This window comes from Anas acuta, chromosome 4 (assembly GCF_963932015.1).
Source record: "Anas acuta chromosome 4, bAnaAcu1.1, whole genome shotgun sequence".
Classification (NCBI taxonomy): Eukaryota; Metazoa; Chordata; class Aves; order Anseriformes; family Anatidae; genus Anas; species Anas acuta.
The window spans coordinates 38552519-38696697 of NC_088982.1; the positions used below are offsets into that span (position 1 = coordinate 38552519).

General features: G+C 34.4%; 1 long non-coding RNA gene across 4 annotated transcripts; it reads right to left on the reverse strand.

The window, feature by feature from the left end:
• Nucleotides 1–12298: 12298 nt before the first annotated feature.
• Nucleotides 12299–70356, reverse strand: LOC137855245 (uncharacterized). 4 transcript variants are annotated; one of them, XR_011095632.1, is made up of 8 exons: nucleotides 70221–70356; nucleotides 42797–42852; nucleotides 41641–41706; nucleotides 34138–34195; nucleotides 32512–32598; nucleotides 30742–30890; nucleotides 13991–14175; nucleotides 12299–13105 (listed from the first exon to the last, which is right to left on the reverse strand). It is a non-coding gene; the product is annotated as an uncharacterized lncRNA (long non-coding RNA). The 4 variants fall into 4 exon arrangements; XR_011095631.1 differs by lacking the exon at nucleotides 42797–42852; XR_011095633.1 differs by lacking the exon at nucleotides 34138–34195.
• Nucleotides 70357–144179: the final 73823 nt, after the last annotated feature.

Sequence of the window (144179 nt, forward strand, 5' to 3'; positions counted from 1 at the left end):
ACATAAAGTTTCCCGCACTTACCTTTTCTCATTTATTACAATTTATTCTTAAAGGAGCAATTTCCCTGGCAGTTTACCACTCACCAATTCCCGAATAACAGTATCTGTTTTTGTTATTTATTTATTTTTATTCCACTGAATGCAAGTAAAATATATGATCCTGAATGACATAGTTTCATGTTATCCAGTAATTTCAGATAACATCAAATGGTTAATAACTGTTGCTACAGAGTTTATGGTCATATCTAATACTGCTTTATTTTTCTCTAATTAACCTTGATGCAACTCAGAATCAGCTTCTGATTTACTGTAGCTTGCTGAATGCTTTGGTGTAGAATGAGGGACAAAGAGATCAAAATGTTAATATACATTCTAGTCTTTGAGTTGAATGAACATTATGGCTTCAATTCTCATGTTATTTACTTCAGCTTTAAACTGACATGTGTCTATTGTGACCACAGTTGTCTTAAATCACAGCAAATTCAGATAAAAAGAAAACCAGGCCTGCAATGCCAAGTTAAATAATCCAACACTTGCACTGTAAGGAATTTGCACTTTCTTTCAGAGATAGGTGGGTTATTTCCAATACCTGCCGATCTTTGCTTTTAATCAGATCTCATTTCTGTACAATTATCATTTCAGGCTTCTGTTGATTGCTTTTGCTCCGCATAATGAGTAGAAAGAAACACTATCTCATTGTGCAGAATATTGGATTGGTTGGTGTAATAGACTCACTTCTATTTTTTGCCTTGCTCTTTGAAAAGTTAATTTTCTCTTTCATCAAATAACTAGCAGACTACTAATAGCATATAAGGTTTTAGAGGGATTTGCATTAAAGAATGCAGCTGAGTGCCTTATCTACTTCTGGAACCAGAGTGACATATGGATGCTGTTTTACTGTTGAATACCTAAGGTAAAGTTTAATGCTCGCTGCAAGCCCCCCTTAGCTTAAAATTCATGGAATGGGAACGTGGATTAGCTCTCCCTGAAATGCAACCATAGTGTGTGGAGGAGGTGGTGGTTCTTGCACAGGCTTTGTAAGCATAAAGTTGCAAGTTCAAAGCCTTATCAAAGGAGCAGAACTCTTCATCCCAGTTTGAAACTCTGAGAAATCCTCTTTGGCATTGTATCATGTCCTTTCTTACGGTGAGTGATAAATGCCCTGAGAGAGAGCTGAAACCATATGACAGAGAGGATGCGGATGACATTTGGCGGATGATGCTTGAGACTACTTTCTGCAAAAGATGGAGAGCCAACAGTATATAGATCCTGTGACTAAGATTTTCTGCAATCAAGGTAGCAACAAAGGGACTGCCGGGCACAATCCTGCTATGTGCCCTGTTTTACTTTTCAAATAATAGAGCAAAATTGCACCTTGTACACATCATCTCCCTCAGAGAGCAGAATCTGTGTAATAGAGCCCCAACAGCTCTGAGCATTCTCAGTAGTACAGATGCAGTGGGATACCCTCCAAAAAGACTCCAAAAAGATACTGCAAGGCATAGACTTAAAACATACCTAAAACAAACCTAATTTTTCCTCAAGGAAAATATACTGCCCTATATTGATTTGAGGTACATACTACCAATTGAATGTTACCATTTTATTAAATCCTAATCCAAAAGTGAGATAAAGTTACATTCCATACCTTCTGTTTTAATGAACTTGAGCACCCAACTTCGAACTGAAACTCAGAACACAGGAAAAGCACAACAATTCTTTATGTCCCTGAAGAATGTAAAGGGTACTATACTAAACTTATTTGGGAGTAGATTTCCTTACATCAGTCTCTCTGTCATGCCATGGTGCCTAGTTTAGATATCTCCTGTTTCTATCCCTACATTAAGTCTGAATAAATCTGTTATCTCTAGTCTGCTTGCCTCTACCATAATCCTGACACTGACCCTAGGCTTTGCCTTGGTTCAATGGAACCTGAAAGAATGAAATACTGTATTTTTTTTTTCCTGGATTAATCTAATAACTATTATATAGAAATAACTGTTATGTAGAAACTACATTGGAGACCTCACAGTAGTTGTCTTTGAATTTTACTGAAATGCACTTCTCTATATTACTTTTACTAAATGTAAAAGTTTTTAACCCTTGCCTTACTAAACAGAGCACTTACAATACCCCTAACTTGTACCTATGATGAGAGCTAAGGGTCCTTCAGTGGCCCCCAGGGAAATGACATTCCTCATTTTTTCACAGTGCAGTTTAATGGCAACTGTCCTGAAGTATCTCAAGGCAGTGTCCCCTAAGGATCTCCATTCAAACTACTTACATGTTATTTACTGAGCCCTATTATACAAATGAGAACACTTTTCTGAGGCATCAGTCAATGATTCCAGAAATAATATACTATTTAAATAACAAAAGTAACCAGCAATCTTAGAAAGATTAGAGGGAATTCCAATAACCTAGATGGTCCTGTCCACAACATCTGTTTTCATTGCTGCTACTCTTGTACGTGTCAATATAGCGTGGTGTAGAACTCCAAGTGGCACAGTAATTGTAATCTGAGACTGGGCAGAAAGCTTACAGAAAGAAATGTAATAAACATTTGCTCACTATAAAAACTACAAAAACATATTTTGGGAAAGTGTTTCTAGTGTTACTCTGTTTTCACACTGTGCAAACTAGCTGTTCACATACCAAGCACAACTGTACATTAAGCCAAGACTGAAAAAGAGTACAATGTCACATGAAGGAATTGTTCTGACGTTCTCAGCAACTAAATTAGTGGATACTCTTCTGAACCTAAGAGAGGAGCTCATCATTCATAGCACTCTCACTCTACAGGTTAATTTTCTAGCCTTTACATTTAGAATATTCATAACCCTCTTTTACACTGAGATGGCTTCAGTAGCTTTAAAACAGAGATGACAGAGACTTTCTTGATTCTGAATTGATTCTCAGTTATGGTGAGAAAGGGGAAGCTGTCTGAAGCCAATGCTGCTTAGCTGAGTTCACTGTGAGTGACAGAGACCACCTGAAAGATATCAAGCCAGGTACCCTATGTATTAAAAGAATATCTACAAGTAAGTACTTATAAAATTATTTTAGCTGTAAGAGGCCTTACAATGAAATTATAAAGTAATATTTTGCATTCAAAAGGCCAGCAAGCGTGGGACTGACACTTACTGTCAAAATCACTGCAAAACAAATGAACACAGCTAGAATCTTTCAAAATACCAGTACTTGAAATTTATTGTCTAACTTTGGAAATAAAATAATGAAGCTTTACTGTTCCCTTGGTATTTTCTTTCTTGCCTTCCTGAGTTTATTGGCATATAAGTATTATGTTAATTTGACTAAAAAAATTGGACTATCATTAATAATAGCAATTCAATACAAATTAAAGTTAAATTAGTTATAATAAATTAACCTTACCACTTATGTACACAATAACTAACTGGGGCATTGATTTCTGGTTCTTAGTTTTTACTTTTCCTTTTAAATTAATGTGCTACTTTGTATGTATCTATTTATTTAATTTTATTTTCACCTTTTACATGTTTGGAGACTATCGTCATAATAATTTATAATATTTAAAATAATAGAATAATAATCAATGGGTGGCAGGTGTTTTATAATATGACAGTTATATACTTGTATTTACTGCATTTTACATGTTTTTAGAGTATTAGGTAATCTTGGCATCATTTTCCCTCATTCTTTGCCTTTCTGTTTTATTTCACATAATGTTCAAATAATTTAAAAAATGCAAAATATATGAAAAACAATATATTTTAAATGCAGAGAAATATGAATTTCATTAAATAATTTTTACAAAAGAAAACATTTTCTATTATAGGAGAAATTCATCTTGTTTTGCTTTAATGAAGAACAGTTTCTTGTATACTGCTTGCTTAGAAATTTTCTGTATGAGATGATGTTTAATTAGAAACATAGCTTCAAAACCTTTTTTTTTTTAATATAAAAAAAGCCTTAAAGACTTAGAAGACCTAAGTGTTCTGAGATTACAGCTATTGCAAAAAAGCAGGTTTCATTATACAATACCTTGTTATTATTATAAGGTAACTAATACTTCTTGTTAGATGAGAATGAATTTATGAAGACAAATATATACCATTTGTTGTGGTACATAAAAGTGTTTAACAGCTGACTAAGCACATGACTTCCTTTTGAGATAGAGTGTTTTTTTTCTTTTGCTTATGATTTTATTAAATGTTTTGAGTAATAATAAATAATTCTTAAAATTGATTGAGAAATACTGGAAGAGGAGTCACCAGGAAGACTGCCATTAGTTGCTCATATTGTTTACCTTACCTTACCTTGAATCTGCATAAAGTCAGTGGTGGTCAATTAAATTGAATGGAAAAAGTAATATTTTTTCCTAAATATTTTTCCCCTGGACTAAAAATGATAACTGCTAGACATTCTACTACTGAAGAAGAATTTCATATTTTCTTGGTTGCAAGGAAAGTACAAAACCTTCCACAAAATGCTATGTTCTCACTGCTTTGTAAAAAAGAATTACAAATGGAATATCCCTGATTTTAGAACATGGTATCCAGATAAAGGGTATACTGGACTTCCAGTAATCACTACACCAGTAAAACAATATCCATTATTTTTTATCCACATTTTACACCAAAGAAATACTTTTTAACAAATGTTTTTCACTATTGTAGTACAAACAGTTTTTCATACAGCAGTGTCTTCAGACCTAGCTGCAGCTAATGGGCTGCAAAACAATGCACTTAAAACAATAAAGTGCTCATCACAGGAGACTAAGGGCACCTACACCTTACAACAGCAGATTCAGTATTACTGCTGCTTGAATTTTAGATATCTGAGAATAAGGTATTTATTTATTCCATCACAACTGATGGAATAGAAAATAGTAGCTAGAAAATGCCTGCACACATTCAGGGAGTTGTTATTGATCTCTTCCTTTTCATCAGGGACTAAAGGACATTCAGATTTGTTAGACACTCTAAGAATTAATGATAGAGATCTCATGCCTTTTTCCTGGTGGAAAATATTACTTCCAGACTGGGTGGGAAAAAGTGTAAAACAATCACCTGTAAAACAGCTTTCCTGAACTTCAGAGAGAAATAACTAAAGAGGGCACACAGAGATGAAGAGACCAAACATTGCCTTTGAGAGGTTACTTCAACTTCAGTGCTCGTTCAGGCTTGAATGGAAATTGGACTTTAAAAGGAGAGAGAAGAAGACAGGATGTAGAACTTCTGCCTTTGACCAGAGACTCCAGTGAAATCTTGATGAGTGCTTTGTTGAAACTATCATATTAAAAATAAAATAAAAAGTCTTGATTTTTACAGAGTTGTAAAGTTAATAAGCTATTGTTAAAATTTCTAGTCAGCCTTCTTTAGATGTGTGAATAGACACTACCAACAACAACTGTGGAAAGCTTGTGAAAAGCCTATTAGAAAACAGGATGAGAACTGATTTCAGGTATTAAAAACAGATCCAACTAGCTCTAAATAACTATTTAATTCCTTTAAAACGCCTTCAAGTACCTTCCTAGGTAATTTATTCAATGGATAGACTATTTCCTTTCTGTTCAATAATACATCTCATTATCTCAATTATTTCAATTATTATATCTCATAGCACAAAATACTGTTGAAATTTTTTTTAAAAATTAATTATGATAATTATGATATTGTCTTGATATTATTTCTCTCTATTTTCTACTAATGGAACATAACAGACAAAGTTTCCAGTAGACTTAATTCATCTAGTAGGCTTGTGTCATTCTCTGTATTCACTAGAAAATCTAAATAAAAAGCATGGCATTATGACAGAATAAGGAAAACAGAGGCCAAAGTTCACTGTTTTCAGTACATCAGTGTTTTCACTGTAAGTAATACATAAATTAATGCTTGTAAGACCAAGAAGTTTATGACTTTTCAAGAAATTCGTTAAACTCGGCATATTGCCATTTTGCTATTAGTCTTGCATATGTAAGTATAGAATCTTGTTTTAAAATAGTTAATTGCTAAATTTAGCAAATTTAGCTGTTGACTATTTAGGAAAAAACTTTTTCACGTTTCACTTTTATTTTATTTTTTATTTGGAAGATTTGTTATATCTATTACATTTCTCTAGGAAATACTAAAATAAGACTGAGCAGTTTTCATATCATTAATTTTCTCTAAACACATTTTCAGTGGTTTTTTTTTTTTTTGGTTTTTTTTTTTTCTGAAACACTAGTTTTCAGAAATCTTATGGCTGGCACAACCTATAAAGATGTCAATTCCAAGTGACAGTCAACACACTGCAGGATGAAACCATATGTTTACAGAAAACAAACAAGCAAACAAACAAAAATCAGAAAGGAGTTTATAAAAAAAGAAATCTTTCTAAGAAATGTACCCAATTTACTAATAGCTATTGACCGTCTTTATCTAAATTCAGTCAGGTCAGACAGACTTACATATTAAAACTCAGTTTTAGTATTCAGCAAACCAGACACTATTTTATGACAGAACCAGCTGTCACCAATGTGTGACTTTTCAATAACAGTGAAGATGACATTTTCCAAATATAACTGTGTTAACAACTATGCTTATCAAGATAAAGCCTAAAGAGAAAAACTAAAACTAAAAGAAACAAACAACAAACATAACACATTCCAGTACTCTAGACAGGAAAAAATAAAATTTTTACAGTGATGGTTAACTGATATAAGAAAAATATTCTCCTAACAGTAAAAACTATTTACTGAAATTTTACTACTACTTCCTTTCTGAGCAAAACAATTAGAAAGATGAAGGCCAAAATGTTAGACTATGTTTTAATGTGTTTCTGTATTATACTTTCATTCTCTACTGTACCTACGTATTCAAGGTATGATATTTGATCTCCAGGTAGGACAGAATAGCCACATAATTTTCAACTTCAAGGAAAAATGCTGGGCTGTATGCAAGATAAAGAAATTCAAGGTCTTTTCCAGGCTGCTAATAAGTATTACATTTTATGATTATAGATAACCTAAACAACATTCCTATGAGTTTAAAGAAATGTGTAGCACAGTTTATAAAAGGATATATCAGAAGACTGCAAACACTGGCCCCAAGCCAGTGATGTCACAAAGACTTAATTGCTATGTACAGTGTCTTACAACAGCAATTAACAATAGCTGCATCTTGGCTACATATTAATTCTGGAAGCTTTATAGCTTTTATTTCTAGAAAAGAAAAAAGAAAAAAAGCCTAGAAATAGCCTCAGTATCTGGTTTATATTTAACTAGTAAGCAAGTATCTGGTTTATATTTAACTAGCAAGCAAGTGAGACAGGCATAAAATGTGCAATTCATCTGGTTTAGCCTAAAGAATTAGTAATCTACTTCATTTGTTCAAATGAAAATTGTATACACTTTGAATCTGTATGTTTTAATCAACTCCATGAGGCCCAGATTATTGATTTTGGTTTGGAAGTGCATCATTTTAAAGATTAAAGTTGCTGAACAGCTTTAAAATGGAGAACTCCGTAAGTGCTTGCTGAACTAAATACGATTATTTTCAAACGGCACAAATCAAGGAAGCTCTCAAATTGTGGAAGACTGTTGCAAAGAAGATTGCTTTGAGCACGAAGTCAGGAAAAAATGCTTGTTTTAGCTACTTCACTGTATGCTTTAACTGGAAAAATTCACACCAAGATGCCTTTAGTCTCTTCAGTACTGAGGAAGTTAATAGATTGATTGATAATATCATATAGCTGCTACCATTTGCAGTGTATGCAATATATCATGTTCTCAAATGAACCAAAATAACAACGAACACTATTTATTAATTAAAAAGTACTTAGCTCATTCTGTTTGTGCAGAACCTCTGATAGATAAAAAGGCAAAGTGCTGTAACCCAATTCTCCTCCTAATCAGCCTCCTTGCTACATGCCTCCTTCTAGATTACATGCAAGTTTTCCAGAGCTGAACCCCCTGGCTAGGCCCATTCTAGTTACCTGCATTTTCTATACAGACGATCCCATTGTTTCCAGTGAAGATTAGGGAACTTTATGAACTATGATGCCTCATGAGAAATGTTTTGCCAGTATTTTCTCTGAGAACTTTTATTGCTTCTATTCTTTTAAAAAGACTTTTAAAACGTGGCAGGGAGCTGTGAAAAGGGAGTTGGGTTATTCCTGTGAAAAGTCACCCAAAATTTGACAAAAGAGTAAAGCTTAAAATCAATGTTCATGAGGGACCTGGGTGAAATTATTCACCGGAATACTATTACAAACTTTGCTATAATTTCTTCTTCAGTTCAGTAATACCTTTAGTGTATATCAATCTGGTATATTCCTTAGACCCAAACTCAATTTTTATTTTTATTTTTATTTTTTTAAATCTAGTTCAGCTGTTAACTCCAAACATTGACCTCTTTCTTCACACCCATAATTAAATATCTAGATTTTTAGAGCACCCAACGGCTGCCTGTTATTACAAGGAAATTAAAATCACTCTTCAGCAAGACAACTATGAGGTAAATATTCATGTGTTATTACATTGTCATTTAGAATAAGAAGTTATCCCACCAGAAGTAAAACTTCCAAACAACTGAGTGAATTAAAATACAGCCACTAAACTTTTGAAATTACAGGATATCTAGTTCCTATTCATCCGTTTCTCGCTGTCATTTCCTAGTAAAAGCTGTACTGAGTGATATTTGTGCAGTCTGCATGGGACCATGAAATCAAAGCTTAGTGCATCGTACATCAGGTGTGATGCTTTCACATAAATATATTTCTTCCACTGAAGCACATCTTCATAGATCTTTCAACCATGGAGTATGTTCCAGATGGAGTGGAGGTTTCCAAGATAAGGCAATAACTTTTCTGGTTAATAATAAAGTACTATGTAGATGAAAGGTGTTCCCCCTCCCCCCTCCAGCCTTCCACATATGATTCATTACTCTCTTGCAAGCGAAGCTATCATACTTATGACCCCAAAACAATGATATTTCATAAAGTGTGACACTCATGACGTTAGCAATCTTTACTTTTTCTGCCCTTGAAGACTGTTATTTTTTCTACATTTATGGTATGGTTATTTTTTATTATAATTATTAATTTTTAAAGTAAACCAGTATTATGAAAGTAAATTTCTGTTGATTTTTACAACATATAATTATTTTCAATTTTCTATTATTTTCAAATCTAAATTTCATTGTTTTCCACAAGGAGTATAACACCATATTCCTAACAAAACGGGCAAAATAGATTCCTTCATGCCTTTTTTATTTTACCTGGAGTTTTCTAACTTAGATTGTCATTATAAAACTAAACAAATTAAAACAACAAGAAAAAAAAATCAATTTTCTTTATATGATAACTTGTAAGAATTTGGCCAATCAGATCGCATAATTTATAATTCCAGTTTAAATGTTATTGTCTTTCTCTGTTACTAAGTTACACAGCCACACAAATAAGTAATTATTCAACTACAAGCAAGACTCAAACAATATCTTGGGTTGTGAGTAGTGATTCCCAGAATATAACTGATAGAGTTGATTTTTTAAAAGACGAATTAGTTAGATGTTCTCAGTTTTCAGGTACCAAAAGGAAAATTGGTTTGGACACCATCAGAGATACAGGTTGGACACCTAAAAGAATGGGAATGAATCCACTACTTCATCTTCCTTTCCAAGGAATATACACATATTCCAAGTACATGCATCTAGCAAAAGGGAATGTTAACACAACAGCGTTGATTCTTTCTGGAGACAAGGGCCAGCTGTGTCCACAAAAGAAAGGCTGCCTACTTTTTTGTTCCAGCTCCAGAGTATTTGAGTCCACATACTTTACTTCTATAAGATAATTCACTGGCCTCAGTGACACCTGCTGACTGTCTTTTGATATGAACAACAAGTATTCCAAAAGCTGCATTCAATCGTTTTCCTGAAGTTGTTCTGGATCTCATTTGGATGTAGATATGTTTCTTCCAGTGGGTGTGTGACTCAGGTTCTTCACATACAGTTTGGTCCTGCTGGACAATGTCTATTATGAACTTTACCATGGGAGCTGAAACACAGGGATTTTGAGGTTTTCCTGGTTTTGCTTTCCATGTTTTAGGACACTCTTTTCTTAAAAATTAATGCATGCATTACTATAATTTCAAAATTAATTACAATATTTTCACCCTGTCTAATTTTAAACTGGACTGAGTCTTCGAAAATATATCAAATTAATGAAAATTCCATTTGGTTCTCCATTTATATATTTAACATTAGTAACAGAGGTACATATTTTATATTAAATGTTGGCTTAATATAGCCAACAATATTTAATATTAATTATTAATTAACATCATAATTTTCACTACTATTATAGATAAGGGTAAAATCTACTCTAAGATTCATGCAGCAGTCTTCATTTAAATGTGTTCACCTTCTCACATGGCTCAGTAAGTATATGAGAAGATGCTACTGTGCTCACTGTCTCTAAAGTTATAGAATGTCCAGAGACAGATATCTAGCGTTTGTCATAGTGAGTGCAAATGCACTTTTACAAAGCTCTAGTCAACCATAGATTATTAATACAGATTTGAATTGTTTTGATGAACTAATAATGAGACTTCTGGATGAATTGGAACTAAACTGTTATTCTGTGGTGGGTTGCTAAATAACAAAAGAGTTTAGCTGAACTTGTATCTACAAGCAAGTGAAATCATATCACCTTTGGCCTGGAGCAGTGACTTCAAAGCTGAATCATCGATACAGTATTCCAATTAGTTCTCTTTTTATGTAAGTGGGTAATCTTTTTAACACCAAGATAAGCTTGGACTCTCTTAGTTTCATGCCCATTGTCATCACTGCTAACAGTTGCAATCTGTTCTTGCAGAAAACAGTTCTGGAAGCTATGAGTGCTTTTATGGATCTTAATAAACAGTGTTACTGCACATTTGCAGAACACTTTTACATATGTTTAGTGTCAAACTAGCCTACTAAACCAAAATATTTTGAAAAGATTTAAGGCTTGAGAATTGTAGTGCCATTGGGAAATACTACGAAAGCACACCTGATGCAATATTCCCTTTTAAAAGGCAATAGTGACTTTCCCAACATACCATTTGAATTTTTATTTTACTGTAAACTTGAAAGTGGCTTTGGAAGGACAAGTAATAAATGCCACATGGCTATTTGATATTCCTGAACATAGAGGTGAATGCAAGTAGATCTATAAAATCAAAGAATGCTAGCAAACTAAACGCTGCTAAGCTCACTTTTTTCACTGATAAATTAATTCCTCATAGATGTTATAAAGGAAAATAAATTTCAGCATATATAATTTAAGAACTTTATGCTATAATCTTGCTGTTCTAATAATCTTTTTTTGGATGCACTGCAAGGCTTAGAGTTGACATTTTCAAAAATTTATTTTTTGTGATGTTTAAAGTAAGTGTCACATACAAAGTGGGCCCTTAAAAGCTTAGCTAAAGGAAAACTCCCCATTATTTTAGCTACATTAGGCCCAGTATTAACATATATCAAAACGAAAGGAAGACGTCTATAGGCATTTTAGTCTGAGAGCAGTTAAACTTGCTTCCAAAAGCTATGCTCAGAGTCCAAACTTGCATGTTTAAAATGATATAGTGTTTGTTATAAAATGCCACAGAAGCATGGGTTGACCCTTGGTATTACAGCTTTAGCACTTAGGGCTAGATTAGAGATATAATTAGGACACTTCAACCAAAGAAGAAATTGATAGTCATGGCACACATCATCAGAAAACAGTTTTCTACTCACCCTCAGTTCACCCTGAACTGCCATCTTATTCTGCTGCTCAACCCCTTTCTCCCAATGGAAGATTTCCTCTTCAGTTGCTGTGCACAGAGACAAAGACATACATGTCTTTTTCTGTCATCTGTCTGGCTCTGTCCTCTTCCTGCCCACTCACAAGAGGGGAGACACAAAATAAGGCCATGCTCTTGTTTTCCTTCCGTGTGCACTCTGAACTTATCAGAGCCCACTAGTAAGATAATCTTTGTTTGTGAAATGGTATTACTGAACCCAGTGACCAGTCAATGGTTGTCTCTAGTATCTTCAGACTCTGAAAACAATATTAGAAAATCTGTCTGATTTTCTAATCAGACACTTATATCCTACTTTCAGTACGGATTTTTGCCTTACACATTAAATACTTGTTAGCTGAATAAGAATGTCGCTTGACTCCCTTGCTGCATAATATAGTTTTTATTATGTATTATGATATCAACTTTCTAGCTCTACCAAAGAATTGCATTTAAGAAAAATACAGAAAAATTGCATTTAAGAAAAAAAAAATCCATTTATTAAACTGTGGGGTTTACATCACAATAAGTCAGAAAAAAATAATAATGCTAATAATTAAAAAAAAAAAAAGGAATTAACTAACAGTATGGTTGCGCTGCAAGGGAAAAACAATCTGTAGCAAGACATCAAATCAGTTTGAGGAAAACAGCTGAACAGCCCATGCCAAAGAATGCTGCTGCTGCATTGTGTTTGCATTTCTGTGATGGGATTTACATAACTCAACATGACATTATATTGGCTAAGACACAAATCTAGTCTTTAATCCAACAAGATGCACAGAGCTTGCTGTGTTGTGGCACCAAGAGCCCCTCTGCCAGGCTTCTGTATCTTACCCGGCCAAATACAATCTTTATCCATTTGATACTTGCTGTATGTTACCCACTGCCTGCATGCCCACAAAGTTACAGTATACAGATATAAAATGCTCTCCTAATAGACCAGTTGTCATTGATACATAAGCACTGAAATGACAATTGCAATTCTGTTTACACAGAGAATGAAAATATATCTTGCCTTTACTAGCTCATCATTGCCTCTCATTCCCCTGTCATTCGCTGACGCTTAATGAGTTTTTGCCAGAATAGTTGGAATCACAACCTGACCATCAAGCATACCACCAAAGATGTACTTTTGCAAAACTGCAATGAAGACTGCAATTCCAAATCTATGGTGTAGACAGAGTTCTGGTTCATTAGGTTGTATAAGTATTTTGAAAGTAAATACCTACTTGATGCCTACCTTGGCTCAATTTTTGCCTTAAACTTAAATTCTCTGTTGCAATTCTTGGTTGATTCTTTGCCAAAACCAAAACTTGCATCTCCCTGTGGAAAGGAAGATCACGTATTTGTTTCTGAGTTTATGCGTGGTACAAATAACAGTATCAATAATACCATTAGGCTGGTCAGAGTCAGTTTACAACCAACACAAGAGCAAAATACAATATTGCTAGTCTAGTATTTAATCCTGAAACAGTGTTTGTATTCAAATTTTGCTTTTTATAGACACAAATCTCATGTAAAATGACAACATTATATAAATGTTTCCTATGACTAAGAAAGACTTATGTCCACAAAGAAGACAAGCTAACTTGACTTAAAACATTTAAAAGCAAATCTTTCTCAGTTTTCCCATTGGAGGATCTTTAAAATTTACCCCTCATTTGGTCTGATAAGATTCTCTCTTATCCCTTATCCTCCCACTCTATACACATTGTTGTGATTGTTGATAGTTGTTTTGTTCTTTATAAGACTATTCTCTATATTACCGAAATGACTTGTTTTCCATGCTAAGTGACATTTCTGTTAAATTTGAGTCTTCGTTGTTTTCAGTCCCACAAATTCATTTGAACTTCCTCTTCAATCTTATCTTTTCTGTGTATAGATCATCTTTAGTCTCTGTTTCACATTTACTGTCTGTGATCTTGCTGATTTCACAGAATCACAGAATTTCTAGGTTGGAAGAGACCTCAAGATCATCGAGTCCAACCTCTGACCTAACGCTAACAGTCCCCACTAAACCATATCCCTAAGCTCTACATCTAAACATCTTTTAAAGACTTCCAGGGATGGTGACTCCACCACTTCCCTGGGCAGCCAGGGAAGTGAGAGACAGTTCTTTTCTTTTAGGAACAATTCCTTCTCTTAGGAACACATCCTCAGTTTCTCAGAGCAGATCCCAGAGTAAGAAAATCCTTTCCTACTTCATACCTTAGTCTTTAAAGTGGGTGTTCTTTTAAGCTTGTACCTGCAATTCCCAGAGCTTAACTGAACTGAAAACTGCAGAGAACAAGGTGGTTGAGACTTCCATGTCCACTTCCTTGGAGATCATTCCTGTCTGAGAAATTCTCTCAAGAGAATCTTGGTTGGCAATGTCATTTGGGCATCCGGTGGTCCTAGAACAGAGGGGAAAATAGAAAACTGCATTCAGAAAAAATAAATAATAATAAAAAAGTATCCAAAAGTCCCTAATATAGTCTATTCTTGCAACTAGCTCGCCCACGTTTTTGAAACTTTTCTGTATAAAGTTCCTACTTAGTCTACTTTGAGGCAAAAAAAAAAGCAGGCTGTTGACTAAGCATAATTAGATTCATGCAAAAAATATTGTGCAAGAAATTCATGATTTTCTTGTGCGTTTATGAGTTCAGTTCGTCACAGCTGTGGAAAACCCTTAAAAGCTTCTCTCTGTTATCTGGAAGTTGAGGTCAGACGGAGCGCTCCTAATATCACCTGGATTTAGATTTCCCTAATTAACAGGGCCATTCTAAGTAAAGATCTGTCAAGTAAAGGCACATGCTCTATCAAACGTCAAGTCTGTTGAGCGTTGTACAGAACTGTATGCTTTTTTCATTTTTCGTACTCTTTCAACTGTTTTCTTTGGACAGATCCTTTCTTTTCTGTAGGAATAAAAACAGAGGTACATAATATTAGATTTTACTTCTGTAGTCAAATTCCTCTTCGAAAAGATAATTTAAATGCTCGAGTGGTTGAAAACTCAGGAACATTCAAGAATCTCTATGAAGAAAATGTAACATCCAAACTGGAAGTCTACGAAGGAAAATAGGATTATATTGTTTCGAAGTGCACGAGGTACACTACCAAGCTACAATAAAGAAAATTAAGACAAAACAAAACAAACTCATAAGCTCTTACTAACATCTGTCACAACACAGTATCCCAGTAACTACACCTTCATAGAAGTTTAGCACATCTTCTCTCTAAAACACCATCTGTTCTGATTTATACAACTGCATTTGTAGTTTGTGGGAAAGGGTCTTTTTTAAAGTCAGAGAAATAATTTGTATGTATTAGTTGTGATAACAAAGAACGCACAGTTGAAGTATTGTACTAGTTATAAGCAAAATAATCCTATTGTTTGAAAAGACTCTAAAAATGATTTTGCTCATTGCAATAACTCCTCATTGATGAGTTTCTCAGCAACAAGCTGAGGCAAATCTCACTGACGCTTCCATGAAGTGGAAGTCTAGACTTCTATCACCAATGTTCACAAATGCAAATGTGTTTATATTTCTGTAGATCCAGTTTCTAAATGCTTTGTTAGAAAATTCATTTTACGACAAATCTATAGACAAAGTGACTTCCTTGAAGCACAGCAATCAAAACATAACTTCAGTCTGTAGCCAGTTCTACCTAATACCTGTACCTACCTGTATTTCTCATGAAATGACTGATGACAGGATACAAAACCTAAGAATATAACAGGAAACCTACTAGGTAGCAGGATGTTTCTTGCTCTTTGCTGCCTGTGATTATCATTTTGTCCATGCCAAACGTAAAAGTGAAGGTTTTTTTTGTGTGTTTTCAGAGTTGGGATAAATAACTATTTCTAGTAATAGGGAACTCTATAATAATCTAGGGACTCTGCTAGAGTTTAAGATTTTCTCCTGTTTCAGTCAATGTAAGTGTACTACATCATAAGTGCTGTTTTGACTGTCGCACTTGGGGAAAAAAAAGGTTTATAGACTTGTTCACTAAAAAAATAAAGATGCAAAGTAGAACTGTTAGCATTTGGAATTATTATGGAATTAGAATTCTCATAAAGAGTATTCTTATTAAAAAAAAAAAAAAAAAAAAGCTCTTCTTGATGGAAACATTCTTCTGTCCAGGAAAATATTATTTCAAGCCTTTGAACTTGAGGTTATAGTACTTCTAGAAGAAAAGCTTTCAAAGCAATCAGCAAGGACATGGTTAAAGTAAACAGTGCAGAAAGTATGCCACCATTGTCAGTATCTGCCACGATTAATCACTGTGAGCAATTATAATGTTTTTAGCTTAAATATAATGAAAATAATTTTCATTATTTTAAGTCAGTTAGGACTTTTTTTCAACAATGATATTTAGCTGGAAGAAGACTTCTCAGAACGTTTTTCACACATAGAAGTTTTGACAGAAAACTTTCATTGCAAGAATTTCTTAGTAGAATTCCAAATCAAAACAAACAAACAAACAAAAAAATCAGCTTAGAAACAATAAGCTTGGATTGCCAGAGTATTTCACTTGTATTAAACCTTTGCAAGCCATGTATGAAGTCTCAGGCCTCACATATTCTTACAGTCACTACTGAACTTTCACTGTTTGGGGATTTTCTATTTCCGCTATTTTCACAGAAGAATACAAAAGATTTATCTTTCAAGTAAATATTGAATGGAATACGTATCTATATATATGTGTGTGTGTATATATGTAGATACACTTATAGATTACACATACATTTACGAATCTAGTAAAAAGCTCAAACTGGGAAAAATATTTCTGATGTCAATTTTTTTTTTTTTTAATATAAAAATGCAAGACCAAAATGAAGCTGAATCATATGACAGAAAATAGAAAGCTGATTATGAAAATCAGTATAAAATATTTGCAAAAATGGTTTGATTTATAGTTGTCACAAATTGTTAAAGCGCTTGATAGTAATATAAACATCTTTAATCAAAAAAAGCCAAACAATAACTGCAAGAAATCAAGATGCCTTGAGACTTTTCATCAGTAAGAACCAATACTGAAGTAGTTTTTCTATGGGTTAGTAGTCACAACAAACCAAACTTGTGAGCAGCTGCAAGAGAAAATAGCTTATTGATGTTATGCTGAGAAAGAACATGAGTCTTGCAATCTGTGCAGCAACCAAATGCAATAAGAACCGTACATTTGATTTTAGATGAAATATTCATTTAAAATGTTTACAGTTGTAGTACAGCCTTTATCCAATATTTCTTTCATTGCTATAACTTTGTAGAAACAACTTTTGGGCCATGGGTAAGCTTCCAAAATAAAATAAATGATAGAGTAAGAGAGAGAATTTATAATGCATAATAGATGGAAGAACAGGTGCAACAAAGTTTTATATTTTGGACAGATTGTAAAACTGAGATATTTCGATGTGACTGGAATATTAAGTCTGTAACAGAGGTAATGTGAGGAAACAGAACTAAAGCAAACTGTACTGTATTTGATAAGTATTATTGTTCTGACTTGAAATACTAGATAGTAGTTAGAAATGTTTTTTGTTTGTTTGTTTTTGGGGGGGAGGGGGATCTAGAAAAAATATTGGGAATTTTCCCTTGCTTACTATTTTTTATCAGTATTACTCCTGCTTCTTTGCTTGTTGTTAATATTACCAAGTTATATTACCCTGTATTATGAACAATTATACCTCTAAATGCACTGTCATACCCAGTCAATAAATCTTCCTTAGACTTCAGTTAAAGTGCCTGAATGAAAAAGATGTTATCTCATTTATCCCAGCCGAAATCTAAACTCTGGAAATGACTTTGTAATTGATATACAGCTGTTGCAAATCACTAACACTTGAAATCACACCAATTGTCCTTCAGGTCTTTGCCTTCTGGAACACTCCCATTCCTTTTACCTCTTCAAAAACCCTTAAAACAGACATCTAATTTCTGGTGCCTAATTTTTGTTAGGCACTTCATTCTTCACAGATAAAGCCAGGAAACTCAGAAGGTTCATAATGATGCAGGAGTGACCAACATAAAGTCAGAATTGTCAGCTTAACAGGCCAGTAAGCCTAGAGACAGATTTTCAGCTACAGCAGATCAATTTTCAGGGAAAATAAAACATATCCATACGTACCAAGAAATCTTTAAAGTTTCCTTGTTATTCTGTCCTTCTGAAGGAGTTCTGGTCAAACCTAGTTAAGACTGTTACAGCAGTCGGGAACTGCAAGAGCACTTGCTTAGTCTACAAATATATGGACCGGACTGCATTCCTTTTGACTGGTTGTGGTCCCTTATACTGTCACAGGACTGCTGACACAACTTCTACTTTAAGAAAAGCTTTGTGCTAGGAAGCAAAATGTACCTTAAACAGTGCTTTTAATTGTCTTAATCCTAGGAGGGGATAGAAATTGCTCAGTCTTTGAACCTTATTGCCTTAGTAAGAACAGAAGATACTAAGAATGTTACAGCAGCATTTCAGCATCTGGAAGTATCTCTGAAAATTATCATGCTTAAAATAATATGTTTAAAGCAGGCAGGGATGCTGGAGAACTTCATTATGAAAACTGGTGGCATTACATATCAAATAATTTCCTTATGCTCAAAACCCATGCTTGTCACTCTGCTCATGCCTCCCTCATCCACATTACTAACCTCAGTAGCTTAACAAATTTTGGTTACACACCAGTGCTGTTATTTCTGTCTGCATTGCTCTTCTACCTGCTTATGTTCTTGTCAACATTGTTCACAAAGATTGTCCTACATCTATATATTATATGTATTTGCACACATAGCAGAGCTTTTCTTTTTCTCTTGACATTTCAAACCAAATTAACTTGAAAGCTTTATAAAGCTAATGCTTAGGTATCATAAGTCACAGTTCCAATTTTTTAATCCCATGCTTTCCTTGCCACAGTATGTGGTTTGCCTGCTATGAATGAGTCTAATCATAGAGCTATGTAATGTTACTACTGGGATATCCTTGCAGCAAGTGACACATTTACTAATTAAATAGCAGGGCAAAATTCCTTGACTTATTCTTTAATCAACAGAAATATTCCTCATAATAGGAGTTTTGTGGTAGCAAAGCCTGTCTAGGGACTTGAGGATTTGGCCCAAAACAAATTGAAATATTACAAAAAATAAAAATTAAAACAAAAACTTTTTTTCCCCTTCCAACTGACGGGAAGCAAATCCAGCTTACAACACAAAACCTTTCACCCACCCTCCATCCAAAAATTCTACTCTGGACAGTTATTCAGCTGCACACAAATAACCTTGTACCATAAGACTTTTTGAATATGCTCTAAGTATTTTTCCATTCATTTTATTCATCACTAACATAACTCTATGTGATGGTGTGTTTCCGCCCCTCTAACCCCCTCATCTTCAGTCTGGATGTTGCCTTCCTCATACACTGCACCCAAGGACTTGCTCAGGTAGATAGTGACTAGTATACTGGCTGCACCTGAGACCTTGCTCATGCAGATAGCAATCACAATATTGTCTCAAACTGGGTGCTCAAACCAGCAGACAGATGTCTTGCTCAGCAGCTGAGGGCCAATGGAGCATGTGCCAAGAAAACCCACCAATATGTCCATTAGTCCACCATTTTACCCCACAAACAGTGAGCAGGCCAAGAGCCCTGTGAGCTCTTCTGCACAGCAGATGGCTGCATGACAGGGTCTCCCCTTGCCACAACAGATCCTCAGTAAATGATTAATAATTTGCTAAACCTTGTAAGCTTCACTAAGATTTTATCTTTGATTGAGCACATATAATCCTTAGCCAGATAGTCCTTAGACTGACCCAGTCTAGGACTAGGAGTGAATTCATCTGTACCTAGGCTCATTCCCTCTTTGGTTCGATGAGTTTAGAAAGCAATGGGGTCCACTGTGAACGTGGTGACTCAATGGGAGAGTCTCACCAACATGTCTGACTTACCCTGTCCTCTATGCAATAAATAATCAAGCATACCTTGCCATATCAAATTTTAAGTTGCATATAAACACCTCTACAGTGTTTCAGTGTAGTTCTTGCTATTTTAGTAGAATCTGGACTAGAATATTGAGTCCTTCTCTCTTAATTATAAAGTAAGCATCTATTACTTCTTGATTAAAAAAAAAAATCCTAAAAATCAAAGAAAAGTGTTAGTTTTCTGATTTAAAATATGATTCAGCTCATCTGTATAGCATAATGGGAGAAGAAACACTCATAATTTCTGTTTTAGATTATTTTCTATTTAGTTCCAATATAACACTGTGATCACTAGTGGATTTTAATTAGAGTTGGACAAATTATTACTTACAAACACAGCCTGATGAATTTGGTCCAACTTTCTGCCCAAGACCAGATGCGAACAGATTTTGAATTTTATTAATATTTGCTTAAATCATGTAGGCAAACAAATTCCACCCAGTGAGTTCTTGATGAATTGCTCCCTTTCCTATTCACTCTTTATTACTGTTGTGTGTGCTGTGAGATTGGATATCTAAATTATTTCTGAAGCAGAGCAAGGAGTGGAGCTTTTTTTTGTTGTTTTTAAGAGAGAAAGATTAAAAAAATAATTAACATTGATCATTCATTCACATACTGATACTTTTTTATCAATGCAAAATTGATTACTGGTAATTGTCTCTTATATTCCACAGAAACATTTGCACTAAGGAATTAGAAGTATTATGTTATGCATTGCACAGTGTAACAACATTGGTCATTTAACAGCTATTGTAAATACTTGGAATACTTGTTTGGAATATTGAAAAGCTGTTCTTTACCTTTAGAAATAGTGGATAATGTGCCTTTACTGTTATATTTTTCTATGAATCCTGAGTCCCAAAATAGTTTGAGATGGTAGCACTGTATCTACAACTGTCTGATGTATTTTTTCATGTGACTTTCAGATATTTTTCCTTTTCTTTAGAAATTATTTCAGTCTTAGATTCATAACAGCTCTATAGCGTGGGCTCTGCCACAGCTCATTTGTCTACAAAGCACCACAGCTTCTCTCTAATTGAAAATCATAATCTTTTTCCTCACATTTAATGAACTCACTAAACAATATCTATCCAAACAGAATTACATGCATGCTTTCAAGTTGCCAGTCTTATAATAATGTTTTTCTTAAAGGTGGTTCTTAAATTACATTTTTCTCTTCTAAACAAAAGCACTGAATTTCTTGGCTCACATTTACTTTTCCACTGCAAATCTGAGCTTTCTTTTGCTGGAATATAGTTCAGTTAGATCTATATTTTTGCAATATTATTATGTATTATCATATTAACTGTAGGTTAGATTTAATAAAAATAGGGAATACAATATCTGCAGGAGAGATATTGTCACTGGGGATTTCCAATGAGTTATTTCCCCACAACCTTGAGCGAGACACAGATATTGCTGTCCTTAGTATTTACATTCTAAACTTTTAAAATGAAGAAAAAAAATGTACCTCAAGTATAACTTAGATAGTTGTTTCTATAGACCATTTATTTTCATACTAAGTAAAAAGCCAAGAATCCTAAATTCCTGATTCCAATCAAGGGAGTAAGAACTGTAGTCTCTTAACTTTAGTTGTGTTCAAAATCTATTAATTTAGTCCTACATATTTTATTATCATTATTGTTATCATTATTGTTATTATTATTGTTATTATTATTATTATTATTTTCTCTATGCCAAACAAAATATTGCAACTCAGGAGAACTGTAAAACAGAAAGAGCTTCAATAGGGGGAGGAGTAATTTCCATGAAATTTAGAAGTATTTCCGGACTGGACATATAAGCCTCTGGACTGAGGCTTATAAAAAAAGATGGAGAATGATTTTTTATAGAGGCAAACAGTTATAGGACAAGGAGAAATTGTTTTAAACTAAAAGAAGGGTGTTTTAGATTAGATATTAGGAGGAAATTCTTTACTGATAGGGTGGTGAGGCACTGGAATAGGGTGACCAGAGAATTTGTCTATGTCTTATCCCTAAAGGTGTTCAGGGCCAAGTTGGATGGGACCCTGAGTAACTTGACTTAGTGGGTTGTGTGCCTTCCCATAGCAAGGGGATTGGAGTTAGACAATCTTTAAGGTTCCTTCAACCCAAGACATCCTATGATGTCTTGTCTTAAAAGCAAAGCTTTTAAGCATCAGACTATTTTTTTTTTTTTTTTCTTCCTGACTAGCTGTAGTCATTGGAGTAGACCACTGCTCCAGAAAATCACAAGATAAGGAGTCCTCTGCTTTCTGCTTTCCCGTCAGAAGTACTTTTCTAACTTTGATTACCATGGCAACTCCTATTAAATACTTTATTAACCAAGTTAGAGCTAGGGAATGGACTACCCTATTTTATATAATCACATCTTGGGTAATGCAATTTTTAACCAATTTATTTAAAACGTTTCAAGGCATAATTTTGCCTGAAAAGTATAAATGAAGTTTTCAATAACATTAAGGGCAACAAAAAGTCACCACACTATTTTTCTAACATTATCATATGACTATTCCATAACATGTTAATTTGCAAAAGTAACTGGGAAAAAGACCAACATTTTGTAAGACCCCAGCCCTTTGAAAACACAGTGGAAGCTTTCATTGCCAAAGGAAATTACATTTGAAAAAACAATAAAATCAATTTTATTAAAAAAAGGAAAAAAAAAAAAAGAGGAGCTTAGCTGAGCTACAAATGCAGGTTTCACCTTTGTTATCATTGATCTTGTGAGATCTTTGAATTTCCTTCTCCAAATTACTTAACCACCAAGAATCTGGATATTATAGGTTTTCACAGTGAAGCAAAAGGACTGAATATCATGTTCTTACTCTATCTTTATATTAGACTTAAAGAAAAATACTGTATTTAGATATCACTTGATGGGAACAAATATCCAATAAAATCCCATTCCCCCTTGAAGCTTGATTACTGATTGTTCCACTGATCAGGGGAAGAAGAACTTCAGTGACATGTATGTAAAAGTATATTAATCCCAGAAACAAAAAAGTATTAATTATAAAGTAATTAGAGTGTACCTCATTTCAATCCTGCCACTGCCACACACATTTAAAAAACTTTCCAAGTAGGTACCTGTGATAATATTTAGATTTAAACTTTTTTTCAGCAAATATCTAAAAAACTACTCTTGTATTTTCTTTTAAAGATGGAAGAGATATTTAAGGGCACATTTTATTCTTTTAAAAAGCATTATATGTATCTGTTTTAAGAGACTATCCTCTTTCCCAACCCAATTTTGAGTTTTAAACTATGGATAGTTGTAAGTACTGTAGAACATAAATTCTTTTGTACATCAATTTGTATATCAATTCATATAGCACACAAAAATTCCTGCTTTGAATTGAACATACATTCAAAAAGACACAAATACAGAATAGAAACTACTGAGAATAGTGATTAGTCAGGTGCAGTTATATGTAGCTAAACGATTTCTCTGAGAAGCTCTGAAAAGCATGCTGAATACCACTCATTATCTGTGCAGGCTATGTAAGGAATAGAAGTAAAGGAATAAGATTATATAATAGGAGATGATTGTAAAATATTTTTTCCTATACTATGTCTTTTTACTTTTACTTTATACTAGGCTTTTTCTTTAAGTACTTATAGCAAACTTGATATATGGTGAAAAAATAAATACATAGAAAAAAATAATTAAAAAAATCACAGACAAACCAAACACATAGATATTATTGAGAGAAAGAGTAAAAAGTGGCACTAAAGCATGTGACCTGATTTTGAGGAGGAATAATAGAAACTGAGACTAATGTGATTAATCTCACTAGGAACAGTTAACCCTGAAAAGCTCCAAATCCCAATTTATTAGCCTGGGGAATATAAGGAGTCCCTCTTCCAATAGACATCACTGATAAATTTAAATATTCTGAGCAAGGTGAATTTACTTTCACTATTGCAAAAAGCTAGGGAGAAAAAACAAAATTAGCAATACTTCCTTGGTTATTAGAGCAAGCAAAAATTTCTTCAGGAAAACAGAGCTGATTTTCTTTTCTTTAAAAAGAAAAACATTGAACAATAGTCAGGATTTAGGGAGTACTATATGTTGGTGTCCTCATTCCTCTCCTTAACATATTTTAAAGCATTAATTTCAACTAATTCAGTTCATAATCATTTCTAAAATCTGATTGCATCATATCGCTTATAAACTTTGCTAAAGACACAGCTGGGATCGATATTAAACTCTTTCCGTCATAGTTTTATCCCTTCTCTGGTTGCACCTCCTGGTAACAACTGAAAATGTTAAGTCCAATAAGTCTCTAGGTTTTCTTCTGGAGTAGGAAACAACGATCTCCTCAGGTCCCCTATAACAGAACCTATACAGTTCCTACAGGCTTAGGGCATCACTTTTGACAGACTTCTTTAAGCACACTATGTTTTCTGTAAGTAATATTTACAGAAAGGCTTCTACTTAGTAAAGATGCAAAAGAAAGAATAATAGTAGTAATTTGGTCAATAAAAACTAATGGCATAATATTATTACTCTGAGTAATTCTCTACTCTGAGTAATGTATTCTGTCTGTGGCCAAAATAACTGCTTAAAAACATCCTATGCAGAAAAGTAGAATAAATACTTACAGTAGTACATTCTACTTAAAGTAGAATAAATACTTACAGAGAAAAGTATTAAGATGGACAATACTGAGCTGATTCAGTTAAGACTGCAGTGAAAGGAAGCAAGAAAAAAAAATCCTAAGTCAAACCATCATGTAAAATTAGAAAAATAAAATGGGATCTTTATGTAACCTTTTATCCCACCATTTAGTTGGCTTTTGGATCTTGGACTCAGTTTTATTTTTCTGTCTTTCCATTCCTTGTAGTCATGTTTTTTTTTTTTTTTTTCTTAGTTGCACTGATTAAAAAAAGGTGTACTAAGTTATTTTTTTTGTTGCCTTTTTTTTTTTTAACTAGTTCTTATGCTTCATAAGTAAAATTATTATTCTCTGGATATATAAGTAGGCTAACTAAAGTAGTAATTAATGTATTAGATCATGTTCCAATGCCAACTTGAACACAAAGTTTTAGCAGCTTTTTATGTTGAAAATAATACGTACTTAAGTTTGCATTCAATGAGCAAAAGCTTACAAACACACAGATGTATCTAGGTACAAAGATGCATTTAAGCTGATGGAAGTCAGCTTAAGGTAAAGGTAAAATTACCTTTAAAACATTGTATAGTTCTTGATGATGAAACAGAAAATGCAAACTAAGTGCAAGCATATGAATTGTCACATACCATTCAACACTTTCTTAAAATAATTTTAGCCAGAGATTACACAGGTATTTTTTATACAGTACTAAAAGCAAACCAAAACCTGTCATGTATGTTTACATTTTAAGAGAAAAAAATTGCTGTCTTTAGTAGGAGCTCTCTTTCTCTCCTGATGAATATCAAATGCCCCAAATTAATTGTCAGAAGCTGTGGGACACAAAAAAATATGACAAATCTGGGTAATAAAAACCTGGAATATTTTTCAATCCTTAGGAACAACATGACATTGGGAGTCTTTTTGTTTTCTTTCTCCACACAAATACTGATTAGTTAAAATCTCTGACTGTATACTTGCAGTTTATTCATTGGTATAAGAGAATAAGTTGGCTCCAGGCATTCACAAAAGTTATTATTCTTGATGAATTTATCTTTCCTCAGGATATTCAGAAGACACAAAGTATTCTGAGGGTTGGTTTATGCCTGATGGGAAGCTGAAGTCTAGAATACTTCTCTAGCAGACAAGAAAGATAGTATTTTACATAAAGGTGTCTTCATTTGTCTTCACAAAGGATTGCCAAAGACAGAAATTTATACTGGTCACTAGATCTCAGAGATCCTAATTATACTTAGTATGGGAAAGAAGGGAAGACATCAATCTAGTATAATTGGGGATTATTGCTATTTTTCTTTTAATAAGATGCCAGACTGAAATACATGTATCTCTGTGTATTAGCCACCTAATTTTAATTGTGTTAGGGAACATCTGTTATTGCTATTATTAATCGACTCATTTGCAGTAATAAGTTACTTACTCTCCAAAATATTTAACGACTTGCTCTTTGGAAATTCTAAGAGTTTTATCTCTTTAGAGATACTTCAGTAGAACAAACTTCTCCTCTTTTTAAACACCTGAGATGTGCTAGTCAAACAGACATAGCTCCTCTGAAAATTTTGATACAGCTATTACATTGGACAAAACTGAAGTCTTGAGAGCTTATTCAAAAGTTAAGTTTTATGTTGCCAGTACAAGCAGAGAAAAATTTTACTCTTTCAGAAATTCCATATTTTTTTAAATGCACATCTTCCTGCACAATTTGATGGGGAAATGTGACAGCTGATATAAGTATTCTAAATATTTATTTCTAATGTGTCCTTTACATGCTGCATTTTTATTTAAAAAAGGCATCGCTAAAAAGGCTGTGCACTTTGAGCCATGGACAACCTTCTGGAAAGGAGTAGCTCTTACTTTCTGCTGACCCTCAATGTGTGGAGCTTCTGCAACTTTCTTAGCTACCTGCAAAATGGGCAGTACACAAACTGACACACAAACTGAGCAAAAAGGAGAATATAGAGGGCAAGAGTACAAAGTTAAACCCTACAGAGAATACTTGTAAGCAAACACAGAAGATAAATACTCAGAATAATGAATAATGATCTGTATTTGCCAGTGCTCCACCAAAGACACAGTGAAGTAAACACAGCTGGGATGCATGAGTTCAATTTACCTGAAGACATACGACAGAGAACCACACAGGAACGACTTAACTAGTGACACAGACGTACAGTGCTTAAATTCTGGTGAGTGGTTGCCAGCACAAAAGCCCAGGTATGAATTATTATGTAACAGTCTACAGATGCAAACCTTATTGCTGAAATTAGAAACAAAGAGGTTCAAATTGGAAACGTCATTCATGCAGCAAGGATAAGCAGTCATACAACCTTATAAAATTATAAGAGAAAAATCAACTTGTTTCAAATTCTGACAGCCCCAATGGGTGCTAAAACATATTTCCTGGAACTGAAAAGAGGTCTAGTAACTTTTTTTTTTTTCTTAGGCCTTTAAAGGTCACATCTGCTACAGAAAGTTGAGCGTAAAACAAACCAAATTATTGAAAGGAGAAGATCTAGAAATGTGAGATAATCCCAGAGATTTCTACTGGTACAGGGTAAGAGCAACTAGAAATTTCCTTAAGCATGTGTTTTGTCGTTTTCAGAGAAAGAATAATAGAATAATATCCTTCTTCCTTCAGAGGCTTATTTCCCATTACATGGTAAACATTCAAAGCATAGACAGACAGTCTTCCCTCCTGATCTTCAGCCATGTTCTTTTTAAAAAATATATAGGCTGAGGCTGTAAAACATTTTTGTATGAAACTGTGAAATGGCTCTATCCAAAAACTTAATTTATGCTTAGAGTTCATGAGCAATTTAGTTCATTATTAAGTAAGGAATAACGAAGAGATTATTTCTGATATCAAGTTGTCACAAGTTTTATTAACAAAGCAAGAAAACAACATTCCGTGATGGTGCTATGATTACAAAGTCATTTGGCATATCAGAATTGCATTGCATGCAATGTTCTGAGGTTACTGTTTTATTATGTTTTTAAATGACAAAAAAAAAAAAGGAAGTTTAAAAGGCTTGATAGAGTAAGAATATCTAGTAGAATATCTTCTTTTGTTAGAAATACACATACTCAAAAGATTTGCACTTAGGCATATTATTAACTAAAGTTGTATTATACTTCTCATTACCAGGCATCCTGCCTGGTAAGCAGTATTGGCAAACTGTATATAACTGATTATTTAAATGTGTAAGGTTGACAAAAGCCAAAAGCTTCAGAGTTATTTCATAGATATTGAATTAAGTTAAAAATCTGAAATTGTGTTATGAGCCCATTTATTAAATATGGATCAGTCTTTTCTTTAAAAGCATTTAACTTATGTGGAAATTTCCATTTGTGAAATTTCCATTTCAGTATAAACTGAACTTAAAGATAATTGTAGCAAGCTGTTCGCAGAGTTTTCGGCATTTGAAAAGAAATTATGCAATTGTTTATCTACACACACACAAAGAAAAAAAAAAAGACATGAGATAGTTTTGCAGACATACATTTTTCTGCTTGTGAAAAGATGGATTTATAGACATGCTGAAGCTGTTGACCCAACTGGCTTCAAATTCTCCGGTGTTTTCAATGGATCATGTCAAACAATAGGCCAGCCACACAGACTGATAAAACAACTGGAGGACAGAATCAGATAGTCAAGAAGCTCGGTATATGTCATAACCAAACACCCATGTGAAATATCAAGAGAGTACTTCAAGATTTACCTTAAGAGCTTTCTTGTCTTTCATAATCTAATTTTTACTATTTAATGTCTCTGACCAAACTGATGTGGCTTTCAGTGGCTTTTATCATATGAAAGGTATAGTCTGTACCAGTTTCAAAAAAAATTTTTTAAAGATGCAGAAAACATTCTTGCTACAGATTAGATGCTTCTAATTGCACTTCTAGTGGGCTCTGAAATAGATTTTTGTGCACAAACACAATACTTGTAACACCACCCTGTGGCTCCTGAATTGGTTCCTGCACTCATGAAAAACAGCACCTTTTTTTGTTTTGTTTTAAAATTTGTACAATAATTTCTATAATAATTTATTAAACTTATTATAAATTCTAAATGTTCAGAGGGATGAGTACTACGCTACTCACCAACAAAGTCCACATGCCCTCATTCAGAGGGAAAGGATAATACATTGACAGTGAAGGAGTGTCATTTTACCCTCTTCCCAAAATCATTTATCGGTTTATAAACCTTCTAGTAAATAAACAAGACTCAACTTTTCAAAAGGAACTTAACTCAGATACAGCAAGAGTAAAACTCAATACTATGCATGGAACAGGACTTTTTGAACACTCTGCTCTTGAAATTGATATTAAGAAATACACTTCTAGAAGAAAAATGAGCCAGCAGATTGATTTATAGGCCCTCTACCCTTGTGATTGTTACTACTTATTACTTAAATGTTATTTAAAAATAGTTTTTGATATGCAGTACTTTTCCATTTGAAATATATGGTTAATCTTATATTAAATGAATAAACTAAAGACTGCACTAATAGTAGCCACTTGGCCTCTCAAAGTCCTGCACTGGTAGATAAAGCATCTTAAATAGCAATGCCATGATGGGGGAAAAATGACTAGAAAATATAGTTAATATAGTCTTAAAAGTAATAATTTAAAGAAAATTAAAAAAAACACTTGTGAGATTTACTTACCAAATGACTTTAAAAACATAAAATGCAATACAATTAGTTACCCAATAAGAATAAAAGCACCTTTTGTGATGTAATTCGTTTTCTTATACTTAAAAAATAAAATAAAGCTGGAGTGACTTAAATGAACACTCTCTCAAAGGTTAAATAAATTGTAATGCCATGGAACTACTGGTGTTTGGAACATTTAAAGGTCAGTTCCATACATTTTTTCAGAAATTTTAAGCTTATTTTATTATTTACCGAAGTGGTATTTCCTTCAACTGAGAAAGTTTTGAAAGGTCCATTTAGTACCTAACACTTTTTGAAGGGCAGTGCTAGGTCAAACAATGGGGATAGCTCAGAGGCATTCTCTCTCCCTCTTGTCAAGTTAGCATTAGCACAAACATGCATGTATATACAGCATGGCATCACAGCAAGAACAAGTACTTAACAATTTTTGGCACAACTTTATTGAGATCAAAACTTATGTTGTAGTTAACACATGTGCACCTCACATGTTTCCCTACCACAGCAAATAATAATTTCAGGTAACATTTTGGGGTCAGGATAAAACCATGTTTTGAGTACTTATGCCCCCTTTTATCAACAAAGTAATCACAAAAATAGCAAATATTTAGAAGCTTTCAAGAATTAGAATTAATAATTTCTAACTGACAATGTGAAGATGTTTATTGAGTAGAAATTGCTAACCTTCAAATTGGAGACAACCAGCAAAATTCCTTGTCATAATATGAGGCAGACCCATATAGTGAAAGGATAAAGAGGCAAGTGATCTTCAATAGAGACAAAAAAGTCAATACAACTGGGAATGTACATATTTTAAAATTAAATTACTTGATTTTAAGAAGAGATTGGACTGTGCACTTAGTCACATGGTCTGAACTTTTGGGTAGACCTGTGCGGTGTCAAGAGTTGGACTTGATGATCCTTAAGGGTCCCTTCCAACTCAGGATATTCTATGATTCTATTCTATTCTATGATTTGCAACTGACCATTTGAAATGTTACCCTTTAATTTGTGCTACAATAGAATTTTGGTGCGAAGCATCATTGGACTTCTCTGCCTTTTCCTCTACTATAATAGTAAAGGAATTTTTTGTATCACTTTTGCAGGAGTTGCTTCTCCTGCTGCCTTGAACAAACACTATCTTTTATCCTGGCTTAGACCTTCTCTTAAGGAACTGAAAGAACAACAAAATTATTTAATTGAATATGATCAATGAACTACTATCATATTAACAGACATCAAATTAAGCATTTGATGGTACTGAATTTTGAGGCTTCCTTGTTAACTAATGTATTCTAATGGCTTTGTGGTCCGACCAGTGTAACAGCAGAAAGCAAATGTGGTCGCAAATGCAGAGTATTTGTTTCTTATGGCTTACACATAAAAGTACACATACTTTTTAAAATAGCATTCCTTGAAAATACAAATGAAAATGGTTATTTTCAAATGTTTCACAAAAATGTCAGTACTATAGTAATCTGTAAAAAATGACTTACTGATAAAGTTTTCACAAAGACAGATTTGATCAAATGCTGATCGCTAGGAGATTGAGTTAGTTAGCTCTAACGCCACAAGTAACACCTTTAATTTTACTCACCGTGTTCCCCCTTAAAATAATGAAGAGTAGAAAGGAGAAAACCAAGATCATCAGAATCTTTTAGCAACAATGGAAGATTTTTCTGTATAGAAGGGTAGTCTACAAACCTTTGTTCAGTTTTTAAGAGAAGTGTTTCCATGTTTCATATCCTGCTGGTGAAGTAAGGACAGTGAAAAAGCTGCTTGCTATTTCTCCACGAAGAATTTTATGGGTATGATAGTTCTACATTAATTTTATGCTTCACACCACACTGAATCTAACAGGAAAGATTAGATAAATTTTAAAATCATAGGTCTTAAAAACAGAAATCTGAGCAACCCTGAAAAGCATGTTCAGTAAGATCCACAATCATCCCCCCCCAAAAAATGAGAATCTTTCCGGTAAACAAAATAACATATAACATCAAAATAAAAAGTAGGATATAGTAATTTCTGAGTGACAGGAGGCCCGGACCTGCCTGTCTTAGGGTAGTATCCTTAGACCCTTTGGGATCATCCTGTAAGACACTCACATTTCTTATTTAGAATCCACCCCTCTCCTTTTTTTTTTTTTTTTTTTTTTTTTTTTTAATTTTCTTCTAAGTGGCCAAAATATTTTAGCTATTCAAGCTTGGAGGGAAAAAATATTTTTTGAAAAAGAAAGAAATAAGGAAAAGAGAAAGAAAGCCAGAAAGAATTTTTGTATGTGATCAAAATCAAAATTTCAATTTGAAATTAGCCACCTAGGACTGAAATGAACAGTCACGGTTTTATTAAAGAAATGTTACAACTAAAACGTTTACAATTAAAAATAGCATTATTAACACAGAAGTGGTGCTCAACTCAAAGCTGTTGGTTAATTAACCAGTCAATGTCCAGCCTCATTCCTCCTCTGTTTACACACACCATATTAGTTTTGTCCTGCTTCCTTAAACTCAAAATAAAATTATAGTTATTTTGGTGGCAGTTGCAGTCCATAACCACTGTAATCTTGTCTGTCCTTTGTCTACCCACTTAGTAGGCTCACTCTTCTAATACATCCTTGAGTAATTTTACTCCCACTACAATTTTTTTGAGCTGAAGCATTTGCAGGATTTGATTGTTCCTATCTACTTCATAAATCCTTATGCATTGAAAAGACATCCCTCAGCTTCTTTGCATGTTAATATTAAGCCTTGAGCTGAATAGATATACGTTCTTTTCAGCACTGTCACAGTTGCATATTTTTAATTTTAAGCAGGCTCTCTGAACTGCCATATTGGCTAGTGGCTATTGGGTGTTTTCATATTGTTTTTCATATACAGTTTCTCTACTACTATTGCTATTCCAAATCTTTTATTGCCAGTTATAGTATGAAGAACTCCCTTAGAACAAACTCGTTGACTGAGCCAAATTCAAGCAGACATTCCAGTAATACATTCAAATTTGTTGAATACCTTCAGCCCTATTTCTAATCTTTGAGTTTAATTAAATTCATTGCTTTCCATTTACAAACATTACTTATAATTTTATTCTTCTGGAATAAAAATAACGAGTCTGTATCCCAGTCTCTAAGTCTTTGGAGAATTTGGCTATATCCAAATATTCATCTTGCTGGATTCTTTTATAAATATATTTACATTTAGAATGCATGGAGTTGCTGCAATTAAAGGTATAAATATAAGCAAAAAGAGACCTACTGAAAAAAATTCATCATTGCATCTTTAAGATGAACTTTAGTAGAGGAGGGAGAGGGGAAAGACTGAGAAAGTGGGGGAGAGAACCAAACCACAAGTTTGTCTGTTATTAGAATTCTTAGCTGACACTCTCTCAGCTTCATTTAAAGATATTTACAACTGACCTAATTACAAGATTGTTTTTTCTTAAACTTCTAACTAGGCCATATTCATGTGTACTTACCATAGTTTTTCAAGGATCTGCTATAGCTCCTATTCACTTTTTCAGTAGATTCAAACTCAATAGAGAAATCAGGTCTTTAAGGTTGTCCTAAAAAACAAGATGTAAACAACAAAAGTGAAACAAAAAATTTGCTCCACAGGGTTACCTAAAGTAGGTCTGGAAATTTACCTACTCTAACATGTGATTAGAGAAACAGGCAAATAAAGAGCTCTAGAGCTTACGAAATTAAAATATTAGAGAAAAACTTATAATCAACAGGTTTCTTGGGATGATAACCTGTTAATGTGTACAGGATGGAAGGGCATTCAGCTAATATATTTTACAATCATGAAGGTTCTTTGTTACACTCCTGATGTGCATGGTTCTTCCACATCAGTCTTTCAGCTGCTCACATTTTCCTCTCAGTAACGTTGCCAGAGATTAAGGCATTCACTTAGAAGTAGAGCCAAACAGCTTATAGCTCAGGTCTTCGTGGTCTGTGAACAAGACTCTAAGAAGCACAGCTCCAAGCTTCCACATCATCACTGTGACTCATGCCAGCTGTCAAGTGTCTCTTCTACTTGTTTTAGAGCTCTAGCCATTTCACTTGGAATATGAACAAATTAGAGGTACTTATATGGCAAAGTATTGGCCTGGGCTAAGAAGTGACAATTAAAAGCAATGCCTCCAAGCATAATCTGGCATTCAGCTCCTCACGTATATGCTGTACCTGCTGACCAGTATATGTTGTTTGAGTACTTCCAGTACTCCTCTACCGAGAGCCAAACAGGTTGACAGGGAAATAGGGAAAAAACTTTCACACAGTCAGGTGCCATTTTCTTTTGGGACCTGGTGCTGTCAGCTACCACTCATGACTGGCTATGTGAGGATTTTCTCCTTGCTCAAAACTGTCTGTCTCTACACCAGAACAAAACAGACTCAGCTCAGCCTCTGTTGAAAGTGAGTCCATGACTTGCTGCTGCTTGCCTGTGCTCTAAGCAAAAATAGTGTGACTGGAATCCAAAGCAGATTCAGCATCACACAAGTTACAGACTGGTTCTGGAAACAATAGCCCTCATCTACATGCAGAAAGACACAGAGCATGTCTACACAGGACTTAGAGCTGAAGAAGCTAGACAGCTTGAAGAACCACTGGTTCGTAGCTATTCAGTGTCTCCAAAATTCACTGTTGCGCAGCTTGAACCAAACTAGCCTGGAGAATACATAAAATTTCATCCTACTCCTGACTGATACAATAGGCTTTCTCCAGAACACAACATACAAGCAAGACAGTATTCCTGAAAAAAACAAAATTGCAGCTTTGTTTACAGTGCAGCCACTGGTCAATTTTTTCATAGTATCCTAACAGGCAACAAGATATACCAGTGGTTAAACATCTGAGAAGATCGAACGCCTATCTCAGTCTTAACTTTAATCTTTGATCTGTGTGCTTTATGGAACAGCCTTATATACATTTCCCATCCTAGATCTATAGAGAAGATTCTCCAGAAGATCTCTTCAGCCTCCTATTGAATTTGTGCCAAAAGGGAACAATGAATTTAAAAATAAATAAATAAATATTGGGCTGGAAAGAGAATGAACAAAATAGTGAGTATGAATCTGTAATAGGGTGATTACAGAACTCACCTGCAGCTGGGAAGTTCTAAATTGTTTCTTCCAGGATTATTATTCAGTGTATTTTCATCTAGTGCATGCAAGGAGAAATGTTTAAATAGATTGAGGTTCAAACATGAAAACCGCCTCTATTTATATCATCAGGTAATTTTACATTAGCTGCAAGTTAGTGTACATCATTCTTATCCCATATCTTGTTATGGACTACTAAATACACCTGTATGACAAATGAAAACAAACAAACAAGATAGAGATATACACACTTCTTCAGAAAGGAAAGTATAATGGCTTCTAAATTAAGCTTTTTAATATATAAATTGTTGTAGAAACAAAACCAGAAGAGATCTGAGTTTATAATACACCACAGGTGTTAGGCTTTCCAGCCAAGCATCGCTAACAACTGACGTCTTTCACCTACTCTTCCCTAGGATTACCTGCCTGAGAAAATTGGGAGCATGTGTTTCCATATACTGCTAATGGTGTAAGACTGCTTTTCTTTTCATGATCCAAGCCTCTTCCTGCAGTTTCTTAAATGATTAAGTTGCAATTAAAGCTTTGTGACCTTCTGCAAATCAGAATATGCGTGTGTTTTTTTCTAGGAAATTTGTGATGTTAATCTTTTTAGCTGGTGTGATACTAAATCATCAAAATACAGAAATCCCTAAAATCCTCCTGTCAAGATAGCTAGCACATGTTCTTAAACATTATTTTTGTGTTAATTTTCACAGTAGTCTTGAAATTAAAATATTATGCAATTTTTATTTACTAATAGCTTCCATCTATCATGATCATGAGTTGCTCTTTTTAATCTTCTTAACAGGATAGCTTTTCCTCAAAATTTACGCAGGGGATAGCCACTCAGGATGTATTTCTCAAGATATGATGTTCCAAAGAGTGGGTTTGTAAGTGTTAAGTTAGTTAAATCTATACAAAGATGTGAAGGTTCTGCCTATATGTAAGCTGAGAAGTTAGCTCTCTTTTTATTATATTGGTTCCCACTTGTAATTATATATGTTATTAATACCTCATTAATAAAAACAAATTATGTGAAAAGGATTGATAAAACTACCTGGAACATTATTGGTCAAGTACGATTCCAAGTGGAAATTTTGTTTGCTTATGTATTTATTTATTTTTATTATTCAAGCATGGGTATGGCTACAGGAGGAGCGAGAGTGTGTCTCCCTCGTATCTTCAAAAAATCACCTGTCACCTTCCAGGATTCCAGGTGTAAGGAGTTTCTTCAGAAGCAGAGTGTGTGGAAGAACAGAAAGTGGGGTTAGTCCCCTCTGACAATAAAATGGTGTGTGTGAATAATACTGCTGCACAAGTAACAAGTGCTAGGAAGTGTTTTATTAAGGGCATCAACTCATGTGATAATACAGATTATTTGAATGACTATAGCAAATTTAAATCTAGTTTACCATGTTCAGAATTAGATCTAGGATTACACAAATAAGTATAACCTTGAACACATTCTCATTTATTTCAAAAGAAATCTTCTCTGGTCTGTGACTTTTTTGTTTGTAGGTACATTTCACCAGGACATTATTTGAAATATTAGTTGCATGATAGTATTCATACTGTGATTACTTTTAGAGTAAATGAAAGGAAATACTAAATTGTGTTATTTGAAGTGATTGTTTCAGTCATTTTGAGCTTTTTGTTTCATAGAGCTTATACAGTACTCTTTCTTACAGAGTGCTGCACCAGGAATCCTCAGCCAAACTTTAAACAGTCCATAAGTAAGAAGCCAATTAATTCTCATTTATTTGTACATTCCTCTAAAATTCCAGTAACACTATTTTCTCTTGAATGCTTCTAAGAAGCATGTTAATAGAAAGCTGAGCTGCACCATACACAACGTCTTCCCCCTTCCTTAGCTTGTGAAGGGCTATCATCTGTAGGAAGAAAAAATAAAAACAAACCCATCCTTTTCTCTTTTATCCTCTAGCTTCTGTCAATCACAGTGCATTTTTCTGCACATCTCTTTCAAGGCTCTCCCACTCATTTTCTCTCTGTAAAACAACAGTGCTTTCCACTCCTCCCCCAGGTATGTCCAGACTAATTTTTCTTGTCCACACCACAGGATTTTATGCTATTAAGGGTCATGAATTACATACTGAGTTTATGCTCACACAGTAGAGGTTATTTTCTTACTGCTCCTTTACATATCTAAAAAGCACCTTTGATCATAAAATTTTCTTTGATCAGCTAGAGCAGAGTCTTCAGAGGTGTGTTAAATTGTTCTCATTGAGTAAAATCCTACCTTTATGGAGAAATAGTGTATCTAGTCTGCTCTTTAATAGTATTACTACCAATGAACACTCTTGTTGATTTATTATTTATTAGCTGAATCTTAATCATTATTATTTCCTCTGCTACAGAATGCATTTCTCAGTTCTCCCTTACACTTGTGTTATTCTGTGCTGCAGTTTTATTGAAATCTTTAGTCTCCCATGACTGGCTTCACTGTCTCACAGTACATGTTCTTAGAAATTATTAGAAGTTAATAGATTATATTCTGAGCTCTTCACACACAAAGAACAAACACAGTTTTAACCTGAATAACCCTTCTGTACCCAAATGACAGCAAAGTAAGAACTAAAGTGGCCCAGAAAACACCTCATGTTTCTTCACAATAATAGCTTGTATAGAGTATATCAAAAAGTGTTTGTAGAAAAGCTAACTGCTTGGTTAAACCAGGAACAGCAATTTATGAGAGATACTTTGCTTAAATTAAGTTAATGAACAAGACTTTCTAGCTGTTCCTCTGTTTGAGTAGAGAGAGAATAAGTACAATATTCACTTCCTAGTAGGCTATGAGGCCCTGACAGTAGTTGGGATCAGTCAAATCTCCAACTATGGGATGGTCACAGTGCATTCAAAACGAATGTGCTGTAGACCTCCATAGCAAAGTATACAGTGACTACATCTTAAAATGTCATGCCTCTCTAGATTTTCTGTCAGTCTCATTCTTCTAGGCTAGATTCCATGGAGTTCTCAATAAACTATTTCTCTGTTTACTACGTCAATAAAAACTATATCCAAAATATGAATGAAAATTTGCAATCTCAGTTTGAAAAGGAGGTGATTAAATTTATTAAAGATTTTTATATTTTTAATTTTTACTATAAATTCTATTAGAAATAACATTCTTCCTGAGGACTTATCCTGTTATAATACACAAATACAAATATTATTGGATTGTTTTATTACATTCCCTTTCTAAAAATGCAATAAATTTTGATTTGACTAACCTAAATGCAAAGAATTTCTCCTAGAAAAATATAGTTAATGGTCTAATTATCAAAGAAATAATTAGAAGATCTGGCTTTTTTTATTTTTAATTCCCTACCCAATCCCTAGCCTTTTTCAGATAAATAAAAAGTATTCGCTGTAAGAAGGGGAGTAATTTTAAGCACTTTTTAATTTTTATTTTATTAAATTTTATTAAATTTAATTAAATTTATTTAAAATATATAAATAAATAATATTTAATATTATTTAATTTAATTAAATAATAAATTATTTAATTAAATTTTATTAAAATTTTTAATTTTAATTTTTAATTATTTTACTAAGAAGTAAAGTAATTTTAAGCAAAATGAATAATGTATTGTAACTTTCTATCACTTGCGTCAACAATTAGAAGCATCTACAGATTTTTCCTTAAATGGTTAAATTTGAATTCTGCAGTGATGCTTAGGTTTGTTAAGTTTGTATCAATCTCTTCTCCATAGCGTGGTTCTTAGCCTTCTAAAAGTTTCCTTAAATGACACCCTTAAGCAAGTGAGAATCTTCCCTAATGCTCAGAAATCCTGAGAACTGACTGCTTGATGTGAAAAGTTAATGATTTATTATCTACTTTTAAACTCACTGCAATGGATGAGTTCAAAGAAATGTACACAGTATGTGGGTATCAAATTCAAAAAAAAGACTTCACAGAATAATGCATTTCCAGAAAATGTATGAAGGTTTTTCTCTTTATAGTTGAAATCCATAAATTTACATCTTACATTTTAAAACCATGCACTAATCAGTGGAAAATTCACAAACATAAATGTAATCTCATCAAACCCAGCCTCCTGTCACTGCTTTATGAAGTTCTTATTCAAAAATGAAACAACAAAACACTTTCTAATTTAAAGTCCAATGTACGCATCCCACAAACTACTAAATAAAAATGCTTTTGAATATACTTATTTTACTGTTTAATATTGTCACTCTACGTATGGAATATTACTTTTTTTTTTTTTTTTTTTTTGTAATTTTAGTCTTTCAGAAGTACGGTGTTAACTATACACAATGATGTATACTTCCTTTATCTTTCTAAGGAAAGAAAGAAGGTCTTTCCACTAATAGGCTAATAAATCTTCCACCAAAGTTTTTGGAAAATATGCCACTGATCACAGATATATGGTCAATAGCCTTATGACACAGATGTATCCTTTGAGCTCTGAAATTCAAGATTAGTTTGAATATAAATTACTTTAAAAATAAGCAGCAGCTGAAGAACTTTGCAGTAACTGTCTAAGTACAATGTCTTTCAGTTTTATCTGAGTTAACCCATAACAGCCATAATTTATTTTATATTGATGCATTTTATATTGTCGGATTTATACAGACATAATTCGTATTACATGTGCTCATAGAAAGTCTACATGGGACTGGAATACTATTATGCAACATACTGACACTGGAAAACCTTGAAGACGACCTACTTGTGATGGTATTGGTAGTCTTAAGTTACCTTTTTTTTTTGTAAATAACATCTTTTTGTATATGTAAAGTTCCTACCAGAGTAATGAAATATTAAATTTATATCCTCAGCATGTAATTACAAATATGCAGAAAGAATCATAGAATCATAGAGTCAAGAGCATCATAGAAAGACTGCATGCATACAGGCTAAGAACTTCCATTCAGAGGCAATTCCAAAAATCAAACACTGTCAAGAAAATAATTATTTGTTCTATTTTTTTTTCTAACCATGTCAGAAGTTTAAAATGAGATTCTATAAATTATCTAAGAACACGTATGAACCTTTATCTCTACTGAAATTTTATACATAATTCAGTTCTCTAAATAAATCTTTCCATCTTAATTTTGCCACTGGTTGTTATTAATGCTCCTTTTCCTGATTTTGACTTCTTTGGATTTGTGCTATAACACTTTAAATTCTGTAATCACTTGTTTGATTTAACTGCCTTCTTTTTATTTAAAACAAATTTTCCTATCCCTCCCTTAAATGAACTCATTAGGTTTTTTATATGAGTTCTTTCAAACTCCATTCATAGAATCACAGAATTACAGAATCATCTAGGTTGGAAGAGACCTCCAAGATCACTTAGTCCAACCTCTGACCTAACACTAACAAGTCCTCCCCTAAACCATATCACTAAGCTCTACATCTAAACATCTTTTAAAGACCTCCACCACTATCCTGGGCAGCCCATTCCAATGTCTAACAACCCCTCCGGTAAAGAAGTTTTTCCTAACGTCCAACCTAAAACTCCCCTGGCGCAACTTTAGCCCATTCCCCCTCGTCCTGTTGCCAGGCACATGGGAGAACAGACCAACCCCCACCTCACTACAGCCTCCTTTAAGGTATCTGTAGAGAGCGATAAGGTCGCCCCTGAGCCTCCTCTTCTCCGGGCTGAACGAACCCAGCTCCCTCAGCCACTCCTCGTAGGACTTGTTCTCCAGACCCCTCACCAGCTTCGTTGCCCTTCTCTGGACTCATTCGAGCACCTCCATGTCCTTCTTGTAGTGAGGGGCCCAAAACTGAACACAGTACTCAAGGTGCGGCCTCACCAGAGCCAAGTACAGGGGGACAATCACTTCCCTAGACCTGCTGGCCACATTGCTTTTTATACAAGGCAGGATGCTATTGGCCTTCTTGGCCACCTGAGCATACTTCAAACGACAAAGGTGCCAGTCTCAGTGTTAAAAATGTCTGTGTAGCAACAATAGAATATAAAATGAGAGTTAGATTCCTTTATTCGAATGAGATTCTTAGTAAGGTTTCTTTATTAGAATTAGGATCTTAAGCTACTGTAGGCATTTTATTTCTTCCAGGAGTAAAGGTTGAAATGAGATATTTCTTCCTATCTTTTTTTTCCTCTTAAGTTTCTAACTAGAGATTTTTACCTTTTAAATGCACTCCTACAGGTACAATCGTGATGAAAGTAATCTCTCCTGCCTCTCTCTCCCCACGTCATCAGAGCTTTTTAATTATATGAATACATCTCTTCATATAACAGTTCCAACAAATAACTAGCCAAAAAATAGAAGAAAACTAGCAGAAAAATATGAAGATAGCTTATATATACTTACTTAGAAGTAGGTATCTAGGCCTGCAATTGTTTTATTGGTTTCTGTTACATGGAAATACTCATACAAAGAGAGACAGAGAGAAAAAAAGTCCAAATCTCTAGAAAAGCAAAAGCGTTTTTGTTTGTTTGCTTTTTGTTGTTGTTTTTGTTTTGTTTTCACATAGAATGTGAAAACATCTCTTGTCAAAAAGCATATGAAAGGCTATGATTTAGATGCATCTAGTTTATTAGGGTGTCTTAGACATGTGAAAGTCCCCTCATTAAATAGAAATTCAATTCAGATAATTTGTAGGTATTTGAATTGAGAACTTTACAACCATGTGATGAATTTTAATGCAGTTTGTACATTGATGAACAAATACAACTCAACTCCAAATCACTCTCAAGACAGAAAAGACAAAATCGTCTTGCCTTTCTTCAGAGTTCCACTGGTCAGGGTCAGTTTTAATTTCCACTGAAGCCTTGACAGTAGCCCTTGAGGCAAGGACTGTCAAAAGGTATGTACTGACTGAGTATAAGCCCAAACTACTACTGCTTCCTGAACAGCACTGCCTTTTGCAATTTTTCTCAAGGTAAAGAAGTGTGCTGCTTTTGACTGTTTCAGTCTTCCCTAGAGGACTTTATGCAGGACTTTCTTATAATCATATTTATGTCAGTAGAGGGAAATTACAGAAAAGAGTATGAAAAATCTCATAGCAAGAGATGCTCCCAAATTAACAATAAATATTTCAATTAAATATTAGACATGTCATGAAACCACTCAACCAGCACCTTAATAGGGTATTACATGGCGTAAATAGAAATGGTTATGGTTTATAGTTATTAGCTTTGACCTATTTTGTAACTGCTAAGGCAAACTTAAATGTCTAACTACCAATCCATACTGAAAAATTTTAAAATGCTGAATACATACTCTTTATGTACTCTTCAGACAGAACTTGCATTGATATCACTTGGAACTTGGATATAAATCTAGGTCAAGGAGCTAAAGTGTGTAACTGGAATCAATGAGAAATGACAGTCTAGCTGTAGAATTTGTGATTTTAAGTGTTGCTGTTACAACAGTATCAAACCATTTCAAGTACTATCAAAGAACAGTCCAATGCTTTAAAAATACTGAGACCAGAAAGGCTAGCTTGATAAGACTTGCTCCTGCTCTAACTGAAGCATCACTCACCTTTCCAGCCCCACTCTCTCTCTGCAGTGTCCTTCTGAATCAAGGAGATGCTGTAGTCAGAGTCATCTACGTCAGGAAAACAAAACAAAACAAATATATATTAGTATCTGTTCAACTACAGGATTTAAAATGTGGCCAGCTAGTAGTTCTGCTGGTATACCACCAGAAAGGGGAAAGGTGCAGGAAAAAATGGCAGAAGATGTCAGAATGAGCTATGGTTTAAAACCTAGATATAAATCAGGTTTTAAACCCAAAACATCATATCTCCCATATACCTAGTCCATTTTCAGTCGTTGAACTATTGGACTTCAAACAGACTTGTACTGCTAGAGCTAAGAAAGTTAAACCCAAATTAGTATATTTACAGGAAATTGTTCTGTCCTAGCAAAAAGACGTTTTCCAGCAAAAAGCAATTTCATCAATTAGCAAATTCACTCTTCTGGTCTGGAGATGAACGTTCTGTTTGTTTTGTGCTTTTCCACTTTTTTTGTGCTGCATAATCAGACATTTCAGATTAAATAATTTTCTCCTAAACTACCTTATACATGAATGCCCATTTTTAACAACTTAAACCAGTACATAGGTGGCTTCTTAGGTATCCCTGTAGCTGATATTCAGCTTTACTCAACCAAATGGAGAGCAAAATCCTTTCTCTTGGGAGTGAAAAACTTGAAAAGATAGACACGGAAGCTCTGCAGCAGTACTAATGAGGTCCTGTAACAACATTTGAGAAACATCTGTAACATTAGAACTTAATAAAACTCTTCCTAATCCATTTTCAGTATAAATGAAATTATATACCAGAGATACTGAGAATCTCTAACTATAAAACTGTCACAAACATAGAACATCAATTTTAACTTTTCTTTTTCTTTACAACTTGATATTTTTAGATCAATTATGTAAAATTCTAAATCGTAAAGGATACAACAATATGAAAATAGCTGAGGAGGTATTTAGGTACTCCTCTATACACTTCAAGAAAAATTCATTCATTGAAGTATATTTTACTACCTATGAAAAAATGCAGATATATAAGAGAATCTGTGCATAAGAAAAGGCTAACAACCTTCAGGATGTCCATTCACCATAAAACTAATTTCACACCTAGTCCATTATGTTATGTGCTATGAAAATATTCTTTGCTTCAAGATACCTTTGTACGAGCTTGGACCAAACAAACTCAGTTGTGTTCAATGTTATGCAGATTACCTGTAGAATAATTTCAAAAATAGTGAGAAAATGATATACACCTTTCATTTCATAAAATGGAAGCTAAGGTAGTTGGTGTAAATAATAAAAAACAATGTTGTTTTAATAACCACTTTTCCCCAATATCCAAATATTTACAATAGCCACTGAAAGTATCTGAACTGTTGATTAGTTTTATGGTTTGCATGTTTTAATGGATCTTTCTAAGATTGAGGGAATCTAACTAATGAATTATTTGATCATTAGGAATAAACTGTTGGTTTGAAACAGTCTATTATTTAATGTAATAAAAAAAGAAAACATTACTTGTTGAAACTGACAAAAATTAGATTATCTATAGTGCAGGGTGTTTTTTTTTTCTGTTCTTTTTTGTTTGTTTCTGTTTTAAAGCTCTGTTTTGTCTCAGAGGAAAAATAACTGTCAAATAGGAAATGAACTAGAAACTCCAGGACTTGGTGGCTGTTCACAGAACTTTTTCCCTTGAATCACATCCAAAAATCCAAACCACACCTGTGAACTGGAATACCTGAGTACAGACTGGCTTTTTGGATCTGCCTTCACAAGCATATGGAAATAGAAACAAAATCCAACAAACACCTAAACCAATAAGCTTTCCATCAGTTTCATAAAGAAATCAATAATTTCTCAAATTGGAAATCAACATTCTCACACAATGAAGACCAAAAGCAAGCATACTAAATTGATATGAAAAACATAAAAGCAGATGTTGTCATTCAACATTACTGAATTTTAAATGAATTTACTATTCTTACTATTATTATAACCAACAGCTGCTTCAATGCACTTCAATTAGTTCTAAATTTTGATTAAACTTTTCTCTCTTACAAGTCTTCTGATAATTGGTCATGATAAAGTTCAGTATAAACACAAATATCCATTGTCATGACTTCACGCTTACTTCCTCAGTAATTCCACTTAGTCAGTAGAAGATAATTTGGAAGAAACTATAATTTAGAATGACGAAAGATATCAATCTACACACTAAAAAACATTGTTCCATGCCAATAATGGTACCTCAACAGATAATGCAAATAAAATAATGACTTCACTGAAACAAGTTAATCAATAAAAAAAAGCAATCAGAGAACGTATTTTTAACGCATCCAAAATCTATCATAGGTGTCATTTTGTAATTGGTACCATTTTTTAATTCTGTCAGTCTAAAATTCTGATATTTGTCAGTTGCTAGGATACTCTACATGAATAAACCTCTTTTTCCTTTCTGGCTAATTCAATTGTCCACTACTGAAATGCTTTTATTATATACAGACAGAACATATTTTAACTGCAAATTTTTTTTTTTTCCAACAGCAAGTAGTGAATAACAATATCATACATAGATAATAAAATACATTTAAAGATATTTTAATTTTTAATAACACAACAGCTGTTAGCTCCCCTAAGTATTTCCAGTTGAAAGAAACAGCCTGTAACTTATAATAAAAAAAAAAAAATGAATTTATATTACATTTTACTATCTTGCAACAAAACTCCACTTCTTTAAGATTAGGAATCCTATGCCTTATCATAAAAAAACTTTTCAGAAGTTATAGTAATATATATGGGTCTCAAGTTATCTGAAATTGGGAACTACAGGTGTTTTTTATGATCTGTGATAAGATAAAAAGTATTGTAGAAGAGAAGCCTTTCTCAAATATACCAACAACCCCCTACTTTTTAGAAGACTTAAAACTATACACACGAGAAACTCACTCTATTTGGAAAATAAATAAATAAGTAAAGACTTTCAGCTTATTGAAGCATCAATTGTTTTATTTTTGTAATGCTAGTTTAAGTGTAGCAGTATCATGACATGCTTTTATTTTGTCAGATGTATGTACATATTGCTTGTACATTATAGATTCTTATTTTAATACACAGAAGACATACTGACTATAAATGTTTCTGGTGATTAATATACTGTAATTCTGGAGTTAGATTGTTGTCAAACAATTTTCCTTTGTAAAATATGATAATCTCTTTTCAGCAAGCATTCAACAACAGACATTACCACCTCATCTGTGTACATCCTCTTTGAAGGTCATATCAAAACTACAAAGGAAAGAAACTGAAAATCAGAATTCTTGCATGAAATAAAAAAATAATAAGCATACTACACAATGCATCACAAGAACAAAATTCAACAAAGAATGAAATTTCTGCTTGGTTAAGGACTGCAATTTTAAGGAAGGGCAAAGAAAGAACTCCTCTGCAAAGTCTATAGAAAATGCAAAATAATCTGACCCAATATGCCTGGGATATATTATCACTGTAACTGGTCCCACAGTAGGGTTGTAGAGAGGAATATCACAGAATCACAGAATTTCTAGGTTGAAAGAGACCTCAAGATCATCGAGTCCAACCTCTGACCTAACGCTAACAGTCCCCACTAAACCATATCCCTAAGCTCTACATCTAAACGTCTTTTGAAGACTTCCAGGGATGGTGACTCCACCACCTCCCTGGGCAGCCCGTTCCAGTACCTAACAACCCTTTCAGTAAAGAAATTCTTCCTAACATCTAACCTAAAACTCCCCTGGCGTAACTTTAGCCCATTCCCCCTCGTCCTGTCACCAGGCACATGGGAGAACAGGCCAACCCCCACCTCGCTACAATATGAGTGTGAGGGACATATTGTAACAGTAATATTTACCAAAATCAATTCCAAAGTTTTCCTGGCACTGTCTGTTGACCTTCAACATAGCTTTGTTACTAGAAAGAAAAGGACAAGGAATTCACAAATAGATGAAAATGACTAGGCTGAAAGTATGCCTTAATCTGTGATTTGCTGGTCACACTTGGCGCCCTCCAAGCAAATGAAGCATTTTCTGACTTAAAATTAAGTGTTTTCATGATGTCATCATAATGAAATAAGGAGAAAAAATAGTCTCTTTTTGGCTTTTTTCATGTGTTTTTCCACCTTTTCAGTTTAATACTGAATTTTAGGCTTAGTGTCCAAGTCTTGCTATTTAGGCCCTTCTCATTCATACTGAACAACTAACAAAGCACCAACACTGTCAGGATGCTGTTGTTTCTTTTCGATGCTGATACCTTAAAAGCAGTATTTGCCTTGAAAATAAAGTAACAGATTACAGGTTTTATTTCACCAATGAAAGAGTAACTCAAAAGTACTAGAGAACGATCCATACACGGCACATGGAAGGTCAAATTTACCTTTACTTCCACCATTTGCTTTACTGAGGCTTCCTTAAGTCAGCAAAGAAGATGGTCCAGATATTCAAATGATATCAAGACCCCTTCTAATTAAACAGAGATATTGATTATCAGTATTTATTATTATTATTTTATTATTTTTTCTGTTTCTATATTTTTCTATTATTATTTTCCTTGGCGAAATCTATTATTTTTTGCAAAACTTAACAGAGTGTTTGTTTCTGTAAGTCAGTACATCTTTCTTTACTGTTGTTTCTTACGTCATGTTTTCCAATTCAGTTATACTCCATACTGAAAACATGGGGTATGTCAGAAGTAATAACACACCTCTTTCTAAAATGAGATTAAAAAACAGTGTAAGACTGGATTTCTCAAAGTTCTACTTATATTTAAAGGTAGGAATTTTGAAAACTGTTTTTCTTGCAGCCATAAGCCTACTGTCCTAGACAAACTATAGGTTGTTAATTAATTCCATCAGTGCTACACTAATTTTTCCTTCTAAACTCAAAAACAAAGAAAAATCAAAAAAACAAAACAAAAAAAAAACATTCATTAAGGCTAAGAGATCAGTTCAATTCAATAAACTGCCTTTTTAATTGGGCACATTCACGAGTCAGTTGTTTACTCAAATACTGTTAAATCACTAGTAGAGAGATGAGTATATGTACAAGTTCTAGATTCTCAGATTTCCTTACTGTCTTCTAGACAATGTTGCCATCTTCTTTGAAGTACAACCAAAATAGGCTTCAGAAGTATTCCTGCATAAAAAATAGGCATGGAATAGAAGAAGAACAACTTCAGCCTGAAATAATATTTTTTAAAATATTATTTTACTATTTAAGGAATGACATTTCTACTGCCTTACCAAGTACTATGGTCCTTTCCCACATTACCTGTTGATATCAAGGAATAGGCAATAACAGGCTGTTTTGATACTACTCTTGGAGAATGATAGCTCCCTTACAACAAGCTAAACTGATGCATAAAAGTATTTTGATATTCTTTCACAGAAAGACAGAGATCAAAGTACCTTTCAATTTTATGCACTACTAGCATCCATTTAGGAGCAACCTCCTATTCATATAGAAATATACGGCTACATTTTCTTATTTATTTACAAAAAGCAGAACAAATCATTATATTAAAGGGTAAACAGGAAAAAAGAGAGGTTAAGCGGTGAAAGAAGAGAGCCCTACACCAAGGGTCTCTCATAACCAAGGACAAATTCCAGCTGATGAATTCATTGTTTTGGAAGATGACACTTGTGAAATGAGACAGAAGCTCACACAGGCTTTGCCAATTCCAAGGGTATGGCAATTGCTTCACAAGGAAAAGCTCTTACCTGAAGGTACTTTAGCCACTTTATTGCATAAAAGAGAATGTTGTTACACTTATCCCTGTTCTACAAGAAGTCTGTCTATAAGTACTTGGAGTGACCTGAGCACCCCTATAGGTTCTGAGGGCTTCAGCAGAAGTAACATCCTTGCTGTGTTTAGAACTTACCTATATGCTAAGAAGTTTAGACACAGTAAGATTAAAAAAAAAAAAAAAGTTAATGTTCAAGAGTTTACAATGTAGAAACATGTTGCCTGAGAAAGGTGCACTTGATAAGGTGGAGGTTTTCAAGACTTCAGCTTTAGCTCTTCATCTCCATATATATGCTTTAAATACACCTATCATCAGTGTAGTTTTTTTGCCTCTCTGATAAGTTCTTGCATGCCAACACATGCATTTCTAGCTGTTTTTCAGAATCACTCTGAGCTCATGTTGGTTTTCACATGAGCAAAATTCAAATGGGAGTTTACTGGTTTTATATGAACAGGCAGATCTAGATCCAAGGACTCGCCACAGAGCATCCCAGAAGATGGATGTTTCAGGCACAAAAACAGTTCTCTTCTTAAAAGGGATATAAACATCTCAATATCACAACAATGTTTGGAGGGAAATTGCATTATGCATTATGAGATGCTGAGCTAATACAGTACCAAATATCAGATATTACCTAATAACAGGTAAGTTATTCCGTTGATCAAGTAATTATTTTGCAAGCAGGGTTTCTGCAATGTCAGAAAACAAAACATGCATTGAAATACAGAGGAACAAAATCACATCTACCATTTTCCATGTCTCTCATCTCACTATTTTACCATCATCTACAACTTCATGAACATTTTAAAAGCAATAATATTGCCATCAATTTTTTAGTGTTCTGAAAGGTTTAGAGAGGTTCTCTGAATCACTCTTTAAAATGAAAGACTATATAATTAATAAGAAATATTAGTTTTCCTGTCCTAAAGTGCAGTATCATCTTTAACTTAGTGTAGTTATTTTTTACTCTGTAAGGGAGTTAAGCCACATGTATAAAGATATACAACTAGTTAATGCCTACAAAAAAAAAAAAAAGATCATCTCCACTGTTGACTATCAACAAACCAGAAATTTCAATGAGTTATAGCAAATCTACCATTGCAACACTGCTTCTACTGTTGGGAGACCTTTTTAGTGAAATACTGTTAAGAATCTGACCTTTTAATAAAGCAAAATAGATCCAGTAAAAATAATAGTGGCATGATAGATTACCAAGTACAAACGTTCACAGAAAGTTAAAATCAGAAACATGAGCATCCAAACACCAAATAAATAAGTAAATAAATAAATAAAACTATAACTATTCAAACTGGAGTTATGTATTTAGATCTCTTACATAATATTCTTGTGCTTCTATTTATAAAGATTGTATTCCAACTTAATTTAAGAAACTATTCTACACCTATTAGCAGGTGTTAAAACAGCCAGCTGGAATCCATACAATTTAATTTTCATTTTCTCTTTCTGCATCTGTCTTTTTATGCTGCAGTATTTTTCTTTTTATGCTTTTTTAATGTTATCATTTGAGAACTTTTTATTTTAGTTTATCTGTTATATTCAACATAATTGGTCATAGACAAGGCAAAATTTGCATGTACCTGAAATTGCTGTCTGCTTTTAAATGTAAAAAGAAAACATTTTTTCAAGCAACATTTTTATACAATACTAACTTTCTCCAATAACCAATTAGTTCTAAGGCTGAGTCTGCTGATACATATTTTGCTGAAGAGTGACTTAAATAGCTATTTTAATTATGATGATTTCTACTTAATAAAATTCAGTAGTGGTAAACACTATTCAAGAGCTTGGAGGTGAGCACATGATGAACAGGGTTCTCTGTATAGAAAGAAGAAATGACTTGCTCTTACAGTCAGGTCCCGCAAGATATTAACAAGACAACTCTGTAATAGATATGTCCCTACCATTCTCCACTGACAGCTGGTAACACACTATAGTTTCTGAAACAATGGAATAAGTGTGTCTGATGCACAGACATGAGTAAAATAGCAATACCCATGTAGACTGTAGAGCATGGTAAACAGAGCTATAGGCTCTGACTGAAATTTGATCTCTCTCAATTTTCTAGTTTTTCACCAAAAAAACACTAAAAAACAAACAAAAAATTTTGATTACTGAGGCATAGGTCATTCTTTGAATTCTGGAAATGATTGATTGCACTTCAAAAATGTTACCACAGAATACAAACACAACATACAAAAAACATGTATTGTTTCATTCTCACAATGTATGTGCGAATGAACTAAACTACTCCTCACAAGTACTTATTTGCTATAAGATGCACTTAGAAATGAAATGCTTTTCTTCTGATCCACTAATTTATAAAAGTGAGGCTAGGAAGTAGGGGTCTTTGATTTAGAGATGCAAATAATTGAGGACCAAATTTGAGAGGTCTGACAATGCAAAAATCATCTCCTTTGGAGGCAGAAACATATCACTGCAAAAGCACAGCAGTCATACAATCCACTTAATAATTATACTGCAGGACTGACTACTACTACTAATTCTGAGAGATGTCTATCTTTTTGTGAACATCTCTACAGCCTTTGCTTATTAACTGAGAAGTCTATGTTTATGACTGGAAAGATCCTACTATCAACCTGAATTGATGGTCAAAGTATTTTGGAAATTTTTCCTTGTCTACCTCCAAGGAGGAATAACTGATCACTGCCAATTTACAACAACTTTTTGAATGTTTGAAGAATTCATTGTGTCTTGTTAAATTAGAACAATTTTGTCTTCTACATTTGCCATTCACTGAGTTGGTTCTATCCTGACAAATACACGACTGTTTTTTATCAGCTTGAACTTATTCCCCTCATGTTGTTTACATACCAAATGTTTTTTAGTTTGCTTTGTAACCTTTCCTGTTAGCAAAGTGGGACTTATTGCTATGTAATTCCCTGTGGCATCTCTTCCTTTCGAAGTTGGCAGTTTATCTTTTCCCACTATTCTGGACCTTCCTTGCCCTGCAAAACCTGTCACAAATAATGCCCAGGCATTATTTCAGTTAGACTTGTACATACTGTAGAAAGAATGCCATAATGTCCCAATTACATAAAACCTAACTCACAGAATGCTTAACTGGATAGTTCTCTATTTTGCTTGGTAGTTACCCATTTTATAAAGCCCTCTGTTGTGAGACAGTATGAATCCTTTTGCATCTCCAACAGTAACGAATGCACTAAAAAACACTGGATTGGAAATCTAGTAACCTTATTTATCTTTGCCATCTGTGTAAACTATTTGATTCTAGGGTTTTGTATAAGTTTGATAAGGTATTGATTCATGATGATATACTAATTCACTAGCAGCATGATAGCAAATCTTGATTCTGAAAATCCTATAGAAGATCACTTTGTTTTTTGTGGTTTGTTTTTGTGGGAAAGGGAAGGATGGTGGGGGGCATATTATTTTCCCCTGCAGTCCTTGCTTATGATAAAATATGAATCTTACTGAGGCTTAGTAACTCTTTCCATATTCTGCTGATTTGCAGAAGCTGGGGCAAAACACCTATAGACAGACAACAATCAGAAATAATGACAACATTTGTGAGTAATATTATCTACAATTATGAATAACATTAATGTAAATGGAAAGTAGAGCCTTGCTGTTTTCCCAATCATTGATATTTTGAACTGTTTATATAAGGATGGTTAAAATGAATGTGTTGTTTTCACTTTGGTACATTTTTACTTAGGATTCCTAAGGCTTCCTACTTTTCAGTTGTTCCGAATCAAATGTGTAAAAGATTCTGTTTCAGTCTTTCTCCTTTCTTTTCAGCTGTTTTTAATTGTTTTTATGGTATCCCCAGCAAGGATAATAAACTTTTTTTTTAAATTTAGATTTCTCCCCAAAGATCTTCTCTGTACCTGTCTACTGGTTTTTCTTTTAGCTTTGCATCTTTAAGGACATGTTTCATCTCCATTGTTTTTTAGTAAACATTTGAAAATTTCCAGTATAGCTATTGAGAGGTTTCATTCATGTGTATTGCTCATGTTTAACTGTTGTCTTTCAACACTTTCCAAAGCAACCGAAATTGCCCTTGGGGTATATTATGATGAAAGTAATGGTGAGACTGAGAAAGAATTGTATGTAGAGGAAATATTAAAATAACATCAGAGCTTTGACCAAATCCCTTTAGGGTAGCTTGCCTTAATTCATAGCTATTGAGCAAGCACAGATGGAGCAAAACAGATTGTTAGAGATAAGAAAATTCGGAAATTGAGGTTCAGAAAGCTTTGCATACATGGATGACAGGATATAAAAGCAAAGCCAATTTAAGCATGCCCCGTTGCAAGGGTATCATTCTACCTTACCGAGGAGTAGAGCAGACTATAATAAAAGGAAGAAAGGTCAAAAAGAGACCGGCTTACATGAGAGCAGCTCTAATGTGAAGAACAAAAATCTTTATGAGAATTCAAGACTCTGATTCTCTCTGTTCCTCACACACCAGATCATCCAGAAGGAACAGAATAAATAAACAAGAGGGAAAGGTTAATAATACATTTCAAAACCCCATTAAGTCAAAATCAAAAGCTGAGCAAAGCAGACATGAAAAACAGAGATAAAGACAAGCATATTCAGGAACTGGTACAATAGTAGTATATTACTGAAGCTGCTTCAGATAAGAAAATATCATCTTGCTATCTGAAATGTGTATGTTCACTCCAGGGTTGTCTTATCATTCAAACAACTATGAACATACAGAAACAAAGCATGCCTATGGACATTTATAGTCAGAGAAAACAGTTACACTTTGATAATAATTAATCTATATTAAGTACCAATGTTCCATGATCACATAATGTAGAACTAGAAGAGACACAGTGAAAAGGGCAAAATAGACCTAGCTAATAGAACCTTAAATGAGGAGAAAATTCTCTGTTGACAGAAACTGGCACAATGCTAGTGCATCAGCAAAGCTAAATCAATCTATAAAGAACTTGGTCTTGAATAAACCAATTTTAATTCTCTTAGAAAGTCTATTGGACTTAACAGCCTTCTACATATTTTAATCATTAAAACTGTATCAGAAATCTGGAATAAATGAGCAAACATCAGTAGAGATCCTACAGAAATTTCCAAAATAAATTTCAAAAGGTACTACATTATCAACTTTAACACAATAAATAGACACAAGGGTCATCAACTGCCTTGGGCTTTGATACATTTAGGGTTCTGAATTTCACTTCAAATAGTAGAACATTAAGTGATAATTTTGAAACTTATTGGAACATCAATTTCAGTTTTGAGAAACTTAATAAAGTTTTCTGAAAAGAGGATTTCATTTAAAAAAAAAAAAAAACAACACAACACACGCATTCTATTGTGGGGGGAAATAAAAAAAATGTTCTGTTGCTAAATTCTGAACTGTGAATAATCATGCCTTTTCCCGCTTTAACAAATACACAAAAGGGGGGGAGGGGGGAGGTCAAGTCAGGGAATGTGGAAAAAAAAAAATCTGTGTTCTCGGACCACTGCATGGATTGGTGTTCAGGCACATGCTAGGCTACCCAAATGGCTGTAGAAGCTATATTCAGGGACATTATTTTGCTTCCCTAAATATATTATTTACATCTCTGGGATGTTTTAAAAGCCTTCATTCTCAAGCAAATACTGTTAGACTTTCTGCCTTCTAATAACATTTTTGTTCTGCTGGTTTAATTATCAAGTGAATAATGGAATGAAAATGGATATGGAGAAAAAGGAGAAAGGAATGAAAGGAACATCAAGGAAATTTAGACTTATAGGGATACAAATGCATGTGGAAGATTGTCACGTGAGACATATCATGGTCAGATATACCTATAGGTAGAAGAGCATCTGCCACAAAAATACAGTAAGTCACAAGGGCACAGACAAAGAATGCAGGTTCTGGAAAGAAAGAAAATCCATGCAATTCATACACCTATTATCTTCTGCAGGAGGAACTCAAACATAACCTCCAAAGAGGTCACAGAAAAAAACAACAAACAAACAGGATCTCAGACGGGGCAAAATGTGCAACAGCCATTCTTTCTTTCAGTATTTTGTTCCCACTAATTAGATAATTTCCAGTAATTTTTATCCACTGATTTCCCATCCCATTTATTCCTTACTTTCTAAAACACAATTTCCTGATTATGCTATGTTATAGTTGCCCTTTAGAACGCATGTCTCTCTTTTGATATTTCCTTTGAATATTTATTTTTTAAGGTGATAGTAATTTTTAACAAATCTTTGTTTACTTTCCACAAATGAGCTCAAAACAAAATGTAGGCCTGTAAGACACAATTACTATGGTATTACCCTGTTTACGTACAAACATAGGCACAAGTGTGTCGTCTCTTAAATAACACAATGGGGCTCTATAAACCATTAGCTCCTCCTTAGAGGGAGAAAATTATTCAAACTTCTGCTCAAACCCATACCAGCATTAAAACGGTCATCTTTGTGTATTATGGTTATTTAGAAATTAATCAAGAAAGAACGTTTACCATAGTCTTTGATCACAACTGTCTTCATATTACCAGTTGTCCAAAACTGTCATTTATTTAAGCAAAATTAAATGAGAATTCAGAGTAAAGAGAATAAGTTCCAAATACCTCTCCAGAAAGCTGAGGATGATCAATCAAGTACTACAATAACAACAGTAATATAGTACATTCGAGTGAAAATTACTATAGTACAGCTACTTATTGAAAAGTTATTTCCTTTCTGAAAACTTTAACAACCAAAATTCTGTATTAGTGACATCGTTGAGGTCAGACTGCCTTTAAAATCTATTAAACCAATATACTCTGGATCATTGCTGAACTTTTGTTCCATTATACGGCTATTCATTACATAATAGTAGCCCTTTCAAATAGGCTTGAATTTACATATATTGAACACTGCAGACAATGCTCACAACTTAATGAGTTCTCCCTTCTAAGAAGGAATTACTGAATTACAGAGCCCCACTACATTACTTTTGGCACAAACACATAAACAATCACAGTGTGAATCTTCTCCGCAGTGAAACGTTGGAAAACTGAGATGACACATACAGCCATCTAAGATTAAACTGTACAGAGACAGCCACACGTTTGAAATATAATAATAATTTTAAAATAAATTTCCATAATCTATTTATTATCACTCACAGTCCTTGATACCCATGACAAAGATAAGTTTTGTCATAGTACACATACAGAAAATGTTTATGAAAAATTTAGCCAGATCTTATCTTCACTTTTTTTTTCCTAACCTTACCACATCTTATTCAACAATGAAAATTTACCCTTAATTAAACATAAATACAGGGGGAACAGTACACCCACAGAACAAAATCTCTATTAATTTCTATCCAAAGTTATTTTTACATGGAAAAAGTCTGTCCATCCAATGGTTATGTCAACAGTGTTTCTAGTAATTCACACACCTTCTCCACTTTCACATTGGTCATAGCAGCATCTGACAACGAAGATATCAAACCACTGGCATTTCCACTTCAGGCAAGAAGTGTCAGAAAATTCTTAATTACACCTTCTAAGCTAGCACAGAGAAGAAATATGTGTTGTTTAAGTCCACTGGAGTGCTTCTCTTTCCATATCTGGCAGATGAGTCCAATTTAGAAACTGAAGAGTCAGCAAAACAGAACAATGACATCAGAAGCCACCTAAGTCACCAACCAGGAGCAATGTAATATGAAAGATTAATTCTGGTTCTAGGTATTTTATTACTGACAAAACAAGTTTCACAAAATACCAGCAATGACATTCTAACTAATAACGTTACTAAACCATGTGTGTGCATGAATATTCATTAATGCATATCATTTGCATAGGGTGGACTACTCAGTGAACGTAAAACATAAGTCATGTTTTCAGGAAACCACTATGTGAAGTCCTTTGGAAGAAAACTGTGATACTATAGCCCTATTGTCTAAAAGTACAAGCAATATATGTCGTCAGTGTCCCCACAGACATAAACGCAAACACAGAAGATGAATTTCCTGCATACGACTAAACAGGACCACATCAGTATATACTTTTGAATATCTTATAAACATATGAACATCTCTTACATAAGACCTTATATTTAACACAATTTTTCGCACAACTGCACTAATTTTTGTAACAGCAGAAATTAATAGAAATTAAGTTATTTTTCCTACAGGAATAGCATTGCAAACAGAAAATATTTGATATTGTCAAATCAAAAACACAGCAAAACTATTCATTCTATTTACTGTCAAAGACATGGACCTGTTAGAGCAGGTCCAGAGAAGGACAAAGAAACGATCAGGGGGTAGAAAACATCTATTATTAAAAAAAGTTGAGAGTTAGGGTTGTTCAGCCTAGAGAAGAAAAAGCTTTTTGAAGATCTTGTTGTGGCCATTTAATACATAAAAAGAGCTTATAAGAAAGATAGAGAAAGACTATTTACTATTTTGTCCTGTATGCAGTGACAGGACAAAGGGCAACAGTTCTAAATTGCAAGTGGGTAGATTCAAATTGGCTATAAGGAAGCATTTATGATGAAGTTGGTGAGGCACTGGAGCAGGTTGCCCAGAGAAGCTGTGGATGCCCCATCTCTGGAAGTGGTCAAACTCAATGCGGCTTTGAGCAACTTGGTCTAGTGGGAGGTGTTCCTAATTATGGCAGGGAGGTTGGAATTAGATGATCTATGAAAGACCATTTCAATCCAAGCTATTCTTTGATTCTGTATTTAAAAATTATGATTATCTCAGGTTTGAACTCTTGAGTTCTTAAATTCCAGTAGGATTATTAAGTATATTAATGACATAGAAGAAGAAGAAATAAAAAAGAATCAGATGAGTCTAAATTCACTAACAAACCAATGAACACAAAATAATGTGTTGGACAAGGCCTCATACCAAAGTTTGTAAAGAAACTGTTACAGGACTAGAAGAAAGGCTTTTTTCAGAACTGAAAGTCAGTTGAAGGATACAATGCAAAGGGCAATGTTAACGGTCACTTTCTAGAACAGAGAAGGGTCAGAGAGGCTGGTCCTGAGACTAGTTTTATTCAATGTCTAATCAGTGACCTGGAAGAGGAAGTAATTCAAAATCTCAAGAGTTGGGGACAGATAATCAGATGACATTCAAATGATGAATGACCTCACAAAACTGAATGAGTACAAAAAGGTGATACATGGGCTTCAACAGTGAAAAATGGCTCAGCAATATTGAGCTCAGAACTGGTTGTTACAGATGAGGAAAGTTTTTGAATCGCTTTCTAGCATTCTTGGAAATCTTAAGCTCAGTTTTCAGCATATAGCAAAGAAGCCAGTGAAATGTCGCACATTGTCATGAAGGATATTGCGAAAATAACACAAAAAATGTCATTCTCTTAGCACATAAAACTTGTTTAACCCACACTATAAATACTGCATGCAGTTCTGGTCTTTGCATCTCAGGAAAGGTACGCTAGAATAAATGGCTCAGGCTCGTGTGGTTGAAGAGAAAGTGCTGATCAACATTTACAAAATCCTGAAGACAAGAGGCAAGTTATGCACAGATTATGCTTGCATACACACGTGCTTGTATATCTAGGGGCCTCTGATAAAAGTAGTAGAAGATCAGATGAAGAGAGAGAGAACACAAGGCCTTTCTTTACACAGCAAGCAATAGAATTTGAGGACACAAGGGCATGTGGAGGCAGACACCATCAGCAGATTGACCTATAAACTCAATAGATTATTGGACAACATGCATACAAATAGGATTAGTCAGAGACAGTTCCTCAAATATCCCTAACAGAACAGTTGGCATTGCTGGCAGAGCATGAGGGAAACAGAGTCCCTGCGTTTCTTTCATTGAGCTTTGGACCAAATATTAAACGGGAAGACACTAGTCTCAAAGTCTGTTTTTCTTCACCACAAATATTTCTGTATGACCAGAGTAATATAAAAACTGATTGTGGTCTGGAAAGATATTTCTACCTGCTTTACTCTCTCTTCCGACGGGAGCACTTCAGCGTTGTACTAACATGACTATAGTTACCATGGTGTGAACCCTGGCTAATAAATCTTGTCTATCACTAACTAATTGCAAATGCTGTTAACAGGAATTTGTCTCAACTCCGACCAAAATCAGGTACTTTGATATGGTTCTGAATTCATGATTCACAGCAATGAGCCCTTTACTAAAAACAGACTTTGAAAGAATAATTGCATATTGGACGTGCAACACTTTAAAAATACATCTGAAAGCTGAACATTAGTTTCCCTTCAGGGTAATAGTTACTGTACTCATCCGGAAAGCAGAAGAAACTTATTCGGTTTCCTTTGCAGCCTCAGGGAAGAATTTTAGAACATACTTTGTATATGCATACCTCCTTTCTAAGCACTTTTTTTTTTTTTTTTTATAAATAATTTGCATCAGGTACACGTGGCACAGTACTTGTAGCATTGGGGCTGCAGGGGTGGCCTCTGAGACAAGCCCAGGCTCTGCCTTGTGCCAGTCAGCCAGTCCCAGCTGCTGCTGCAGTGGACCCACCACAAGACACAGGTGAGTCCATTAACTATGTTTGTGGTGCCTCTGTGAAAACATACTTAAGAAAGGGCAGAAAGCACTGGACCAAGAGAGGAGAAAGGAACAACAAAAAAAAAAAGTGAGAATCAGCAGAGGAAACACCAAGGTCAAAAGAGGACAAGGTGCTCAATGGCAGAGCAGGCAACCCACTTGTTATTTCCCACCACTTTAAATCAGTAATTAGATCTAAATTTTAATTGGCAATAAATTAAGTTAATTTTCCAAGTCAAGTCTGATTTACTTGTGACTGGTTAAACACCCCCACCCCACCAAGAGAGAAAAGGAGTGAACAGTTGAATGTATGGTTGGCTGCTAGCCTACCTATTATATATGATTATATCCCTCTTATGGGCATATTGGAACCACTTGTAAGGACATCAAGAATATCCAGTTCATCTTCTAAAAGCAGAATAAAGATCATCATCATGACAACATGACTTCTGTTTACATCAGAAATAGTGGTTGAGTACCACTCCGTAATATCAGCTGTGGCTCAAACAAAAAGTATACAACGCAAGAACAAATTAGTGAAACAAAATAAAATCAATTATATGTAACAGAACACTTTGTCTCTCCTAGCTGATTTAATTGCTGAAAAACCTACAAAGTTTTGTGAGCATGGAATTATACAAATGTACTTAATTCTGCTTCAGAGCAGACAAATATCCTCTTGAGTTACTTCCCTCACAACAAATCATTTCTGTTATTCGTGTGAATAAAGTTATCTATGCTTACAAGATCTCACAGTAACACCCTGAAAAATAAAACTCTTTATAGTATTCTGAATGACAAGCAAGTTATTTTATTTTATTTTTTATTTTTTTTTAAGACAAAGGAAATAACATACAGCAAAAGTAAGTTTTTGAGGAGAATACTGTTAAGGATTACTGAAATTTTTTTTTAAATGCTTGCTTTTTTCTGTTTTGGACTTCGTGGCTTTTCAAAAGAGGCTACTGCGAATCTTGTTAACCTGTTTGTGAGACAAGTGAAAAACTTTGGATAGTTTGATATAGGAAGGAACTAAAAAGAAAAAAAAAGATTGTAATTTGTTTGTGCAAGAACTAGTTTGTCTTCATTTAGAGAAACTTCTATTAAGCACAAAAATTGCTGATACTACACCTAGTTTCACAGTTCCATAGAAACTACATGCCAGTAGAAAATCATTTATAACTTAATTAACCTAAGTTTCAGGATCACTCAGCTGGTTTAGTTGAATCAGGTTAAAAAAAAAAAAAAAAGTACTGCATATATTATTTGTAAATGAGGATGATAAATCTCCATAAAATGGAGATCATCTTACCTTACTGTAAAATGTCTTAAGATCATAAAGCATTGACTACTCTATCACAGCAGTGAATAATTGCATCTGGATTTTTAAAGTGATTCTACCTCTTATTGAATAAGTGCCATCAGGGCTTATACAAAATTAGTTTTAGGATATTCGTTTAATAATTCTAAAACGCACGTCTTCAAAATGATGTAGTTAGGGATTAAAGTAAGAAAATTAAAATGAATGGATATTATTAAGAAATTTTACTTAAAGAGTATTAAGGGTTTGTACATAATTTGACTCCACACTGTGGGGAAAGTTACACCTCAGATTTTCATGACTAACAGCCTTATAGTAGCAGAAAATGTATTATAATGGATTTATGACACTTCAGCAGATTATATCTATATTGCTGAGGCACATACTTCTAAAGTTTTACAGGTGTAGTGGGAAAACAAGTAAGTACTTCAGCAAACTAGAAGATAGGAATCTACGCTGTAGACCATTAAATGGTCTTGTCAGAATATCAGTATTACATATTTTGTTGCTGGGATTGAAGAGTAGCTTTCAGTCTCTCTCTTTGCAAGTTCAACTCTAAATACTTGAATGGAAATATTAATTTGAAACCCCACTAACTAAATCAATAAGAGAGATTAAATCACTTTGTCTTATTGAACCTGCTTTGGTAAATGGAAACTGTTTCGTTCACATTATCCAGAAAATGTCAGAGAAAATAATGAATGTGAACCAATCTTGGAGCAGTAAATTCTACTATATAAGGAATCTATCCTGTGAAAAACAGTTTAGCCCATTGTCTAACATATTAAGATAACTAGATAAGAGCACCTAAGCTACCAGGGCATTTGGCAACTCGGCTTGAATTTATATTTCAATTAACTGTGCCACCAAATGTCTCAGGACCACATGATATTTCTGCAACACGTTCATACTTGCTACTACTTCTGTTTCATGTATTGCAGTTTGTGTTTGTACTATGTATGTGCTAAAATCTTCCAACATTTTCATGTATGAATTTCTATTCAATGATAAGCACTGAATTTTCTCCAGGATGCTATGCAAATTTAAAAGAAAGGAAAAAAAAAAAAAAAGACTAATAGCCTTTCGACTCCACAGTACTACTCCACAGTATTCCACTGTGAAATGAAAATAAAATATGTAAGACTCTCCAAGATTGGGGTTAAAAGGGCTCTGACCTCTAAGTTTTATATTCTGGACTTTTTTCACTACTGACTACAGGTTCCCTGAAACACCTTCATTCCTCTATCTATCAAGCAGACTTCTGAGAAAAAAAAAAAAAATAAAAAATCCCTCCTCTCCCCTTATTTCAGTTCTGAAAGCAGAACAGAAATATCTTTCCTTATCTTTAAACTTTCTATTCCCCCATACCTTTTCTGGCCTATGCCCATGATTTCTGATATCCTTTAGCTGGCTTAAGTGTTGCTGAGGAGACTGTCTTCTGTAAAAGGGGCTGAAATGATTCATCTTTGAGCTTGCTTCCTGACTCCAGTGTTCTCACCATGAACACCACATAATAAATGAAGTCTGTTAACTGAACCAAGGAAGAGGGGTTTGGGAAGTTTGGGAATGAACGGAGACTGTCTCAGCAGCACATTCCACTTTTGTCCATTTAATTTCTGAATAACGTGTGACACAGGTTGCATCTGCTGTTCCACATATCTAATAGATATTTAGATAAATGTGTTTTGTGAGACTGAATCTATGAGTCTAATGCCTGCTTTACCCCGTATTTTCTCATGAATTTGTATAGGAAACAGGTGACTACTCCTCCTTTCCTCTAAATTAATCAGATACAAAACAGCCACACTGGAATCATTTGTAAGGTTTGAGCTCCAGGTGATGCAGATAAGATGGCTGCTGTCAGCTGGTATCATCAACAACATAGCATATTGGTTTGAATGGCTTTTAAAGTGTTTTAGTTCAGTTATTGACCCCTGCCATTTAAAATTCAGCTCAATTCTGCTGATTATCATTGGCGCAATGTTCCCTTCAAAGGGGCTTTAGGCTGTTCTTAAGCTTCAGGGAAGACTGTGTTCTCTTCGGTATTTGAATCTACTTAGAAAGCAGATTATACTACGATCTGTCTTGATCATTATTATCTTATCCTGCAGCATATCATTCTACTTCAAAAGCTAAAATTATTTTTTTATGATCAATTCCAACTATTTGTTTTAAGATCTCTTCTTTGGTTTTAAACCATTATGTATGCAGAAGAAATGTACATTTCAATTTTGCTTAACTTCATATTGTTCAGGAAATACAGTTGTTGTCTCTAGTATTTCCTCTAGAAAGAAAGTCATCATGGACATTAAGACTTTATTCATTGCTTGAGCAGAGGGACTCAAATCTGGACTACAGAGAATTCACGGGGATTTATATTATCTCTTCCAGCTCTCATATTGCTTTCAAAAATGTTATCTTTATCATTTAAGTCTGAAAGTTTAAATAGACTGTTTCTTTCTGATCCAGGGTTCCCATGTATCTTATGTGAAATATACAGATACTGATCCTCTTCCACATCTATCTATATATTTTTAACCAGTTTATAATCTGTACCTCCAATCAATGTTCATTTCCCCCTATCTCTAAGTACAAATAGTTAATTTTGCTGGCCATTATTGGTTTTGTGGCATGGAATCTCATTTTCTTTTAGTACGTCAGGGTGTCATGAATTTTTTAAATGATTTTTAGTATTATACTTCTCCTTTCATACTAAATAACAACTGGTTCAGTTGTATGTATTGCAGATCTTACAACATAATACTATATCTTATTCTCTTATTTCCTTTTATTGCTGTGGCAGATGAATCATTTTGTTTATAAATACACATACACTTATAAAAGTTTAAAATGCTAACACATACCTCATGAAGCTGTTAAGATTTCTTTCCAGAACAACAAAAATAAGGATATTAATATAGTACAGAAATAACTGATTTTACATGAAAATACTATGTTTTAGGAGTTTTGAGAAAATATTAAATTCGAGTCTTATCAAACGATCTGCTAGAACTCGGTGGTCCTTTAGTTCAAGTTTCAGAGTCTTCCTTCTACCTTCATTCGATTCATATACTCTTGTCAAACAAAAAATTGGTTATCACAGTATTTTATATTGAATGAGTAATGTGCTTATAATACAGAAATTAGATGCACAAATAAAACACATATGTTTCAACTGAGTATTGATGCTCACTGCAATAACATAACTATTGCAAAAAGATTACAAAAAAATAACCTAATTTAAATATTTGGATATCCTAACTGATACATATCATCCTCAAGTCTGCTCTTACAGAGCCCCCACAACCCATCACTTCCTTCAGGTATGAAGGATATTGTGAAGACTGTAGAACCACATTAATATGGAAGAGGATCTAGGAAGACACAGCTGGACTAATCATCTCTGGAACCCAGACACTGAGACCATGCCTGGGCAATACCAATATCCATAAAGAATTTGCAATTACAAATTTGTAGAGTTCAGTTAAAAAAAAAAACAAAACAAAACAAAACCATATCACTAGACCATGCTGCTGTTCAATATTTCTGCAAGTTCAATATTACTATCACTGGAACTTCAAAAATAAATAAACAAAAATCCCCTAATACAGTAGTGGGGAAAAAAGTGTTCAAAAGCCTTGATTGCAACACTGGCACAGATCCTGTGGCAAGCAAACTGTTCATCACAGATGACTTCAATGTGCTGCTTTGGCAGCTGACATCTGGTATGCAGCAATTGATCACAACAAAGCTGGCAAGATAAACAACAGTGAACTTATGTTGTTCAATAATTCGCTGGATTATAAGAAAGAGCTTGTACTCATCACCAATCTGACAAGTCATGTTGGAAACATCAATATTTATAAGCAGGGGGATTTCACTGTGAGTGACTTTGTGTCTCAGATCGAGACATGGCACCATATAGTAAAATCTACAGGATAATTACCTACAATTCTAATCTTGACATGACTGTCAACATGAGTGCACTGTCGCTGTCACAAAAATCTTGCCAAATTTTATTTGCATAACTATGGAGAAAGATCACCAACTGGAAAGTATTTTTACATAGGGAATCCATATTGTTTGCTGTGGTTTTGTTTTTTAACTAACACACATTTCCGCAGAGCAGAACACATTGACAATAAAGATGCATGACATACTTTCCTGGAGAGATCAAACTGACTGGAAAAAAGGAAGCATAATGGATTTACAGTGGTGAATCCTGAAGCTGCACAGTGTTGAATTCAAGAACAGATATTTTCCAGATAACATTGGATACTGATGTAAAATAGAAAAACGTAAACATAATAATCAACCTCCCCATGAACATAATGAAACAATGTCATTAATAACAGTATCACTAATCGTAAATACGGAAGCTGCAGAAGGATTTCATGTCAATCACAGCTGCAAGCCTTAAGATAAACAAACAATGTGTTTGTCCACCCAAGGTAAGCTCTGTCCAGGAGAGTAATCTCTCTCCCTCACCTGCCAAACTCACTGCCATACAAACTATTTTACTTGTGTGGCTCAGTAATATATCTATATATCCATAACTATACCTATATCTATATATATGTTGGTCACTTTATATCCCGTTAAATGATTTGCTGTGTCTGAAATCTTCAGTGACTAGGTGAGTTCATTCTCGGCAATCTATCTACATTGCTTGTCCAAGCTTATTTTTTCATGCTATAAAAAATAAATCTACAAGAATTCTGTTTTACCATAAACAGGAAGAATGCTGCAAAATAAAAGACTTTCATGGCAGGTTTAGTTTTGATGAGTTCAGTTGTCTTCTAAGTTACAGCACAGTCTGTCTTTCTAATTTCCTGTTACTATCATCACAGATTTACCCATAAAAAAAAAAGTATTAAAATATTCTATTTGCATTACTTAAAGAAATAATGTATATGCAAAGTCATTTAAGTGATCTCAAAATCTAAAGTGAAAACATCCTTACTATGCAGTTTAATAACACACATCTGAAGTAGCTACAGGAATGAAAATGTCTTCAACTAACATATGTTAATCAGTCATTACCCAAAACCAACTGTTAGACTAGTCATCTCCTGTTTCACAATAGTCTTGTCATAATTCTGGAGAAAATGTCCTGTAATATCAACTATAAGGTAATAAATTAGAATCTTTTAAACATTTTATTATGTTTTTCTCACCGTGTCTTTAAAAAAAAAAAAGAAAAGCCAAGAATCCAAGGAGGAAATGACAAAATGGAAATATAAAGTAACAAATTTCAGATTTAAAACACAAAGCACAATTCTGAATTTGCTGTTTAAAAACCAATGGCATGGCTACCAGGTTTGAAGAGTCTGATATTCCATGTTGTGTCAGACAAATCTTTATTCTGATTTATAACCATAACGGAAAAAAAAAAAAAAAAAAAAACTTTATTTAGACAGCTGCCACTAATAACTTTTACAAAACAATAGTTAATATTAGAACATCTTTCTCTTGCTATTTTCTACTCTTGCACACTGGTACTGCTCCTTAGAAAGAAGTTTCCTAGAATTAATGTGGAGGGGAGAACGAGTATTAAAGGGAGAAAAAAAGATGGGGGGGACGGAGGTTAAATTGTTCCTTTAAAGACAAAGCAGCAATTTTTCGCTGTAATAATTTTGAAAAGACAATACAATATAGAAGCAGTGAAAAAAAAATAGGTACAAAAGCTTAATAAATAAATACTATTAACAATTTTCCTTGTGTGTAAACCAAATATTTGAACTAGCACATCTAGGGAAAAGGAAAAAAAAAAGTTATGGAAAGGTTAGAAATGAACTTAGAATAGGATATTCCACTTGAAACAGTCAATAACGTAGGGAAAAAGCAACAAAACAAAAACCAATACATTCACCAGGTAACTATGACTACAAAAAAACTCTTTTCCATTTCTACGATTTATAAGTCAAAGACTGTAGTGTGGTAACATACTTATTTGAATTAACTCACAGAATATGAAATAATTTCTTGGTTTCTAAAATCTGGATGATCATAGAAAAGATGGGTTAGAAGAGACCTTAAGGATCATTTAACTCCAACCTCCCTGCCATTGACAGGGACCCATGAGATCAGGTTGGCTAATGATAACTAAAGATATTTTCTAGTCAGATTACTGTAGGACACTCAAAATATACTGATAAAGAACTTCAGTTTGTGTGGTGGTTCCTCCATGCTGAGCAACCACAAATCGACCTCTCACTCCTCTTTCCCAAAGGGGAGTCATCTCCACCGCTCCTTCACGGTCACTCTCTGCCCCTGCTCCACGTGGGCTCCCTCCCACGGGATGCCATCCTTCCCAAACTGGTCCTGCGGGGGCTGCCCACAGGCAGCAGCTCTTAAAGAACTGCTCCAACATGGCTCTGTACTGTTGTGACAATCCATTAGTCACAGAATATTTGGTAATACTCTATGTCACAATCCTCAAGCATGACTTCTGAATCTAGTGAATGCACATTATTTTATCTGCAAATGCAAGGAATTTGAGACATATTTTTTTAAACAGTCAAAGTGAGGATTCAAAAACAGTTAATAAAAGACCTGTGTACATCTCCTAGGCTTATCTTCCTGATACTGTTGCTGTTGAATGAAAAATGGCTATGATTTTTTTTGTTCTTTTGTTAATCTCCCCCAAAGTACTTCCATCTGAAAACCATCTGAGATTTACTGAGCTTGCAAAAGGTACTCTCCAAATGTAAAGAGAAATTTACTAACAATGTCATAATTTTCCTAAGGCTAGCAGGGTAGCAACAGGTGTGAGAGGAACAAGGGTTTCATAGAATATATGAAAGAGTATGAATTCTGTCCTACTGGTTTGTATTGGCTGACTAGTTTCAATGAATCAATTTTTGTGAATTAATCTGATGACTATAAAAAGTGACTACATTTCTGAATTATCTTTCCTTTTAGAAAGCAGCTTGAGTCAGAAAAGTCATATTGACTTAGATCTTTTTCAAGCAATACTCATTTCTACTGAATTTATTTGTATTTGGTACTGGAAGTTTCCATACAGTGCATCTTGTTCTGACAATTCTTTAGCCACTTCACTGGCGAAATACTGTATTGCACTGAAAAGTGTTGCCCTGATACACAGCCAGAATTGGCTGAATAAAACACTTTAAGTATAAATTACATAGAAAATACAGATGACACCTGGACAGCCCCTAGAAATGTTTGGTTTCTTGCGCACCTGCAGATCCCCAATGAATGCAAGTCCACCACGACTCAGGTTGAGGCGAGGAACTTAGATGTCTAAAGGTACATACACTGACAAATAGAAATTAGATAAAAATTAGAAAAGTACTTCAAACTCTGAGGTCAGAGCATGCCCAAAACATCTGACCAGGTGTAGGTCAGTAGGTCATCCTCAGTGCCTTTTGTCTTTAAATAATAGACATGAAAAGAGATGCTGTCTTTTTGGCTTTTTCAGCATCTCAGAAGCAAACTGAAAAAAAAAAATCATTTAGAAAATGGAAAATATATGTTATCACCACCAGCGAGTATTTAAATTCATCAACTATACCTCAGCTAGGGAATTAGCTAACTGGGAAGTTAGAGTTTAGAACCAGTAGCGAAACATTCTTCAAAGCTATTTCATTGTATAGCAGAGAAAGCAAAATTCCTGCTATTAGGAAAAAAACAAACAAACGAAAACACACACACACACAAATAAAAAACATGGAATAGTTAGCATAGGGAAAATAGCAGGGAAGAAAAGGAATCTTCAAATGAAGATCCCCCTCTCAGATTTGGTTCAGGTGAAGCTGTTTAATGTGAACCACCCATCAAGCTGGGCAAATGCTCTAGCCTCTGGATTTTCAATCAAAGAGTGCACACCTCCTCCTATGCAGGAATTAAGTCAGTGAGTTATCACACCTGCCAAAGGTTATCATAGACATGAATACACATGCATACACTGGACAAAAGTGCAGACCTAATTCACGTACCTACATATCAGATCAGAAGAAGCACAAACATGTTTCTGCTGAGGAACTCTGCAAATCTCTGTCCGTTGTGCCACCTTGCACAACTTTATGTCTCTACGCATAAATTAAGGACACTATGCTGTTGAATTTTAAGATCTTATCTAGGAAAAAAACATCAAAAATGTCAATGACAGTTTAACCTGTATGTGCTCGAAAACCTTCCTGGAGTAAGCAGTTAATAATAATATAAATAATAAGCAGTTAATAAAAATATATAATAATATATTTGAGTATGTGGAAAGCAGCAAAACAATCCCAGTGATCTATATACTTCATGAAAAAAAAAATTATAAAGAATTCCATACTTTATTTGCAACAATACTTTAGATCAGTACCTACACATTATATTTGAGTATGTGGAAAGCAGCAAAACAGAATTATGAGAAAAAGATTTTTCTATTAATTGCATCATGTAAGATGTGTGCTTGACGTTTATCTTTCCCTAAAATAATTTATATTGGGTTATCTCAAATATTTGAAACTGATTTTCTTTGTTGCAAAATGACGTAAGTATACAGAAATATTGTTCAGATAATAGTCTATCATGTGTCTCAGAATCATAGGTTTTATAGTAAGAACTGGATCTGAAATATTATATCTCACCAATCACAATGAACTTTGTTGTTTGGAGTAGTACAAAAGAACGTAAAATATGATTTAATTTAGAGTTTCAGCCACAACAGCTACCTGACTTTGCTGTAAATTTACTTCACAGACTGTCAGGCCAGAACTACTGACTGATTATTTTCAAATCCACTATTCAACATGTAGCTGCATACATCAAGATTAATTTTTCATGGGGCATGGGGAAAAAACAAAGCAAAACAAAAGCCTTAACGGTAGAAGAAAGGTAGTTTCTTTAAAGCAATGTATTTACCTTTTCTGTAGGAACAGACTTCTTAAAAAACATTCCTCCCTTTCTAACATTTCTGGGTCAAAAGCATAAAAAGCATGGCAGGATGCCAAGAATGTCAGAGCACTAGAAATAACATGCCAATGTTATCAAAAAAGGATGAATAATAATGCAAGAAAAGAGAAAGGTCATACACCTTGTCATAAGAATAAGCGAAGAATTTTAATACTTTATATCAAGAGTAGCTGGGGCACCCAATCAAAATCAAACTGAAATGAAAGAAAACACACTGATTACGGTTCACTTCTGTTACTAAAACTTTGTAGAAAACTTGAAGAAAGTATGTGAGTTTTTTTTCTGTCACATAATCTGAACATATTCAAAGGTAGAGAAGTTGTAATTCACAAATAATTTTAGAAGAAAACCCTGTAAAGAAAACACTAGAAAAAACGGATAAAACAGCGTCTGCTAAGAACCCCCTTGAATTTAAAAACAAACAAATAAACAAACAAACAAAAAACCTCAAGCTCATGTATCAGATGTATCAGTTACAAAAGAAGGAACAATAATGAGCTCAGTATAATGAACTTAAATATGCTTTATGCAGATTAAGTTCCTTCCATACTCAAAGGAATATTAAGAACATTAAAACCTCAAGCCAATTTTGACCAAACTAATGAGCGACCAGTTGGGCAAACGCATGTATACAGATTGCCTATCTTTTAAAGAAAGTTAAAAAAAAAAATTTTCAAATGTTAAATGTCTTTGATTTCTTTAATACCATGAAAACAAGGCATATCAATTTGGAAGCTCTTACATAATTTGGTGCAGTGACTAATTTACCTAGGAAAAAGACAATTATAATATTATCCACATTTCTTATTTTGGTATAATGAAATTTCAAAAAAAAAAAATAGTAAATTTTCCTTGTTTTTTTTCTTTTGGTGACATGACCTTGAGTATTGGTAAAATTTCAGTTTTAAATAGTGTCAAAAGAGCGTATATATATATATAAATATATACACACTATATGCCTGTCTGTCTAAAAGAAAATTGTGAAGATTATTTATTCAGCTACGATTTTTAACCTTGGGAAAATTAGAAAATCAGGCATGCTTTCACACTCTTCACCAGAAGAGCGGCCAGAGGGCAAATTTTCTGGAAACTCACCCTATAAAGTCATGATCTGAAAGGCTTGTAAGGGTAACACTATTTTATAAGCTATATTATAAACAATTTGGAAACCTTCCTTAACATGCTGAATTCAAAATTTTACATCAAAGGAACATATATATCAAATAAACACTGACTTTAAAACTTGGATTTAAAAAAGACAGATTTATAGGAATTAATAGTAAGAGTAAAAAAAAACAAAAACAAAACATGCCTACTGACGAGAAAGTACTCATTCATGAAATAACAGCTAAGGATTTCAAAACTAATTTACGTGTTTCTACAAAAGATAATGAAGAATTTAATGGAAAATGCCCTTTCCATTTCTAATCATTTTTAATTTTATAATACCAAAGATATCTGAGAAAGCACTGCTATTCTAGTAATATTGTAACATTAGCTGTAACATACAGAAAGACTAAAATTAATTGACTAAGAATATGGTACAACAAAAGAAATAGCTGAAAAAGGCTTCCAGCCCCTTCTGCCAAAATGCTATTCCAGCTATTTAACAAATAAAGAATAACATTTAATTAGAGAGATGACAGTGAAATGTTGTAGCATTTTGTGCTTCAACTAAACAAGGAAGAAATGTAAAATTGCTTTTATCCCCCTATGCCTACCCGCTTCCCTTCTTTCTTCTTCCTCCCCTACACAAAAGGGCCAAAGATCATTGGAGTTTGTGATCACATCCAAGCTCTTTAGACCAATCCTGTTATTTTTTGAAGTCTATATAATTTTTGAGGTGTAGGCAATAGGCAGAGGATTTAAACGATGATGTCCATACAGAAGTGCACGCTGTCAGGACAAGCCAGCCATTTCACTCTGAGGCCGCACCGCCCACATTTTGATTTCTGCTGGTGCATGCAAGGTAACTGGACACCTTTTGCAAGAAACCCATCATACAAATGATATTTTGCTTCCACTTACCCTGAAAAGACAGGGATGAGGTGTAAACAAAGCAGGCCATTCTGGGCTCACCCAGCTGCAGAACAGCTTTCTCCTCTGCCACTGCACTTAGTAGTGGGCTATGCAAGCAGGAGTCTGGTGTGCTGCTGCTGAGGTAAACAAGCCCCATAAGTCCGTGTGCCAAACCCTTGAGGGCTCATCAGCTCAGCAGAGCACTCACAGGTGGCTGGGCCCTCATCTGAAGCACCTGCTCAACAGTGGTGGCTCAGCCCACGGCCCTGGCCCACAGCTGCAAGCGGTGGTAATGATGAAGCAAGCAGGGACACCACTGTCTAAGCCGCCCAGGCCTCGAGGCGGCTTTCAGCCTTGGCCTGGACCCGTGGGTAGCCCCGCTGCCTTGCTGTGGGCTGTGGACCTGGGCGTAGGCCCAAACATACATGTACGTCTGGCCTAGCCCCAGGCCGCAGTACAACAGGGGAGGCTTAGTGCTGGCCCCAGCCACCACCGTGAGATGGCAGGATCAGCCTGCTGAATTAAAATACCCCCATAAGCATATTATGCCTGGAGTTATGCTGCTCAGCAAATAGTGATGGCAAAGCATTCAGGTGATTTAAAAGGCTGTATCAATTTTCCAGACAGCATCTGAAGCAGCACGATCTGTCTATAATGCCAGTCTGCAAAGGCACAGCAACATTTGGACAATGTACTGCAGTGAGCAGCCAGCTCCATCCCTTCCTTTGCTCTCCACAGAGTTGGTAGCTCTTATCTGTGGCTTCCTCTCGTGCACCCCAACAGGCAGGAAGTAGTGCTTCAACATCCTCACTGAAACTTGAAAGAGACTGTCCTTGGCACATCTCTAGAGACCTGTTTCAGAGTGCTATGTAATGATTCACCCTGTTTCACACTATGGCCTAATCAATCTTAGCCTCCTTAATATGGGCTTTTCTGGCTCCAGACGGTGCTGTTGATCATCAGAAATAAGTATCCCAGCAAAGTCTACTGCATTAATGCAGTTATGCCTGTCATTTAAAGCCATGATGACAGAAAGAAGTACTTTGGGCAAGATATATTTTCCAGAGAGCCATAGCATTAATAGTGCTATTATCCCTTGCTTACTTGCACAAGTCCTTGAGCAGCAGCCCTTGAACAGCCAGCCATCAAGTCCCTGGAGCAGAAGCTGGAGGAAGTTGAACGCTGTGCAGCATCCACTTGCAGAACTTGCTTCAGCCTGGATGATGCTGGCAAAGGGCGCTTTCAAGCCTGCTGACAAAGCCTCCCTCAAAAAGAAACCTTGATTCTCAAAACGGCTATAGCAGTCCTCAAACAGTAAGTATATTGTTCATCATGAAAAGATGTACTGACTATATGAAACAGTGCCACCTGATGAACCACCCCAAAACAACCTTAAACACACCTCCATTTTAATAATCTTTCCTGTTCTTCCTTCCTTTCAACTGGTCTCTCCAAGAATTTGAAGTGCCCTTGCTGGGTAGAGAAAGGAATATATTTGAGATGGCACTTTTAGTCCTGTTGCTAGAGTCTAGTCCAGTCTTCTTATGAGGCAGACTACAAATACAGGAGGAAAGAGAATAGAAAAGTGAAAGATAAAAGAAATGTGCCTTTCTCAGTTACAGTTCCTTTCCAGGAAAGTCACAGTTGCAGCTGACAGCACAGACTCTCTTAACTATTCTAAGGGCTTTACCTCGTAGGCTTGGGTTCTTACTCTCTCAGCTTCAGCCTTTGAAGCAAAATTCTATGTCACCTATGTCAAAATGTTTGACTGTTCTTTTCCATGTACAGTTGTTCATACCAAATTCTTGTAAACAGCAAATATCCATGAGTACTGGAAGGAAAACAAAATAAAAAGTGTAGTGGAGGATGGAACCAGGTTATGTTAAGAAGAAACTGATCATTTGCATAGATGTTGCAAGACTTTTTTTTCTTTCATCCTTTTTTTTGCTTTTCTTTCCTCTTTCTTTCTTCCTATCTCAGTCTTTCTAGTACAGAAGAAGTATTAGAATAAAGAGACAAAGATTATGAAAACATCCCTAATTATCTGATAAAAAAAAGAAAAGGTTGAACACACCTACTAAGAAGCTGTTCAGTAAGAGTTATTTTGCTCTTTATTCTGCTATAATCGTCACTTTGATACTTGAAGACTTAAACGGTAACATTGATTTAATCCCTCAGTATCTTCAGTATTTACCCTAGATTTAAGTTAATCTAAAAAAATTAATCCTTCTCTGTAAGGGAAATCCTAATGAAGTAATGCCCACATCAATTCTGCAGACTTTGAAATCATTCGGCAACTTTCAGTGTTTTTTCTCTCTTTCTCTTTTTAACTTCTTTTAAGGAAATAGGCATATGGAGACTGATATCATGATATTTCAAAGCAGCAAAAGAGGATCAATACACTAGATGACTGAAGTAATGCTTGTTTATGTAAAAAAAAAAAAAAAAAGTGACATTTTGTTAAGTTAATCAGTTGTGAGAATCTTGATTCTTGTTATTGCAACCTGTTCCACAGCAAAAGTTTAATGAATAAGGAAAGAGCTTGGAAGACACTTATTTTCAAGCCTTTTCTAACCTAAGATCAACATAAGCATAGCTTTAACCTTCATTTTAAGATTTTACATAGCACTTGATATAAAATTTGGAAGGGGAAGAAAAAAGTCCCCTCCACTTTAGATTAGAAACAAACTTCAGCCTCAGAGTACCTTTCTAAACCTAAAAAATGTAGACCTGATGTATAATTAAATACATGTTCTCTTAGAAAACATGCTTTTATTATAGCTCTAACACAACAAGATCCATGTCTATGGGGAATGATTCCCTTGAGGGGCTATTTCCAGGATCAATGCTACAGGTGACCTCTCTCAATAGTGAAGGAGAAAAGCATGCAAGAGAATTTGTCTGTTATCTTTGGAGGCGTAAAATAGAAGATGCACACTAAGAACATTAAAAAGGGTAGAACTTTCTGTATATGTCCTCTACCCCAACCTTATGTAGAGCTCAGTCCCACTTGTGACACTTTAAAGTCAATCATGAAAAAGTGTTTATGAAACTCTTCAACTATTTTAAGTGTAAAAATAAAATAAAGTAAAAAAAAATACTCTAGTCTTGCCCTTTGTTGCCATAATCTTTCTTCTAATACAAAATTTATCAGATTTGGGATTTTGTTTGTCTCTGCAGAATATTATCTGTATCATTTATATTTCTCTGGTAAGCTCATGCCTTTATTCTGGATGTTTATTTTCATATCTACAGTGAGCTTTACAAGGCATATATCTTTTTTTTTTTTTCCTGTTCCTGCTGACCTTAAATAATCTCATATTTTTAATATAGTAGTTTTACAAATATCAGAAGTGCTGTAACAAGATATTTTTCCAGAACAATAGAAACAGTAATGATATTTCTCAGTTTTCTTAAAATAACTTAACTATCCAATGAGTGACTATTTTTGGAAGGAAGGGGAAGGAAGGATTAGATATTTTAGATACTGTATATATTCCTCAAATCTCAAAAGGTTTCTAGCTGCAAACTCAATCTTTATTAAAAAAGGTGCATAAAATACATACTTGTAGCATTAAAGTGACTGTATTTGCAAGTAAATAACAACAAAGCCAAGAAACTTTGTGATGGTATTTTTAAGGTCATGAAGTAATCATTTAAAACAAAAAAACGGTAGATTTAAGAGGCATATTTAAAAATGTTGTGGCTCCTAGCTGGTGATTCAGCAAAGGAAGCACATTTCTTCCTTTTACTCCCCATCGAAGGACTATTGCAGCCATAAAACTCTACTGTTGCATCCACATTAATGGATGCCTCTATTATTGGTTTATGTCAAAGGGGTAAGGAAGGTCTTAAACAGCTGTGGTGTGTCTTAAACAGCCTGCTTACTGTAACTTAAAGTTGTAACCTTAAAGTTGTATATCTTCATTAGAGGTTTATGTCCATGCACTGTATTGTAATTAAATAAATCTACAATTCTACAGAATTCACAAATCCCCTTACTAATCTGAGTTATGAATCAGCAGAAGAAACAAAAGAGAAGTACATATTATTTCAGTATTCACCTGACTTAGCTCTTCACACTGAAGATGATTCAGTGTTCACTCTGCCAGTTTACTTGCTGCTGTTGAAAACAAAAACAAAAAAAACCCAAACAACTAGATTAGGAACATGTTTAAAAACAACATACTGGGAACACACACACAAAATGATATTTATCCTCCCAAGTTCACAGTGAAGTAGGGAAATAATACTTGTGTTTTTAATACCTGTTTTACAGGTACTGAGTTGCAGGAATATTAAAAACCTAAACAAAAAAAGTATCTTAATATCTTATTTTCAATTCACTATTGGTATTACCATGCCACATCCTCATCAATAAAACTTATCACTAATACAAAGTAGTCTGTTGCCCCAAAGAAACATACAGTAAATGCATAAGTGATTCTCAGATGCTCTCCTACTCTTTGCACCCATGAGCTTGAGGCATGAGCAATTTTGTTTTTCTTATGGTTATCAAGTGGGACAATACAATTTGACTCAAAAGATTTGTCTTTCATGAAATCATTTTATGTTTTAGGAAGATTTGCCTACTTTTCTAACAGCTTATATATCACTACTCACTTTTGTTTGTTTGTTTGTTTGTTTTTTTCCTCTTCAGTTCATTGGCAGACAGAATGGCAGCTTGCCATGAAATTAGAACACACCAGTCTCCTGTTCACCACATGCTTTGGCAATGCTACTGTAGAAACAGAGCTCCTAAGCTCCCTAGTAACTAGGAAAATCATCTTATAACTATCATAAATTCACTGTTCTCAAGTTCCCAGGACCCTCTCTCTTTTTGTTTGGATATTTAGTGGGAACTGCATGCTCCTGAAATTAATTTCAGCAATTAAATTCAGTGCAAATGTCCTGTTCTGGGCTTTTGGTATCATTATTTCCCCACAAAGTAAAAACTATATTGCAATATTGCATAAGTAAAACTAATTCCTCCTTTAAAGAGAATTAATTATGAGATCCAGACATTTCTAGATCCAAGGAGAGTCAGATGTTTTTCTGTCATGCCAGTGTTTTCATCTCCGCATTAGGAATCTATAAACATTTTTATCAAAATCCCACTCAGAACCTCTTGCAAAATATTTCATTTTCCCTAAGCTACTGAAAATTTCAGTGACATATACCATTTATGATGTGTTATATACCTGGAGATGAAGAATAGTAGAATGTTTGCACAGGAGTTTAGAAAAAGGCTTTTTGGAGCATGATTGTCATCAAGACAGGATGAGAAACAATGCTTCCACAGTGCTTCCACAGTGTTTTCACTTCCTCTTTTATTTTTTTTTTCTTTCTAATTTTCATTACTCTAATTTAGAGTTAACCTTAAACGTGACAGTATTCAATATCTTTTGTCACATTGAATTTACAGGAAAAATTAGATAATTACATCTTCAATGTGTGAGACTTGCTTAAGGTCATCAACACACCAGTAACTGCAAATATCTTGCTCATGACCAAGTGAAACAAGAAAAGCATTCTAATGGTGCTATTTGTTTGATTTGGCAACTGTATTCTTGGGTCTGATGAGTGCATGTTGGCATTGATAGTTGGCCGAGAATTTCACTTATCAAAAAAAAAGAATTTTAATAAAAAAGGAATAAACAAAATATAATGACAAAGTCATCCATTCTATCATTAACTCATTAATGTATTTTCTGAGATCCAACAAGATAATCTGATATCGTAAAATTTTCTGGTACAGTAACAGATAGTCATTACATCTTGATGTGGTGAGATAAAAACACCATGTCCTGTATTTTAAGATACAGGGATGATGTGATTTTTTTTTCCTACATTCAGTAGGAATCCAGAAACATCAACACTGAATTCATTTTTATTTTTTATTTTTTATTTTTATCTAGCAGTTTCAAAAAACAAACAGAAAAACCCACCAAAACAAAACAGAAACTCTCAAAAATATTTGCTAGGTGTTCACATCAGTCATCTGATAAAACAGTGATAAGCTACATATATTTAATGAGTGACATGTATTGCCAGATAATTCTGAAATAAAAGAAAAAAATCTTTATGAAAAGTTTTTGTTTCCTCAAGCTCTCAGTGTCTGGCATGCTGCTTACTGTTGCCCAGGCCTGGTACTGGAAGTATGAGCACCAAAATACTATAGCTGAATCCTGTTGGAGAACTGAATGTAGCAATGTCATAATAGAATTAGTGGTCTCATGAGATTCACAAGCAAGTTTCACAGAACAAGTATCTTAACAACTTGTGAAATGTTTGTATTTTAAGACAATCAAAACCAATTAAGTGCATATGCTGAGCCATCTCTTATTCAGTTTTATGCTATGATTTTGCTGTCTGTAACCCATTTCAGCCAAGATTCAGGATAACTTTTTCACTTGCAGTAGCAGAATCATTTTCTCAAATAGCTCCAGAAGCATATATGTAAGCTATGTAGCTCCATCTGTTCCTAAGGGTAAAAAGCACAAACAAATTCAATTTTTCCCCAAGTAGCTGGAATAACAAATTACATAGTAGATTCTTCTAGTTGTTACTAAACAAATATTGTTAAGTTTTACCTTTTAAGCATTAGGTTTCACTATTATTTTCACATATGCATCATAATTAACAATGTCAGCCTCTGCCACTTTGGCCACTTATTAGTGGCCAAAAACTATCTGAGGTCTATCTCAGGAAAAAGAAAAACAAAGAGAAAAAAAAAAAAAAAAAAGAGAAACAGGAGGAAAAAAATGAAAAAATAGTCAACAAATGCAATAGATGGATTGCCTGTTTATATCCAGCAGTCGTTAAGGTGTGCACGGCTATAAGAGCATCTTAGGAAAGAAGCAGTTCTTCAGAGATATACCTTAGGCAAGGAACGATCACAGGCTCCCTGACAAACATGTCAGAACTCATTAAACAGAAGGCTCACAAATACCAGCAGATTATTCTAGCCATGAAGTCACAATACTAAAAGCAAATGATTTCTGTGGGCTTTGGATCAGGTATTAATGGTGTATATCCTGATCCTCAGGAGGTGTAAACTACTGTAGCTCCATTGACTTCAACAGAGAAAGACACTGATTTGCCTGAAAGAATCCCCCTTTAGGGAGCAGTTCCTGTGTTGTGAGATTTGTATCAAGATCTTTGTTTTTATTCTTTCATATTCTTCTGTACATTCATCAAATTTTACACACAGCTAAATTAAACCCTTTGAGATTGAGTTCCATGCACAAATAATTTAAAAGCCCAGAAATGTCAATTAAAATAATGTAAAACACTCATAAATTGAAAACAAAACTACCATTATTGGCCAATAAATATGACGACGTAGAATTAAGCCACTAAGGATTTAGGTTAAACAAACAGACAAAAACAAGAAAAGCACAAGTAGTTCAATGAAACCATAGAACTGGAACTAATGAAGCCTGTTCTCTGATGTGAATCCCATGGTAGTATGTTTTTTGAGTAAAGAAAGGTGTGAGCACAAACTGAAGCTGCTTTTTTTTTTTTTTTTTTTGTTTCTCCAGTAGACTCACTCAAAAGAGCTATCTACTGTGTGGGTTTGCTGGAGTAGGTAGTAACAGGAGCTTGCCTTCAGTTTTTATCTCACTTGAGGCATTTTTACAAGTACCTATTTTTATTAATGTTTAAGGGTTAGTTGTCCCTTGTAGCTCTGTACTTCAGTTGTGTTTCAGTCAAGAGGTTCGTTAGATGTGTATACAACAGGACAGTTCTCTTAGTATTTTTTCCACAGGAAAACAGTCTCCTGCTTCCAAAATATATGTGAAACTGAGTAAGTGAAAATAGAAAGATCTAGTATCTTCTATACATTATTAAAGAAGCTACACGTCACATACTTCTCACACCTGTTCATCAAAAAAGATTTTATTCACATCTGGAGATTTTCTGAAATTTGAACAACAGTATTTATTTTTTAAAAATAGAAAAAATATACTAGTACTGTACTAGTACTGATATTATATCACTTTGTAACAGTGGATGCATTTCAGATTACAAATTATGAGTTATTCTTTGTTCCTGTGAGAAACTTGCAGTATAGGTTGATCTGAAGTCTATCTTTGGTGTTTTATTAAAGTCACAGGCCACTCAGTTCATTAGAGCTAGAATTCTGATGTAGACAGCAGTAGACCGTAGAGTATAAAAATAGCTTTCTACTACCAGGCACTAGTATTACTTTGGTTGTTAACTTCTCAAATGTTCTGGCATTTATAGTACGTTAGCCTGATGAACTTGTTAGTATACGTGTAAATCATTAATATTAATTTCTAATTAATTAAAATGAAGATTTTGCTTCTTGCACTGCTGTTCATTATGTAAACTAACCATCTTACAGTTACTTGACTGATGCAAAGTCACAAATGAAGATAGTTAATAAACATCACTAAGACTGGTGCACTGTATCCTGGGGAACATCAACTACAGCGATACTAGCTGGTAAAGGGAAGGGATTGTCTCACTCTACTCTATGCTGCTTATGTGGCCTCACTTTGAGTATTGTGTGCAGTTTTGGGTGCCACAATAAAAGAAGGACACATAAAACTTTTACAGAATGGCCAAAGGAAGTCTATAAAGATGAAGGGGCTGTAATAGATGAATGGGAAGCAGCTGAAGTCACTCGGTTTGTTTAGCCTAGAGAAAAGGAGACTGAGGGGAGGCCTCATGGCAGCCTACAGCTCCTTCATGATGGGAGAGGAGGGGCAGGTGCTGAGCTCTGCTCTCTTGGGACAGTGACAGGACCCAAAGGAATGGCATGAAACTGCAACAGGGGAGGTTCAGACTAGGTATTGGGAAAGGTTCTTCACTGAGACAGGTGGTCTGGTACTGAAACAGGCTCCCCACAGCAGTGGCCATCGTACCTAGCCAGCTGGAGTTAAGGAAGTGTTTGGACAATGCTGTCAGATATATGGTCTGATTTTAGGTAGCCCTGTGTGGAACCAGGAATTGGACTTGATGATCTTTGTGGGTCCCTTTCAATGCAGGATAGTCCATGATTCAAGTCAAAAGGAAGAGTATTTTGACAGGTGTTATGTGGTGGCTGGTAATAAATCTCTGATGAATCTGTTTTGTTATTATTCAAAAGTACCTATATGTACTTTAAATGCTTAAATTGTACTTTTGAGCCTCGCTGCCAAAAATATTACAATTTCAAAAAAATAATAATTTCCTACTTTTTAAATAATCCTTGTAGCTGAAGTCTTACACCAGCTTGGTAGGTACCCTGAACATGCATATAGACTAGGAATTGTCTAAAGCTTTTACAATCCAGGAATTATACACAATGCTACAATACTTAGTAGCAAATACTCATTATTCCTGTCGTAATGAGTATATTCACAAGCATTTCTATCATTAAATAAAAGAACACATTCTCAAGTTAATAGGGCTCTACTCCAAAGAAAGAAAGTGGAAACGTTATGTAGTTTAAACTATTAAATTCCTCTGTATAACTGAAGACTTTAAGCACACTGACAACTGTAAAAGCCTGTACTGCAAATTGGAAGCGGATTGTCTCCATGCAGTACAGTGAACACTTACCAGCGTACCAGTACACCAGTCCTTTAGTAGATAATACACACGAAATGGCAAAATGCTCTGCTATCTAGTATGCACAAAAAGAAAACAAGTGAATTGACAAATACGTGTTTCTTACATTTCTTTCATATGTTGGTTAAGCAGAAGATCATCTGACAATTTGCAGCAAGAAAAATGAGAAGAGAACAGGTTGTGATTTGTTCGTTTTCCCTATTTTGTGGTCTGCCCCTAGGTTATTCCGGAGTCACTGGGAGCCTTGCCCAGCAAATATCCCTGACCACAGTGCTGTGAAGAGCCTCGATACAAAGGAGTTGTGACTTTCAGGAAATTCACACCCAAGATTCACAGATATATTTTTTCTTATACTTTCGCATCAGTTCCTAACAGTACAGTATGAATAGAAACCCATAAATTCAAATCAAGAAGAGTGGTTGGATTTAAGTAGCAGAAACTTTAAAACAATTACAGTTGCAAATATGAAATTTTCTCACTGTTAAGATTACTATGTCCTTGTCAATGATGTTTATTTGGAAAGAGAGATTTTATTTCAGAAGTTATTGTCTCACTTAAATGCTTTTTCTTCAGAAAAAAAATGTATTTGTAAATAATAAATAATAATATAACTAATAAAAATATTTGTAAAAATTTGTAAAATATTTGTAAATATATTTCTGAACAAATATTTTCATTTCATCTATTACAAAGATTTTTCCATCAATAGCTAATTTTTACTTTGTTATAGAAATCTTTGATCTCACAGCCTTTAGCTGCTGTCACAGAGAGCTGTATCTCAAGTCTGAATCAGTATTGGGACTGTTAACATGTTTAGTTTACATAATGAGCTACAGAGGATGCAAAAATCAGCAGCATAATTACTTACAAATGAATAATTAATAGCTTGTATGCAAGTTAACAGGTTCATCAGAGTGACACAAATTCATGAACATTTATGAGCAATTAATAACCTGAAAGTCATTGATAGATGGGCCATGTAATGTACACAGAATCTTCAGATGCTAAAAAACACTTTTCTAAACCATGAGGTTGCCAGCGGTGTGTATCAAAGTGTTAGAAGGCTAAGCTTCAGGGATGAAGTGCCAACTGTGGGGGAATGGAGGATCTTGGTACTTGCACATTAATAGTTCATTTGTAAGGATCCAGCGGTGAGTGATACAAGCCTTCCAAAAGCAAAATTGGTCTTAATGATTGACCTGCTTTAGAGAATAAAGCAGAAACCAAGTAGATGGAAGAACTGAGCAAGAGAGAGGAGCAAAATATAGCTTTCTTCAGAGTCCGTAAGTGTTCAAAACTAACAAGTTCTGAACCACAGAATTGTAAATATCCACTCTAATAGGTATAAGTAATAAAGGATTTTGTGAGTTTTTCATTTGTACTTGAAGGCAACTAATTACAGCAAGATCAAAGCAGAACTCCCACAGTGCTATGGAAGCTTTGCTGCAAATGTTCTGATTTCCTACATGTTACTAATGTTCCACTTTTGGCACCTGAAGAATGAAATCTTGCTATGTGTAATAAAAATATATAAAATTCTTAGATAATTAATGAATGACAAAATATAGTATAAGGCAACGACAGCAGTTTAGCATTAACAGTAACATAGACCCTACATGCAAACTTCTACCATAGCAGCTTTTAAATAATATTCATGCTAAATTGCATCGAGCATTATTAGACTTATTATAATGAGTCTTATTGGACTTCAGGCGCAACCTTTTAGGGATTCAATGTTTCCATTATTTTTTTTAATCATTTTTAATAATGAAACCACCAAACAGTCAGAAGTTAGGAAAACTGTTTTAGCAGAGTTTTAATGACTTATAGCTCCTCGTGGGTGATGAAGCATAGAAGCAGAGCACACAAACAGTTTGAGTGTATCTGAGTGTAATAGCTATAAAGAGATTTCTTAGGAGTCAAGTACTTCTGACAAAGAAGAGATTAATGAAACCCTTATTTTTTACTTCACTGAGGCAAAAGTTAAGTATGATTAATAAAGGATGCAAAGATAGAAATGGCATATTCTTAAATTAAAAAATAAAAATAAAGGACCCTATGCTTAAGTTGTCATGTCCATAGATGCTTTCCAAGTAGCTTTGTTTTTATCTGACCTATTAAATATGCATAGCTTTCAATTATTTTTTTTTTTTGTACTTCACTGCAGTAACAGATCTTCTCTCTAAAATCAACCTGACTTCTCATCATAACACCTTCCCATTTTCCTTTTTTTTTTTTTTTTTATATACCTCGGAAGGTATTTTATGGCTCGAGGAATGCTAACAGGAGGGGAGGATTTTATTTATTTATTCATTTTGCAAAAATGGAAAAAAAATTACACAGAAATCAAGAAACTCTCAAGGGCACTCTCACCTTCTCATGAGGAAACACACATGAAATATGAGACACAGATTCCTACCTGGTTCCATATTTGGAAAAATGAATTAGGAAAAACACACACACAAAAAGGTGTGGCCTATTTCTTTGTCAGCCAGGATTCTAGATAAACTGCCTAACCAAACTGTCCTGCTCCGAACAGAGAAAAAATGATAAAATTATTTTTGTTCATTGGATGTTGAATATTGTCATTAAATTATTCCCATATCTGCTTGTTGTGGCTACTTAAAATATGCATTAGGTAGCTTTTAACTAAGGAAATAGTTTTCTTAAACACTATAACCTGAAATAAATATCCTTTAAATATTAATTAATTATTATTAAATAAATATTTTCAATTTTAAAACAAAATCAAAGAACTAGATATATTCAAGCAGTCCTTTAACCCCTCTTTCCCTTCCATATCCTCCCTTCCCTCAAAAAAAGAAAGTCCAACAATCCTCAATCAAAAACCTCTAGAAATAGCAAAGGTCTTCTTGGAAAACGTTTTTGGTTTGTTTTCCTATAGATAGGTAAGAGTTTATAGCTAGATTAGAGATTATGGGTCTTTTGTATTATTTTTAACAGAAAGCTGATTTTTATATTTTATAATTGTTGTTTGGATATAATATGTATTTGCTGCTACTGGATATGTTTTTATGGTTTCTTTATGCTGTACTCTATCTCTTTTATGATAGCTTCATTTTCTACATTGGATATACATCTGCCTGAAAGGCTATTTAATTTGATATGTTTCAGTTTCTTTATTGAAATATCATGGAAAGATTATGACCAAATCAAAACAAACAAACAAAATTACAAAACAAACAAACAATCCCCCACCCCCAACAACTACTTAAGACTGGATCAATTAAAATAACTTAGAAGATACTTTTCCTCATTCAGAAGGGAGAAGAAAAGTTTAGCTTTTGCTCTCTTTTTTTTTTTTTATTATTACATAAATTGTGCATAAACTTTATTCTTAACTTGCTCAACCTTTGTAATTTTCAACAGTGAAACTTTTCTCTGTTTTCTGTCTGGAGAAATGCCTTCTTTAAAAATAGAATCAAAATGGTAAAGGCAGGCTCTGTGTACAACTTGGGCATAAAGCTTTTGTAAGCTCTAGTTAAGGACTGCAAAAGAAATTGAATGTTAGAGCTAACATCACAGTTTATAGAGCTGGGCCCAATCTCCAATATAAATTATACTACAAGACGTTTCAACCCTCCAAATAGAAACTTTGAGAGGACTTACTCTTTGGTGTAATTTCCTCTGTTTGGAAATTTGGTGTTGTGTTCATCACAAGCACGTTAACAATCCAACTGCATCTTGTAAACTACATGTCAACCATTCCTCACTTCCATGTCAGTTAAAGATTTAGCTCATCAGAGTGCTTCTCCTTTTGCAGTTATGCCAAACCTAGAATTTAAGAAGTTGACAGTCATACACTCTGATTCCCAGACTGAGATCCCATAAGCTTTACATTAAAAAATAAATAAATCACAATTAGACTCTGAGGAAACAAACAAAACCCACAACATTGAAAATGTTTTTTTTGTTCATTTTTGTTCTAATGCTAAGTCTCAACTTAGCCTTGTATTTGAGCAAGAGAAATTTCATTGAGGAATTTCTTCGTCATGTATTCACAAAGTAGATAGGAAAAATACGCTCAAATTATATATAGAGAGGTATTACAATCAAGGTCTTTAATTGTAATTTGTCTACTTGTGGTTGAACTTCAAGAACAAGTACGCAGTAAAAAAAATACAGATTATCAGAATCGAAAGTCATGATTGAAAGGTATATCACAAAGTGTATCACTTGTAATTTTTTTTTTTTTTAAATGAACAAGTTGTATTAAAAAGGGTTTAAAATTCATTGCTGTTTGTCTTTAAAATGTGATATTTAATTTTCAGTATGGTGATCATTTCTATAAGGCATATTACTGAAAGACAATTTTTTAATCTTAGAAAACCCCTGAAGCAACAAGTACCATTAAACTCCAGTAGAATTGGCCAGTCTAATGTAAGTCAGACTTTCCAAGCTGATTTGAACCAAATTCATGCCTATAATGTTACATGACATCAAATACGAACTCACTGTAATGTAAACATTGTTGGAGTGTGAAATATAGCAATAATTCTTCTAAACTGTTCTCAAAATCAAGTTCTATAAAATCAGCAGGCTTATCAAATGCATGAAAAAGTTTCTATACTTTGTACCAGTGTAACTTCACAGACTTGAAATGATTCTTCTTGATATATAAGAAGATATGTATTTAATGAAAACAGAAAAATCAAATTAAAAAAAAAAACTTAAAATCTAAAAAAATGTTGATAGTTGAGGAAATGTATCTTCTAAATAATTGCAATATTTTGTGGTATTGCTTTTCAAGGTACTAAAATCAGAAATAAACAGAATTATTCTTTAGAGAAAGGCAAAGACTTTTTTTTTTTTTTTTTTTTTTTTTTTTTTTAATAGAGGGAAAAGAAGTTAAAATGTTTCAATGATTTGACAGAGAACAGAGTATAATGCCAGTGAGGAACAGTCTTTATGATTTCAACATTCTTTCTTCACATGCTTTCTTAATTAACCTACAATATCTTGTCACGTCTCTCTAGTTTTCAAAACGTAGATTAGTACAGGAGTTTACGCAATCTGTGCTGAGATGAAAGGCACCTTTCCTAGGTAGACTACATCTTCTTCAGGATCACAACTAGCTTCTTCCAAGATAATATGGGTTACATTGTTTATTCCATAGCAGTCATTCATTAATATGTCTGGACAACCTGGGTCAGAAAGACCCTTTACCCCAAGGGGGATCGTTTTCAGGACCTTTGTGCAGCTATATGGCAGGAAAAACAAACATATGCCTTTTTTGTTTGTTTGTTTGCTTTTCCTAGCTTCTTATTATGTTAGATTTAAGTGACCTTTAGAATCCAGTATTCTGTGTCATTGAAAGTACTTGTGCAGAATAATCAAGTCACCCTTAAATCTTCTGAGACTGAGTTCTCACATTAAGACATTCCTAGTACCCATGGGTATTTCATACATATTTTCTGAAAACTTTCTGTAAAATTTTTAATAGCCTTTCACATATAAGTTTGTCAGGAGTGAGTCCAATGCTAGACTATTTATCTTATTCACATTAGTAATGTAACTAAAAGCATGTAAGTACAACTAAAGTAATTAGTAAAGGGCAAAGATACTGAACATGAACTCAGCTCCCCATTTTCCATTCACTGCTACCCTGATCTTAGAATGGTATCAGTTGTTTGTGCAAAGTATCACTGTGGTAGTTCAGAGTAAGGCACACGCCTAGTTCACTGCGTTATTTTCCACTGGCTATCAATGCACTTTGCAAATAGCACAGGCCAACGTGAAGCTGAGCACATACATAATGATGATGAGGAGATTCAGGTAAAAATCATTCTTCACATGAATAAATTGATTACACAGATGTATCTATTGTCTGCCAGTCTGAAGTCATGGTCTGTAGTCTATCTGTATTAAAAAGTACTTTGTTTCAGTGGGTTTCTGTGACTCAGTGGTATGGAATTGTTAACTCTAATCCTTAGCATCATTCTTCTATTTGCTATTACTTATTTGTTCTTTTAATATTTTTCCATCTAAAAGTAAACAAATTCATAGTATTTTTAAAAAAGTGTTTTGCATATATATATTTTTTTTTTCAATCATTAGATCCACCAATTTGCTTTACCGGCCAGATTTAGAAATTCAAAAATACAGTAAATTCATTTTGATGAGACCCATTTCCCATTTAATAAAATGGGTTGCTGAAAGTAGTTTTATAATATTTAATTTCACTGAATATTTTCCACTCTTCCTGCTAGGATGAGAACAAAATTACAAACTTAGCAAAATGATAAGCATTTCACCCTTTTTTACTTGGGCTTCTTCTGTTTGAGAATTCTATTTCTACGTACATTTTTTTCTGTCTTCTACCCAATTGTGTTTATAATTTCACATAGTCTTTTGAATTAACACTACAAGTTAACAGATAAACATGCAGTGGTATAATGATAAACACATGTGATATGAAACATGCAATATTATGGATATAGACCATTTTACTGTAGAACCATCACCAGATATTTACTTTTTCCCCTCCAATCTATCATAAATTTCCAGTTATCTTGGAACAAAGTATGTTCCAAATCTTAAATGACTGATTTTTGAATACAACACTTTTTGTTGTTGTCGTTAGAAAGTTGCCTACTGTCTTTAGAAACATGAATTAATTCTTGTTTATGCTTTTATATGACCTCTAATATGTGTTATCCAAAACAGAACTTCCATCACAGTACAGTTTTCCTTAATGTGCTATGGAAAGGTTTCCAGTTGTTAGGGGTAGTCTTGTTTGTTTTTTTTAAATAACTCATATTTCTCATCTGACTCAGTGCTCTTTAAAAAACCTCCACCTGTGCTCTCTCTTTGATTTCTACACATCTCTACAGGTATATGGGATAATGCAGCTCATTTATCAAAAGCTGATCCCATAACTGCATCAACTGCGCTCTTTGATCCAGATACCAGAATACTGCTTTTATGCAGTAACCACCAGAAAGTGAAAGAGACAACATCCGTAGTTGATTTAATAACACTTGAATACATTTGAGCTTTTGATTTCTGATTATGTTTTTCTCTAGAGACAGGTATATTGCAATAGTCAATTATTTTAAGTTTAGAAAGTGCTTTGAAATCTACTGGAATTAAATTCACTGTGATGAGCAAAACGTTCCAGCTGTCTTTTTCATATAAATTTAAGTAGGATTACTAATATTTTGACTGTGGAGCTAAAAAATAATCCATAGAATGCTTAAATCCACAGTTTGTTTTCCAGTGATGAATACACAAGCCTTCTCAAGCATTTGAGTATGCCATATTGGATAACAAATAAATATAAAAAATGGTTTGTTGGATTTTTTAAAACAAAAACAAACAAAAAACACTCAAATGCCATTTTGTTGAAATTACACTTTCCTGCCCCCAGTATCCATTTGGATCATCATTCATAGAGAGAAAATACAAGCCAAAATTTCAGAATAATGACAGTAAATTGTTAGATAATGATAGAGAAGGACAGAAATAAGTCATATTTTGTTGAAGGACTGTTTAAGAATAGTACTGTCATACTATTGAAACTGCTAGACATTTTGTTACATTACTTCGTAAAACACTTGGATAAAGCAACCTTTTCCCCTATATTTTTACAGTTTCACCCAGCTCTGCAATACTAAAACGTGCCCTGATTGTGTTTTAATGTTTTAATTGTGCATGTGTAAATCTGTTGTGATTTTAGTTTTGCTTCATACTATACAACCATTTAATCAATTGCTTTTCTGAGAAAAGCCAGGTTTCCTGACCCGGTAGGTACACCTTCAGCCTCTTCAAAACAGAAAACCAAACATCCACCTTTAAAAAGAAAATAAAAATATTTAAAAGAAGAATAAACAAAAAAAAATGAGCAAACAAAACCCCACCATGTTTAAATACTAGTAATGAAACATAGACAAGAATTTAGACATTTAAGTCTACATCTGAAATCCTTTAAAGGTGCATCTTTAGGCATTTTCACTCTGACTTTGGAAAGCTTGGCACATGTACAGTCTCAGTTTTGAGGAGCACTGGGGTAATACCTACCCTCAAGACCAAGTTATCTTTTATGTATTAGGTATACCTGGGAAAACAAATAGAGGATGACAGAGAGGAGATGGCACATTTGTTTTGGCTCTATGTTATTCTTGAAACTGCAGACAAAGCACTGCTTTGGAGCGGTACATAATTTGACTCCACCAAAAAGTTGTCCAGTCAAGCCATACAGAAACACAAAGTATTAATCCCTCTTCCCTCTTCAGAGGTTTCCTGGGACAGTGTATACATCCTATACTTTGTAGACTAAGACTAGAAAAAAGCTAAGTGAGTTTGCATGGACTGGGAGACTCAATATCCCCTCAGCACTTCTGTGCACTCAGTAGAGCTTCGGGTATCATCTCTCACTCTCCATTTACTTCAACTATTTAATCTGACAACAGAACAGACTAAGGTGAAATTTTTAATTCTTCCCAAAGGTCAGAAGATCTAAACAGAAAGCACTGCTTACTTGTAACAGATAAAACTAAATGTAAAAGAGCTGAAAATATAGGGTGAGAAAAAGGTCATGCTTTGTGCTACAGACACCCTGGCAACACGAAGCATTGATATGTCAGCTTTTGGGTCTCTTTGTTTGTTACAATTTCCCCGTGTAATTTGTATAAAGCACTATTGTTTCTGTAGTGACTTAACACAAACTATACTCTGACAAGATGGCAACTTCTGGAGCAGCCATGTTAAATCTCTTTTCAGCAATACTCAGAGGTGTCAGAATGTGGACTGCAAAGGATGAATGCTTAGGGTCAGCATGCAATGCCCAAAACTCTCTCCAGGCTTTAGACTGTTTCCTTTAAAACACAGCTGAAAGGGGAGTTGGAAACAATTTTCTTACAAAGCTGTTTAACAAAGCAAACAAAATACATTTAGTCATGAAAATAATGGGTACCAATTATTTTAAGAACATTTTATTTTGCTGTGAAATCTTTGACAAAAAAAAATAATAATCCTGATTTAGCAAATATAAAAGATGTCTGTGGAAAATTGATGGAACATTTTAATTTCTTCTTTTAATTAAAGGTATTTTATATTCATTCAGAAAAAATAAGTTGTTTACCAATGTTCTGGCTTCTCTGTCTTGAAGTGCTTGTTACTAAAGGATCCCTTTGTTTCATTGCCACATTTAAAGTATGTTGGTGAACATACTAACCTAATCCTATTTCCAACCAGTGTATTCACTGATTTTTGGAATAGGGTGGGGGAGAAGGAAGGACAGACTTCAGATAAAACAGAAAATCTTTATTGTAAACTAGAAGACCTTTAGAAACAAAAGTGGATGACTAATTACATTTTCTACTCTTTTGATAATATTTCTAAATTGAAAATCTAATTTTAGGATTAAAATTAATGTCAAACTAAATACTGTTTGACAGCACCTATCTTCTTCCTGATGTAACCTGGGATGACATGCATTAACTTATATACACTAGAGACCACTAATAATGTTGTGTAGCTCTCACCTTTCTTTGAATTTTTTTCTTCTTTTGATGATATGTAAGTACTCATTATCCTGCCATTTTCTTTTTAACCATATACCCTGACAAGTAGTGAAAGATGGATGAGGTAATTTTTCTTATATTTTCTTGAATATACTTTGACTGGCCACCTTTCTTTCTGGATTTTATTTTATGAAGTTAGTGACTTAACCAAACTTTTCAGCCAACTGTGCTGGATCCAGGACAATATTTTCAATTATGCTTTTATTCTTTTCTTATTGACCTACTGGAGCAGCTACAGTAGGAGTAGAAACATGAAATCTTTCAGTAGCTACTGAAAATTTGTCTGAAGATGTCTTCTTCTAATGCACAGATGGAAAAATCAAGTTGTTGTCCTGATACACAGTGCATCCAAAAAGCTTTTAATCTGAGATTATGCAGTTTCATTCTCGGACATCTAAGGACCCAGATGTCCTCAGATGCTGTAGCTGCATCTACACCAGTAGACATCAGGGAAGAGGGCTTTCAGCAGCACTAAGCATGTGGCTTTTCAAGTCCATGGAGAAAGCCAGATGTTCCTGCTCCCTGGATGGACTGCAGCACTTGCTGAGATTTAAAACTTTAGCTTAAAATTAAATTTGTCTGCATGTGTGTTGTTCGGTTTTCAGCTTTTCATTCAACAAGTCAAGCTAAAACTCATTCAAAGACTAAAACAAATTGATAGCATTTTTAATGCATTTGTGTGGGAGATCTGATTTGCTTTCAATGGAAGTTTCCTAATTTATTTATTTTTATTTCATTATTATTTTTATTTTGTAACATCCAGTAACACTCAAGGATTTACCAGAAGCATGGACCTTGTTGAGGTCTATATTTGGACTTTGATTTCACATTTTTCTGTTCTTAAAACTGGGCACAGCAAAGCTATGATTCTGAGCCTTTAAAGCATGAGGAACTTCTCTGATGCAAAATTGTTTGTTGCCATCTGTCTTGATGTTTCTACTTTCTATTCTGTGTATTTTATTTTCATTCTGAATTTAGACTCTCTGACAATGTTTGCTAAAATGATGATTTTTTTTCCACTTGTTTAGCGTTTTGAGGGCTGTCAGAATCTACCACATAGTCCCTTATGGAAGGGGTCAACAGCTTCTTTACTAGCTGTTAGTGTATTTCAATGTTGCTATCAAATTTGAATACTGCTCTGTTTTGAATAGGAACACTGCCAAACAGAGGTACCATTTTATTCATATTAGTTTTCCATTATCCTTTAATATTTGGTCCAAGAGAGCAAATTACAGTAAACATCATATCTATTATAATTATTCTGTGCATGATATACATGTATGTGTGAATTAATCATTTAAACATTCTTTACGAGATATAAGAAAAGTTCATTTCTTTCATCAAGAAAAAACAATCCATGTATATCAATCATCACATCTGGAATGTTGTGGGCTTGGTAAAAAACAAAAACAAAACAAAAAAAACAGAGTAATGTCTTGAAATACATGTAAGTGTAGCAATCAGGCCTGGGTAGAAGCAACAACAGAAAAATCAATACCTTTTAAAGGATTTAGATCTGCTGCACAGTTTGGTTGGCATGTGGCAAATTAAATTTAATGTTAATTCATGTAAATTTATTAGACTCTTTCTTTACAGTCCCCCATGTTTTCATTGTGCATTGTGTTTCAGTACAGATGATAATAAACTCATACAGATGCCACCAGTCATCAGTGCAACATTAATTACTGACTTGCTCAGAAACTATTTACAGTGAAAGTTGGAACTGATTGAACAGCGCCGGCAATGCTAAGTTACCATTAGCTAGAAACACAGAATATTGTACAGCAAATGCTGCTTCAAATCACTAAGAGAGAACAGGAAGGTGAGAAGGTCACATTGGAGACATGTTTCCTGGAATTTGAATTACCAACTCTAACCTGCAAAGCTGACAAATGTTATCTCTGCTAGCCTCAAAACTTGCATTCCAAATGCAAATAGTGCCCAGAAGAGGTCTGAGATTTTAAAAACTATTTTGTGATGTCAGCTCAGAGTCATTCATATTAACCCACCACATCAGATCCCACTGGGAAGAGCAAATATAAGCCTTTAGGGTTAGGATCCAGGTGAGAAAAGCAGAAGGTGGAAAGGATAAAGGCATTTAACATACGGTAAGGCTGACCCAGATGTCTCAGGACTTTGTAACAAAAGGGTAATGGCTTGTGTTTTCAGCGTACACTAAGCAGATACTCAGATACAGATTGAGCTCTCTACAAGTGCAGAGATGACCACCTTTACTTTTATAACCTGTTGATGGGGTCACCATGTCTATTTTATGAAACAGACACATCTGCTCATCAGGAAATTGGAATTCCAGATCAGAGGGTACTCAAATATGAAAATTTGCTTGAAGTGCTTGAAGCAGGAGGCTGTAAGGGCATGCTAGATGAAGCCATTTCCATCCTTCTGATCAACTTGAAGTGAGATAATCAAAATTCAGTAGGAAAGAATTTACCATTTGTTTCCATACATTAACCCAACCATGCTGAAATATCATTATCGTACAGTTTAACTCCATCTCTATAAGAAGTACAGAAAATGAGATTAACATGTTTTTCCTTATTTTACCAGTAGAAATGGTTATTTTTCAGACCAAGGACAGAACAGAATAGTCAAAAAAAATCAAATTTCCCTTCACAGAATTTAAAAACAACATAGATGTAGCAGTTGATTATATTGATTAATATCTTAATTGTGTAAGGCCAAATCATGAAGTGAATTAAATCCCACATATCTCAAGTACAGTAGCTTGAGCATACTCATATTAGGGAATATGAAAATTTGCTGTTCTCTTGCTTTAGTTATGTTATGCTTGGACAGAATTTCTGTCTCTATACTGAATCTATGGAAACAGTCAGAGAGACTATGTATGTATATTTTAACTTGGTTACTTTTTCTCTACAAAATGCATCTGTAATTTTCGTATGCTTCAGTTACAATGTTCAGGAAAGTTATTTCCACATCCATTTGGCTAATAGTTTACTAAGTGATCCCGGCATTAATAAGATTGATTTGTAAATAGAATGTTCCCTGCTGTTTCCTTGCTGGAAGAACAAAGGTTAGGACAAAGAACTGAGGAAACTAGGAGAGAGAAGAATGCAACTGTCTGTTAGAAAAACCTCAACATTATCAACTACCGTCTGCCTAATTAGTCATAACATCTGGCAAATCTGTAATTCCAAGTGAAGTAGCATGTACAATGTTGAGATGGCAATATCAACAGTATTTAAATTGCATATTTTTATATATATATATATATATATACATACATACACACAAAGCATATTATTTTGTCACTTTCCGCCCTAGAATAAACCAAGCCATTTGCTGTCACTTCTTTTTGCTGTTACCCATGTTTTGCTGTTACTATATTTCTTACCTGACATAGTTTGTAGAGTGGTGCCATTGTTTTCCTCGTTATATGCAAACCTAGAAATACCTTTGGACCAGTGAGTTAAACTCAACTTGAATGCAGTCATAAAGGATCTACCATGTACTTTGGGAAACAGAAGCTGTACAGACAAGGTAACTCTTGTTTCAAAATGATAGCTGAAAACATACTAAAAGGACAACCAATCCTCCTCTCCTAGCAGAAATGAAAGCCAGAAATCTACAGCCATACTTGCTTCAAAGAACACTGTGTAACACAAAGGTATGGGAAACGAAGCATTTCTGTGTAAACTTGGTGATGTTGACAAAAATCACCTGAGAGCTCAAGGCCCATATCCTCTGCCACAGGATATCTGCAGAGACAGCAAGGAATTGCCATTAAACCTACAAAGGAATTTGAATTACTTTCTAGAAAGTTCTTATTTTCTGTTTCCTTTTTACTTTAAATCTGCTGCTTGTCCAAGCAGACCAGGGAGCCATAACCTTGTTGCAAAGACTGTTTTGAAAAAAAAAAAAACAAAACAAAAAACAACAGACAAACAAAAACAAACAAAAAACACCAACAAAACCCTCTAGATACTACTAGAACATGATACACTAAAAACAAAGAGAGAAAGAATGCTTTTTAAAACACCAGATATAACAGACAGATGTAGTATTTTTATTTTTCCAACAGGACATTTTTTTTCTACTTGTTTGTTCCCCATAAGAAACAGGAGACAGATTCAAATTCTGCCTGAAGGAATTACATCTATGTTTTTTTTTCAGCATTGTTTGAATTATCTTTGCTATTTTATTTTGTTTTGGAGTGAGATAGACCACGAAGTTAAGACACTGAAAATGGAGGAGGGAAACTTGCAGTCTATTTCTGGACCCAATTAATATTTAAGAATCAATTTCTTAGACAGAAAAAAAAATAAAAAATCTCCTTATCTAAACAAAGAATAATAATAAAAAACTTAGCTAACAAAGAATAAAAACTTTACACAAATTGTACAAAATTTAAATCAGCTACCTAGGACTGGATGGGTAACAAGACTTTCATGTCATTATAATTTTGACTATTTGATTTCATAAGAAAAGTTAGTTCCCTCCTCCTTCCCCCATATAAAGAGTATCTTAGACAGAGAAGTAAATAGACTTTGAATTGCTCCCTTAGCTTTGTGTCCTAATCAATGGGCTACTGACTTTTTTTTTCATTTAGATATCTTTCTCTTTAAGAATGTCACATTTCTTCACCATCCATGCTACATTCTTGCAAACAAAGATGCTGCTTTTCCAAATTTAACTCTTTTTTTTGTTGTTGTTTCCTTTTCTATCACTAAGTTTGAATTTTAAATGCCACTCATCGAAAGGAAACGAGAACAGAAATTGTAAACATAGTTTACAATTATATTTACAATTTACGTTATGACACTTTTTAAAATTAAACATTAGAGATTATGACATATGCAATTAAAAGTGTTAAACAAGAAGATTCAAATAGCTCCAACTAAAATATTTCTGACTTCCTATTTTTCTGCTATGGATACAATGATTATTTATAGAGTTTATAGAACTGCCTAAAAGACAGGAAGAACAGGAGGACAAAGTACATTTGCTTTCATTGCAGTTGCTTCTCATATTCTATTATAGCACATACAGTCTTCAAATACCAAATAATGATTGTAAATAAGATGGTAATTATAACCTAAAGGAGAATGCCTGAGACAGCACATAGCCAATGCTGTTACAGTGTAATCAATAACTGTTCAGAAAAGCCTTTTCTGTCAACATTCCATCTCAACTAAGCATGATTCAGTTAAATAATTTGATTTTTCTCTGTTGTCACAGAACATGATGAGATATTTCTAATAAAGGTAGAAGCCATTCAAATAAAATCTGATAAGTATGGCTATAGATAATTTCAATATGAGAGCACAAGATACAAACAAGAGGTAATGAAAAAAAGTCATTGGATTAAATCTACAAAAATCTTTTCTCCCAGATAATTCAAGCAGATATCCAGTCAGCAGCTTGGTATCTTCAGCAAAAAAAAAGAAAGGGAGAGGAGTGAGGTAGAAGTGTAGGGACACTGATTCTTCAGCATTTATAAGCATCCTCATCATTAATAATATGAATAATCTTAGAAATGACTAATGAATTTGGCCTGTTGTGCAAATCTATTAGTATAAATAACTTAAATCAGCCTAAGGAAACTAAAATTTTATTTACCTCTATGCTGTTTAAAAGTAACTGTCAAAAAATGAAAAGACAATATAATTCTGTCAAGTTATCTTCCTGCCAAGTGCATAGTTCAAATGAGTGTTGACAATCAAATTCAAAGCTTTGTTATCCAGAGAAGTCATAATCATAAAGAAGATGACATGAAAATTTATTGAAAGCCTCTCACATTCTGTGATCAACAATGTTTGCTATTGACCATATGTACTTGAGTCAATCAGTAAAGATAATTATCTATTTAGCAACTGTTAGAAGGAAATCAAAGGCCTTTTGAAGTACACTTTGGCTGGAATGTCCAGTTCTGGTAGCAGTTAAATAACACCAAATACTGCCAACAGGCATGTATCTTAAGTCCAAGAGAGAAAACCAGATAAAATCATCTTTCCTCTAGCTGAAGATGTATACCCCAGAAACTTCTTAAAAACAAAGATTTTTATTTTTTTTAAACACATTGTGCTGTCATGTTAAAAAAAAAAAAAAAAAAAAAAAAAAAAAAGCAGAAGATCAAGACAAGCTGCTTAGTGTTTTGAAAACTAAAGTGATTTTGCTCTTTGGTCCTGCCAAAACCAGATCTGACGAAATGTTAGTACCTCAAGGGTTAGGCTGCATGTCTGTGGAAGTTAACAAGTGAGCTCATGATCTGGTGAGCCACCTACAAAAAACATTGCTATGCTGAGAGACAGAAAAAAATATATATATTTTATGCCTGAGGTTCACAAGTGTAAGAGAGCAATGTATTCCCAGGATCTATAGCTCCACACTGAGCAATCTGCCCTTGATAACTCATTTATTTCCATGGAGAGAGACGAGTCAGCAGGCCCTCTGCCAGTACTACCCCCCACTGTCAAATGTTTGGCATGGCTCAAGCCAGTCTGAACTACTTACTACATCTTCAGACACATATTTGCATGCAAAATTCTCATTTATATCAGTTGGAGTTTTGCCTAAGAATTACACAAATGAGCCACCAAATCTCTATGAAGTTTTAACACTTAAAAAGCCACCATTATTTATGCAGAGGCTGAAAAGAGATTGGTAGATTGCAATCATACTTTATTGGGAGCGTAAAAGAACTTTTCATGAGAATGGATGCAAAGTGAGAAAAGCAGCCATAGAACCGTTCTTAACTGAAATGTGTAGAAGGTACTATATAACTACAGACTTATTTTTCAGAAGAGATTTCCTGTATTGAACTTTCTTCACAGCCATCATTCAATATTCTAATCAAGAGATCTTAGCTGGTTCAGATAAGGTAACGTAGAATATGTCGTAGTTTGTACTAGTTCATTCTCTGTACTATTTGGGGATTCATTTCACAAGGCAAAAGCTATTGCCATATGCTTCAGCATTATGACAAGGTTCATAATGTTTTTCAATCAGCACTTCAAATATTTTCAATTATATGACAAATATAAAATACTCATTTACTCCTATCAATTTCTCAGTTCTTCCCAGTTTCATACTTTTTGATCCCTGCTTGTCAATTCTCTCTAACATCACCTGGTCCTCTGTGTATACTTTTCATATTTCTCCCCATTGCTTGTTCCCCTGTTTAAAACCAGTACATCTATTGTGGTGATATTTCTCCCTTGTACTTTACCACATCATCTGTTTTTATATCTTCTATAAGCTATTTATACTTCTTGACAAGTTACTTTCATATTTGAGATGCTCTTTCTTATGCAAGTTATCTATTTCATTGTTTCTGTGATGTGCTATTTTGTAGCATTTATGCTTGACACTCCGTGAGGAAAATGTAAGAACATTTGAAAATTTAGCATGGTCTGTATCAATTTCCTTATTCCTACAAATTTCAGGGTATCTAATAGAAATAACATTTTTTTCTAAAATCTACTGAGATGATGAATTATAACTGTATAGAGCAATGCATAATTTGTGATAATATATATATATATATATATATTTTTGATGGTAAAATATAGATAGTTCCAACTTTAATCACTTTAATCAATCAGTTTCCAGTGATTGCTAAGGGATTCCTAAGGGATTTCCATTTATTGGAAAAATGGGGGGAATTAAAGGTAGTAAGAATTAGAAGGGAGAATTAAAGGTAGTAAGCACACGTGACATCTTCAAAATAAAATAATAAGATAAACATGAATTTTCACTGTCTTCACCAGTTGATTACAGGTAACTGGAACTTTGAAAGTCAACTATTTCACTGCATCAAACCTGCAACTATTCCATTATGGGGAATTGCAGATGCAACCATAAAGTTACTCTGCCATGTAGGATCACCTGACATTACAAAATCAGCATTGGGATGAAAGCTCTGGACTCAGTAAATGTTATGAATGTCCACACATCCATATGGAAGATAACACTTCTTTTTTAAAAAAGGATCTATATAGAGACTATATAGAGACTGTGAGAACAGGGAATAATGATTCTAACAAAAGGTTCATAACCAAGAGTTTTAAGCATGTTCAGCTCTAAACTTTTCAGTGGATAGACCTTCTTTCATGGTGAATATGCAACGGTCTCTGATATTAATGGAAGATATTGTAATACCAAGGATCTAAAAAAATAATAATCACATGCAATGCAAATTTAATTTCTAGCAATGAGGCCAATCCACAGAGGCATTATGTACCAAATCCAACATTAGATATGCTAAATGCTGTTCAATGATTGCTTAGGCCTGCAGATAGGAAAGGCCTATTGCAATATTCAAAAATTCTCTAGGCAGCAAAGTTCTGATTATGAGCCCATGCAGCTGGCCATCTACACGCTACAGAAGGCCTTTGGAAATGCACAAACTGTGCTTTCACATGTTTTGCATGCTCTCATTAGCCTTCTCTCACTACGTTGGCTGGATCAAGCTGCACACTGATCTCATGGTTAGGTATGACTCTCCAAGGCATCACGGAAGTAGAAACTGGTGACAGAACACTGACCTCTGTTCCACAGCTCTGCAATGGAAAGACTCATCCAGGCTGAGAAATGCTAAGTTTAATTCCTCTCAGAGTATCAAAAATGAATCTATTTGCCCAAATGAAGAAAAAGAATTTGACATCCTCTGAAAATTTGCATTTTATTTAATAAATACTTAAAAAAAAATATATTTTTATATAAAATATTTTTCCACTGTCCAGATGTATTCTGGTCCACTGTGAAAATAACAGCTTATTCACCTATTTAGATTTGGCTCAGTGCAGAAATCTGGAGCTATGAAAGAGATGTGCATACTGTATTCAAGACCATGCAGAAAACTATTATTCACGATGTGTGTCAAGTGACAGACATTTCTTTCCCTGTCTCTTTGTACAGAGCATCTGATTGTTGATGACAACTGACATTTTTTATCATGGGTTCAACAGTTTAGTCCTGAAAACATTCACCATGACTTAGGGAATTTATTTTGATAAGAGAACAGTGGTAGGCTGAGACCAGCTTTGACCTTTAAAACATAAATGTATTAAAAAGAGGGAGGGAGGGCTGCAGCGTGGTGGAAACTCTAGTTTATAGGTAAAAAGTTTTGTTGTCTTGTTGACCAGACTGTTACTTGCAAATGAACAATAAGGCAGGCAGGATATCCTGCTTGATTCAGTGCAGAGTATTTGGTTTACAAAGTTTTCTTTCCATTTAATCTCATTTAAATAACTGCATACTATTTTTGAAATCTGCAGACCCCCATAATCCAATTCACACAAAGAATGTATTATTCATTTTAAAATGTGTTTTATGAGGTTTCATTCATTCATGAGGAGCCAAAGGTTATGTTAAGAATGAACAATATTTGCATAACAACAAGCACTTTGTTCCTGTACACCCAGTTATTTAAATAAGGACGCAGAATACAGGACTGCCACTTCCAGCCTACATTTCTGACTTTTCAATCCATATTTCTCAGTCCAGCATGATACTGGATGCAAGCAGAGTAAACAGAAGTTAAAATATATTCTTGTGCAGAATATAGACATGAAGGGGTGTCAGGGAGAAAAATGAATGTGTTCCATACAATAGAAGAGTGCACACTTGGAAGGAATCATAACCTAAAAGTAAATGAGGCAAAATAGGATGGAATTCATAAGGCCTGGTCCAGGTGTTTTTGGCAATGTTCAATTTGAGTTTGTTTGCATGTGGATAGAGCAGAATGGAAAGATGGAAGGAGATGCCTCTTGCTTTGGTTCCTGTCTCAAAATAGCCTGGACATGGCCAGCACTAGATTAGCCTGAGCTGTCTCACTTAGCTTCTAAAAGCCTTCTTGAGACTTCATGACCTTGCAAGACTTTTATATACCACTGCACTGCTGAGCTATGCCACCTTGTTCCACTATAAAATACAGCAATCCCCTCTTATTTCAGAAGAGCTTATTTGGGAATCATTCCAATTGTTCTGTATGAAGAAGGTACACAGGTTGCCAAGAAATCACAGTATTCATCAATATATAATAGAAGCATGCATAAACTTAAAGTCTGGGTACAAAGAAAATCCTGAGGCAATAGCATAAGACCATCCCTACAACATGACCAACTCTGGATGCTCTAGACTAGAAGATCATTTTAGCTCAAAACCACTCCATGTGTATTTCTTAGAAGCGGTATACCACAATAACAAACTGTTTCTGTGTCCTTTTCCATTCCCTCCAAAAGGACTTGCATCAATTTTAATCTGAGCCACCAGAATTAATAACAGCCAGATTGCAGAGGCTGATTTCAACAGAGACCAAGATGAGCAAACTAACAGTCCCATATTATCAGTGAAGAACAGGACAGCAGCTGTTGACAGAAGAACTTCATATGACAACATTGCCTGGTCATTAGGCAATACAAGGCAGAGGAGACAGCACAGCCCCGATGTGACTTAAATTCCCTGTCAATAGGGCAGGTCATGATTCACAGCTGAAAGTGTAATATGGGATAACTTCAATAACAATAGGAACAAGAATTATCTCCTGATGATGTGGAAGTCCTGCTTATGTATATATCTTGCATACTAGACATAGGCAGGGTAGTAGGCAGCACATTTCCATATTTCAAGATATATAGACAATGCTGGAAATACCCAGTACAGGGTTTACTCTGGGTAGATTTCCAGAGTGAAGCTCATAAAGGGTCACAGTGGCAATAGGACTTCCAACAGAGTAAGAATGAAAGTGGCTCGAGCTACTGAATGAAGCTAAGCCTGAAGTCAACATCTCTATTCAGTTCAAAAAGTAACCTCTACTTGATCCCATGGATGAGAAGCATCTCCTTTTAAACAACACTGTGCTTTTAAGGCAGTATAGAAAGAAATGGAACATTCAGTCTCAGACAGAGAAGAGCATGAGTAGGCCTTTAATTTAATCTATTTTTTTTCTACAATCTATGGAAGGGCTGAGTGCTGAGGAGACAACAGAGCTATTGGGAGGTTGCTTTTGTTTGTTAATTATTATTATTTTTTTTTTATTATTATTTTTTAAAGACGCCACTTTTACTTTCACTGATATTTAAGAAAAGTTGTAACTGTGTTTTTGCATAGAAGCCGACTCCTTAATTGTTCTCTGAGAACATTTATTTCAGGGAATCTCCTCCCATGAGGTAGGTTAAGACACATCTCTGTGTGGAGCCTGATCAGACTTGAAAAATGTGAGACAAGAGATAATCACTGAACTTCAGAACACTCCTAAGACTTCTAAACAGCAGATAATGAAGCAGAACTACAGAGATGTGGTTATTTTTCCTACTGAAATGGAATCTTACTGTGGATCCTTGTTCATCTGCAGACATTCAAGAAATAATAGCACAGTAATTTTGCATTTAAGCATCTAAATGCTATTTTATTTTATCTTAGATCTAGATATGCTGTAATTCTCAGGAGAAAAAAAAAAGTCATAACTTCCTTACTGAGTTATGACAAATTCTGTTCATCCTGTAGCCTCTTTTTCTAGTATTTTGAAGCCTGAAGTGAAAAGTTAAATCCTAAGTGATACAGAGGACAGTTTACATTTATTAGAGTACTGAAAAAATAGTACAATGATACCTTAAAATCAACCATACAGAAATGATCTTTCACAGTCTTTTGTCCTTTTGTACACTGCACACAAGCTTTTCCAAAGCTACATGGGCTAATGGACACTTAGAATTCTCTTTGCAGCTCCAACACTGACCTGCTGCATGAACCTATTCTGTTCACTTTGTATTCTTTTGTGCATCTCATCTCTTGAGATCAGAAGCTCTCAGGGCAAATAAATGATGTACTCATTATGGCTGTAAAGGAGATAAACTGCTATATCTTTTCATTTTTCATTATACATTACAAAAATGTCCCTTTCCCTTACTCAAAATATCATATTAAAATTGGTCTATAGCACCAGTCATCTCTCTAGCAGTATCTGTGAACTATAATCTCACAAAGAATTATGCACAAGCTTAACTTCCTGCCCTATGAAAATTCCATGTAGCATGGCAAGATTTCAAAAAGAAAACAGTTACATTTTTACCTGAAGTGAATTCTACCACCACCACCACCACCCCTAGGAAATCTCTCATTAAATATTTTACAAAGAAATAATCAGTCTTTGTGAATTTTCAGTGTGGCATTTCACAGCAAATTCATATGTTAGAAATTCAGTTTTTGAACAGAATGGACTGTTTCAAAGTACAAAATATTTATAAAATGCAAAAGAAACAGATTTTTGCCTTTTTTTTTTCATTGATGTTAGTTATTACACAGAAACACGTAGGCCAGATTATCACTCTTGCAGGGAAACACTTTCCCTGCATGGTAGTGAATCTGAACAGGTTATAGACAGAATACCCCTGGGAGCATTAATAACTAAGATGTAGAAGGCTGTTTATCTGCTGAATGCTTACTTACATCTGATGATGTGCCAAGCCATCAGAATCCAATTTGAATGGACACTACTATTTGCTCTTTTAAGGTCTTTTAATCCTTACAACACATGCAAGGAATCCAATAATTAATTAATTAGTAATAATAATAGTTTGTCTACTTACATCTATCACTTTTCATGTGGTTCAGATCTCCTCACCTGACAAAAGGAAATATAAGGAAACAGTGGTGTATAATGCATAATAAGTTAAAAACCCCAAATTAAAAGAATAAATTCTAACATAGCTACAATACTTTTTCATAAAATAGGTTTACATCTTATTTCTAGACAGATTTAAATTATGAATATTACTACTGGATATTTCTCTTTAGAGTGTTTGGTTGATATTAGATGCTTTTAATGACCACTGTCAGCCTAAGAATCACAGTAGCTCTCTAGATTTTTGTTTGGATTTAATTTTTGAACAGCTGCTGACAATGACACGAGAACATCTTAAGGCAGCAGAATTAGAACTAGAAAGCTTAATTAATGTTATATTTTTCCTCTTTAGTGAAATCTGTTACAGCACAGAGATTATATAAAATGTCTTTCCATCTCATCATCTGCTTTGTTTCTATTGATTAAAAAAAATAAGTGGAATGAAAAAACAGGAATGCGGAATAGGGCAAAATGTTAGAGCAAATATTAAGATCATTATGGACTTCATACTTTTATAATGAGCGGCAACAAAAGCCTTTGCTATAAACTTGAGTTTCCTAAATCGAGCTGTGAACTTTGGGACTAATCTGAAATTTTCATTTGTATCCATCTCTATTAAGAAGGGAATCTAGTCAGCCTCATTTTCAGCGGGATTGTTATCAGCCCCACTGTGATATCTTTTTCTCCCAAAGATCACATTTCAGTAGAATTCGGAGCAATTGTGCAGTCTGACCTTATCATGCTCTTCATACACCATGCGCATTTGAATAGGGATTCCTGTGTGCAGGTGCACAAATAGGCAGGACAGCATCAGATTTGCAAAGAACTTTAGACTCATTTAACAGCCATTGCATGAGGTATCTGAAATCACTTCACATTCATGGCCTACTAGTATTGACTCAACATTGCCTTATATTTTTTCTCACCTCAAGCACCTCTACCTTGCACCCAAATCATTTCTAATAATAGCAAGAATTACTGTCTTTTATTTAGGTTGACCCAGACATTAACAATCTTGAAATTAGTTTTTTTGTTCCCGTATTTTTGCTAGCATGCCATTATTTTGCTATGCTCTTTAGGACTTGATTGATCTTGGCTCCCATGTAATATCACCATAGACATCTTAACTGCTTAATGATAAGGTGGTATAAAATGTGCACAGTTTGATGCATGGTACCAGCCTTCACCAGCAGCTAAGATCTGAGTCTTTTCCTTTTTAAATGACTATATCAATCTTGATGCAAAGTTACTATGTTTTTTTGTTTGTTTGTTTGACACTTCTCTCTCTTCTGATTATGTCAATTTAATCACCTTTTGCTACATCTTGAATTTGTGAAGGGTAAAATTAACATCCTGGATGCATTGCTTGTTGCTGAGGTGGTAACAGTCACAGTTTTCAGTGATTACTTCAGTTATGCGTGGACTAGCTTAATTAACAGGACTCATCCGTGCTAAAACAAATTTTATCAGACTTCTTTGGATTCAGATTATATTTTTATCTCCATCTCCAATGTGAGACTTCATACTTGAAATAACAACCGAACAAAAAAAAACCCTGAAACTTCCAAACAAAGAGGAAAATATTGTGTTAAGAATATCTTTCATATTATTTCATATATACACATCTTCCTTAACAATATGTTCCAAATTTACATGAAGGTCTGAACACACAAGTACTATATTACTTTTAACACAATTAAAGTTGGGTGAAGACATATAACAGATTTTAAAAGCTAGTTTGAAACAGGAAGGGACAAATGACTTTTTAGTAAAAATGAAAACAAAACAACAACAAAAAACACTTTATGCATTTATGGAAAAAATGCCTTCATTCATAATTGTGTTCTCCATTTTCACTATAAGTATTACAAGGTTTACAAATCATTCACTTGAAGAAAACAAGATTTCTAATCATTTGTGAGTGAAGACCAAACTCAAAATTCTTCTCTCTTAAATAATACAAGGACAAAAATATTGATTATATGCCATTCTCAAGAAAATAAGGCATTATAAAATAACTGTGGTGGTTTATGTTAATGGAAATATATATACACACATATATATGGGGTTGAGCTTTGGAAAAGAAATTTTTATGCACCAGAAAAATATATAGCAAAGTCTCTCTCTCTCTCTCTCTCTCTCTCTCTCTCTCTCTATATATATATATATATATACATAAAAAATCAATATATAAAAAATAGAGATCAAGAGTATAACCTTCCAGTGTTAGCAGGAAATTTGAGTAAGTGGCCGGAATTGGAGAGGGTTGGAAATGGTAGATGTGGAAGTTGAGTTATGTCAACAGAGGAACAGTTAAGAGTTTGTGAGCAGCATTAGAACTACCTTTGTTACGTTATTTCATATACATGGCAAAAAATCCAATCCCTAATTTAATTTATGTGTAAACCTTTTACACATAATACATCAGTAAATAAAGTAATAGATTTATTTTCTGTTGTTAGAGAAAAAAGTAGAAAAATTGGAGACAAACAATACAAAGGCAAGTTTAAATTATCACTCGGGCCGTACAAGCTTGCAGACAGAAACTTGTCCTAATGCTTTTATGTCCTAAATACTTACTATTTGAGCAGTATATAAATTATGAAATGTCTCGGAACATTAATACAAGATGAAAAATGGTTTAAGTCACTATTTGTTCTGGATTTCAGAAAATCTCCTGTCGCACGTTGAGAGGTCTTGATGGGAAGGGGGAGCAAAAAAGACTACAAGAATTAATCCATGCAGAGAGCTACCAGTACCTCCTTGTTGTTGTTGTTTTTAATACGTGTTTATGTACTTAATAATTTTTATGACAATTTCTCTAGAAATTGTGAACCAGGAGACATGGCTACATAAACACATCACTGCAAGTTACTACATCAGCACAGTTACTTACCTATCTTGTAGTACCTGTCCATTTGCATAGGCATGATGAGTTTCCCCATGTTAATTTTTTAAGTCGGACTGTCCTCTTTAAGTAAAGAGTAAACTAAATGACATCTGCTGCAAGGCAAGCTCATTCCTGAAAAGTTAATAATAACAAAAAAATAATTAGTTAAGAAAACAATAACTTTTGTAGGTCTACACACTGAGTCCCTTTATATATTTGTTTTCTGAATAGAAACATAGGTTCATAAGCTACATATTGTTATATGCTATTTAAAAAAAATAATACTTTCACAAGACAAATTATAGATGAACATAGGTGAGTGTAAGGTCTCTATATCATCTGAGCTGATTGAAATGTTTTCTGCTTCTGCTTCAAAGTGTTGTATTTGAATGGAACTCTTTCCTCTTTTTTTTTTTTTTTTGGGTGGGGGGGGCGGGGACTGTTATGGAAGTTAGGAGGGGAGACAGTTGCAAGTCTTTAAGTCGTGAAGATTGGTACTTTTCTTTGATATCAGAATATCTACATTTTAGAAGAGAGTACAGACCAGAAGTTTCCAGAGTGCTCCCATCTGTCCCACTCTTCTGAGATGAGTAGTGATCAAAGCAGGTGACAGAGAGCTGTAACTATCTGCAAAGAGCAAACCAAACAGACACTACGGTTTCCCTAATTTCTCTCTGGAACTCAGAAACATGCCTTCATGGGTTTGGTGCAGGAACTGTCCTCGGTTTCCAGAAAAGTATCAACTTAACTTCAGAGTTATACTTTTATATAATAATAACAACAACAACAAACATAACAATAATATAATTATATATGCACATATAATTATATTTAATTCTAATATATAACATATGATATATAATATAATTGTCGTGGTTCTGCTCGAGTGGACAGCTGAGCTCCACCACATCCACTCTCTCACTCCCCCTCCTCAAAGAGGAATGGGGAGAAAATACGATGAAAAGGGCTCAAAGGTTGAGATAAGGATGAGAAGATCATGCAGTAATTATTGTAACAGGCAAAACAGACTCGGCATAGGGAGACAGTAAGATTTATTGCTTATTACTAACAAGCTAGAGAAGTGAGAAACAAAGGAAAGAAAACAAAAGCACCTTCCCCCCCATCCACCCTTTTCCACCTCCTCCCCCCGAGCAGCACAGAGGAACGGGGGAATGGGGGTTATGGTCAGTCTACAGCGCTTCTTCTCTGCCACTCCTCCTTGGTCACTCTTGTCCCCTGTGCTGTGGGGTCCCACCCACGGGATGAACTGATGAACTGATCCTCTGTGGGCTTCCTATAGGCAGTAGCTCTTACAGAACTGCTCCAGATATGGGTCCGTACCACGGGGTCCATCCTTCAGGAGCAAACTGCTCCAACCTGGCTCCCCCACGGGCAGCAGCTCCTGCCAGGTCACCTGCTCCTGCGTGGGCTCCTCTCCACGGGCTACAGGTCCAGCCCGGAATCTGCTCCGGCAGGGGTCTTCCACAGGCGGCAGCCTCCGTCGGTGCAGGGCCACCTGCTCCACCGTGGTCTCCTCCACGGGCTGCAGCGTGGAACCCTGCTCCACCGTGGTACTCCATGGGCTGCAGGGGGACATCCTGCTTCACCATGGTCCTCACCACAGGCTGCAGGGGACTTCTGCTCCGGCGCCTGGAGCACCTCTCCCACTCCTTCTTCACCGACCTTGGCACCTGCAAGGCTGTTCCTCACTCCTCTCACTCTCACAGCTGCTGTGTGGCGCAGCGTTTTTTTTCCCTGTCTTAAATATGCTCTCACAGAGGCACAAAACAACATCGCTTATTGGCTTGGCTCTGGTCAGCAGTGGGGTCCTTACCAAACATGGGGCAGCTTCTAGATCCTTCTCACAGAAACCACCCCTATGGCCCCCTCCTACCAAAACCTTGCCATGTAAACCCACTACAATAGTATAATGCTATATATAATTTTATATAGTATTATAATTCTATATAATTTTGTTGTATTTATGTACAAGAAGTTTCCATTTCTGCCAGTTCATGCCTCAGCCTCTCACAAAACTTTCAAAGTAGAAATAAGCCTCTGACTGTATCTCAGACAAAGAAATATCTGCTGAGACTGCAGAGAAGGATGCCAAGGAGAGAAAATAAAAATTAAGACATAAGTCATGTGAAACCCATCCTCTCTTCTTCCTCTTGGTTCCATTAGTGAGGTCACACTAATGCATCAGTGGTAACATTCATTTCCAGAACAGCACCTTCTGGTACCCCAGTAAGCAATAAGAATATCTTTGCTGTCAACTGAATTGGAAAAGGAAGAAAATTTTAAAGAATATATACATATATCACCAGAGCACAAACAACTGAAATTGAGAAATGAGTACAGAAAACAAAACAAAACAAAAACAAAACAAACAAACAAAAAAAACAGCTGAAATATACATCTATTTTCTAAGTGATTTCGCTATTCAAATATGATCCATTAGACAAGTTCTGTGTTAAGACATCTACCTAGATGAAAGTATTTTCTGACATCATCCTCTAACAGATACTCACTAATATATTATTAATAGGTAAAGTGACTATTTCTCAGTCTCCATTTAACACTCCCAAGATACACAGGTCTTCTGTGTTTGTACTTAAGACCAAATTTTTTAAAATATTTTCAATGCTTTGTAATAAACTTAATTAATCTTATCTTGTCAAAATCATGACAGCAGAAAGGATCACCTTCTGCAAACACTTATAAATCTACAGAGTTGAAAACTCAACCAAAGATCCACTGTTAATTTGCAGAAGAGTATATATACTATACTGCTTAAGCAGAAGCAAGTCTTGATTAAAGGAAGCATTGAATTAGATTGTTTCAAACTGATGCCTCTTTAAGACTCTAAGTGAACTCCTTTCACCTCCTCCAAAAATTATTCAACCCACCAAGTTTATTTGGTTCATGCCCATCAGAGTTTTTCAAACTAACTTTCACAGAATCACAGTATTGAAGGGGTTGGAAGGGACCTCAGAGGATCACTGGGTCCAACCCCCCTGCCAAAGCAGGTTCTTTAGAGCAGGCTGCCCAGGTAGGTGTCCAGATGGGCCTTAAACATCTCCAGAGAAGGAGACTCCACAACCTTCCTGGGCAGCCTGTCCCAGTGCTCCATCACCCTCACCGTGAAGAAGTTCTTTCTCATGTTGGTGCGGAACTTCCTGTGCTCTATCTTGTGACCATTACTACTCGTCCTGTCCCACAAACCACTGAAAAGAGGTTGGCCAAATCCCCCTGTCCCCCACACCTCAGGTATTTATACACATTGATGAGATCCCCTCCCATTCTTCTTTTCACCAGGCTGAACAGACCCAGGTCTCTCAACCTTTCCTCATAAGGAAGATGCTCCAGGCCCTGTATCATCTTTGTGGTCCTCCTCTGGACTCTTTCCAGGAGATCCCTGTCTTTTTTGTACTGGGGAGCCCAGAACTGGACACTCCAGGTGAGGCCTGACCCGGGCGGAGTAGAGGGGGAGGATCACCTCCCTTGGCCATGCTCCTTTTAATGCACGCATTGGCCCTCTTGGCCACGAGGGCACACTGCTGGCTCATGTTGTCCATCAGGACCCCTTCAGGGGTCCTTCTCCTCAGAGCACCTCTCCAGCAGGTCATCTCCCAGCCTGTACTGATACATGTGGTTGTTCCTTCCCGGGTTCCTTCCAGGTTCCTTTATTGGAATAGGTGATTAAGGCCTATAAAATTATTTTCTGTTACTCACACATACTTCAAATATTAAGTCAGCATTAGGGTTGGAACATTTTTTTTTTCCCCTCCTTACAGTAAAGATGAAAAAAGGAGCATTGCACATTGTATGGTTGCCTACTGGACAAGTGGTTTGAAGTTCAATGAATCTCAGATGAGGTCTTTTTATAAATTCATTAAAAATCACAAGTGTCATCTACATTCACTACAAAACATTTCAACCTGTAGCCCTGTGTAAGCAGTTTCAATGAGTTGTAACAAAACCTAGCAAGTAGCAACTGATTTTAACATCAGTTATTTCTAAACAACTTATTTTTAGACTATAGCATTTGCCACCATTCTATAATAAGAGAAAAATGGATAATAAACTAAATACTCCTTCTGAGAATATGTTCATTGCAAATAGTATTAAAACTGTTCTGATGCAGATCCACTGTAACTATTTAACTAAAGTTCCAAGCAAAGGAAAAATGGAGTTGTAACAACTTTTCAGTATTACTAAGAATAAAGCATAACATATTCACTTCTGATCCCCAGAAATAACACCCTAATCACTCTCTTTAGGATGTAAAAATCATCTGCTTTCTGTTCTCTTCAATGAAATCTTCCAGATCGGGTGTAACGATATCAGCACCTGCACCGTGTCAAAGCGAAACTTTAAAGCCTTTTCATTCTAAGAAAATCTAAATTTTATGTTTTGACTGGAACAAGATATTGTAAGTCACCAAATTTGATAACCAAAGCTTTGATTTGTTGTTTGAACGCAATAAAGAAACTTAGATAACAATGGAACAAAAAGCAAAATGCCAAGATCTGTTTATTTGTACCTGAAGCTATGAAAGTGTGTATAAAGAAGCTAGTGTTAAATATGTATCATCTAATATTCTACTCATGCTTTCTTCAAATGTGCTAGTTTAAATTGTTGTGAGCTGTGTTCAAATTTTTCCATTACTGTCTAAAATAATTCTGAATATTTTACCCCCCCAAAAAAATCATTTTCTATCCTTTATTTCAAAGATCATGAGCTGAAGAGAAAAGCTGGTGGTGTTTTATTAGCTGTGACTACTCATCTTTGAATATTTTTACATATTTGATACTGCTTTCTTCTTTTTAGTTGAATTTTGGACCTCTAAATTGCAGGACATAGCAGCAAAACAGAAAGACACAGGGAAGATAAATAATATTGTACATGTATGCAGGTGCACACTGTTTTTTACCCGCCATCTGTACTGAAACATTTCAATTGCAGATTCTTGGTTATTCTAGCCTTATTCTATAATGTTATTTTTCTGGGAATATACTGGTCAACATGGAGTCCATTTAAAATTAATTAAATAATAATAATAATAAATAAGCAGGTGTGAATATTTCAGGTACCTGAAAATGTTGATATTACAGAATAATTTGATGGTCTTGTGAGTGGCATAAAATCATTAAGCACTTATGAGATTCAGTCAATACACCAATATATTAGAAAAGGACTCACTCATCCCATAGTGTCTGACATTACTAAGCACAACCAAATAAGAACTCAGAAGGCAGGTATCACACTCAAGGAAATTCAGAGCAAGATAAAAAATAAAAAAAAAGGTTCCTGTTTTTCACCCCTCTCAAAGGGGTGAAAAACGGGGGACAGGGGTCTTTCTACCTCCATCTTTCATAAAAGAATACGAATCGGTGACTTTGACTGCACTTGTGATCAGGAATTGGGAAAACTCACTTGTACAAAAGGGTGTGAGGTTTTTCAAAAGCTCCTTTCCAGTGTCGCACTTCATAAAACTGTCATACTGTATGAAATCAAAGTAGCACAGGAATCAATAGCCAACAATCCTTCCTTAAAAAGTCCTTATATGCTTACTATCCAAACATTTTAAGTAGGTAATCTGTAAGTTTCCAAAGCTTAATGGTATTCAAAAGATCTTTGTAATTCATTTAGAAAATTAATTATAAAAAATAATAAAATAGTGGAATACTGCAAAATTGTAATATAGGAAAAGACTAGACTTAATAAACTGATTTAATCTAAATGTGACAGTAAGCAGAAGTTGAAGGTCACACACAAGTTAATTATACTTTGGAAAATAATGCCTGAGAAAAATGCAGAAATGTTACAAGAAAAAATAACTGAACGCAAGTTCTATGTACAATGCACTGCCTGGAAGTCGAAGTAATCCACAAATTAATAAGTCAAATTACAATAGTGGTATAACAAATTTTATATTAAAAAACAATAACAATAAAATAAAACACTTGTACTCCATAAAGATGAACCCCTATCTTTGGATAAATGCATGATGCTTTATTTTTGAGCTATTTTTTGCTTTATGCACACTGCCTGAAATCATTTCTACCTGGATTTAAATTTAACTTCAACATTAATACATCTTCTGATATTTTGTCCTGTCTTGTCTAATGTAATCAACAGCATAGGTCTTTTATCATTGTCACTTCAACTCTAGCATGCTTGGAAGGGGATTCTGGCAACTTGCTTATTGTATATCACCTCTGACTCTACCTTCTTAAAAAGAAGAGTGACAATATACATTTGCAGATTTTTTTTCTTTATATATTTATCACAAAGTGTTTCAAAATCACAATTGTATTCATACTGCAATTTTTATATTTTCTGTGATCTGTAGATTGATATAAGCTCAAAGAATGACTTAAGAGAGGTAACTTTAAACATACATGCTATTCATGCTGGATAATGATTCTACTCCTACATCAATCATGTGTTTATACCAAAATGTTATGGCACATTGTCATCACTGTAGCATATTAGCATACCTTCAGTACTTTAAAGTTTATACAAACTTAAATACACTAACAATGAGCATCACATTTCAAAGTCATCATTTAAACATTGCAGATGAAACCCTGGACCCATCTGAAGTCAATGGCAAAACTTCCACTGACCTCAGGGGAAGTCAGATCCCATCCTTTATTGCTGCCTTTATTCACTTCTGCCAACCAAATGACAAATTATTAATAAATGCACAGCATATTACTTAGTCTAAGCAGAGTTGGTAAGAACTAGAAAAGAAGCTTTTCAAATACATTATACATGAATCAAGCTGTTATCTTTTGAACAATTTATTCAATGAGTTGGCATTCAACCAGATAGAGAGCTGGTCAAATACTGCAAAAAGACTATTCGTGAATAATTTATTTAATGAATAACAGCTACTTTGGGAGAATAATGTATTCTGTGAGTAATATTCAGCAGCTTACAGCCAAGAATATTTTATCCAACATTAATTGCTGTTGTTTGTTTTGGAGAGTCATAGATGTATTATAAGGTTTTGTTTGTTTTTCTCTAATCTTCTGTTACCTGCACTTGTGCTATAGCAGACTAATAGCAACCACATGGCTTTTGTTAAATTTAGTTTCATACTGCTTCAGCATGTAAAATTTTTTAACTTTCATCTAAACAAATGAAGTGACATTTTAACATTTTGTGTTGCCAATTCAACTAGTAAGTTTTGTAAGATTAATAAAAAATTTAAAAAGGGGAAAAATCAGGGAAAAAAACAGCTTCCAAGCATGATGAATATAGATAACATTGCCATGTTTGTGTTTTCTTCAACAGCTGTCTGTTAATGTCCACATTATGATTTTCTAATTTTTTTAAACTGTATTAATTAATTTACATAAACAGATGTTATGTTCAGTTTCCTATCCTAGAAGGCTTCCATTATTGACACAAAAGCATGAAAATAATCCACGTGTAGTTTTAAGCACTGTTTTTTTTGTTGTTGTTTTTTTTTTTTTCTTAAAGAAATTTAAAGTAAGCCTCTATGTCTAAGTAAGAGCAATGCTGTTGTCAGTTCCTCAATATTAAAGCTTTTGTACTTCTGACTTTTCTTCTCCACCAGATATGGGCAAGTTTTTCCATTTTCATGACTATGATGTACCACAAAACATACACTCCTGCCTCCTCTCAGACCCTTGCAGCTACCCTTAATGCACAGAGCCTCTTACACAATGGCTTTCTCCCAGCATATCAATGATGTATACAAAACAGAAACAGCTCAGCAAAATCAAGAGGAAACTGCAGGAGAACATGATGAAAACCAAAGAAGAGTAACTACTATATATATTTTTTTAAGACATTTTTGTTGCATAGCAGCAGCGTAACCATGTGTGATAATGTACTAGTGTCATTTCTGTCATATTTCATATATGCAGTACTTTTCTGGTTGAGCATATACATCATGTCTAGTGCTTTGAGGCTGAAAACATAATATGTGCCTGTGTGGATGCTCATAGGTACATCTGCACTAGCCACAAAGATTCACACCTATTTAATAAAAGATAACTTGTGATTTGAAAATCTGTCCTTTCTCCACTGTATTAGAAAGCTTAGTCTACCTTAAATTCCCTCCAGAAGAGTGGAAGATCAAAACCAATCACACAGTTGCTGCCCCTGTCCTACCTGGGTGGGCAAATGCTTCTCTCTACTGGGGAAGGAGGTGAGTCTGACAACTGCTGTCTTCCCTTACCAGAACATATCCTCGTACAGCTGTATTCTAAATTAACTGCAAAGTCAGAGACCATAGCTACCTATTTCCCTGCTGAGGCCTAAAATGATCCATCTTCACTCTGATTCTGGTAGGCAAGCTGTAGTTTCAGCTGTGATGTTCAGCACCATCAGTCATCTACAGCAAGAACCTGCTCCCCAGGAAGGGAGGAATGGAAAAAAAAACACATCAGGAAGTCACTAGCTGAGACAGTGTCTCACTTGCCCTGCCACTGCCCAGGTTAAATGAAGCTCGTGGCACAATGAATAGACTCTAGCTACAGAGGTATGATAGATCTGGCAGTGCAACTCTGAAAATGAAATTCTTTTTCAGGGTAGAACTTGCGGGTTTTGTTATAACGGTGAATCAATCTTTGCATGATTTTTTTTTTTTTTAACAAACAGTAATTTAGCTTATTGAAATAATTTCTGAGAAAAATCATATTTTTAAAAAACAAAGCAGTTCATACTCCAAATGCGTATTTAAACACTACGATATTCAATATTTCTAATGTTTAAAGTTTTTCAATAACCTCATTGTGTTTCCTATTTATTATCTGAAATAATGCAATTGTTTTTTTTTTTTTTTTTTTTTTTAGGTTATAAAGTTCTTGCAAAATATAGTTTTTAAAAAACATAGATCCCTTCCTCACTAAATATATATTTAAATAATCTGTCTTAGAAAATATGTACAAACAAAATCTAGAATTAGAAAATACATATTATTTTAGGGCCTTGTTTGATCATCCTGTCTCCTGCTGGTGCTGACACTCTCCCTCAAAAAGCAACAGCACCAAAAACAAACAACAAAAAAAGCTCTAATCTTTTTATTGAGCTACTGTATAAAAGCCAAAATTATTATTGTTTTTTAATTTATGTTGAAGGAAAGATATATGAAGGAATAACTATTATTTCTGCAACATGTATATATTCAAAATCCCTTTCAAGAATAGAAAGTAACAAAAAGAAAATCTAATGCTGAAAAAAATAAGTATTTGGATTTTAGGAAAAGCTAGCTTATTTTAAATTATTAATGTGCATTATGGTGAAGTCTTTAATCATACTGTTTTATATTATTCTTTCTCTGAATGACTCCTATTACTTTCAGAGCATTGATTAAATATAGAGAGTACTAAGTAGTGTGCAAAGTATTGCATTTTTAAAATAAAATATAAAGTTGACTATTTTATCTATAAAAAAATAAAAAAAAAACAAAGAATGAGAAATTAAATGTTATTTAAAATGTCCTATATGTGATTTTACCCACTTTTTTTTTTTTGTCTCTAGAGTTTCCTGATCTCCTTTTCAAGACATACATTACACTATGAATGTCTGTTTTTATTATAATTCAAAGGAAAATAAAACAATAAATGTAACATTACTATCGCAATTCCCATTTTAATTGTCTCTTTTGAGAGAAATTAGCAAAATGGTGCTTAGAGAGGTTATTTCTGGTTACAGTGCATTTCTTTTGATAACTTATATCAAAATATATTAGCTTCATAATGAATTCTGAGTTGGTGAATAATTCAACACAAGTTACACATGGCAGAATAATTTAAAATATATATGGGAAAGCGATTAATTTTTGTATTTTCAAAGATATGTTGAGTAGTTTATAAACAGCCAAACCTAAGTAGCTAATTAAAAAAAGAAGAATGAAGTCTTTGATAGGGGGAAAAAAGTATTGAGAAATTGTCAAGACAGGGAAATTAATTAAAATGATGTTAAATACTTCATTTTATTTATTTAATTAGTTAGTTAGTTAGTTAGTTAGTTAGTTGTGTGTCTTTTCTGCAGAACTAGTAGATTCACATGACTTCATTACTTGACCATAGAAAGTGTTACTATCTTAACTGGCAAAATAATTTCAAAATATGTAATCGTTAAATAACATATAATATATAGTCTCTAGGTTTGTCAAAATACCTCCTACTTCCGAAGGCTGAAGTCTTGAATGTCATCATAATGCAGAAGCAGTGATCATCCCTGTATGTATAAAAGGAATTAAATAGGTTATATTTTTTGATCCTAAAACATTGATTTTTGTTTCTTACTTTTGTCTATAGAATGGGAAGAGAGAAAAGTGAGATAAAATGCAATTGGCGGATTCAAGTTTTTGACAAAATGCAAGTGCTGGATTCAAGTTTTTGTTGAAGTGAGTAAATAAGACTAATTTCTTTCTAGTTTCATAATTTAGAGATAGCACCAACGATTCTTTAAAATACTGTTATGTTCAAGGTGGGTTTTAATTACTGTTGTTTATTTAACCAATGTAAAATATTTAAATTATTATTATTCAAAGATCTTAAAGAATTATTTATAGGTATTGGAACATGAATTGTTATACAGAATGCGAAGCAACCAAGCACTAACTGGAACATATAAAATAGTTGTATTACTTTGCATTGTTACCAAAATTAGCATATCACAGGATATTTACTTTATAGCCAGTTATCAAAAGATTTTCCTTGGTGTATGATCCTGTATTTCATGTACTACCTACTGAGCATACGTGATTTTACAATGAAACTCTCCTGTGGGGATCTGTCTCTAAGTATGACCTGAATTACAAGTCATCAGTTTAGTTTTGTAAAGTTCAGAGGCAAAAATACATTTTCATTTTTATTATGTATAGACTGAGACAAAATCACAGATTCATAGAATATGCCAAATTGGAAGGGATTCACAATGATCGTTGGGTCCAACTCCTGGCTCCACACAGAACCACCCAAAAATCAAATCTTATGTCCAAATAGCATTGTCCAAATGCTTCCTGAACTCCTGCAAACTTGGAGCCATGAGCACTCACCTGGGGAGCCCTCTCCAGTTACAGAAAGGATGGAGATAGTGAGCAAGCAGCTGTGTGGGTGCTTAGCTGCTGATGGAATCTAGTCATTAGACTCCGACTAAACTCTCTTCAAGGCTGGGCCCTTGAAGAGAGTGCAGCTCTCTTTTAAGAGCTGGAATTAAAAGCTCAAGATAAAACTTATCTGCGTTGACAAATGCAGGTAATACCCACAGGTGCAGCCCCAAACTCACCTTTTATATGCCAGGATCTTTGCTCTTCTCTGTGATTTAGCATGCCAGACAAAGTGTATGCAGGAAGCCATCTGGAAGAAAAAATGGAAAAGAACTATGTTAAGCCCAGGATGTGCTTTTACGAACAGTCAGCACCTTTTCACGTCTGAATCATCAAGGTTTGAGTCAATGGTGGTATTAAGCATTTCAGGGTTTGAACATTAAATTTTTCATCCTTGGGCAACGTTGCCCATCTAAGCTTTGAGGAACAAGTAAACTAAGAAGTACATGCACTGAAACAGCACTGTTACTTATTCTGGACGTCAAGAAAAAACAGCTGGAAATGTGACTTAGTTTCTTTTTAAAAAATGGAGGGACGTCAAACAAGTGCATTTTTTCAAATATTTTTTTTTAGACAGATTGAATACTACGTGCCCACATTATTATTATTATTATTATTATTATTATTTTTAAAATTTGTGCCTAATGGTCTTATTCTGCTTCATTAGAAAACCACAATTTTCATTTTATTATGTTTCATAACTCCATACATGAAGAAAAATTTTGAATCTTTCAGGAAAAAACATTTCACTGAATATTTCACCTACTAATTTCAATTAGTGACAGGTCTGATCTATGTAAGTGTGAAAAAAAGCGTGGAGTTAAAGTCAAAGCTTTCAACATGGTATTTTATAAGTGTTTTAAATTTACTTACTACAAAGTAACTAAAAAGTGCAGGTTTTTCAAGCCTGGTTTTTGTTCTGTTAATTCAATGACAAATTCATATTTTACTTTTATGGCAAACTAATTTCATTTCACTTTTATTACATGTTAAAAAATATTAATGCAAATAACTTCATCTTACCAGTCAGCCTACCAGACATGTTTTGTTAATGACTGATTAAATTTTTTAGTATGAATTCAGCTATAGAATAAATCATTTATTTATCTGGCTGCTGCAGATGGCAGTTTTCAAGGTTTTCCACAAATGTTGAAAAAACATGCTGAGTTTCTAAACAAAGGGAGAGGAAGAAGTAAAAATAGAGATCTCTATGGTCTGGATTGATATACCAATAATAACAATAACAACTGAACATGCTCTCCATTATATTCAGAACTAATGATGTGCATTCACATTTATGATAGTGTCTTGAAGTGGTGCTTACAGCTTTCTTCAATCAAGGATGCTGGTCAATACTTTATAGATTGCCTGAGCTTATTTATACTGATCAAAGTATGGAATATAAAAGATTAAACTCTTCTACTAATTACATGCCTGAAAGCACATTAACAATGCAAGTGTCAAAGCTCTTCTAAAAATTCATTTTGCATTTTTAATAAAAACTGATAGCAAGGTTTTGAATGCATCTAACTGGAAAAAAGTAATTTTTGTTTCTGTAGATTCTTTATGAAGAGCGTGTAGAAGCCCTGAAACACAGAACATGCAGAAGGATATAGGTAATTTGCACTCTGAAAATAGACTGCTGGAAATCTTCTCATCAAACAATTCATAGCGAGCTTCTCCTTAATAACATAATGGTTCTGAAAGATAACAGTGCTACTAGAAATCTACAATAATTTTTTGATACATAACATCAATTTCAAAACCTCAAATACTCAAAATGTTACTGTTAATTTTATGGAAAAGAATTCATCCATTATCTATGTCAAAATCCATAGATTTTTTTCATGCTTTAAAAATCTGTTTCATGTTTCTACAACATTCTTTCTTGTTTCTCTCCTGTCCTGTGGCAGACAGTAATTTTCTTAGCTGCATTGTATGAAAACAAGAAATAAAGGCATTTCACAGAGTCCCTGAAAATCATCTTAGTGTATTAAGCTTCAGTGAAATTTAGACTTCTGAAGGCTAAAATATTGCAAAAACTCTTTTGACTTTTGCCATACCTCTTGTTTATTGTGATGAACTACCAGCTTGTGCTTGTGCTCGAGGTGAGTGGGATTGACAGACCTTGCCATCAATAGAACAAGAGCATCACGTCTTGAACTCAGACATTTCAGGGATGCCAGCTGAACATTTTCTTTCAATCAGCATAGTGAGGAAGCAGCCAAGGTGTAAGACAATACAGATCAAGATGTTGTCTGTTGGTCCAAATGTAATGCAGTTGCAGTATATTTTGTGCGTCCTTAATTTACCACAAAATACTATAAAAATTAAGTCATGATAGGTAAAGTGTCACAAGAATTCTAGTAAGAATTTTATCTAAGTGACATTTGTTAATAATGGAATATCCAGAGTAAATTTTAATTTATTTATTTAGCTGGAAATATTGTCTCTTTGGATATGTAGTAAATTGATCCCCAGTTATCTCAGATAATGAATGTTATAGCAAGTATTGCTACCAGTCTTTGTGTCTAGATTCAAATGTATTTCTTCCAGCCAATTTGGGAGCATTTGCTTCAAGTTTACCATGACTTTTTTCCTATACATAATAATGTTGATTTGAGAGAGAATTTTGTGATCTCTAAAGACAGCAATTTGTGAATGATCTATGAAGATCATCCAGAACAGTAATTTCACAGAATCACACAGAATTTCTAGGTTGGAAGAGACCTCAAGATCATCGAGTCCAACCTCTGACCTAACACTAACAAGTCCTCCACTAAACCATATCCCTAAGCTCTACATCTAAACGCCTTTTAAAGACTTCCAGGGATGGTGACTCCACCACTTCCCTGGGCAGCCTGTTCCAATGTCTAACAACCCTTTCAGTAAAGAAGTTCTTCCTAACATCTAACCTAAAACTCCCCTGGTGCAACTTAAGCCCGTTCCCCCTTGTCCTGTCACCAGGCACGTGGGAGAACAGACCAACCCCCACCTCGCTAAAGCCTCCTTTAAGGTATCTGTAGAGAGCAATAAGGTCGCCCCTGAGCCTCCTCTTCTCCAGGCTGAACAAGCCCAGCTCCCTCAGCCGCTCCTCGTAGGACTTGTTCTCCAGACCCCTCACCAGCTTCATCGCCCTTCTCTGGACTCACTCGAGCACCTCGATGTCCTTCTTGTAGCTAGGGACCCAAAACTGAGCACAGTGCGGCCTCACCAGAGCCGAGTACAGGGGGACGATCACCTCCCTAGCCCTGCTGGTCACACTGTTTCTGATACAAGCCAGGATGCCGTTGGCCTTCTTGGCCACCTGAGCACACTGCTGGCTCATATTCAGCTGACTGTCCACCATCACTCCCAGGTCCTTCTCTGCCTGGCAGCTCTCCAACCACTCCTCTCCCAGCCTGTAGCTCTGCTTGGGGTTATTGCGCCCTAGGTGCAGGACCCGGCACTTGGCCTTGTTGAACTTCATGCAGTTGACCTCAGCCCATCGGTCCAGCCTACCCAGATCCTCCTGCAGAGGATCAATTTGCAATAAAATTTTGTGTACTTAACATGTCCAGGGAAGACCCTACGATTGCTCTTTGATCACAAAGAACAATTCAACAGCTTAATTAAATTCTATGAACACTTTGCCAAAAGTTAAAATGTACAAATAAAATAAAATAAAAGCTAACAGCACTTATGTCAATCCTGTGACAATTTTCTGACCTGTCTGCCTCTGCTGAACCTCAGCAGTTTATTTTTTTTATGTAAGCAATAATTAAAATAAAAGCTTATTATTTTCTTGTAGAGGGAAAATGAAAGTATTTTCAATTGTCTCCTCCACGTTTAATTTTCAGAGATAGAATAAGAGAAGGAGAGACATAGTATGAAAGCCAGCAGATGTTTACTTATTTAAGAGTTGTGTACTAAATATTCCCTCAAGGGAATCACCAACTCCACCAGTTTTGTCAAGAACTGTCACAGAGCCAAAGTGCACCTCAACATGTCTAATCAGTATAGCAAACTAAGGAAATCACTTAGCACTTTAACTCTGCAAATCTCAGATGTAACAGAGCAAGGGGGGAAGGGCCAAAGCTGCCACAACAGAAAATATAAATGTTTCAGAATCACCAATAAGATGGCTTTCTCTCTATTTCATCCCTTAGACACACACTCTTTCTTCTCTTGGCTTAAGAAAATGTCTAAATAATTCTCTTATATTGTAGAAAAAAAAGCTAGGTAAACAATTTCAAACAGAAAAAAAAAAGCTTTTATGAGGAAAAGCTTGCATACAATTTCCTTTCCTTTTCCATGCTAGAGTATGATCAGATCTTAAAGGTGCAATGACACTCCCCTTTGTATACAAAATAATAAGAATTATATATATATATATATATATATGGATGCCCTTATATAACTATAAAACAAAACAATAAATACCTACCACAATGACCCAAGGTACTTATGTGGTTGGTATTTTACCAGGAACATATATCTAAATCACATTTCCTACTAAAATATTGATAAACAAACAAACAAAAGCTGTTATCCCACAGTAAGTTAAGCTTTCTTGAGTTGTACCAGAAGTTTATCAACCTTACCCTATCAACATTAGGTCAAACTGTGCTGTTAGCATCTGTTTTTTTTTTTCCCCATTTAGTCCAAATTCCCGATACTCAACCAACATAAATGATAAAAAGATGTTGAACTACTGAGGATCTAGAATACATGTACATGCATTTCTTCATTTGACCATGTGACTTTTTCATACTTAGGATACTAATAATGAAAGAGTCCCTCTCTATCCAACAGGAAGTGGTTGAGGCAATGTACTGTGCTTCTCACATCATAGACCATATGTTTATTCACGACTTTCAGGCTGACAGTGAACAACAGGAGATCAGATTTTCTGTATTACAGCATGGTATACATGCTACAGCTTTTGACGGAAGTAGAATGGCGTACAGTACTGCTGGTTGGCTAAAAATCTTGTCTCATCTGAAAAGTTACATGGAAATTACTGGGAAAATTGACTATGGTTATTTTAGTGGCAAGCTATTTGCAAAGAGAATCTTAATGCAGAAAACATTACGAAATACCACTAAAAATACCAAAAAATCCCTCCCCCCAAAATATAATAAAGTAATAAAGTAAATAAAGTAATGAAGTAAGCACATTCTCCTAATTGCCTCTCTTCATCTTCACCTCTACCTTATGCCAGAAAGAATACAACAGCAACCTTATATTCTTCTCAGTTTCCCATGTTGTCCAAGACAGATAATGTTCTTCAGCCCCCCCTTCTCAATTTGTCTAAAAGCATTCCCTTCATACTTCCCAAGTTTTTTTGTTTGTGTTTTTTTTTTTTTTTTTCTTTTTGGTTGTTTGTTTGTTTTTGTTTACTTGTTTTTTTTTTTTAATGCTTTCCAATCCATACATATTTCTGCAGGAGCTGGGGACTGTAAAGATATAATGACTATAGTAAAATAAACTCTCAGGTTTTAAGTCATGTATTTCTAAATGCTAGTAACCACAGTACCATGAAAGTCCATACAAACACCAAACAAAACAGCTAATTGATCAACTCACTAAGCAGATGTTGATATTAATATTGCAATTGCACCTATAGGCTGGAATATAATTACAGTTTTATGTAACAAAACATATTCCACTAAATATTCTAAACAGTATGCAGTTTGAAATGCAAGATTCAACAGATGTGTGAAATAAATAGGAATAGAAAGTAGTATGCTATAGTATTGTTTAATAAGATGATTAGATTTCATATTTCATCCTGGTAATATAGGGTCCTGATAGATTAATGTATATTTTTACCTGGATATGTATATGTATATGTATATATATGTAATATATAAGGGTAATAATTTTACCCTTGTAAAATTATTATTTCATGCAGTTTACAGAAAAAGGGGTATTTGAATATAACAAAGGAGGTGATCGTCCCCCTGTACTCGGCTCTGGTGAGGCCGCACCTCGAGTACTGTGTTCAGTTTTGGGCCCCTCGCTACAAGAAGGACATCGAGGTGCTTGAGCGGGTCCAGAGAAGGGCGATGAAGCTGGTGAGGGGTCTGGAGAACAAGTCCTATGAGGAGCAGCTGAGGGAGCTGGGCTTGTTCAGCCTGGAGAAGAGGAGGCTCAGGGGAGACCTTATCGCTCTCTACAGATACCTTAAAGGAGGCTGTAGCGAGGTGGGGGTTGGTCTGTTCTCCCACGTGCCTGGTGACAGGATGAGGGGGAATGGGCTAAAGTTGTGCCAGGGGAGTTTTAGCTTGGATGTTAGGAAGAACTTCTTTACTGAAAGGGTTGTTAGACACTGGAACAGGCTGCCCAGGGAGGTGGTGGAGTCACCATCCCTGGAAGTCTTTAAAAGGCGTTTAGATGTAGAGCTTAGGGATATGGTTTAGTGGGGACTGTTAGTGTTAGGTTAGAGGTTGGACTCGATGATCTTGAGGTCTCTTCCAACCTAGAAATTCTGTGATTCTGTGATTCTGTGAAATAAAGAATGGAAAGTATTGTACAAGTATAGTTGTACAATAATATTAATTTGTATTAATATTATTGCTGAGATTTAAAATATTTTAGATTCTGACACTGAAGTTCATGTAGGATATAATTAACCAAAAAAGTCAAGTTTTACTCCTTTCTAATTCTCTATTCTAGTATTCTGTTCAGATATTTAATTATGATCTATGCTGAATGATGATAATGGCAGATAGTCCTTTCCACATACATTGTATATTACCTCACCCTGAGAATGTTGCTTTTGTAAGGACACAGAGAGAGCAGACAATTTCCAAGCATTTTCTGGCTGGAAGAAATAAGAGACCTCTTCACAATTTTTATTTCTTCTATAGCAGTTCTGCAATGTTCAGATATCTTTGCTGTCTCCATCCGTGTTCTCTTTGCATTCCTAAACTTCAATAATGAAAAGTGGTTACAATTGGATAGAAGATGTTAAGAAATTTTCAGCCTAGACTAAAAGTAGCATGCACAAAATACCATTTAAAAATATTCTTATATTAATAAACTTTCAGGACAGGAGACAAAATTTGAACAATTTAGAGTAAGTTCTAAATCTACATTTTGACTAACTCTGTACTGGGAAATCTTACAAACTTCACAAAGACTCCTATCTCTTTATTAGAATTGTTTCATATCTTTGTCTCTGTTTTTGTAGATGTATTGTGCATGGGATGTAAAATGTATCAACAATAACTCCATTGGGCTTTGTGATAAGCATTCAATGAAAATGATAAAATTAAACTAGTGTCTTAGTTTTGATAAATTTATGAGCATATGTTCAAGCTACATGCTTTGGGCCGAATATTATAAAATGAACTTTGAATTACACTCTACACCTGAACGAACTGCTGTGCTGATATTTCTGTCAATTTGCATACTGCTATTGTTTTCATTTCAGAACAAAGACTTTTTTATTATCAGTTATAACAATTAAGTGCTGACTACAAAAAAAAAATAAAATAAGGTGACTGACTGAATACATCAGCTGGTATTTCCTAATTCTCATGGTCTTTTATTTAAAAGCTGTTTATATAATTGAAGTTGGTGTTTTTAGAACCTCTGTTCTGAAATTAGCACATCACTAGTTTGCAAAGACCCTGAAACAACCAAAAATGCCTTTTCTTCCTCTACATATGAAAACTCAATTTAAGCAGTAGCAACAACAAACATACTTGTAAAAGATCTATTCAATCATCTTATTTGCCTATCTGTTTGGGTAATAGCATTTCCATCTCTGTTTTTTTACAGAATCTTCTCTGGAGATTATGCCCCTATATAAATTTAGACAAGATTAGACCAAATCCTGAGTGCTACTCTGAACATAGGTCAATGAGTCAGCCCATTCAACTGGCACTAGGTCATTGATTACCATACATCATGGGGAAGGTACACAAGAATTATTTGTATTTTAAACATCAACAGCAACACTACATTGTTCAAATCACAGAATAGTACTTAAAACAAGCCAGCTAACTGGTTCACTGCAGCTGTAATTATGCTTTGCAAGAACACTGGCTATACTTTCAAATAGTTTATTTTCATGTATTACTCCAGAAGTGGAGTTTCTCTGAAGTGTCTGAATTTAAAGATTGATCTTGTTCTGTTGCATATTTTGCCCTTTCTGGAAAAAAACAAACAAACAAACAAACAAACAAAAAACAACAACGGTATAGAAACTGGAAAATCCTGATTTTCTATGTTGTGACTGGCCATGCTATCATCTTGTTAAAAATAGAATAACTACGTAAAAGCTAGGCCAAGATTCAAACCTTTTAAACCTGAGAACATATTTAGAAAAACAAATAAATCTTCTCAATAAAATTGAGGTACTTCTTAGGTAAATAGAACAGAAGGTTTATCTTCTGGAAAATAATTTGGGCAGGGAGCCCAGGTGGTCAGTGCAGAGGGCTGCCTCCACCACTCTCAGTGCTGGGGAGGAAAGGGAAGGGAGTAGAGAAGCCAGCCACGTTCAACCATCTGTCACTGAAAGATGCAGAGAAGCTGTAACCATCTCCTTTCACAAGGAGAAGGACTGTGGATGCAACATTGAGCAATAGCTTATGCAGCCCAAGCTTATGCATCCATAAGTAAGGATGCTTCTACAGGGATTATGATGAAGCGGGTACCCAGTTCCCTGTTGACTGCATGTTATATTCTCTTAACAGGTTGCAGCATGGTTACCTGTTTGACTTTTCTGCGCTGCTGCAATCCAAGTCCAGTGCACCCTGTAGTAACAAGGGGAACTTACCCCTTCCCTGTGAATAAAAGCAGGATGGGATTGAAAATTTCAATGGTGTTCATTAACACAACTTGCCTGTCCCTAAAGTGATATTTGCCAAAACATCTACTTTGTATATTTTCAATGGCATATTACCTCATGTGAGATTAAAGGTTTCTTAGGGCATTTAGGTATTTACACATAATCTATTCTTTGTTCAGCTTTTCAAGGTAGCCCTGAAACTGGACTAGGAACAGTGGAAAAGTAAGAGGTTTTTTAAGAACAAATTAATTTTAGCTTTAACAATTTCTCTTTGCTTGCTGTTAGCAAAATACTAGTGAAAACATTGAAGACACTACTCTTTCTCAAAGATATTGAAAAATAAGACACTATATCTGCTTCTTGTTAATTGCCTTCTTGTATATCACACAGCAATCTAAAATCTTCTGTGGATAATTCCACATTTCCATCTTTATTTTTATAAAATTGAACTCAGTTTTCCTGCTGCATGGAGGAAAAGAAAACTTCCTTCTGTATGGTGCTGGTGAACTATCAGATATATTTTATTGTGTCATATTTTATTGGAAGGGAAGCCATAAACACGGTTATGTGGAGGTATGTCACCACAGCTGTGTAATCGTTTTGTTGAACGAAACTTTTTTTCCAGCTATTGGAACTTGCTTTTGCATAACTGACAAAGATTGCCTAGTTGCAGGCTTATGTTGCTTGGTGATTATGAAGATGAGGATGATGAAAAAAAATCTCAGTTCCAAATCCTCACTAGTTATCTTTCACTGATATACAACGGTATAGGGAACTCGTTTTAAGGAGATCTGTGCAAAACAAAAATAAGGGGAAGGATTGTCATGAAGAACTGTAAAGTAATTCTCAAATATCTCACTTCATATATATATATATATATATATACACGTATATATATATATATACACATATATATATATTTATACATTTATATATATATATATATAATAGCTTTACCTTGTTTAAGTATCTTGTAAAAAAGGTTGGTTTTCAAGGAAACATGAACATTGTTAAAAGAATGAAATTTCATCTAAAAATGATACATATACCCAAGGATTGCTCAATGAAACTGTGCAGCATTCCACTATAACAAGCCATTACTCTGAATATGATCATTTTGAGTTAGATATTTCAGATTTTACAGTCCAAAGATCTAGAATTTTTATTTAGTAAATAGATTTGGAGCTGTTTATGCTCTTTATAAAAAAATATTTTAAATCTATACAGCAGATAAAAAAAGAAGGTATTTTAGTAGAATACAGATGAAACTTTATGAGTTATTTAAAAAAAAAAAAAACCTTAAGATGAAGAAATTATGATGAGATATTAAAATATATGACTTGTACATGTACATAAGGCTGTAGTGGTGCACACCACGTGACAACCCCCCACACCCTTCAGTCCCAATAGTGTTTTTATTTAACACTCTAAACCATTGCTATTCGTTTGCAAAGGACAAGTTTTCTGTGATGTGGTCAGCCCACATTATATGGATAATTTGTGTTTTCCAAGACATATGCAGCTATTATTAAAAATAAATAAATCACACTTTTTTTTTTTTTTTGTAGCAGTAATAAGTTACCATTTGTATCCACAAAATATACAACTATTTTCTGGTACATTAGCATTTGTATCCATAAAAGACAGTACTTTTTCATGTGCAAACTAGCTAGCTGTAATCCTAAATGCTAGACTATTAGAAGAAAAAACAAACAAACATGTGCAACCATTCCCTTAGTAGGTTTTACTGCACTGTTTCAAAATGTTTCTCATTATATTAAGCTATAAACAAAAAACATTTTTTTGAAAGTTTACTATATACAAACTCTGTACTACAGAAGACATATTTTCTAACAACACAGCCACCCAATTCCTACCTTCATAAACAATGTTTTTAGAAAGTAAATGAATGGAACACTGTTTTTGTATTTTTGACACACTTTTGGAGTATAAGGATTATAAATATAATTTTCCCTCTTTTCATTCCTAAGTAGTATAAAACTGATTTACCAAACTGTTAGATTTGGGAACGGGATTCTTTCTTGCCTTGAATTGTCCCGTAGGTATTCTCTGCCTTGGATACCTTGACAAAAATCTTTGGTAGCATTCTTTTTACAGCCCGTTTTCAAACACACTGTACTACTTAAAAAAATAAATCCATAAAGTTCAATAAAATTCTTTAGACTCTTTCTTGGGAGGTTATGGCATAGCTCTGCATTGCTGCTATAAGAGCTTTTAATGCAGCTTGCAAATTGAGTGACATTTTTCCCCATGAAAACAGTCAGACCACAAGGGGTTTCTGTAGAGAAAGACTCAAACATCTAAGCATTCACCTTTACAGTCTCTGTAAACAATTGAAGAACACCAGCCCTTTCAAAGGAGAGCAGCAAGATCTGCTCAATTCTTTGGAAAAAAGATTGCAGGTACCCTGCATTCAAGGAGGTAACTCTGGGCAGGGGCTTACTCTAATTTTTTAAATTATTATTCTTTTTGGATCCAAAATTAAAGACTACAAAGGTCTAAGGTAAAATTCCAAAGTAAAATTAGCACCCATTCTAACACAGGTCAGTCTACTTAATATTTTGAAGTACACGGATATTTGTGCATGCCATAAATCTCCCTCCAAGCTTTACCCTTGAATCTTGCAATCTTTGCTCATCCACACTTGGCTCATTACAGTTCTTTGGTTCTGTGCAGCAGGATCATGACATGACATTCTAACATGTACAGAGCCTGCTTCAAGCATTTTAATTGATTTAAAATTGTTGGTAGCTCTTTTTTTTTTTCTTTTACTGTATTAATTTGTTGTTTCAGTGTTATTCAGCTGAAACTTTTGCCAGATGGCAATACAGCCTCGGAATACTGATGAGGAGAAAGAAAATATTTATATGATGCAAATGTTTGCTCATTCATTAAGTATTCATGAATTGGTTCCTGGTTCCTTTTTTTTTTTCTTTTTTTCTTTTTCTTTCAGCTGCAATGCAAAGAGTGCCAAAGGTTCAGATTTACATCTCGTGGTAACATAATTATTAAGTAACCTAGCTCTCTACTATCTGTTTCAAAAATGGCGTAAATAATACTTTGAAAATTTAGCACATTTTTCCCACCTACACTGCATTCTAAGAGAAGTATTGTGACACTTCCAGCAGTTTATGTTTTGTGGCCCTCCTCTCTCTCCCAATAGCAGAGGAACATTGCAGAAGAATAAGTAGAGATGACCTTCTCACATTTCATTTCTAAGCACAGGCTTCTCTGCAAAACTCTTGAACACTACTCCCAAACAAACCACACATCATTAAAAAATGATGTTTAAATACCTTACACCTCATGAAATTTACTCCCTCCTGTCACTGACCAGACCTTAGGGAAGTCACCTGCAGCCAGACCTATTTCTAATCACAGCCTATCTGTAATGTTCAGAAATTACTTGAGCCAACAACCAAAATCCATGATTTCTACAATATTCTGTATTCCTGATAGAATTAGTAAGTGATGCACAAATATTTAACTGGAGGCATGCACTGCACTGCATTGATTACAGCAGACAATCTTTATTGGATATTAAAAACATATCGAAAACTTGGATTGGCAGGACTACACACTCAATTGAGTGATAGTACCTTGGGAAAAAAAATGAGGAAGTCTGAGGAAATATGACAGTTCTCAACAGAGATGAAAGAGCAAATAGAGAGCAACCATTCATATACTGAAACCCCCGTTTTAAGACTCCTTCATCCACAACAAGGGACCAAATCCAGACTGGCAATGTTGTCTTAAATTTGAGCTTTACAATTGTCACAGATTTGTGTGTCTTATCTTCACCTCACTATCTCAGACCGCTTTCTCTAAGTTGATATTAGATTCAAACACGTTACATATTTATACAAAACAAACAAACAAACAACAACAACAAAACGCCCTTTCCTGGAAGGAGCTTCTTCCTTAGTTTAACATTCTTCTAACCATGTGGACCAGAAGGTAGTGACAGACTGTTACTCCCCACAGGAAACAGATTCATGCTGCTTGGACTTTTTAAAGCACTGGTTTCAGTGCTATTTACTACTTTGCTCCTGTGCTGTTATCTAGTATCTGGAGACAACTGTGATAGACCAGTGAATCCAGGCACACGGAGAAAGATTTACCCTTTTTCTCTGTATTGACCATTAATTTTCTGGCTGCTTGCCTTAAAAATCTGTTCTTTACTGTGTAGTATGCATCTTGGAAAGACAATCTGAATTCAAATTTTCTTTTGGCTCTGAACATTTGAAATCTGTGGCTTTGTGCTGAGGCTATTTGCTAATCATAGTATGTCAGATCTACAATACTTGGCAAATATATATCTTTAGTTTTTTGATCTTCAGTCTTGACCAAGTTTCCTCCAGACAGTCTGTTTTTATAAACTATGCTAATAACCTCCTGACTACTACATTCCCATCCTCTGCAGAGCTAGGCTGTTGGCTTCTATTCTTTCTATAGATGATGAGTTGGCTTGCACAAATCTATCTATAAAGCTTGCTTATCTTGTCTGTCACTAGTCTCTTTGCACAATACCCAGTTCTTTATATAGATCTTGGTTAACTGTTCTTGGCTGGACATTTCAAGCACACCTCTAACACCAAGTATGAGTCATTTCACTATGTCAGATCTTAAATCTGTTGATATTTCTACTCAAGGCATTTTTAAAAAAATTAAACTAATTAAAAATTATTATAAATTAAATTTAGGCAATAAATTATATACATATCACATACAGAGCTCAGTTCTTACAGTGTAATAGGTGTAACCTCCTGCATCACTTGTTCTGGCCATCCTCGGAGTACACACTGTTTTTCTGCCTGTAGCACCCGATCCTCTTCAGTGCATTACTGGATTGCCTGGAGCCTCCCAGATGCGAAGGTAATGTAGCATGTTGATAGACTTTCTCTCTTGTTCCACAGTGCCATCTGTGTTGTGCTCAGGAAGGTATGCCCTATTCAGCATGTCTGCCACCAGTAGTAACTTTTCCAGGCAGAGCTTTATTTTCCCATCATGTGCTGGAGTCTAAACAACATGCACTGTAATTACGAGGGTACACTCGATAGTGGTTTTCTTTATGCTAAGATAGCCTGGATCTGTACTCTAACCATCAACCTGTGCCCAAAGATGAATTAATGGAACCGTTCTGTTAAAAACAAACAGAAAACAAACAAACAAACAAATACAAAAACAACAACAACAAAACAACAACAACAAAAACAGACACACACACATAGCTAACTTCTCTGAGTACATGCCACTACTGCATCTGTTATTGTCCTACTGGAAAACGTGAGATGCTGGGTTTTGCTGCAGTGTTGCTTGTAGTTCTGTGTGCTCTGTGGCCTTGCATTTTATGCAACACTAAGGTTCTTTAAAACAGACAAGTCTTATTTATGGTTTTAATTGCTTTTATGTGAATCTAACTAAACTGAACCTGCAAACACGTATTTTTCACAAGAATGTGGAAAGGTTGTTGACACTCTCTTTACATTGTTGACTTTCTTTTGAATTACTTGCTATAGGAATATCTTTGAAGACTCTCAATGTCCAAAACAAAATCAGATATTGGAAGTAGATTTATTTTATATATATATATATACATATATATATATATACATATATATATATGTATATATATACATATATATATATATATATATATATATACATATATATATATATATGTGTATATATATATATATATATATATTTTAAGCAGGTCCAATAAAGGTCATAATTTGTGGATAAATTGGCATAATTTGCTGGATTGCCTCTTGGTACATACAACAAAATTATCATTACTAGAAGCACTCCTAAAGCTTCATATTACCTCATCAAGTATCTGAGATGGATAATTTTCTGCTTCATCACGTTGCCTCTTCTTTATCCAACTCCTGCATATACATTTTATTTCTTTATTAGAGGAATGTAACTAGTGCTTATAGTTACATTAGTTTTCATTAAAGAGAATACAACTGGGAGAACTAGAAGGATGACTTTTCCAGCAAGAACAAACCAATACATCCTTCTTTCTGTAGATATTATAGAAGGACGAGGATAAAGACAATCAATGACTAACTTAGAGATTCAGGAAGTCAAACCAGCACAAACTGGATCACCGGAAGAAAGCCCCGGATGTGATGACACATGACTGAATATACAGTGAACTATAAAGTTCACACTATAGATGTATGCATTTGCTTTAATCACTGAAATATCAACCAGTTGGAATTTACATGTATTGTAGTCCTCTTCATTTTGTTTTGTGCTATGGAATGACGTCTTTGTATATTCTTAACACTGGTATTCCTATGAGTTGGCTATCAGGTGCGTTATTATTTTTATTATTTTTTTGGCTATATTAATTTCATAACTTCTGTATGTTTTAATTGTAGTTAAACCTCTCACCCTTGATTTAGTAGTTCTATCATCCAATATAAGGGACAAAAAGTCATTTAACAAAAATTAAACAGAAATTTAACAAAAATCATAATACTTGATTTTGCTGACACAACTGTTGTTATTTATGTTTATTTTTTCTTCATTTAATTGCCTATCATTTGGACAGGAGAGGTTTCTTCACAAGAGGCACCATGAAATTAAATAAAATGGTCTTATTTGTTGAGAACCATAAACTCCTTCTTTTGTCAAAACTGAAATCTAAAAATTAGCCTACCTTTGATTTTGAATTTTTTAGATCTTGGAACTTTAACATTACCCAGTTACATGCAAAATCTCACCAATTAAAAAAATAGATTCAAAAAAAAGAAAAATAGTCTCGTTCTTAGTCTAGCTCTCTCCTCATCGTACACTTTTTGCAGTTGACATTATTAATTAGCAACTTTTAACAGCTTTTTCAGTATGTCAGGCATTATTTCTCACACTGTTAGCTTCATTAATTCTCATTCTTCCTTTCCTTCTCTTCCTGAGATTTAGAAAATTAATGGACAGTTTTAAAAAATGTTACCTTCATTTTCTTATCTTTGATGTACAGACCCAGTTTTTACATCCTCGTTTTCCAAGTCGTTTTATTTTTTCCCGTGGAAATTTCCATCTGGTCAGAGTCTTATCAAAATCCTAAGTTCCTGTTGCTTCAGTTTTCTTCTTAATCACAGTCTTTGATACCAAGGATCTCCAACACGTACAAGCTTCTTTCCACATACTTTCCACATCCCTGTATGACAAAGCACACTTGTAAAACTGAACTTGTAAAACTAAACACAAACAACACAGTTATGCTTGTAAAATTAAACCATCTCTAAAAAAAAAAAAAAAAAAAAAGAATAAGAATTACTTCCTAGGATGCCCCAGTGCATTGTATATATGCTCTCCAGGTTTGTTTCTTCCACTCCCACTACCTATGCACTTGCCATAGAGTTCTGAGCAGATTAGTGAAAGATGTGGAAGGCTTCACAGCAGTAAAATGAGAGACAAAGGTGTTGATTTTTCCTCTCTCATACTAACTTTTTTTTTTTTTTTTTTTAATAATCTAAAGAGAGGCAACATACCATGTGGTAAGCATATTTATAATATCTGATTTTGTTGATTTTTTCTTAACTTCTCCCCTTGTGAAAATATGCTAAACATAGAACAGTAATACTGAATCCAGTTTGTTACTTTAAAATGTAGTCTGAAATTATCCTTATTTCAGAAAATTTAGTTACTTTCTACTTGGCAAACTTCGTTTCCTCAAAGGCAAGATCAGATCTTTCAGTTTTGTTTTGATAACCCTGTTAACACTGTTCTGTTTGCATAGCTAATAGGGATATAAACACCAATAAAAAAAAAAAAAAAGCTGCTGATCATCCTAGTCTTGCCTTGAATTTGCAAATTTCAGAAAGGGAAAGACCAAGTTCCTACCTCATTCACATTTTAGATGCGTGAGTAAAAAGAGTAACAATTGCATAAAGGTCAGATGTTATACTGTAAGCAATGAATTCATACTCATACACTAATCTATATGAATGCATTCAGGAATGCAGCCTAATTCTCAAAGCTACTCAGTACATACACTTTCCACATAAATCAGGAGAGGAATGTGGGAACCTGTGAAAGTCACAGTAGCTGTCTTTGAGAGCATAACTTTAGGGAAAAATAACACTATAGTTTTTGTTTTTCCCTGATTCAAATATTTGGACTAGAAAGTTTTTTTTTTTTTCTTCTCAGCATGAAAGGATACAGCAGGATTTATATATTACACCAAGACTATATACACACTTAGGACTGCAGTAGAAAAGTACGTAAGTACACTTATTCTTACTGTTAACTTATGAGTGGAAAACGTGGAAGTTTAAAAGCCAACATGTTCAAAAAAAAAAATTAGCATCAAATTTCCACATTAATGAATAAACATACATTTATTATTAATCAAGTATTTGGAAGATTTTAAAGTGCTGATTAAAAAGACTAATTTGAATTATAATCACCATTTTAGAACTTTTCAAATTACAGTCAAATGTTTCCATAAAATTAAATGAAAAGTTAAGGAAAACAGAGAAATAATTTTCATGAGTTGATGAAAATTATGTAACTTGTTTTCTGTTATCTTCCTTCACTAAGTAAATAACTTTTTTTTCTTTCTTTTTTTTTTTTTTTTTTTTGTGGGGGTGGGGGGGGCGAGGGCACATATTAAGATAGTGTAAATTGACATCATACATGAATTTTACTTCTATCAACTACTGATCCAAACCAGAGTATACCCCTACTACTTATTTATAATACATTTTTAACATAATAACATATATTACATTAACACAATAACATATATTACATGTGTGCATCTCAATTACATGGCTTCATCAGGCAAAGTTCATGCCATACAGAACAACATTAAAAACTAGTTTGTAGAATCATGGAACAACTCAGGTTAGAAAATACCTCTAAGATCATATAATTTGACCTTTAGCCTAGTAGTAACAAGTCCACCATTAAACCACGCTACTAAATTCTACATCTACACATTTATGAAAACCTCCAGGGATGGTGACTCAACCACTTCCCTGGGAAGTCTACTTCAAAGCTGCGCAAACTTTTCAGTAAAGAAATTTCCCCCAATATCCAACCTAAAGCTTCTTTGGAATTGAAAACTCTTGCTTTCTTTTCTCTGCCTCTACCCTGTTTACTTTTCCATTTTGATACAATAATTATCAGGAGACGACTGGTTCCTTCATATTCAATTAGTCCTTTGACCAATGTAGCTTTGACCCATACAGCTACACATAATGCGTAAGAAGACTTGTTTGCTGTGACAAAATAATGAGTGAATTCTTGCCCAGTCAAAAATTTTCTTAACTCAGACAGAAATCCTTGCTTTACGCAACATACTGGAAATCATACAAATAACATCTGTATACCCTGCCATATCAATCAAATTTCTGTGAACTTTTAATCAATCAAAATGTAAAAGACTACACGAGCAAGAAAATGCATCTTATTTAATACCAGAAGTGACAAGTTGGAAAGTTTTTACTACCAAAATTGAAGAGATTACCACAAAACCACAATCTTCCTCCAAGGCACCTCTTCTATACTTATACTCATTTAAATGAATGGAAAGTTCAACTTTCCTTCAGGAAAAGTAATATTCCCGGTGGCCAATAAAACATTTGTAGCCGTTTCTGCAGGAAAAAAAAACAAACAGAACAAAACAACAACAAGGAAAAAAATACAGCACCGGGAGTGGCAAATATTTTCTTGCTTTTGTTTTATTTTATTATTATTTCTATTTATTACTTATTTCTTTGTAAGGGGAAGAAACTTCAAACTATAGAGAAGATTTGAGATTTATCACTCTTTTCACAGTGATGAAAAATCTTCCAATTGTTACTCTTCCTGTTTTTCATTTACTTTGTTCTTAACATAGTCACTGACTTTATTTCTTTTTTCCATGCGTTTATCTGTTTCTCTTACCTTCATTTAGATTTTTTTTCTTTGGAAGTTTTCTAAATTGAATGATGTAAGTCAAGTTATGTTCCAAAGACTATAGCCATGTTTAACAACAACAAAAAATCAAAAAACAAAACACACACACACACACACAAAAAAAAAAAACCAACAACAAACAATCAAACAAATGAAAAAACAAAAAACAAAAAAACAAAAAACACGGGTTTGTTTTCATGGTCTTTTCCTATTGTAATTAAAATATTTTAAAAACGTGTCATTTAGGTAAGCTAGCTCAAAGATCTAGAAAAAATCAGATGTGCTTGACCTGCTATTCTTCAGTGGTCTCTTCAGACAGTTCTGGTACAGATGCTTCAGTTTTTCTGTAGCTCTGCCAATTCAATTTCATGCCCAGCTCCAAAATGCCACGATAATGTAGCTGTTGCTAATGCCTGAAAACACCGTCCTGTCTTTATGTGACAAATTGCTGGGCAAAATATGTCCACATGTCTTCATACTATCAGCAAGCAATGGTGCTCCCTTTCCTTCAGTCCATTCACTTCACCTTCAGTTCATTTCACTTATTATTTCCAACTGGGCATAATAAACTTTCCAAGATGATTTTTCTTCAAAGCTGACTGCTTTGACTTGGTCAATTAAACAAATCATCTGTGTAATCATTCGTTCTGGGTTATCGTAGCAAGAAAACTGATGCTGGATTCCATACTCAGAGAGAATTCTTTTCCATATCGAGTTTTCTTCATTGCTGAAGATGAAAATTTGTTGTTAAGAATAAGTTACATTATTTATATCAGAGCTTCAATTCCTCATACACATCAATTTTACTAGCTAAAATAAAAAGTCACTTCTCGCCCATATCCCTACTGCAATGCTTAAAATATTGCTACATATTACAACATCAAAGAAGAAAAATGCTACTAAACAGTGATACATACTCTGTTGTTAACTCCTGTATCTAAACTGTCATGCACTCCATGTTCTCAATTACACCTGAAGTTAGCACCTGAAATCTCCATTGAGAGCAACGGTCCTGTACTTTAGACTATACAAAAGCAGGTATATGCCTCAGAAAACATACAAACCACCAAGGTAAATGATACTAATGTAAGTTTTCAGATTTCTAATGAAATTCTATCTGTTTCACTAAATGAAGTTGGAGTCTCTCTTTCCAAAGAAGATCACACACGTATGGGATAGTGAAAGGGCTGCCTTTTTCCAGAAAGAGTTTTATATGCCTTAACTTTTCAGACTTTTACGGCAATCTCTCATTATACATCTGCATTTGGCTTTCACAGTAGCTATATGACTACAGAACTTTTGAAATAATATTTTTAAATATCTTCGTTCATTTAATTGTTAGCTCTTTAAGGCCAATGTCTACTTGTCTACTTTGCCACAACAGGGATTTAATGCCTTTTTTTTTTTTTTTTTTTGGTCACCATAAGTTCATATTGGATATACATTCTTCTTCAGCACTTGCTGATTCGTAACTAATTCATCAAAATAATAGCAAATCATTCCTTCAAAGAATGCTTTCATCTCAAACATTTTTTTACCTTCTTTATTCTCTGTTAAATTTAACTGCACAAGTCTCACCATTATTGCAGATTTAGTTCAATACTGTCCTTGGTTAGTTGTCCTCTGCTATTTTCTCTCATATTTGCTAGTTTTTGCTTCCTCTTCTACAGATGAAGAGACTCTATGATACTATCATTAGACGACAGCCAGTCTTGAAAAATTCATGCCTTTGAAATCCCACTTTAGCCTATGTATTCCTGCTGTGGGTGGGATAACATTTGTGATTTCCACATACCTCCAAGGCAAACTCTTTGTCAACCTATATGCCTTTCAAAAATAAAGAAGTCTGCAAGTGCCATCACATTGAATTTATTTGATTTGGGGAGCCTTTTTTTTTTTTTTTCCTTTCTTCTTTCAAGAATGTTAGATCCTTCTGTTAAAGAACTGATGTGTATAACAGTCTCCTCAGTACAATATTCTTGATGTCTATGTTAGAGTGAACGTTAAACTATTGAAATAGCTCTAAATGTAGGATCTGAGTGTAAATTCCTACTATTAAACTGATGAAAATTTCAAAAGGTCCCAAGTTTTATTACCAGCAAATATATTTGACTTTCAGGGAACAGAAGATGTAGAGTTGCTCGGGTGCTTTTGAGCACATTTCCTTGTACTCATTTCCTTGCAAAGAATACACAAATGATTTCTCCTAATTTTCTAAATTCCAGGAATGCTACCTGTTAAAGCAAAGCATTTTCCATGCAACTTAGGAGAGCTTCAGTACTATTTAGGTCGCTGTAGCTGTTTCCAGGTACTCTAGTGAAACTGGTTGTTTCATGTCTGAAAATCCTTGGGATTTATTACATTTGCACACAGTAAAAATTTTATGATACTAATCTATTACTGAAAAAAGAGCATTAAAGACTGCTATAACACAAATCGTAGTGTTGACTAGCTAAAAATACTTTTCTGGAAAAAAAATCAGTTCAAAAAAAGATAATTACAGTAACAGAAGCCTTAAAATGGTTTAATCCAATATAAATATGGCAGTCACATGGTTAGATCCCATCAAAACTCATAAAATAGATCCCTAAGGCTGAATATTTAATAATGTTGTACTTTAAAACTCGTAATTCCTGCTTACATTTTTCCTTATGTTTCTCCCGTGTAAAGCAGATTAACTCAAATTAAATTTCACACTAATCCATCTAACACTGAATGTGTTTCATAAAGCTTTTCTGCATTCAGACAATTCACAGAAATGGTAAAAGCTCTGCAATAGTAATTATACTGAATTTTACAGTATAAGGTGTGATATGGGCACTGAAGAAAATATGGAGATTAAATATGTCACCTGCAAAAACTTAATTTGAGCAGTGTACCCAGAATATACATTCAAATGTATTTGTAAGTAGCAACTTTGTGAATAACATTCACACAGAAGTGTAAAGACAGTATAACCATTTTGCACTAAATTGTGACACATTAAGTACCTTCACAGTATTAATCTAATTCAAAATCTCATGCACTAAACAAGTAGAACAATTTTCTGACGTGACATTTATGAAATTAATTATTAGAGTTTCTAGCAAGTAAATATTACCTAATGGAATTAGAATTAAATTGTATAAAAATTATATACACTGAAGAATTTATATTATTGACTTCACCTTTTCTACTGTTTCTTAAATTGAAGGCTATTGCTTTCAGATAGATTGACACAAATGTTAAACATCAACAGGAGACATCTGAACTTTTCATTGGGCTTAATTTACTATATAAATCAATTAAACAATTTGAGGTAGAATAGTGATTGCAACTAGAAGACTAGAAAAGAGTGTTAGGAGAGAAGGAGATGATTAAGACATTATCCCTCTTGGAGAGAGAAAGCTAAATATTGATTTTAAAACACTGATGGTTTAGTTGGAAGTTGGATGTTAGGAAATTTATGGTATGCCAGAAAACTAATATATCTGCTGAGTCCGTGATTTATAATTTGTTAATCTCTCTTAGATTTATGACTCTAAGGTCAACTTCTGAAGGCAATTTGTAGGTTTCCCTTAGGAATACAGACTGAGGGAATACAATAACGTTTGTAAAATAAATAAATAAATAAAATAAATGCTACTGATTACAGGATTTATTTTTTTCTTATTTTCTATAGGTGTTTTGTTGTTGTTTTTGTTGTTTTTTTTTTTACTTTGTGGTTGAATGCTGCAACTCACAGAACTTGTGCTAGAACATTTGTTTCCCTGGGTAAAATGAATTGCTTTCTGTTTGAATATAGGAGATCTGTTTGTGATGTATGGCATTTACTGTACTGTTATGAGATTAATTGATTATCTTCAATTTGTTATTTTGGCAAGATGCCATGCTATGTCATACTGGCAATATATAGATGACAGAAGACTAGGAGAGCAGGAGTAAAACTTTTAGTGCATAGTATTCTAACCTTCTTTAAATATATATATATATATATATATATATATTTTTTTTTTTTCCCAATCAGCATGTTCATGTGAATGAAGTATTTTTGCTGAAGCAGTTAATGACGAACATATCAGTATGTCTCCACTATTTAGAGACAATGCTGATTAATGAAAGTGTGAGTGAAGATGTGTCAGTGATGTATTTGGGCTGGACAAGAAGAGTCAGTCTTCTGCACAAAATAGACTTTGACGTTTCTCTGCTGGAAGATGTTGGCAAACATAAAAGAGCAAGGAAAGTTCTAAATAATAGTCGTCTGGTACAGCATTCTCTTCAGCTGAAACTATCAGTTACATATTTTGGAGAAACTTCAGTTTTCAAGATTGTGCATTTTGTTTTGGTACCCACTGCATTTGTTCATCACATCACTGTATGTATATTTAGATTGTAAATTTACATTCTCTAAACACTGCAGCTTGCACTCACCTACATGAAAACATTCTAGACATTTTTAGTACACTTTCAGATCACTGTTAACTTGCACAATACTACATAACAGCATGTGGTTGCACTGCAAACCTCAATAAGATGTTTGAGAACAGAGTACAAGATGTTTTTAATTAAAAAAAAAAAAAAAAAAAAAAGAAAGACAGAAAAGTAAATTTAGTATAGTATGGCACTTGCTGTTTGCCATCAATAAAATATATTGCTAAACTTAGCATCCCAGAGGGTGGTCGGGCACTGGAACAGGCTCCCTAGGGAAGTGGTCACAGCACTGAGTCTGCCGGAGTTCAAGAAGCATCTGGAAAACACTCAGACACGTGGTCTGATTTTTGGGGGGCTGGTCTTGTAGGAACCCAGAAGTTGGACTTGATGATACTTGTGAGTCCCTTCCAACTCAGAGAGTCTATGATCTATGATCTCTGAATGAGGGAGAGCACACCCTTGTAAGAAGCAAATACTTCTTAACTAAAGGATGATATAATACTTGAAAATATCTGAGAACAAACTAAGGGAAACTAAAAACAAATGTATACATTGGCCAATCACTCCCCTTCCCCCCCTTTTTTTTTAGTTACAATTTCACACAAGATACGAAGATAAAAAGGAGTTTAAAAAGGTACATATACTTACAATATTGTTGAATGAGGAGAGAAGAGTCAGTCCTGCTAAAAAGAATGCAATATATGCAATATACTCCAAACTTCATTCTAGTTTTTTAAAATTTTTATTTATTTTCTCTCATAACACTATTCTAATTTCTTTGGTCCAAAATTGCTCTGCTATGAATAAGAAACAGTCCACTGTATGCAGAGAGATGTTAGTAATTAAATGTAAAATACCTCAATAGCAAAAATCATTTGAAATATAAGGTTTAATTTCACTCTAATGTATTTAAACTGGAATAAAAGCGTGTTTATAATCTCTAACTATGCTGCCCCTTGAGGCTGCAGCATGCATTTCAGTTCATCCCCTATCATTACTACTTCAGTATAGACTGCTATTTTGCAGCAAAGGCTGACTGTATAGCATTACAGGACTTTTATGACCATGATATCATCAAAAATTCCCTAAGCCAAAAGCTGCTCAGAAAATCAGCATGCTTAATTCTTTTTCTTTCTTTATCCACCTGGGAAATGATTCTTATGATTGGACACCAATAAGTCTATGTTACAAAAACGTATCTCTCCCTGTGTAATTTGGTACTGATAGCCCACAGAGAGTATGTGATTTATAGTTGTCTTTGTACTTGAAAAAACAAAACCTGGGAAAATACTAATGCATGTTAAATGTGGTACCTTCATTTATCATTGCTACAAGACAAGAGGCATAATAAATACCTTTTGAGATGGCATCCATAGATACCACTTACCCATGTAAAAACATACACAGCTAGTATCAGTAATTTCTTCCACTGCATCTAATACAAATGCTCCCTTGAACCATCATGAGAGGTTACCTCAAAACTGCATAAAATTCAATGTGTTATGAAACAAGTAGTGCAGTGAAAGCAAATGAACTGTTAAAATGCACAGACAATTATTGCTTCAGGCTAAAAGAGAGATCATTGGGCAGATACTTGAATGAAAGCACACTTTGTGATTACTCACTAGACAAACACTTCTTGGACTTAGTTGAATGTCTAGAGATAGCAGTCTCTCAATCAGACCTAAACAAGGATCCAAAAGTCTTTTTACACAGAATTTACACAGAAGAGAAATTATACAGAAGAGCAATTTGGGAAAAAGCTGAACACCTTAATTCTATGTGTAATTTCTACAGATAATAAACAAACAAACCAGCCAACATGATTTAACCCTGGTAGAAAATCACAGAAACATTGCTAAGGAAATAATGTAGACATGCTTTCTCATTTCACTTCAAAAAAATTTAGTAAAATTCTCTGAATTCATGTGCAAACCTCCACTTTGAAGACTTTTTTCAGTAGATATTGCTAATTTAATTTAATGACCAATACCACCTTCAACCAGCTTTACTTTACAGTGGCATTTAAGAAATCTTCCTCCACCTCTAATTATGTCTCTAGTAAACAGCTGACAAAGAATTTCCTAAAATTACATGATTCAAAACAAACATCTTATCTCCAAATACATATTCTAAATTTTCAAAAATAAAAGAGAAACTTAGTGTTACTCTTAAATAATATAAAGAATATTAAAAACTCTTCTGGTATCATCACATGCTAATATTCATAAGCTTAGGGGAGAAAAAATTGATTTGTTACAAGCATAAAGTAGAATTTGAATTGAAATACTGAAGAAGGGCTCCAGAAAGCAAGATGTAACCAGGAAATATCAATACAAAATTATTTTGTGAAATAATTCACCTTCATATGAGGTGAAGGATTAGTAAAAGCTATATATCAATAGATGGTGCTTAATTTTTTTTTTTTAATTATCCATAACTGCTACATATAAATAGAGATAATTTATTACATACATAAAAGCATAGCTATCTCAAATGTTTACATCAAGAACATCATGTATCAGAAATATTTTGTTTAAAGAAAGAACAGGAAAGAAAATATTTCATTGAATAACATGGGATGTATCTGAAAGCTACTTAATCAAGATGACATGAGTTTTTATTAAAGTCTTCAAGGGAAAATAATTTTTCTGAAACCTAGAAATCCGGACTCAGAAATTCAAGTATGTTTTGAAATTAATTAGATCAGCTTGAAGTGAAAGAGGATGGCTAGTAGCAATTAGCAGATATTTCTGGTAGCTCAAGACATGGAAAGAATTGTACTTTGTAATTAGCAGATTCTTGAGTTTGCTTTCTTGGATTATTTCCTGCCAGCACAGCTTTCTCATAAATCTGAAACCAATTTGCAAATGTCACTAATTCAAAAACATATTTCTATTACAATGACATCTTTACTATGAAAAATTACGATGAAAATACTAGCATTCCTAGAGTTTCATTCACTAGCTGAACAGAGCACTGTCTTCATTACGGATTTCTTTCCTCTTGTCCTGAGGTGTTCTTTGATTTTTGTTTTGGAAAGTTTGTCTAAAAATTTTTAATGGTGAAGAAGCAAATCTAAATCTCATTAAAGTCACACTGATAATGACAGATCAGTACGTAGTTACAGAACATTTCAAAATCTATTGTATATATTTTGTGTAAAATGGTTACCTCTAATACTTTTAGCACATTAGAATAAATTATTTTGGATACTTATTTAGAGGGATTCACACAGAAGTTGGTGGGCCTTTTCACTGACAGAAAGTTAGAAATTGTGTAAAAAAAACACCACCACCCATTTCATAGTAGGACTGGTGGAGGTTGCATCTGCTTAAACATATGTACTGTAATTTGGCATTATTTTGAGGAAATGGTCTTACAGCCTAACCTTGAACATGATGTTTCCAATCCTTAAGCCCTAGAGGCTTGTTTTTTTTCTTTTTCTTTTTTTTTTTTTTTTTTGTTTGGTTGCTTTTTTGTTTTTGTTTGCTTTTGGTGGGTTGGTTTTGTTTGTTTTATTTTTTTTTTTTGTTTTGTTTTTAACTATTAGTATTTTTTAGCAGAAAAATTCTGTACATCTAAGTAATTTTGTCCTATATCATACTTCACATGTCTTTGATTTCTAGTGTTTCTAAGGTGTAATTATGAAGCAGATACTTGTACTAATTTTGAAGAGCTTTGCCTGCATTCATTGTAGCTGTCACAGTGATCTCTAAGAGCCATAGGCTTTATTGGCTGACAGGCTGTAGGTAGAAACTGAGAGAGCACAAAGAACTGTTGTCTTCTTTCCTTCTCCCATTCAGCTTTTTCACTTACCTTCTGCTATGCTCTGTTAACAGCACCAGTATGAGTCTCTGATAAGCACAGTTAATCCCAAAGGAATGAGAGAGATGAAAGAGCCTGCAAGTCTCTTTGGCTTTGCAACGATATATAATGCAAACAGGCAAGATCAAAGAGAAAATGAGCACTTTTCACAAAATCATTGTGAATTCTGCAATGTGGTATGGGAAATTTTTTGTTTAGAGAGCTTCTGTAGTGTTATACTATCCTGTATCACCTATAGTATGTACAAATTATTAGTACCCTTGGTAAGCCTTAGCAAGCAAGTACCTGAGGAAATGCCAGATTCCTCCAATGGGATACTGCACAGAAAATTACTGTTACTTTGATAATAACATTTTGCTTCTGGGGAAATATTTTATTTCTTTCTTTTCTCAAGCAAGTGATCACAGCTTTCCAAGGTCAAAAAAATAGGTTGCGAATATTGCCAACTGCTAGATGCCAGCAGTCAGCATCAGCTCAGATTCCCTTGAGTCATCAGCAATTCAGTTCCTCAAACAATGTAGGGAATGAGAACAGGCTTTAATTACTAGCTTCAGGTATTTACACTAGACAGGAACTGTCTATTTAGTTGCTGACTGCAGTTGCTCTCCTCTAAATAGAGTAGGAGGAAGATAAAGAAGAGATTGGAAGATGTTCCTCTCAAATGCTGGAGAATTAGAACAGAAGAAAAGCAAAAAGCAAAGCTGTCTGCAACCTACCTCCAGAGAAGCTGAGCTAGTGCTAGCTCACAAGGTTGTTAATCATGAGTCAAGACTAGCTCTGTGTTCTCAAAGTGCTTAAGAAACATATTTCAGTTTGTATTTAACAGCCATGCTCCTACTGTTTCTTATAAAGAATAGGAGACCACAGTATCTTATAAAGGAAGGTTGTCTTCATAACATGCCATGACAAGTAGAAGTCTATTGTAAATGTTTATTTCATTATGCTTTGTTCATCAATGTTTATAGTTTTATTGAGCTATGGGAGTAGGTCATCTGGCTTTTTGTCTTCATTATTGACAGTAATAACCATTCATTTTATCAAAAAGAGTGAAAATAATGTATGTGATGAACAATGAGTTTCTGCTAAAAACGCAACTCTTACTTGCTGTTTCTATATTATTACTTTCCCAAACTGCAAACAACATCAGTCACTGAAGACAAACTGCTGTGCTATGACAGAAAATATATGCTTGCCTTACAGTCATGTTTTCTTCTTTTATAATGGACATTACTCATAATGGAAATAGTAAATCTTAATGACCAGTTTCAGGAAATTTGGCATCAG